Below are 144,179 nucleotides of genomic sequence, written 5' to 3' on the forward strand. Positions count from 1 at the left end.
TTATTGATAATCTCAGTATGTGGAAGATATAGATTTTCCTTCATTCTTTTTTTTTTTTTTTAACATTCTGATCAACCCAAACTTCTGCTCTACTAGGACAGGGGGCTGTAGGACATAGATCGCATTGGAGTTGCAATTACTCTGAATGGAATTGTAACAGTGAAAGACTCACATCAATGGAGCTAAATGCTCTGCCCCTTGTCTCCCGAAGCTCATTCCAGTATGCTATACATACCACCTCTGATGCGCATGTGCCATGTGTCCCCTCTCATTCTATGTAGCTCTTCCCCACCCGGGCAACCACCATCATCATCCTGTGTGAACTTGTGGACACCTTTCTCCTGTGCTTGCCCCTCCCTTGTCCTTGTAGCTACCATGTGTGAATTTGGGAATTCACAACTAATGAAATATCTGCAAACAGGTAAATCTCAATTCAAAGGGCATAACATGAAATACTAGGGCAAAATATCTCCTCCAAGAATACCCATTCCTGGGCTAGAGAGACAGCTTAGCACTTAAGGTGCTTACCCCTGAAGTCTAAGGACCCATGTTTGATCTCTATCCTGATCCCATGTGAGACAGACACACAAAGGCAAGGCAATCACAAGGTCTTATATGCTCAGTAGGTGGCACAGGTGTCTAGAGTGTGATTTCAGTGGCTGAGGCTCTGGTGAACCAATTTTCCCTCCCTCTCTCTCTTTATAAAAAAGAAAAAAAAAAGAATGCCCATTCTTATGGTAGAAACCTCCCATGAGAGCTACTTAGAGGAATTTCCAGACAAAAAATTCAAAAGCACAAGTATAGTACATTTTTATAGATAAATTAAAGAAGACATGAATAAATGCCAGAAAAAAATCCAAGAGAACATAGACAACAGAAGGAAGTCAATAATCCCCTGAATGAATTTCAAGATGCCTGAATGAACAAGAGATCACAAATAACAAATTAAAATCAGGAAGTCAAACTACGATATGAAAATCTAATTCAATATATTGATAAAATGTATAAGAATAACTACACTGAAATTAAAAATGCAATAAGCCAGGGGGAAAAAAATAGGTGGTCATCCAGGTATAGAGGTATACAGAACACCAAATTCAGGACCAAAAAGAAACCTATGATATGCTATATCATAGTTAAATGTTAAATATACATAATAAATAAAGTACACTGAAAGCTGGAAGAGAGAAACAGCAAGTCACATATACAGGTAGACCTATGAAAATAACACCTGACTTTTCAATAAAAACTCTAAAAGCCAGAAGGGTTGGAATGACGTGTCTCAAGTATTGAAAAATCACAGCTGCCAACTCAACTGGATGCAGCAAAAATATCTCTCCTAAGAGGTAGAGAAAGGGGAAAAAAAAATCCATGATAAAAGCAAGCTAGGGCTGAAGAGATCACTTTATGGTTAAGGTGCTTGCCTGAGAAGCCTAAGGACCCATGTTTGACACTCCAAAACCCACAGAAGCCATATGCACATGCATCTAGAGTTTGTTTGCAGTGGATAGAGAACCTGGCATGCCCATTCACTTTCTCTCTCTCTCTCTCATAAATAAATAAAATTAATGTTGAAAATTAAAAAGTGACAAAACAAGCTAAAGGAATTTATGGCCACTAAGACAGCTTTAGAGAAGATATCAGAAGGAATGCTTCAGACTGAAGAAAAGGAATAGCACATTGCAGAGATTAAGAGGAAATTATAATCAATGTTAGATTAGTTTTTAAGCAAATGAAGATCAATAAAACACTTTTAAATGCCACAAAATCATCAACATGATAGGGACATAGACTAACAGAATGGATCAGAAAACAGTATCAATCTTTTTGTTGTCTTTAAGAAATGTCCTCGGGCTGGAGAGATGGCCTAGCGGTTAAATGCTTGCCTGTGAAGCCTAAGGATCCCAGTTCGAGGCTCAATTTCCCAGGACCCACGTTAGCCAGATGCACAAGGGGGCACACATGTCTGGAGTTCGTTTGCAGTGGCTGGAAGCCCTGGCATACCCATTCTCTCCCCCTCTCTCTCTCTCTCTCTCTCTGCCTTTTTCTCTCTGTGTGTCTGTTGCTCTCAAATAAATAAATAAAACAAACAAAAAAATTTCTTTAAAAAAGAAAGAAATGTCCTCAATATTTAAGCAGATACTACCTCAGGGTGAACGAATGGCAAAAGGTATCCCAAGCAAATAGAAAAAAGAAGAAGGAGGAGGAGGAGGAGGAGGAGGAAGAGCAGGCTTTGCTATTCTAATGCGTGACAAAATAGGCTTCAAACCAAAACTATTCAGAAAAGAAAAAGTAAGATACTTCATATTAATTAAGAGGACAAACAGTCAGGAGGGCATTATAATTCTAAATATATATGGAGCAAACACAAGGATATCCACTTTATGAAACAAATACCACTGCACATGAAGTCAAAGATTATAACTCTCTAACACTGTTATAGTAGGTGATTTCAATAAACCATTCTCTCCAATACACAGGTAATTAAGACAAAATGAAATAAACAAATTGGAGCTAAAGGATATCCTAAAATAAACAGTCCAAATAGATGTATATAGGACATTTCACCCCAAATCATAGTATATTCCATGGGATCTAGTCTAAAATAGATCACATACTGGGCCACAAAACAATTCCCAACAAATTAAGCAAAATTGAAATAACTCCTTGTATTTTATATGACCACAATGCAATAAACCTATAAATTAACAACAAGAAAAACTTCTGAAAACACACAAACATTTGGAGATTAAACAAGCCACTATTGAATAATGAATGGCTCATTGAAGAACACAGGAAGGAAATTAAACAAACTCTTAGAACTGATTGAAAATGAAAACACAACATACCAAAATCTAGGGACTATAATAAAGGTACTCTGAAAGGAAATTTATAGCCCTAAGTGCTTAGGTTATAAAATCAAAGAGATCTTAAATAAGTAGCTTGATGCATCTAGAGGTCTTAGAAAAATAAGAACAAACCAGTCCCCAAAACAGTACATGGGAAAAATAACTAAGATCCAAGCCAAAAACTAATGAAATAGAAATTTTAAAAACACCATACAAAGAGACATTGAAATGAGGAGTTGGTTCTTTGAAAAGACAAATAAGACTGGGAAACCCTCAGCCAAATTAATGAGACAAAGAGAGAGAGAGAGAATGAATATGGGTATGAAGGGCACTGTAATGAACTCCAGGCACATATACCACTGTATGCATCTGGCTTTAAGTGGGCCATGCTAGGAAATCAAACCTGAGCCAGTAAGCTTTTTCAGCAAGTGCCTTTAACTGCTAAGCCATCTCCTCAGCCAAAACAACATAAATTAGAAAACAAACATATTTAAATGAGCATCCCCTATGGGCCCCTAAAATGATGTAGCTATTGCCCACTAACACTAGATGGTAATTCCTTATTTCTGAAGGCACTACACTTTGGTTACAAAATGCAACGAGACCAAACTGGAATTGGGGCCGACGCTTCCTCCATGCCAGAAGGGACTACACAAAAATAGTCATTAATAAAGTTACCAAGCTGTTGAAGTTATTTTTTCTTGATGGGACAAACACTCAATCTGAAGCAGCTAATGGGAGGAAGGGATTTCTTTTGGTTCTCAGTATTTATCTTGAGGGGAAGCTCCATCATGGCAGGGGAAAGCATGGCATGAGCAAAGGCATCACCTCTACCAGAGCAGGTGGCCAAAAAGAGGAGACTGAGCCACAAGCTAGCAAAGGGGTTCTGGCTGGAACACCCTTAAACCTACACACACTGATGTTCCCCCTTCAGCAAGGCTCCACCTCCCAAATTACCATCAGCTGGGAACTAAGCATTCAAATCAACACACCGGCTATGTACCCTGTGTCCTTCACAACTTAATCTGCCAGGCAAGATGAGCCCACTGGTACAATAATGGCATCAAAGTTATGGCAGTATCTAAGGGCTCTCTAATTGGATTTGCGGTTCACTCCACAGGAGGTAAATCATGCCTGGATCTATGAATCTAGCCAAAGGACTGTGACTAAGGACATAGGCTCTAATGAGGAACTTACTACTGTGGTTATGTTAAATGGACAGCATGTCAAACTGCCTTCTAAACGTCTGTATTTGTTCTCACATATGTCACTAACTTCTGTCACAGCATGTTCTTTATGCAAAGGGCATTGGTTAATGCAGAGATACATGGCTGGCTAAGTTGCCAAGAGTAACTGGTGACCAATGAATTGATGCCTAAACCACTTCCTCCAAGGCCCAGGAAACTTCTATAAGAAAAGGCAGAGAGAATGTAAGAGCAGAAGGATGGGAAGCAGTCTGTAGAGTGATGTCATCTATGACATGTACATGACAGTCATCAACTCAGGCTGGCTGTGGTTTCCTGGAAAAGATTTTACATAATAGTATTTGTTCATAAATGGAGGAAGCTACTCCCAGAATATCTAGTGGCCATGGATGATTGCTGGAATAGGGGAGTCATGACCACTGGTAACTTGTCCATTCTCTAAGAAATAATCCCCTACCTATCATCCTTCAAGCGAAACTACTTTAACACAGTTGATCAAAACAAAAAATGAGACATGAAATTATGGTGGGAATTAAATGGAAAGAGGAAAGGTTTTGTGGGAGGGGGAGAGGACAGGAGAAGGTGACTGTGGGAGAGTAAAATCAAAATGCATTACATACATATATGAAAGTGCCAAATATAGCAAATGGTAAGACATTTTAAAAAGAGTTAAAAACAATCTGGAGAAGCTGGGCATGGTGGCGCACGCCTTTAATCCCAGCACTCGGGAGGCAGAGGTAGGAGGATTGCCGAGAGTTTGAGGCCACCCTGAGACTCCATAGTGAATTCCAGGTCAGCCTGGGCTGGAGTAAGACCCTACCTCAGAAAAAAAAAAAAAACAAAAAAAACCAATCTGGAGAGATAGCCCAGTAGTTAAAGGTCCTTGCTTGCAAAGCCTGAGAGCCTGGCTTTGATTCCCTACTACCCATGTAAATCAGATGCAAAAAATGGCACATGCATCTGGAGTTTATATGCAATGACAGGAGGCCCTAATGTGTCCATACTGATTCATTCTCTCTCTCTCTCTCTTTCTCTCTCTCTCTTCCTCCCTCCCTTTCTCCTCTTGTGAATGAATAAATTAAAAAGTAAAAAAAATGATCAAAAAAGGATTAAAAACAAAAGGGATGTAAAATCTAGATTTAGTTATAATATATTCCTTGATTACCTAAAAGAATACAAGCTCCCTTAGAGGGCTAAAATAGTGGATTGAGTGATGCTATCTAGATCTCTTATCAAAATGTCAGAGTTAGACTGCAAACTTAGTTCAATGCTTCTTGGCAGCCAATGCCAAGAGGGCATCATTATCAAGAACTTCACAAGGAACATCAGAGAACCCAGCATTACTGATACTGACATCTGAAAGAAGTCTCTCCTTATAGTACAATAAATTCTGGTAAACATATAAAAAGATTCTAGCTAAGGCATCTGAATTAACAGTGGAAAAGTGTTAAAGAATTATATTCTCCAGACACATGCACCATTCTGTGCATCTGGTTTTAAGTGTATCCTGGGGACTTGAACCTGGGTACTTTGGCTTTGCTAGCAAGTGCTTTAAACACTAAACCATTTCTCCAGCCCATAAATTGATTTTTTTTTTTTTTGTTTTTTATAAAGTAGGGTCTCACTCTAGCCCAGGCTGACCTGGAATTCACTATGGAGTCTCAGGGTGGCCTCAAACTCATGGCAATCTTCCTACCTCTGCCACCCAAGTACTGGGATTAAAGGCGTGTGCCACCAAACCCGGCTATAAATTAAACTTTTTTAAAACAGTTTTATTTATTTATTAGAGACAGAGAAAGAGAGAGAGAGAGAGAGCGAGAGAGAGAGAGAGAGAGAGAGAAAGAGAGAGAGAAAATTGGCATACCAGGGCCTCTAACCACTGAAAATAAATTCCAGATGCATGCTTACATGGAACCTGGAGAATTGAACCTTAGAGGTCCTTAGGATTCATAGGCATGCACCTTAACTATTAAGCCATTTCTTCAGCCCCCTGAATTTTTCAAATGGCCTTTTTAAGTTGATTTTACCAGGTAATTTGTCACAGCAATGAGAAAAACATCTCATTCATACTCTATCCTCATAAGGCAACCATTATCCACATATGACTACTGGAGTTTTAAAATATGGCTACTGCTACTGAGAAATTAAATTTTAATTTATTCCATTTTATGTACATTTAACTTGTCATATTAGGAGGGCTAGTTCTCAAATATATGGAAAAATTCAGCATGGCTTTATTTTTTTTTCAGACAGAATATGACTTACCATAAATAGGTAAAACATGCTTCAATTAATAGCTAGTAATATTTTAGTACCAATTGTATATTGCTTTGTGAATCCCAATTTGATATTTTTGAGAAATTAAGAGCAAAGAGAATACTTAAAACAGTAATTTTGTTTAAGTATAGTGATGTGCCTAATGGAAGATAAAGAATTTATAGAATTTGAGACCTATAGGAGCTCTTAGAAATAAGTATTTTGGGGTTACTGATTCAAAGGAAATTTTTCCTGAGAGACATAGCCACTGTTGATGGTACTAAGGACAGACACCCACTAATTTACCACCCAGCAAGGAGTCTTTCAGAGATGAGAAAAGCTAACACCATAAAAGGAAACAGGGATAGCAATTTAATCTGAAAACTTCTCAAAATAATACATTTAAGTCATATTCTAAAGGAAATACTAGAGAAAATTTTATTCCTGCCAAGAAAGAGTCTATGAAACAAAAGCAGAAGATTACAAGACAAAAAAAAATAAAAAAATATAGGCAGCTGTTTTAAAGAGCCAGTATTTAAAATGGAAAATAAAGTAAGTTTTGCAATGATAAGTCAAAAGAAAACCAATAAGATAAATGTTAAGCTGAATACTTAGAAGCTAAAGAAACATAAAGTAAGACCAAAATTAATACAGCAACTTGGTCTCAAAATTCCAAGTCTGCCTAATAGTGTCTTGGATATAGAAATCAAAGCAGAAAAACAAGAACCACAACAGCAAAACAGATGGAAACGAGGCCGTATTTAAAGTAATAATGCGTGAAAGGGTCCTATTGTAGTTACCTTTTCTACTGCTAAGAAAAAGCACCTGACCGAAAGCAAATGAAGGGAGGAAAGATTTTATTTTGGCTTACAGTTTCAAGGGCAAGCATCATGATGGTGGGGGACAGTATGACATGAGCAGAGGCTGGACATCATCTCCTTGCCACAGCAGGTGGAAAATAGCAGCAAGAGATTGAGTCAAGCTCCACAAAGTGGAGCTGGCTATGACATCACCAAGCCCTCCCCCAACAACAGACCTCCTCCATCAAGGCTCCACCTCACAAATCGCTACCAGCCTGGAGACTAAGCTTTCAGAACACATGATGTTTCCTGTTAAACCACCACAGGTCCCAAAGTAAAACCTGCCAAACATGAGATCTGTAGGTTGCAGAGAGGTGACAAAGGATTAACAGTCACAATATTTCTAGGCCTTCAGAAATAAAATATCAGAACATCCAGGGCACAGAAAAATTCCTAAATACTGCCATAATACAAAAGCAGACTTCCCTATAAAGAAATAAGAATCAGGTGTATCAGACATCTCATCAGGAAAACATAGACCCTTTACTTTTTGGTTGAAGGTTTGAATTCTGCAAGTTAACTACCTTTAGAACATTACATCCAGCTACCATAAGAGCGTGGAGCTACACTCAGACATTGGCATTGGACTCTGATGATCCAATGTTGGTTTTCTACTCAGCAAAATATTTGCTTTTTTTTTTTAAATTTGATTTATTAGTTTTCTTTTCATCAAATACAGGCAGTTTGGTACCATTGTTTAGGCTCATCTATGATCTACCCCCTCCCATTAGACCCTCCTTGTTGATGTAAATGGGTCGTGCATTGTGGAGTTAGTCCCCGGTTATTGGTATGCTAGATGTCTCTGCAAATCATGACCCAACATGTGACTCTGACATTCTTTCTGCCCCCTCTTCCGCAAAATTTCCCTGAGCCATGTTGGGTTCATTTTTGGTCTGCTTCAGTGCTGAGGTGTTGGGGACATCAGAGGCCCAACATACCTCAAAAGGGGCCCAACTGAAACTAAGGACAATTGGTGAAACAAGCAAGGGTGATGTTTTCCTGTGAACTGGATACCAGCACAAAGAGGAAGGAGACCAACGCAGAGAAAAATCAACTCCTACCAAATATTTGCTATTTTGATTTTGAATTGATAGGAAAATGTGTGCTTTCTTTCCCATAAATGTTGGTTATATATGTATGTATCATTTATTGCATATGAAAACAAGAAATTGAGGTGATTTATTTATTTAAACTTTATCAAAAACCTATGAATCAGAGAGGCATATAAGTCAAATATACATAAGAGAAGAAAGTTTAGCCAGGTAGCCATCAACAGGAGTTATAGAATATTCTGTTATGGAGTATTCTGTTTCATTCCATTAGGGCGAGGATTTCAGAGAATGACCACTACAGCTATTCATGTTAAGTTCTTCCAACAATCTCAAAGGATCTGTAGCGGTGACTTTCTCATTACTGGGACAAAACACTTGCCCAGAAGCAGTTTATGAAAGAAATGGTTTATTTTGACTTACTGTCGATGGAAACTTTCACCATGGTGGGGTAGTAGCTGGGCATGGCATCTCCAGATCATCAGGGAGGCAGGAGAGACAGTGAGCCAACTAGTGCTGGCAAGAGGAGTGCTTGATTGTAAAACTCCCATGAGTGTGCCTAGTGACACACCTCCCTCAGAAAGCTCCGCCTCCAAGAGTTTCCACCTGCTGTGAATTAAGTATGAGGCTTAATCACAAACACATGAGGTTATGCAGGAACAGTTAAAATACTACATGATCCCGTGATCTAGACTCCATTTGTCAGAAGTCACTTTGATTATCTGAGATGAATGAACTTATTTTCCTTCCCACTAACATTCCTTTAGCTCGTCACAAACTCATTACCTTTCACATACATGGGCAATTTCTGAAGCTTCCAAATACCCAGGCCCTACTTTTGACTTTCCCACCGGGAAGTTTCTATTTCAAGATAATTTTATTATTAACCCTTTCACACATTATGCCTCAGGTTGGTGCACAGCCAGATATCCCTCAAAGGTCGCTGGAAGCTGCATATTCTTCTCAAGCCACATCTATCCTTTGGTAAACTCCTCCCATCCTTGGCTTTCAAAAATGGAGTAAATTTAGTATGTCTTGCATTTTCTAAGTTATCTTAATGGTCTTCCTAATAACATTGAATTATGTTTAACATACGCCTAACACTTTGCTTCTGTTCTCTCTCTTGATCCCCAAAAGAGTGATATAAAGTAAAAATCAGCATTCCCACTTTGCAGGCAATAAGCTCAAGCTTAAGAATGCTAAGAGACTTCCTAAAGACCAGACAGCAAATATGTCCCAGAGGTAGGACAGACCAGCAAGTGCAGAATAAATTTATACAGCTTAGGCAAAGTACAAAGGTGTTCAGAAACGGGCCAAGTAAGATTTGCTGTTCAGTCATTCTCTGCTCAATAAGCCAAAAATGTTCTCTGCATGGGGGAAAAGATAGCTTTTCTGGTTTGTTAAAGGCATCTCTTGTAGCTGGTTTCAGAGAAAGAAAAGACATTCTAAATCCAGAGCCACATTTAGACTTACATTATTCCACCTTTCATTTAATAGGTGAGATGAAGGCAAAAGAAACCCAATGCTTTCCTGAAATACCCAGAGCTGTTGGAAGCAGAGACAGCATTTCAAACATTCCATTGTCCTTTCCATCATTTTACATGGATTGTGTTTCACTTAGATTGTATTCCTCTTTAATCACTGTGCCTGTATTTAATTCCCATATTAAACTGCACTCTCTGAGAGCAAGATCACTTCTTATAGTGCTCCAGCAGCACATTCTCTATACTCAGAAAAGTCTCTAGTAGATATCCCTTAACATGAATGGCATGCTTCTCAGAATGGAGTTGCCCATAGTCTTGCTGGTTCCTCTACATAGCATTGGGTCTTGAGGACAGTCCTCCTTGATAAGATTTTGGGGACATGCCAGTCAATACTCATTCCTCTGGGAGTAAGATGACTTTAGTTTCTTGCCAAGAAGTAATTGTAGCCTCTTTACAGACTTGACTACCACCCTTGGCTTGCAGACAGGATGAGTTTTATCTTGAGAGCTTTCTTGGGAAATTCTTTTCATTCTTTTCTTTTTTATGCCCACTTCATTTTTAAAATCAGTATAAAAAGATATAAAGAATGACTATGGAATCAGGCCTTAGTGATTTCAAGAAGAATAACTTACAGATGTATTGAAAGTTTTATTTGTGCAGTAAACAACATAAGCTCCAAGCACATTTATGGAGTCAAGGAAAGCAAATATATATAGATATAGATATAGATATAGATATAGATATAGATATAGATATAGATATAGATATAGATATAGATATAGATAGATATAGATATAGATGATATAGATATAGATATAGATATAGATATAGATATAGATATAGATATAGATATAGATATGTGTGTGTGTGTGTGTGTGTGTGTGTGTGTGTGTGTGTGTGTGTGTGTAGATGTACATGTATATTAAGTGGAGGCTTCTAGTAGGTCACATGGCCAAAGGTCCTGAGATTCTGCTAGCAAGTAAAGGACTTATGAGTAGACTCCTGGTCTAACCCTTCACTTGGTGATTTTTTTTCTCTCCTCACAGCCAATATACCCAAGAAGGTGAAGGGACTGGGACCCCCGAAAAGTTTATCAAAGATTACTGCTTAAATATTCCTTAATGGCTAGAGAAATTGCTTAGTGGTTAAGTCACCTGCCTGCAAAGCCAAAGACCCAGGTTCAATTTCCTCAGGACTCATATAAGCCAGATGTACAAAGTGGTACATGTGTCTGCATTTTGTTTGCAGTGGCTGCCCATTCTCTCTCTCTCTTCCTACCTCTTTCACTCATTCTTAAATAAATAAATATAAAATATTATAAATATTCCTTCAGCTATATACGTAGACTAAACAAGATAAAGATTCCAGTAAGCATGAAACAAGTAAGGCATCTGTATTAATTACTTCTCTCATTGCTGTGACAAATACCTGACAAGAAGCTGCTTAAGGGAAAAGGGGTTTGTTTCAGTTTATACTCAGGAAAGTCCATGTGGTGGGGAAAGGCTGACAGGAGGAACATGAAGGTACTGGTCACATGGTATCTATAGTCAGGAAGCAGAGAGTAATGAATGCTATAATTGGCTCATTTTCTCTTTTTTACACTCTGGGATCCCAGTCTATGGAATGATGTCACCTACATTTAGGATAGGTCACCTTATTTCAGTTAACTTCATACACATGCCACAAGATTTGTTTCCTGGATGATTTCAGAGGCAATCAAATTGACAAGATTAACCATAATAACAGCATGGTGAGTTAAAAATGAAATTTCCTATGTGTCCTTTAGAAAGTAAAAGGAAAAAAAAGGTCATATTCTGACTGGGTAAAAATTCAATACAATCTTTCTCACAGAATGATCAAGACTCTCAGCTCTGACTGACTCACAGGCAACTGCAGCAGTTCTTCAAAGGCCCTGATACTCTCAAAATGAACTTTGGTTCCACCTGAGTTAAAATTAGATGCACATCAATTCTGGCTGTTGATACAGAAGCTTTTGGCCAGAACCTACAGAACTGGCATCTTCTTAAAACGTCTATGGCTAGTGTATAAATTGTCTCACTACTTCTTCCTCACCAGAATCCTCTACCCCTCACTTATGACTAGCTACACCCCTGAAAATATTTGGGCATGGAAGAAAACAAAAACTGCCTCTCTTTGTGCTTGGAGTTTCAAAATGGAATGTCACAAACATTCAATGGTATAATTTCTTACATTAATGCTAATTCCTGGCACCTATAGATTTTCCACAGTAATACAGTATTTATCAGCTCATCTGTCCATTTTGGGGAGGAGGACAAATATTTATTGCTCTTGTACCTGTTGCATCAGGTTGAGTATCAGGGTATCTGGCAAGATCTCATGCCTCAGTGGTCCTGTAACTAAAGCATGAAAATATTGTCATCTTCCCTTTGATGAATGAGGAAATGGATCATCAGAAAGGTGGGGTTGTTACAGGAAAACAGAAAGCTCTCCCTGTCTCTCTCTGAGATGTGGCTTTCCTTTTATTTGCATTTCCTTCAAGTAGACCAACCTCATGACTATTCTCAGGGTTGCCTTACGATGCTACTATTTTAGATTTCCTCCAAAGACAGTAAAGATATACTCACAGAAAGACATTTGTTTTTGGATTTGGAGAAATATTTGTGCATGTATGATAAAAAAGATGTAGAATTTTTAGCAAAACCTGATCTTAAACTTTTTTTCTGCATAAACTATTTGAATATGAATATTACTTGATGAGAGAGTTAATGTTGTTTGGTGCTTGTTTCCTAGGGTCTGGCCTTCATCTTTACATGCCTGAGTCCTCACAATTCTTTTAGAGCTAATTTCCAATAGGTTTTTTATCCAAACTTAGTTACCAAACCACTAATATCCCCCCATATATGCTTTTTAACTCACTTGCTCAAGAGACTTTCTTTGATACAAAGAATGAAGATCCAACTCCAAGACAATTTTAATAATCAAATAATCTTTCTATCAATCTATTAAGGATTCATTGAGAAATTAAATTTGTGATACACCTGTGTACAATCTTAGGTCTTTGTACCACAGGACAAGAAGAGATGATGTTTGAATTCATGTTCAGTAAGAGTCTTCCTTTCTACAGCTAAGTCTTCTTAACTATTCCGTGGAGGCACCATTAGTATTTCTGCCTCTTACTTTGATTTAATCCAATAACCATTATTTTCTGAGACACTGTGGTAAGAGTTCAAATTTTTATCATATTTTTTCCCAAGGAAGTCAGAGTTATGGCAGGAACTCATATACTGTATTTTCCATGTACTCAACACACTTAAATGGTCTAAAATGCATGTAAGAGAACTGGTGTTTTGTATCATTATTTCCTTTGCCAAAGTATCCATCTTCAAGGACAAGAATGTTAATTTATTCTGTAATCTTCCAGGACTCAGAAACACTCTTGTGTATGACACCTATTATGTACTCTTTTTTTTCCTTTTTTTTAAAATTAGTTTTGTACTCAGTGAATACAGTCAAGTTGGTATCATTGTTAGCCTCCTCCCTGATTGCCCCCTTCGCAGGAACCCTCCTTCTTATGGAATATGGGTTGTGCATTGTGGCTTCAGCCATCTGTTAAGAGTAAGGGGCAATGTCTCTGTGACCATGACCCAACGTGTGACTCTGACATTCCTTCTGGCCCCTCTTCCACAAATTTCCCTGAGCTGTGTTGTGTCCATTTTAGGTCTGCTTCAGTGATGAGGTCTTGAGAGCCTCTGTGTCTCTAGATATCTGGTTTGGTAGGAGTTGACTGTTCTCTGTGTCAATCTCTTTCACCGTTGTGCTGGTACCAGGTTCACCAAGAAAACAACACTCTTGCTTTTTTCCACAATTAGTCTTAGTTTCAGCTGGGGCCCTTTTGAGGTATGATGGTGTGGTTATCTCCTTAGGATCTGCATCTATCTGAAAAAGAAACAGATTCTCCAATGAAGAGTAAAGTTAGCACTAGATAAATGGGATAACTCTTGTTTTGTTTTGTTTTTTTCTTTTTGAGAGAGAATGTAGTATGTGTAGGCCCTCTTGTAGCCCACGATTTGTGGGAACTTGATAATGGAGAGTGGGCTCAATTTTGAATATGATTCTGACTTACTTCCCAACTCCAGCTATGGGTTCCTTTTCATCTTGTTTCCCATATGATGTTCCTATAAACACAGAGTTTGATGGATACCATTTTGAGGTAGGGTCTCACTCTAGCCCAGGCTGACCTGGAACTCACTCTGTAGTCCCTTGGCCTTGAATTCATGGCAATCCTCCTACCTCTGTCTCTTGAGTGCTGGGATTAAAAGCATGTACACCATACCCAGTCTTTTGTTCAGCACTATGAACACCAAGCTGGCTGGGCTATGAACTTCTGGAATTGAGCTGTGGATTTTCTGAGAGGTAATTGGCTGATGTAATATGTTAGTTTCCAAAAAATGTAGGTACATCCCCTGGAAGGAACAAAGAAGTATAGACATTCTTTAGGGTTAGGATCAGAAGAAACTGAAACAAAGGCAAAACATGAAATTTAAAGATTCCTGTAACAAAAAGAGCCTTTCAGTTCTTCTCAATTACCAGGAGAAGGTAAATGAAAGTGAAAATGAACACTGTTTATATTTCTGATTTTCCCATCTATAATGATATTAATTTCTTTAAATTATTGATTATTATGAACACCAAATTCTGTCTTGCTTTAGGGAATACCATATAAGTACATATTTTAATGTCAAAAAATTTGTACCATCATTATTCTTTTTAAAAACATTATTCTTTACTGAAAGTCTGTGGAGGGTTTAGAGAGTGGATTTTATTGAATAAAAAGTATGTAAAGAAGCCCAGGGAATTTTGGGGTGGCCAAAGGCAACTGGAAGCAGGCCACGTCTTTGCCACCACTTTTGTTGCATGAATTCTAGCCACTTGAAACTCCCAGAAAGTCCGCAGACAGTATAACTGTGCTGACCTCCATGGGTTTATACTCTCTTACCATTTCTTTGTCCATCTTTCAAACTGTGGATTCAGTATCCATCTGTCCTTTGTCTATAGCCTACTTGCTGAAGGAAGGTGGCCTTGTAGGTCTGCTGGTACCTGCCTTTGGAAGACAATAACAGAGACTAGGGCTGGAGAGATGGCTTAGCGGTTAAGCACTTGCCTGTGAAGCCTAAGGACCCCAGTTCGAGGCTCGGTTCCCCAGGTCCCACGTTAGCCAGATGCACAAGGGGGCGCACGCGTCTGGAGTTTGTATGCAGTGGCTGGAAGCCCTGGCGCGCCCATTCTCTCTCTCTCCCTCTATCTGTCTTTCTCTCTGTGTCTATCGCTCTCAAATATATAAATAAAAAATGAACAAAAAATATTTAAAAAAAAATAACAGAGACTAGTTGGTCCTTTGGAAGAGTCCCTCTTGGTACCCTTTTGTTCTAGAGATTATCTTCTGTAACAATCTACTATGGAGACTACTATGGAGAGATGATATTTCATCACTAAGGATTCCAGTTATAGTGTATGTCATGCAACAAAGCATGGCAAAGGCTTGAGTCTTTGTTTCTACCTTCTTTTCTTTTTTAAATATTTTATTCACTCATTTATGACAGAGGAAGAGAGAGAGAGAGAACAAGAGCCTCCAGCCATTTACAAATGAACTCCAGATTCGTGCACTACCTTGTACATCTGGCTTACAGGTCCTGAGGAATTGAAACTTGGTCTTTAGGCTTTGCAGGCAAGCACCTTAACTGCTAAGCCATCTCCTCAGCCCCTGTTTCTACTTTCTTATGTCTTGATGTATCTGTGTATATGAGTCTTTCTAGAGTAGTTATTCTTATAAAAACTTCCCAGAAAGACAGGCAAATGTAAGCATATCTCACCTCTTTTTGAATTGATGAACTAAAAATCCTCAAACCATACAAAAATTAATTTAAAGGGCTGGGAGATAACTCAGTGGTTAAAAGTGCTTGCTTGAAAAGTCTGACAGACTTGGTTTCATTCTGTAGCACCCAGATAAAACTAGACACAAAGTGGTATATGCATCTAGAGTTTGTTTGCAGCTGTAAATGATCCTGACAGGCAGGCTCATACACACACACACACACACACACACACACACACACACACACACACACACGAGAGATAGAGAGAGAAATAAATAGTGAAATTTTTAATTAGAAAATAATAAATTTAAGGTAATTATGTGTGGGTAATACCCTGAAGAGTCCATAAATAAAATTTGAACTTAACTTGAAGAAAAATATACTTTTGCTGGGTGTGGTGCTGCATGCCTTTAATCCCAGCACTTGGGAGTCAGAGCTAGGAAGATTGCTGTGAGTTGGAGGCCACCCTGAGAGTACATGGTAAATTCCAGGTCAGCCTGGGCTACAGTGAGATCCTACTTCAAAGAAAACATGTACAAACAAGTATAAAATAACTGTTTACTATATCCAAGTTTGGAAATATTAGGTCTCTAATCAAAACCTTCAGGTTGCCAGAGAGCAAAAAATAGTTTGGGCAATTAAACAATAAAAATAGGTAAGAATGACTTCTGCTCAGAATTTTAAGAGCCCAGAAAATCATTCTCATTCTTCAAACATGACAGTATGTCATAGCATAACTTGTTTTTAGGGCCAAAGGAGAGCTCCACTCATGGGATATTTTACTAGCCTGTGTTCCATGGACAGAGGAAAGTCTTTAACAAGAGACAACAAAAGCACTTACTCACTTGGGGCAAAATCTGGTAAGAAATACTCAGCTAAAACAGGTGACTATAGGCAAAATCTAGTAACTGCTAAAGAATCATACAAGAATGTCATAATAGTTGGAGCCAAAGGCATATAGCATCTCAGGCTCTTTGACAAGAAGCATACTGGATATCCACTAGAAAGATGGGGGCAAAGTGAGAGTGAATAGAGAAACCTTCTCATGAGCTTCAGGCACGGAGAAAGGAAGCAGCAGCAACTGCAGGAAAGATACCTGGAGTCTTCTCCTCCTTTCCACTACAGAGCAACAGGCTTACTCTTCTAGGAGAAGTTCAGAATGCCATATTATTTTCAGACCACAAGTATGACATATCACACCTCAGAAAGAGAACAGAAAAATTCCGTATTCCTTGGGGAAGATAAAGTTCTAGGCAACAGTCAGAACCATAGAGACCTTGGCAGGATCATAGAGAAGATCCAGTTCATGGACCAAACATTTCCCTTGGCATGTGGATGCATCAGGACAATCAGGAATGAGTTGCCCCCTCCCTAGCTAGGCTGGCCAGTGCTGTGTGAAAATATTAGCGCTTGATGAGCAGATAAGAGCAAGGACATTTAGAACAAGCACCTGTGAGTTTTGGACACAAAGAGTTAATTTTAGAGGTAAAATATCCATTAAGAAAATAGCTAACAAAACCAGCCCTTCTGCCACGTGCAAAGTAATGCTTGAGGAATTTGAAACCAAGGGTAAATATAACAACAACAAAATCCAAGCATAACACAACTTCAAACTACATGACTCAAGAAATCTTTGAAAAGGCATATATATATATATATATATATATATATATATATATATATATATATATATATGTATATTAAAAGTATATATGTACTTCTAATAAAAATACTCTTTGTCTTAGTCTCTAGTGTCCTACCCAAGATACTCATCTTACCTCCCCCTGCAAAAAAATACTATGAAGCAAAAACTCAAATAGCATACTGCCAAGAGAAATACCTGTCAGCAAAACCAGACTAAGATCTGATCCAGATGTTTCAACTACCAGATAAGGAATTTTAAAAACTGTGATTAATATGCTATAAGACTTTGGAGAAAACGTGTATAGAAACGTTTAGAGAACAGATGAAAATGGAAATACTGAAATAAAAGAAGAAATATGCTTTTGATGGAATTATAGTTAAGACCAAGAAAAATATAAATGAACTTGAATATATGTCAACAAAAAGTGAACAAACTAAAACAGAAGAATAGGATGGGAAAATGAGAGTGAGTATGTGAGATCTGTGGGACAATATCTGAAGTATCTATACACATAATTGGAATTATGAAAGAAATTGGGGTTGGGGTAAAAAATGGAAGAGATAATATATAAGAATTTTTCAAAGTTAATTAAAACAAACAAATTCTAACTCTAAAATTTTCAGATTACATGTTACAATTACCTTTATCCTTTATAAATCATATTGTAATCATTGAAAATCAAATGTAAAGTGAAAATCCTGATGAAAGCAGGGATAGGGGATGGTATACATTTACAGTTCATACAGAATAAGAAAGTTAAGAACTATGACAAACACATCATAAATTGCACAAGCCACAAGACAACAGAGTACAATTTTCTAAAACCAAAAAGAAAACAAAATATTAACACAAAATCCTCTACTAGGAAAAAATAACATTAAAGATAAAGCTGGAAGAACTTCATAGAAATAAAAACTGGAAAACCCAATGCTAGCAGTTTTATATTATAAAAAATTTTAAAGGTCATTTGGCAAAAGGATAATGATACTAAAAATGATGTGGATCTACAGAAGAAATCAAAATACCAATTTAGAGAAGATAAAGTTCATTTTATTCTTATTTTTATTTCTCTAAATATAATTTTCTATAATGGTATAAGAAATAGAAATGTGTGGTGTGCTTATGACATATTATAATATCACACTTCATGCTAACAAAAGAATATAAAATCACAGAGGATAATAGAATTATGGTAGTGTGATGGACTTATAATGCCCAAGGTGGCCTGCATAAATTTGAAGATAGGCTATCACTCATTAGATATACATTGTAAGTCCTATAACAGCTGCTGAAAAGTAAATTTGGAAAGAATAAATAAGTCAATAATACAGGTAAAATACAGTTAAAATAGAGTTAATGAATTTAGCAAAAAAAAGAGCAAAAAAGAAGTAAAAGCAGAAGTAAAATGAAAACATGCAGCATAATGTTTACCAAATTCTAGATATCAACAATTGCATTAGTTTATACACAGATTAAATATTAGTTATTCAATCACCTGCAGTTTATAAGAAATACACTAACTACAAATGTATAGATTAGAAGTAGGAAGATTAGGGCTCATAATATAGTTTAGTGGTACAGTGTTTGTCTAGAAGGTATAAGACCTCAGCACTGAAATGGAAAAGAAATACTGAAGAGAGAAGGAACATATAAACAGAATTCCAAAGAAAACTGAACTGAACTAAAATGAAATTAGTTAGATATCTTAATGTTTGGGAAAGTAGAGTGACTTATGGAGCACTGCTAAAGATAAAGAGATGTGATAAGTAATTAAAAGGGAATAAATTCACCAAAAATACTTAGCAATCATGGAAACCAGTTTAGCTAAAAATAGTTTCAAAATACATAAAACAGAACTCCGATAAACCTGAAAAGAGAAATAAGCAAATCCATAATTGTAGTTGGAGAGTTTTAACATTCTTTCAGTAATCAATAGTGCACAGACAAGAATAAGTATAGGGAAGAATGAAACAAATTATTAACCAACTCTAAGTAATTTGTACTAAAAAAAGTCCACTACTATAGACATTGTCTGCAGTGGTAAAGACACTGTAAACTACATGTGCTATAGTAAATAATCTTCCATCCATCCTCATCCAGGAAATCCTAACTAAATTAAGTGGGTCACACTACAATAAATACTACTAAATAATAATGACAACAGTACCCATGTCCCAACCACATATCTATAATATTTTAAAAATTGAATTTGTAGTTAAAAGTTTTCAAGTCACAAATCTCCAGCCCTCTATTGGTGGAATTTCTTAGGTAAGATCACAACGATGAATTGATGTACTACAAGCTGATGGAAAATCATCCTTAGTAGAAGGCATTAGATAAAGAAAAGAATGATGAATACAAAGTGGAAAACAGAAAGACGAGTCTAAGAAAACATTACCTTTACAAAATAATTCAATTAATATATCTAATTTTATGGAAAATAAACTCAAATTAAAATACTGGACAAAATGCCAGAAAGGAAAAAATACAGTAAGTCAAATAACATACTCCATGGGAATCCTTACCAATATAATGAATCAAGGAAGAGATAGAAGTTCTGAACTTGAAGACAAGATTAAAAATTCAAACATTATAAGTAGGACAAAGATAAATCAATAAAACAGCATGAGTGGAACTTTCAAGACATTTGGGATACCATGAAAAGACCAAATCTAAGAACTACAGGCATAGAAAAAGGAGAATTTCAGTCAAAAGTAAGCATTTCAAACAAAATCATGGAAAATTTTTTTCCCAAATTAGGGAAAGATATGCCAGTCTAGATAAAGAAGACATTTAGAACACCATACAAACAACATCAGAAATGAACTTCCTTGTATCATATTATATGGAGCTACTACATATGCAGAACAAAGAAAATATGCTAAAAGCAGTAAGAAAGAGGCACCAAGTTATATGAAAACAAGACTATCAGAATAAGAACAGATTCCTCAACAGAACCTTTAAAAGCTAGGAGAGTTAGAATAATACATTTCAAGTTCTGAAAGACAACAATTACCAGCAGAATACTCTGAAAAGCTATCTGTCATAAAAGCAGAAGAAAGAAACTTTCCATGATAAAAACATGAACACTAAGCGAGATCTACACTGAATGCAGGAGGAAATCCTTTAGACCTTTAGAATAAACTATGCTTGAGTAATACTTAAGCAAGAGAGGCCTAGATGAGCACAACAAAATCAACAAAAATGAAAGGAATTAATGTACACCTTTCAATAATAATTCTGAATGTATGTAGTTTCAATTTAATAATCATTGTTAGCACAATGGTATTTATTAAGAGTAAGCATTATTCCATTTGTGGCCTTCAAGAAATGTACCACCCTAGAAAATACAGATGCTATCTCATGGTGAAGGGATGGAAAATATATGTCAAGAAAATGGGTGTAGGAAATAAACAGGTACAGATATTCTAATTTCTAAGAAAATTCTTCAGAGCAAAGTTAGTTAAAATAGATAAAGGTCTTGGGGAGACAAGCAAGAGTGTTGCCTGCATGCTGTTCCTGATATTCAGCACCAGAGTGTAGAAGACAGACCGTGAGGATACTCAATACCTACCAAAGCAGAGATCTAGAGGCTCCTAAGAGCTCATCACTGAAGTAGACTTAAAACTCACCCACTATGACTCAGGGAATTTTGTAGAAGAGGGGGGCGAAAAGACTGTAAGAGCCACAGGTTGAGACATCTAGGAGCATTCCCTCCCCACCAAAACAACTGACTACTGCTCTCACAATGCATAAACCACAACCCCATGGGGAATACCTGCTACCCCACTGAGGAGCATCCCCAACAGAATGGGGGCAGACATGAGGGAAAAGAAGGTACCAATACATGATGTATGAAAAATCTTGTAAATAATAATAATAAACATTTTTTAAAAGAATAGATAAAGGTCTGTTTTAATAGATTAAAGGAACAATCTATCAAGAAGACATTACAATTTTAACCATATGTACATTGACTAGGTGTGAACCCAATTTCACAAAGAAAATACACTATATGTAAATACAGAGTATAATAATAGTAGATGACTTCCATACTCTCACCAATTGACACATCATTCCAACAGCAAATGTAGAGAAACATCTGGATTAAATGAAGTCTCAGATCAAGTGGACAGAATAGACAGCTACAAAAAATTCTGTCCAAGCACTTCAGAATATGTATTATTCTCAGCAGCTCATAGAACCTTTTTTAAAATAGAGCATATATTATGACACAAAGAAAATCTTAGCAAATAGAGGAAAATTGCAATAATTGCTTTTCTTCTTTCTGATCACATTGGAATAAAACTATAAATCAATAGTAAGAGAAACTATATCACCTACATAAACTCATGGAGGTTAAACAACATATTACTGAATTGTAAATGTATAATTGAAGAAATCAGGAAGGAAACCCAAAAATTGCTGCATTGCATATATAAAAACATTACATATCAAAGCCTATAGGATAAAATGAAAGCATTCCTAAGAGGAAAGTTTATAACTCTAAGTTCCTACATTAAAAAATCTGTGCTATATCAAATAAATAACTAATGATATAACTTAGGGCCATGGAAAACTAACAACAAGCCAAAACCAGTCAAGAGACAAAGAAATAATTAGATGGTGGCAGAAATTGATAAACAAAAGTATCAATATAACAGAATTCGTTCATTAAAAGCAAAAACAAGATTGATAAACTCTTAACCAAACTAACCAAAAGAAACAGTGATAGGAATACTGACCTAATTAGAACAAACTTGAAGGCTGAAATGCCTGGTGTGTTGGTGCCCAAGGCAAGCTGGCTAGATACATGGCTGAATTATGAGTTTTGGGTTCAGTGAGAGATCGTGTCTTAATAAATTATTTGGAGAATTACACAGGAAGATCCATAAGATAGACCTCTGAAATTCACATGTGAATGCACACACATAAACAGGTACATATACTCATATAAACATGCATGAAGACACATTACAAACCATATATATGCCCCAAACAAAAGAAATAGAAGAATAAAGTTAATTAAATCAGAGGTGAAAGGGAGTTATTATGATACATAACAAAGAAATTCAGAAAATCATTAGGACACCTCTTCAAAACATACTCCATTAAATTGAAAATTTTAAAAGACATGGAAAGATTTATAGATACATATGACCATTAAAATTTAATCAAGGTGTGATAAATAATTTAAATAGATCATAACTAGAGTGAGAGTTAAGAAATAATTATAAAAATCTCCATAAAAATTCTAGGTCCAGATCAATTCACATGTAAATTTTAACAAATCTTTAAAGAAGAACCAACACCAATGCTTTTCAAGTTACTCCATAAAATATGACAATAGACACATGAAACTCCTCTCAAAGTCAGCACTATCTTGATGCCTAAATCAGATAAACAACAAAAAAGACAATTACAGTCAAATTTCTCTGATTAACACAGATGCAAAAGTTCTCAACAAAATATATGCAAACCAGAGTTCCCTGCATGGACAGTATGTGGGCAGGTGCAGTGTTGTGGAGTGAGTATGCCAGACCTGTCTCCTGGCTCCTCCCAGATCCCTGGTCAGGGTTCTCTGTGTGGTCAGTGTGCAGGTAGGCATGGCAGTATGGAGTGAATAGGCCAGACCTGTTTCTTAGTTCCTCCTACCTCCCTGGTCCAGAGGGAGAAGAAATCCAGGCCAGAGGCATGGAGAACATATTCGACAAAATTATAGAAGAAAGTTTTCTTAATCTATCAAAAGAGAGGCATATCCAGATACACGAAGCCCACAGAACACCTAACAGACAGAACAAAAGAAGAAACTCTCCAAGACATATAGTTAAAACTCTTAACAATGAAAACAAGAGAGAGTGTTAAAAGCAGCAAGAGAGAAATAACTCACAACATACAAAGGCAATACCATCAGAATTACATCAGATTCTCAATGGAAAATCTGAAAGCCATAAGGGTCTGGAATGGAACACTTCAAAGTCTGAAAAACTATGGCTTCCAACCCAAGATACTCTACTCAGCAAAAGTATCCTTCATAATAGATGGTGAAAGAAACACTTTCCATGAAAAAAAGTCAACTCTATGATTATTTGAACACAAAACCAATCCTACAGAGAATACTTGAGGGAATACTCCACACAGAATAGTCAAATAACCCATCTCAAGAGCAACAAAAAGATAATAACCAATAACCAATAACCAAAATAGACCAGGCTCAAAATAGTACATAACACAAGAAAGCCCCAAACCCCATAAAATACTTCATCATGGTAGGGATTAATTCAAACCTCACAGTAATAACCTTAAGTGTTAATGGTCTTAACTTACCCAGCAAAGACACAAGTTTTCAGAGTGGGTAAAAAAAAAAAAAAAAAAAAAAAACTGGACCCTTCTATCTGCTGTCTTCAGGAAACCCACCTCACTACTAAAGATGGATACCTCCTCAGAGTGAAAGGTTGGAATATGATATTCCATGAAAATGGAAATGAAAAAAAAAAAACCAAACAGGTGTGGCTATATTAATATCTGACAAAATAGACTTCAAACCAAAAGTAATCAAAAAGGACAAAGAAGGCCACTACTTACTCATCAGAGGAATGATCCAACATGAGCACTTCACAATCATAAATATGTATGCCTCAAACACAGGGGCACCACAATTTATTTTTAAAAAAAATCTACTTGACAATAATACAGAGATAAACACCAATACCATCATAGTCAGAGACTTCAATAATCCACTATCATCAATAGACAGATTATACAAGCAGAAACTCAACAGGGAAATAATAGAGCTCAACAACATCATAGATCAGCTAGACCTAACAGATATTGACAGAACTTTCCAATCCAACTCTACAGAACACACATTCTTCTCAGCAACCCATGGAACACTCTCCAAAATTGACCATATATTAGGCAATAAAGCATGACTTCATAAATTCAGGAAAACTGAAGTAACTTCCTGCATCATTTCAGAGCACAATGATTTATAGCTAGAAATTAACAACAAGAGACACATCAAGAACTCTGCCATCTCCTGGAAACTAAACAATGCACCTTTAAACAGTGAATGGGTCATGGCAGAAATCAAAAAAGAAACTGTAAAATTCCTAGAATTTAATGATAATGAAAATGCAACCTACCCAAATTTATGGGACTCAGCGAAGGCAGTCCTAAGGGGAAAATTCATAGCCCTAAATACCTTTATTATAAAGACAGAGTGATCCCAAATTAATAACCTGCTTGTACACCAGAGGTACTAGAAAAACAAGAAGAATCCAACCCAAAGAGCTCCAGATAGAAAAAAATAATCAAGATTAGAGCAGAATTAATAATTTGGAACTTAAGAAAAACAATTTTTTAAATTGATGAAATGAAGAGCTGGTTCTTTGAAAAAATAAGCAAGATTGACAAGCCCCTGGCCACATTGATCAAGCAAAACATAAAAAATAAACAAAAGAGAGAGAAGCCTCAAATTAACAAAATCAGAAATGAAAAATGAGAGATCACAACAGACATCAATGTAATTGGAAGAATCACCAGGACATACATCGAAAACCTATACTCCACAAAATTGAATAATATAGAAGAAATAGATGAATTTCTAGCCACATACCACCTGCCAAAACTAAATTCAGAGCGGATTAATTTCTGAAACAAACCTATCTCATCCATGGATGTTGAAAAGGTAGTCAAAAACCTCCCCCAAAAGAAAAGTCCAGAGCAGGATGGATTCTCAGCTGAATTATATCATACCTTCTTTGAAGAGCTGAAACTAATTTTTATCAAAGTGTTTCACATAATTGGAAACCAGGGAACCCTCCCTGACTTCTTTTATGAAGCTAGCATCACCCTAATACCAAAACCAGAAAGAGCTGAACAAGAAAAGAAAACTATAGGCCTAGATCCCTAATGACCTTAGATGCAAAGATCCTGAACAAAATCCTTGAAAACTGAATTCAGCAACACATCAAAAGCATTATCCACCTCAATCAAGTAGGCTTCATCCCATGGATTCAAGGATGGTTTAACACATGGAAATCAACCAACATATTACATCACATGAACCATAAGAACCACATGATCATATTAACAGATGCAGAGAAGGCCTTTGACAAAATATAACACCACTTCATGATCAAAACTTTGGAAAGAATAGGCATGGGGGGTTTATATCTCAACACAATAAAGGCTATATATAAAGCACCTAAAGCCCAAATGATACTTAATAGGGAAAAGCTCAAGGAGTTCCCACTGAAATCGGAACAAGAGAGGGCTGCCCACTCTCAACACTTCTCTTCAACATAGTACTAGAAGTACTAGCCCAAGCAATAGACAAGAGAAAGAAATAAAAGGGATTTAATTTGGAAAGGAGGAAGTCAAGTTAGCCCTATTTGCGATAACATTGTATATAAGTAACCCGAAAGTCTCCATCTCAAAACTTCTAAAGGTGACAAATTCCTTTAGCAAAGTGGCAGGATACAAAATCAATGCACAAAAGTAAGTAGCTTTTCTACATGTAAAAGACAAATATACAGAGGAAGAAATCAATGAGGCTGTCCCATTTTCAATAGCAACAACAAAAAACCCAAAACTTAAATACCTTGGATTAACACTATCCCAGGACATGACAGACCTATATAATGAAAACATAAATAAACTCAAGGAAGAAATTGAGGAGGACTTGAGAAGATTCAAAGACCTCCCATGCTTCTGGATAGATAGAATTAATATTGTGAAAATGGCAATTTTGCCAAAAGCAATGTACATATTTAACATAATACTAATAAAAATATCAGCATCATTCTTCACAGAGATTGAAAAAAAATGACCTCAAAATTCATATGGAATGGCAGAACACCTCCGATATCAAAATATATCCTTAGTAAATAAATAAATAAAACAGACAAATAAAAAACCCACCTCTGGCAGTGTCACTATACTCAATCTAAAGCTATATTATAAAGCCATATTGATAGAAACAGTATGGTACTGGAATAAAAACAGAAACATAAACTAATGGGACACAATTGAAGACCCAGTCCTTAGGTCAAGTAACTACAGTCACCTGGTTTTTGACAAAGGTGCCAGTAATGTAGACTGGAGAAAAAAACAGCATCTTCAACAAATCGTGTTGGACAAATTGGATGACCATATGTAGAAAAATTAAATTAGATTCACTCATTTCTCAATATACAAAAAATCATACCCAAATTTATTAAACACCTCAATATAAGATATGAAATGCTTCAAATACTGGAAGAAAAATAGGAGGCACTTTCCATGATATAGGAGTAGGTGAAGACTTCCTGAACAGAACCCCAGTAGCCCAGGAAATTAAGCAAGCACTCAACTTACGGGATTTCATAAAGCTAAAAATCATTTGCACAGAAAAACACACCATAAGCAGAGCCAATAGATTACCCACTGAATTGAGAAAATCTTCGCCAGCTATACCACTGACAGAAGCCTCATATCTAGAATCTACAAAGAACTCAAAACACTAAACAATAAAAAACTCAAACAAGCCACTCCAAATATGGAGCAGAGAACTGAATGGGGGTTCCCAAGGGAAGAATTACAAATGGCTAAAACACACTTAAGAAAATGTTCAACATTCCTAACCACTAGGGAAATGCAAATGAAAACAACTATGAGATTCCACCTTACCCAGGTAAGGATAGCAAACATTAAGAAAAACAAATGTTGGTGAGGATGTGGAGAAACAGGAATACTCATTCACTGTTGTTGGCAAGGTAAGCTGGTACAACCACTGTAGAAGTCAATATAGAGACTCCTGCAAAGAATTAATATAGAGTTAACAACAGACCCTGTTATTCCCTTCCTGGACTTTTACCTTAAAAGCTCTAAGTCTCAGTTCAGAGATATTTGGTCAACTATGTTTATAGCTGCTCATTTCCTAATAGCTAAGAACTGGAAACAGCCCAGGTGCCCATCATCAGATGAATGGATAACCAAGATATGGTATATCTACACTATAGAATTCTTCTCAGAAACAAGAAAAAAAAATGACACAATAAAATTGGTAGAAAAATGGTCGAACTTGGAACAGATTATTTTAAGTGAACTCACACAATCACAGAAAGACAATCGTCACATGGTTTCACTCATCTGAGGTTCCTAACCTGGATCAACCCGAGTTGCTGACATACCAGAATGGTATCTCAAGGCTTCGAAAATAGGAAGGGTAGGGCTTGGGGTGTTTGTGGGGGGCACACAAAACTGAACCAAAATCCAAACTGAATTGTTGCCATAGAATCTTATATACTGGAAGCTAGACAAAAGGGTGAAACCCTCAAGAGGACCTTTGAGGGAGCACCTGAATCAAAAGGCCCTGGACAGTGTGAGATGAAGCCTAACCTTAAATTTCCTCCTGTTTCTCTTTCTACTCTGTCCTTTTATTTTTTCTGTTTTCTTTACCATTGGTACTGGCCTATAATTCCCTGTACCAGGATGTGGTCTACATCCAAAATGAGCTGTTGATCAGAGAGACCTACTAGATCTCCCAAAACAAACAGGAAAGATTTCTGTCAGAGCACCTGATTACCCACCAGAGGTTAATGGTAAGACCCTACTACTGAAGACACCATAGGATGTTGGCATGGACCATGGAAAGACCTGGTTAGAATCTGGAAGAGAGCCAGTCCCCAGACAATTAGCCCATCTAGAGCTGGAAGGCACTACATGAGCTACTGGGGGAAAGTGGCCAATGTGTGCCCCCAAAACTCAAAATCTAAGTGTCTAAGAAGCAAACAATCTAACATGATGCTCACACAAGTGCAAAAGTGGCACAAAACAATGTTGGGTAATAACTGCTCTTGGATTGGCTAACAGATCTGCTCAGTGGAAAGGAAATCATATCTGGAACAGGGAAACAAGTCAGAATCATATCCAGAGAATGGTTTTGCTTTCTAATGTCAAGCCTCACTAACCTTGGCATATAAGAGGGTCCATACCCTTTAAATTCTCTCTAAATTAATAACGGTTATCCCATTTAAGCAGTGCTAATTTCACTCTCTATTGGAGATTCTGCTTCTCTTTTTCATATGGGAGAGGGATTTGAGGAGATAAATGACCCAGCGCACTTTACCCTGACCCCAGCTAAAACCACAGAGGAACTGGGGAAATGCGAAATAGTGCTGCTTTCTTAGTGAATCTGATATCAGCAAAAGGGTGAAGGAGATAGACCCTGGGGACACTCACCACATACCAAACCAGAGATCCAGAGCCTCCTAAGAGCCTATCACTGAAATAGACTTAAAACATGCCCATCATGGCTCAGGGAATTTTGTGAAAGAGGGGGTGGAAAGATTGTTAGAGCCACAAGTCAGGAAATTTTGCACAAAGACATTACCTCTCCCCCATAACTGACTTCTGCCCCATAGTACATAACCCACAACCCCCATGGTGTTGATCTGCATCCCCAAGAAGTAAGGCCTCTTCAGAAAAAGGGCAGGGAGGAGGGAAAGAATGGTACCAACACGTGTTTGTTACATACAAAGTACGTTCACATATAATAAAAATAAACTAAAAAAACTTGCAAACCAAGTTATAAATACATCCAAAAATGATGAAGTTGGCTTTATTCCAGAGATGTAGGGATGGTTCAACATACATAAATTTATCAATGTAAAAAATCATACAAATGGACTCAGGGACAGAAATTGTATGATCATCTCAATAGATACAGAAAAGTATTTGAAAAAAATACAAATTTCAAAGGGAAAAAAAATCCTGAAGAAACTGGAAATAGATTGAGATATTAGCAAGACAAAGGCTGATTACAACAAACCTACAGAAAACATGATGATAAATGGGGAAAAACCCAAAACATTTCCATTAGTAGCAGGAAAAAAAACAGAGTGTCCACTTTCTCCATATTTATCCATTTAAGACAAATGAGGAAACAAAAAGAGATGCAAATAAGAAAGGAAGTCAAATGATCTCATTTGCTGATATGATTGTGTACATGAGAGACTAGAGAATGCAACAACAACAACCACAAAAAAACTCTTAGAGCTGACAAAAAAAACAAAACAAAAAAAAAAAAACTTACAGCAAAGTGGCAGCATACAAAATTGCCATACCAAAATCAGAAGCCTTCCTACATATTACCATTAATAATTCCCAGGAAAAAATGACATTACTTGGAATAACCTTAGGTAAGAAAATGAAAGCACTCTGCAATGAAAACATTCAAACAACCAAGAGAGAAATTGAAGTAGACACTTAAAGATGGAGAGATTTCCAATGCTCATGGACTGGAAGAACACATAAATATTGTGAAAACTTTCTTACCAAAAGCAATCTGCAGACTTAATGTAATCTCCATCAAAACTGCAGTGTCATTCTTCATAGAAAAAGAAAATAATATTACAGTTAATTAATTTGGAAGCACAAATTATATCACATGTCAAAAATAATCTTGACCAGTGGGATCAAGACAGTCTAGAAGCATTACCATAAAATATTTCAAGGTATATTATAGTCACAGTAATGAACACAGCATGGGATAGGCACAAAAAAAAATATGTACATCAATGGAACAGAATATAAGATTCAGATATAAACACATGAACTCCAGCCACCTGACTGTTGACTATGATGACAAAATTATACATTGAAGAAAATAAAGCATCATGAATGAATGGTGGTGGGAAATCTGTAGAAGAGTGAAATTAGGTCTCTATGATCTTACCTTGCATAAAACCACCTCCAAGCCTGGCATGGTGGCTCATGCCTTTAGTCCCAGCACTCAGGAGGCAGAACTAGGAGGGTCACCATGAGTTCAAGGCCACCCTGAGAGTTCAGAGTGAATTCTAGGTCAGCCTGGGTTGAGTGAGACTCTACCTCAAAAAAACAAAAGAACAAAACAAAACAAAAAACTCCAAATGGATCAAAGATCTGAATGTAAGAATCAAAGCTCTGAAATTATTAGAGAAAAATAAAGATGAAAATGCTTTAAGATATATAAGCATAGTCAAAGACTTCCTTAGAACTATAGTTGATTAGGAAATAAACCCAACAATTTATACATGGGACCTCATGAAATTAAAGACCTTTTGTACAGTAAAGGAAACCATCAATTGAATGAATAGGGAGCCTACAGAATGGTAGAAAACCTTTGCGCAGTTATGCATCTGACAGTGAATTGTCTACAATATATAAAGAATTAAATATAAATAAATATAAAGAAACAATCTAATCAAATAATGGTCTGTAGAACTGAGTAGAGTTCTCAAAAGAAATATAAATACCAAATAAATATTTTTAAAGCATTCAATCTCCTAAGCTATTACAGAAATTCAAATTCAAACTTCTTTGATATTCCATCCATCTTAGTCAGGCTGGTTATTATAAAACAAAGAACAATAAAGGCTGGAGATGTGGGGAAAGGGAACTCTTATCCATTGTTTTTAGGAATGTAAAGTAGTGTAGCTTCTATGCAAACAATGTGTATATTTCTCAAAAACCTTAAAAATAGAGCTATCATATGACCCAGCTATGTTACTCTTGGACATGTACCCAAAGGACTGTGTACACATGTACTTGTATATCCATGTTTGTTTTTACTTTATCCACAATAGTCAGGAGATAGATTAGCTTATATGTCAAGTTTTGGGGCTTGTGTGTTTAATTTGGAATTTGCAAAGGCCAAGAAGCTAGAAAGGTGTCATATCATGGGGAACAAAAGAGTCATTAAGCGAGACATGGTGGCACACGTCTTTAATCCCAGCGCTCGGGAGGCAGATGTAGGAGGATCGCCATGAGTTGGAGGCCACCCTGAGAATACATAGTGAATTCTAGGTCAGCCTGGACTAGAATGAAACCCTACCTTGGAAAAAAAAAAAAAGAGTCATTAAGTGTGAGGAATAGTAGATATGTGATATGGAAATGGAGGGGAGAATGCTGCAGACAGAAAGGTTTAATTAAGTGGGGCAGGGGGTTACACAGAGAGAGGAGAGGATACAGTGGCGGGGAGAGTCAATCAAAACTACGAGTGTGGGCTGGAGAGATGGCTTAGTGGTTAAACGCTTGCCTGTGAAGCCTAAGGACCCTGGTTCAAGGCTCAGTTCCCCAGGTCCCACGTTGGCCAGATGCACAAGGGGGCGCACGCGTCTGGAGTTCGTTTGCAGAGGCTGGAGGCCCTGGCGCGCCCATTCTCTCTCTCTCCCTCTATCTGTCCTTCTCTCTGTGTCTGTCACTCTCAAATAAATAAATAAAAATTAAAAAAAAAAACTACGAGTGTATGAAAAGCTGCAAAGAAATCTACTCCTTTGTAAGCTTATTGAAAATGTGATTTAAAATAAATTTAAAGAGAGGTGCCTGCATAGGTGAAATAAGCTGCTCCACAGAGATATAGGTTACTAAATAATAATTCCAGTACCAGGATTGGAGTACCTTCCTCTCAGTGATTGGTCAGTGAAGCCCCTGAGACCTCCAAACAATACAGAGTATTGTCAGTGATCTTTTCTGTCCTCCACAACTAGATGATAGTTGCGGTTGCTGAAAATGCCACACCTTTGGCTGCAGGACAAAAAAAAAAAAAAAATTAGGCTGAAACTGAGCTGGAATCATCTTAGATTTTACAGTGCCTGAAGATGCTATGCAGTCTACTGGAGGAGGAAAATCATCTATAGCCTTACTCAGTTGTAGACCTGTTGGGCTGTATCTATGTAGTGCTACACTTCCAGGCAAGGGGTACCTCGTTGGGGAATGTGGGTCGACATTTCACCAGCATTTTAAAGTATAACCTGATTTTATTAGTCCTTTTGCATTTTGTATCACCAGCATACTATAGTAACCCAGAGCTGACAATGTGAATGTTGGATGACAAGAATATACTAAGGTCAGTAAGGAATTAGTAGAATCATAGAACCCCAACAATTTTTAATCATGATGAGGTAATAGAGAAGTATAACAGGCGTAGACAGTAATTTTTCCAAACTGAAATTTTAACAGGCAGTAGAGTGTGTGGTCACTTTACACACAATCACACTAGATTCTCCTAGCATACCCTTCCTTCTGGCTTCTCCAGACTGGAGGAAAACTACTTACTATATTATTATTGTCATCATTGCTTTTGTAGTTAATTGCTTTATTTGAAAGGGGGGAGGGAATGGATATGCCAGGGCCTTTGTCACTGCAAATTAACTCCAGAAACATGTGCTACTTTGTGTATCTGGCTTTATGTAAGTACTAGGGAATTGAACCTAGGCCAGCAAGCTTTACAAGCAGGTGCTTTTGACCACTAAGCTATCTCTTCAGCCAATTATAATTATTTTAATGCCAATAACTGTTTTTCTTTGCTTATGTCTTCAACATTGGGATTTTGTTGTTGTTGTTGTTGTTTGGTTTTTTGAGGTAGGGTCTCACTCTAGCCTAGGCTGGCCTGGAATTCACTATGTAGTCTCAGCGTGGCCTCAAACTCATGGCAATTCTCCTATCTCTGCCTCCCAAGTGCTTGGATTAGATGTGTGTGCCACCACACCCAGCTTATATTTGAATTATTAAAAAGTCTTGGGCTTGTAAAGTAGATAGACACCCTATTCAAAAAGATGGTGTTATGCAAGCCTTTGGTTTTCTGACTGTAAGAAAGCAGATGCTCAAGTGAAATAACATCGAAAACTGCTGTCCTAAACCATAAGGACATTGGGACATGTTTCAATTGGTCGCCCATAGATGACAGGTGGGAAGTCTCTTGAAGACCCATCAGGACTGCATGTATAAGACTTTCATCCCATATCAGACACTCACATGCTATCATACTGACTTTGTAACATGGCTAGGGAGCAGAGAAAGACTGGCTCACACTGGCAGCAGCCAGGGTGAGAGAGGCTCTTGCATTTCAGAGAAATAAAGAAATGAGACTCAATACTCAAAAAACAGGCCAGACACCTAAATAGTAATATTCTTCACTGGAGACACATTAGGATCTGAAAGTAGTGGAAATAACATTTTTCTAAGATAGTTCATGAGACTTTAAGCTTTACCTAAACATGGCCATGGAGCAACCTGCTACTTCCCATTTCTGTTTCCAGTTTTGTTATCTGTGCCACACAGTTTCACAGCTTCCTCTCTAATGTCATGTGTTAGGTTAGGTTCGATTCGGTTAGGTTTGTTATGCTATTCATTGAGTCTCTCACAGTTTTAGAACCCCTCTTTCCATTGCATTTAGAATTATATGTATGGCTGTATGCATACACAAGATACAGATATGTGTATGCACACACACACACACACACACACCCTGAAGACGAGACAGTTACCCTAGGGGTACCTCTTGTTTATAACCCAAATGTTATTTCTAAGTCTGACCATTTACCTTGTTTACATCTCAGCTACAAATGGCTTTTACTTTTCTTTAGAAATTAAATCTGGCATAGAAACAAATAACTTTGATTGAAATGCTTACTTACTATAGGTCACCATTCTTTCAATAAGTTTACTTTATGTTTTCTTTCATTGTTTTTGTAATATTAAAGGTACATGAGACCAGAAATATTATCCCCTTTTAAGAGGAAGAAAAAAAGGTTTAATAATTTATCAAAATTATGCAACTACAAGGAATAAATATATTTTAAATAATATGTTCTAAGTAAAAATTAAAAGGTAAAGACTTGATAACTGATATTTATCAACATACAAGAATATTGTAATACCCATTTGTAACTACATCACAAGTATAACATTCTCCCTATTTCAGCCTCTACACACCCCCTTACAAGTGATTATATACTCCCTGGAAATTTTAATGTTTTATACTGTCTTTTCATGTTCCCCATAATTATTATTTGAGCATAAGCTTCTTGAAGATAGAAAGTACATTTTAAAATTCATCCTAGAGTCCTTAGGACAAATAATAAAGTCAGGAAAATTATACATACCCAATAAAGTAACACTCATAACTATTCAGGTAGCCTAGATGAGTTCATAGGTACATCAAACTCCAAATCCATGGTTCCTGATATTTACTCAGTGTCTTTCCATAAAAGCTGTAAGACAGAGGAGAAGTCTCAATACATTCATTACAGAAACATGAGGGGAGGTATGAAGGGCGTAGATTCTGATAGTCCCTTTCTCTCCGTTAATAGAGTGGTGAAGGACAGGGCACTGCATACTGTACTTAATGCAGATTCTGTTCAGTGAAACAATGATTACAATCAATTTGACTACTAATGTGACTTATCTTGTAAATTGCTGGGTCATTAACTTCAACAACATCAATGTGCTGTCACTATCCAATTCCGCCAAATTAGTGTCCGAGGTAATAGGAGAATGAATGTATTAGTACATTATTGGTGGCTAATAGAGACAGCAAGTCTTTAATATGCTGCAGGGAGCAGCTGAGGCACCATGGACCAAGACAACAAGGCTAAGGGAATAGGTGGAGAGATTACGATCTACAACAAGGTGGCGCATCACTGCTGTAGTAGTCATTTGCCTGGCCTCTTTGCCATGGGGCCTCCGTTGACAGAAAAGACAAGAATGGAGGGAGGGAAAATGCATATCTATTCCATTTAGTGTGGGCAAACATGGCAAAATCACAGCCCTTCCTGGCTCATGCATGAACAATGGGTTGTGTTAAGGCCATGTTCCATTGAACGTTTTCCCTTGCCGCCCTGCATTCATAATGCAGAAGGCTAGCACCTTGTTATACAAAGGAGCACAATCCTTATAATCTGAATCTAGGATTGTAGAACCCCATCCTGAATGTCGCTTGAACTTTAAGATTCCTTTGGTAATTATTTGTGGGAACATGTTTTATATATTTGCTTTCAGGTTCTGAAGATGCCCATAGCATCTCTTCTCACAGTCCAACATAGGCAGCATCTAAACCATATGATTCCATCCCCTTACCACAAACACTGGCCCAGAGATGAATACTTGCCTGATGAGGTGGATCTACTCTCAGGAGGATAGACTTGAACTGTGGCAATTAAGGCACTCAGATAATGGCATGCACTAGAGGTGAAATTCCTCCATGTTCAAGTTGGTACTGAGATACAAACCACAATCAAGACAACATTATGGGAGGGAGAAAAACCCAACAGCTTTGCAAAAGATATTATAATGGAGAAGAAAAGGGTCCAGAGAGAAGCTGAGTCTTAAAAAAATAAAGAATGGCTGCTTGACAACTTTTCATATTCTAAGAATAAAACCTAACACATAGCTCCTCATCCTCCTCTTCCTTCTTACTAAAATAGCTTTTATTTGTTTCTGGCTCACGCATCCAAATCAATCCCTAAGATAATCTACTTTCTTCAAGGTTGTCTGTGAGCATTTATTGATCAGTTGCCATAATAGCATGCTAAATACTGCCAGAGACACACAAAACTAAAAGAGACTATTGCTTTTAAGGAAATTATGGCAGTCAGAAATTTCATAGTGTAAAGAATTATATCATTCTATGATAAATGTGAAGCTTGTAGCTGCCTGGGGTCTGTGATGGAGAGCCAAGTTGGAAAATGTAGAAAAGACATGAGGGGCATTCAATGTGAGACTGGGATTTGAAAACCTTCAGTCTCTCACCACTTTCACCATCCATGGTCATTGACTGAGGGACCCCTATGAACCCAGGCCTGGGCATCTGGCTTTGTCAAATGTGTGATGATTACTATCAAATACTTATTTGTAAAGGAGATGACACCACTTGTCACAGAATTTGCACCTCATGCCTATAGGCTTTGGTTAGCCATCTCTTCATCACCCTTTTCCATGTCTACCTCTCTTTTCAGAACATTTGCCTCTGTCCTGTATTCAAGTTACCCTTGGCCTTAACAGTTTTATTTAGACTTTTTGTCACTGAAAAAAAAAAATATCTGAGACAAAAAATTTAAAAGAAGGAAATATTTATTTTGGCTTAGTTTCAGGCTACAGCTTATGGTTGGCTGGCTCCATGCTTCTGGGCCTAAGGTAAGGCAAGGCATTGCAGAAATGAATGGGAGAACAGAATGCCTACCTAGCAGTGACCAAGAAGAAGAGGGATATGTATGTCTGCCTTAATGACTTCCTCCTTCATCCCTTTCTGTTCTATTCAGATCTTTAGCTTACTGAACAGTTATGCCTATATTCAGGACAGGTTCCCCCCCACCCAACTTAGTTAATCACCTGTGAAAATGGCCCTCATACACACACCCAGACAGGTGATTTACTATTCTCCTAGACATTTGTCAGTCCAGAAAAATTTACAATGAAGATTAACTGTCACACTAACCAAACACACTATCATCAGTAATGTATATATATAAATATAACCTAAACACAACATTTTCAGAGAAGGTGGCAGACTTGTAACCTCACTAGAGATCCTGAGGTAAAATCAGGCAAGAACTGTGGGGTTCCAGTATAGTAGCTCCTAGCAGACCTTCTCTTGGTGGCATGGGGGACATGGGAGTACTCATTTGGGAATCTGCTGATTCCTACATTCTCCAGCACAGTTATGGTGAAACCACAGGAACCCTACTAGGCTCTCACACTGGGGCAGTCTATTATCTATCTAAATCAGGCTATCTGAGTTCAGGAGGGCAGGGCAATCAGATTGTCCTTCCACCACACCTACTGCACTCAGATAGGGGACCAGCCTACTGAGCAGGTACACAGTGTGGGAGCTGGGTCCGATGCTTCCTTTCTACATCACCCACACTGTGAGTCCTCACACCAAGATGTCAGCCTCAGTGAATTATTCCAGCATTGATCATCTCCTCTCATCACACAAAACCATATGGCTGACTGCCTTTGCACACCTACGCCCCTACACCAGCCATTCCTGAAACCCATGGTCCAAGCTGGTTATAGAGCCCATCGTCCCTCCCACCTCCACACCTCCTGTCCCCCTCCCTACACTCCTTCAAACCCCCTTCCCATGACCTGAAACTGGAAATCAGCAAAGGGATGGAAATGATATAGAAAAATGTAACATGGCTGGAGGGATGGCTTAGTGATTAAGACACTAGCCTGCAAAGCTAAAGGACCCAAGTTAGATTCCTCAGGACACACATAAGCCAGACACACAAGGTGGCACGTGCTTCTGGAGTTCATTTGCAGTGGCTGAAGGCCCTAGTGTGCGTTCTCTATCTCAATCTCTCTCTCTCTCTCTGTATCTATCTGCCTCTTTCTCTCTCAAATATAAATAAAATAATTTTAAAAATAGAAAAGATAAATACAACAGAAAACAATCAAATAGAGTTTTTGAAAATCTGTTTAGAAACCCACACTGAGTTGGTCATATGGAAGACAGAACCTCAGATCTGAAAGACAAGACAGAAGAAATAGATTGGGCGTCCAAAAACTTTGTTAAGTTCAAAAAATCATACAAGCAGATAATGAGGGAGTTGTGGGATAGCTTCAAATTACCAAATATCCGGATCATGGGTAGACCAGAAAGGGAAGAAATTCAGGCCAAAGTCATGGACAACATAGTTAGCAAATTATTTAAGAAAACTTTCTGGCTCTAGCAAAAGAGAGACCTATCCAGATACAAGAACCTTACAGAACACAAAACAGGCAAGACTAAAGAAAAAACTCAAAGCACATCATAGTTAAAACCTAACCAATGAAAGCAAAGCATGCTAAAAGCAACAACAGAGAAACAAGTCATTACATAGAAAGGTAATACCATCAGAATTGCCTTGGATTTTTCAATGGAGACCATGAAAGACAGAGGGCTTGGAATGGAGTACTTCAAAGTGTAAAAAACTATGGCTTCCAACAAAAACTACTGCACCCAGAAAAAACAACCCTCATAATAGATGGAGAAAGTAAAACTTTCCATGCTAAAATCCAGCTCTATGATTATATGAACACAAAATCAAACCTACAAAGAATATTTCTGGGAATACTCCACTCAGAAGAGTTGAACAATCAACCTCAAGAGCCCACATGAGGAAAAACATAATAACCAGAACTAGAGTGGCACAAAAGTATACAAAGTCCAAGAAAACAATGTACCCCAGAAACCCTGCAACACAGCAGCAAATAAATCAAACCACACCGTGATAATTTGATAATTTTAAATATTAATGGCCTTAACTCACCCATCAAATAAAACAAATTAATGGGGGGAGGTGTCAGACAAATGGATCCTTCCATCTGCTGTTTTCAATAAACTCAAATCACCACTAAGGATAAAAACCTCCTCAAGGTGAAAGTATGAAAAGTGATTTTCTAAGCAAATTGAAATAAGAAACAAGTGGGAGTGGCCATACTAATATCTGAAAATAATTAGAGTTCAAACCAAAAGTAATCAAAAGAGACAAAGGTTAATTTTTACTCATCAAGGGAATGATCCAACAAGAGGTCATCACAATCATAAATCCATAAGCACCAAACAAGGTGCACCACATTTTATTAAGCAAAATCTACTTGACAACCAATCAGAAATAAATCCCAATACCATCATAGTAGGGGACTTCAATTCCCCACTATCATCAATAGACAGATCATCCAAGCAGAAAATTAACAGAGAAATAATAAAGCTTGACAACATTATAGATCAATTAGACCTAACAGACATCTACAGAACATTCTTTTCCAATTTTGCAGAATGCACAGTCTTCTCAGCAGCTCGTGGACTGTTGTCCAAAAGAGATCATATATTAGGGCATAATGTATGCCTCCATAAACTCAGGAAAATTGACATAACTTGCTGCATCATATCTGACCATAATGCAATAAAGCTAAAAGTCAACATCAGAAGAAACAATAAGAAATAATTAAGATCAGAGAAGACATTAATGAATTAGAAACTAAGAAAACAAATTAGAAACTTGATGAAATGAAGAGTAGGTTCCTTGAAAACATAAACAAGATTGATAAACCCCTGGCCAATTTGATCAAAAAAAAAAAAAAAAAAAAAAGAGAAGTCTCCAATTAACAAAATTAGAAATAAGGGAGAGGTCATAGCAGACATCAAGGAAATTGGAAGAATCATAAGGACATAAGGACACATTTCTGAGACCTCTACACCACAAAATTTGATAACCTGGAAGAAATAGATCAATTACTAGATACATACCACCCACCAAAACTAAATTCAGCCAATTCCCATCTACCCTGTGCCAGAGGGTGTGTGTGGTTCAGAGTAGGACAGATCCTTGTTCTCTGGCTCCTCCCAGCTCCCTAGTCCCTAATCTGTTCTTTTGCAGAAAGTAGCGAGAGGGAGGAGATAACCCCTTGCACTTCAGCCAAGCCACAGCTGAAACCACAGAGGAATTGGGGGAGAGGAGCAAGAGTGCTGCTTCTGTGCTGTACCTGATAGTCAGTGCCAGGGTGAAGGAGATAGAGCCTGAGGATACTTAACACCTACCAAATCAGAGATCCAGAGGCTCCTAAGAGCTCATCACCAAAGTAGACTTAAAACTCATCCCTCATGGTTCAGGGAATTTTGTGAGTTTTGTGGAAAGACTGTAAGAGCCACAGGTTGAGACATCATGCCGAGAGGCATTCCCTCCCCCTCCAAAATAACTGACACCTGCTCCCACAATGCATAAACCACAACCTCATTGGGAATACTTGCAATCCCACTGAGAAGTGTCCCCAGCAGAATGCTGGCAGGGATGCAGGAAAAGAAGATATCAATACATGATGTAAACATGCAAAGCATCTTGTTAATAATAATAAAAACATTAAAAATAAATGAAAACACATTTTATTTTTTAAAAGAGCTAAATTCAGAGCAAAGAAATCTCCTAAACAAACCTATTGCATCCATCAAGATTGAAAATGTACAAAAAAAAAAAAAAAAAAAAACTCCCCAAAGAGAAAAAAGGTCCAAGACCTGATGGATTTTTCAGCTGAATTCTACTAAACCTTCATCAGAGAATTGAAACCACTTTTTCTTAAGGCTTTCCACGGAATTGGAGAACAGGGAATGTACCCAACTCCTTCTATGAAGCTAGCATCATCCTAATACCAAAACCAGACAGAGATACATTAAAAAAGAGAACTATAGACCTATGTTCCCGATAAATTTAGATACAAAATTTCTGAACAAAATCCTCATAAACTGAATTCAACAACACATGAAGAGCATGATCTGCCTTGGCCAAGCAAGCTTCATCCCATGGCTTCAGGGATGTTTCAACATAGAAAAATTGATTAATGTAATACAAAACATAAAAAATTTTAAACAAAAGAACCACATGATCATTTCAATAGATGCAAAGAAGGCCATTTACAATGTACAACATCACTTCATGACTAAAAGACTGGAGGGAATAGGCATGGAAGGTTTATATTTCAACATAATAAAGGCTATATAGCAACTAAAGTTCAAATCATACTTAAAGGGGAAAGACACAAAGAGGTCCCATTGAGAGAAATAACAAGAAAGGAGTGCCTACTTTCACCACTGCCCTTCAACATAGTACTGGAAGTTCTAGCCCTAGCAATTAAACAGGAGGAAGATATAAAAGGGATTCAAATTGGAAAGGAAGAAGTCATACTAGCTCTTATCACAGATGACATGGTTCTATACATAAGTGACCATAAAACTCATACCATAAAACTTCAAAAGGTGATAAATTCTTTCAGCAAAGTAGAAGGATATAAAATCAATACACAGAAATCAGTAGCCCTCTTATACACAACAGACAAATAAACAAGAGAAAGAATTAAGGAAGAGTGCTGTGATGGTTTGATTCAGGTGTCCCCCATAAACTTAGGTGTTCTGAATGCTAGGTTCCCAGCTGATGCATATTTGGGAATTAATGCCTCCTGGAGGGAGTGTTTTGTTGGAGGTGGGCTTATGGGCTTTATAGCCAGTTTCCCCATGCCAGTGTTTGGCACACCCTCCTGTTGCTTGTTGTGTCCCACCTTATGTTGGCCAGGGGGTGATGTCCACCCTCTGCTCATGCCATCGTTTTCCCCTGCCATCGTGGAGCTTCCCCTCGAGCCTGTAAGCCAAAATAAATCTCTTTTTCCCAGAAGCTACTCTTGGTTGGGTGATTTCTACCAGCAATGCGAACCGGACTGCAACAAGTGCATTTTCAGCAGCCACAAGGAAAAAAAAAAAAAAAAGTTCAACTATCTTACAACATTAATCAAGGAAACGGAATACCTGCATAATGAAAACACAAATGCACTCAAGAACAAAATTGAGGACCTGAGAAGATGAAAAGACCTCTCATGCTCCTGGATAGGTAGAATTAATATTGTGAAAATGGTCATTCTACCAAAAACAATATACTGATTCAATTCAATACCAGTGAAAATCCCAGCATCATTCTTCAAAGAGATAGAAAAAAATAATCTCAAATTCATATGGAATGGCAGAAGGTCTCAGACACCCAAAAATATCCTCAACAAAAGAAAAACCTCTGTAGGTATCACCATTCCTGATCTAATGCTATACTGCAAAATCACCAGTGAAGATACTCAACAGTGGACACTGCAAGCCTTATATAAGTCCAGCCAGGCCAAATGAGCCAACAGGTGCAATAGTGGCACCTCTGTCATGGTCGAAACCACCTGCCCTCTAATTGGACTGGAGGCCCACTCCATGGGAGGGAATACATTCCTGATACTGAAAACTTAAAACAGGGGTAGTCATGAGCCCTAGGGATGTAATGTCTGCTGCTGTCTGGCTAAATGTAGATACTATGCTTATCAAACTGCCCAGTAAGCATTTCTCTTAATGTTCATACCCTTATATTAATGCCGCTCTCACTTTTGGCAGAGAATCTTCTCTTTTCAGATGGCAGTGACCTTGGGAAAGCTCAGAAGCATCATGGTGTTGGAAAGAAGTGACTGGAGTGCTCAGAACTGTAATATCTCTATCACACCTTCCAAGGATCAGGGTCTAAAGAGGAAGAGGTGGCGGAAAGAATGTAAGAGCCAAAGGAAGGGTAGGACTCCTTACAACATGCTCCCCGCAGACACAAAATGGCCTGGATATCAATGACCTCATAGTGCTTGACACTACCTACACAAGACCATCATTATAAGGAGGAAAAGATCATGACGTCAAAATAAAAGAGAGACTGATTGAGAGGGGGAGGGAATATGATGGAGAATGGAGTTTCAAAGGGAAAGTGGGGGAAGGAGGGCATTACCATGGGATATTGTTTATAATCATGGAAGTTGTTAATAAAAAAATTGAAAAAAAAAATCTCTGTAAGTTAGTAATGCTTATCCCCTTTAGCCTATTCTGATTTCATTCTCTGTGGGAGAATCTGTTTTTCTTCTTTTTCAGAAAGCAGCAATAACTAAGGACAGCCAAAATCTATCAATAAGATAAGAACAGATCTCTGACTCACCTGTAGAAGATGAACCACCCCTTGCACAGCAGCTAGGGCCCAGGGGAAACCACAGAGAAATTGATGAGAAGGGCAAGAGTGTTGCATCCAAGACAAGTCTGACAACCTCAGGTCGATGAACACTGAGGATACTCAAAATGCACCAAAGCAAAAATCTCAAAGCTGCTATGAGCCACTAAAGTAGACATAAATCACACCCACCAAGGCTACAGGATGGAGGGAAAATCTAGAGACATTGCTCTCCACGCACAATGACTGACTGCAATCCCACTAAGGAGGGCCCTCAGTGGAGTAAGCGCAAGGAGGAGGGAAATGATGGCATCAACATATGATGTGTTCACACAAATTTCTACTTAATAAAATAAAAATAGAATTTATTATAAGTCTCTGTTTGGCAAATAATTTTTTAAAGTGTCTGTATATAAAATTATTTATAAGTCTTTTTTTAAATTATTTATTTATTTATTTATTTATTTGAGAGCGACAGACACAGAGAGAAAGACAGATAGAGGGAGAGAGAGAGAATGGGTCCGCCAGGGCTTCCAGCCTCTGCAAACGAACTCCAGACGCGTGCGCCCCCTTGTGCATCTGGCTAACGTGGGACCTGGGGAACCGAGCCTCAAACTGGGGTCCTTAGGCTTCACAGGCAAGCGCTTAACCGCTAAGCCATCTCTCCAGCCCTATTTATAAGTCTTAATCTTTATCTGATTATTCCATAGGAAATGACACTCAGAAGTGGGCATTTAGGTCAGGCATGTGGCATGCATATTTAATCCAAGCATTTGGGTATCAGAGGCAGGAGGATCACTGTGATTTTGAGGCCAGCCTGATACTACATAGTGAATTCCAGGTCAGCCTGGGCTAGAGTGAGACCATATCTCACAAAACCAAAATAAATAAATAAATGGACATTTGGCCATTTTCCTTTCCATTCATTTAATAACTGTCTAGTAAGCATCCTGCCTACTTTATGAATTAATTAATCAAGTGTTTCAAGTTAAATTTGTGTCAATTCAATATTCCCTATACATTCTACTTCATCTTCTCCAGTTTCATAATTTACTACTTTTCACTTCACTCCTATGCTCAGTGACCATCAATGTCCAGCTCTTCTGCACATAATGTCTTCCCCTTCCTGTTTTAAATTCAGAACACTCCAACTCTAACTTCTATGAAACCTTCTCTCATTTGTCTAGCCACTTAGTCATACCTCCTTCTGGGTTCCTTCTCTCATGTAGCTTGAGCCTCATTGACAGCACTTTCTGTCTTAGCAGTTCTCCAGATTATTAAATAACCAATTCTTCATGTTAACATGGGACTTTTCTCCCCTAAAATCCTCTGCTAGGGCACATTGGATGTGTGAGACTGGTACCTTCTGCCAAGTGCACTTTGATACTTTTATTCCTGCCAGCATTTGAGTGTCACACTTTCCAAGAGCCTACTATGTTTGTTCTAAAATTTGTTTATGATAGGTGGCAGTTTTATTATAATTCTTCAACTAAATTTCAGGTCAGTTAAGTGGATGAAATATGAATATGAATGAAAAAGTGTGCTGTTTCAATTATAACTTAAGCTAATGTGTGTTGGTTTGAAAAATCTTTATAAAAGTGATAGGCTCATAAAAGCAGTGAGCCCAAAGATATGATTAAAATTCTCTGTACATAGAGAAGCTTAGAAGAAGATAGATTCATTGTTGTGTCTACGAAGCATTGAAGGAAGATCTAGAACCAATACTTCTCAAATTGTTAGACAAAATAGAAAGAAAAGGAATATTATCAAACTCCTTCTTCAGAGCCAATATTACCCTAATAACAAACTAAAGACTCAACATAAAAGTATAAATGACCAATTCTCTTTTTCTCTCCTCTCTATCATAAAAGAAATTTTAAAAAATACAGGATAGGGCTGGGCATGGTGGCACACAACCTTAATTCCAGCACTTGGAAAGTAGAGGCAAGAGGCTTGCTGTGAGTTCGAGGCCACCCTGAGACTACAGAGTGAATTCCAGGTCAGTTTGGGCTGCAGTGAGACTTTACCTCAAAAAAAAAAAAAAAAAAATACAGGATGAAAAGTTAAATGTGAATTTCAAATAGATATGACATGGAACATAGTATGATGGTTTGATTCAGGTGTCCCCCATAAACTTAGGTATTTGAAATGCTAGATTTCCAGCTGACGGCAATTTGTGAATTAAAACCTTCTTTAGGTAGTGTATTGTTGGGGGTGGGCTTATGGGTATTGTAGCAGACAGCTTCAAGTTCACTGAGATGAACTTCCAGACCAGGCACAGTTATGGAAGAAGGGATTTATTGAAGCTTACAGATCCAAGGGAAGATCCATAATGGCAGAAGAAGATGGCCTGCCTTCACAGGCCCAAACAGAGAGAGAGAAAAACACAAGCCAAAAGACAAAAGCCACAGCACACTTCAGGAACTCCAGAGAGACACACTTAGCATATCTTCAGATTGAAATCTGAAACCCACCACCACACCTTAAGATCACCCAGTGACATTGCCACCAGCCAGGTAGCGAGCAGATGCAAACTACAAACAATAAAGAACTGAATATATTGGGGGTCATCTATTCAATTCAAACCACCACATTCCATCCCTGGCCCCCAAAAGATTTATAACCATTACACATTGTAAATTGTACTCAGTTCAATTTCAAAGGACCCCACAGTCTTGACCAATTTAAGATATTGAGACCTGTAAAATCAAACAAGTTAAATGTTTCTAACATATAAAGGTACAGAGTAAACATTTTTAACTGGTTTAAGGCATAACAAGGGAGACTAAAACAGTGCAAACTCAACCACCATCAAACAAACATCAAACTTCAGCAGTTCAGGTTCAATGTAACCAGAGACTGACAATCTCCAGATTTTCCAATTCCACCCCTCCAGCTGGGCAGAGTAGCAGGAGAACACTTCCATTCCAGGCCAACAGTGCACTCCATGGTAGCCCTTGCATAGTCCTGGTATATCCAAAACATCTTCAGGTCTTCAGGCAAACCACGGTCCATCTTCCAAAGGCTCTTTTAGCCTATCAGGACATCATGCTCTACCTTATGCTGTGTCTCAGCAGCAGCTCCTGGAACCGTGTGCAATTCATGACCACTCCTCACATTTTCCAAAGGTTCTTTTGGCCTATCAGGGCATCAGGCCCTACCTGATGCCGCATCTCAGCAGCTGCTCCTGGAGCCATGTGCAATTCACGAGCACTCCTCACATTTTTCATGCTTCTGAAACCAATACCAGGTGTGCAGGACACAGCCATATTCTTAATTCACAGACAAAATAAATCATAACCTTGAAAAGCAGGTTCCTTCTCCAGTCAACTCTTTCCAAAAGTGTTTGCATTTCTATGATAGTCTTTCCTTAGGCATCCTTTCCATGGTAAAGCAATTGGACCATCTTCCTTTAAGATTGCTAATGTGTTTGACAATAGCAGATTCAGTAACCTAAAACCAGTCTCAGTGCCTATAATTTTAACTTGCTTGAGGTTTTCCAGCTTAAAAATCTTAAAATCTCTTAGTCCAATATCTTTAGCCAAGCACATCAGTCCATTACAAATTTAACCTTGATTCAACTCTATGGGCCTGGGCAGCAGGACTCAGCCAGCCCTTATGCCAGTAGCCCAGTTCCAACAAATTCCTTTGCAGTCTTTCCTTCCCCTTAGAAAGCTTGTAAGCCAAGCCTCGAAGTTGAATATTGTCTGCACTTAGCATTCTCAGACTCTCATCAGAATAGTCCATAAAACGTGGCTTACTACTCCAGAAGGCATCTTCATTTGCAAGCACCAAATCCATGCCCATTCCTCCAAAACAAAGGTTCCAAAAGAACAACATCCACATGGCCAGGTACATTTCAGCCTGGGTACCAAGTTCTGTAGCAGACAGCTTCAGGTTCACTGAGATGAACTTCCAGACCAGGCATAGTTATGGATGAAGGGATTTATTGAAGCTTACAGATCCAGGGGAAGTTCCATAATGGCAGAAGAAACTGGTCTGCCTTCATAGGCCCAAATAGAGAGAGAGAAAAACACAAGCCAAAAGACAAAAGCCACAGCACACTTCAGGAACTCCAGATAGACACACTTTGCATATCTTTAGATTGAAATCTGAAACCCACCACCACACCTTAAGATCACCCAGTGACATTGCCTCCAGCCAGGAAAAGAGCAGATGCAAACTACAAACAATAAGAACTGAATATATTGGGGGCCATCTATTCTATTCAAACCATCATAGGTGTTATAGCCAGCTTCCTCTTGCCAGTGTTTGGCACACTCTCCTGTTGCTGTTGTCCATCTGATGCTTGCCAGGAGGGGATATACACCCTTTGCTCATGTCATCATTTCTTCCTGCCATCAGGAAGATTCCCCTTGAGTCTGTAAACCAAAATAAACCCTTTTCTTCACAAAAAAGTATAAACCAACTTCCCAGATGAACATACTTTTAAAGTGAATTCAAAAACATATTAAGACGCCTGAAGTGGTTGTATACTGGGGCACATATTTGTCTTGATTCCCTGCCTAATGTCATTTTCCCTTTCTTCACTGAGAACACTACAAGTTTAACTCAAAGATCTCAAACACCTGATTCCAGAAAATTTCATAAATATCCTATTAATAAACTTCACATGAACATCTAGATAGATACAAAGCATTTGCTACAGAAAGAATCTCCATGATCTTTAACTAAGAAAAGTGCATGTACACATCAATATATCTTTCTAATAACTAAGCTCATCCCCTTTTGTTCAAACTGTTCCCACTTTTGATTGGAGAATCTGATCTATCATAGAGATGAAGGAGAATAGTGGGAAGAACAAGGATAAACCAACACATCAGAAACAGAGAGCCAACTGTCTGCCATGAGATGTGTCGTCTCTACCTCATCTGCCTGGGCCCAGAAGTCATTACAAAGGAAGCTGTGATAAAAAATTCTGCCCTCACAACTAGCCTGAAAACCACTCCCAGGGAAATAGCAACAGGCACTGTTGTCACTCAAACTTCATCAAAACAGAGATGCAGAGTATACAGAGAAAGCAGCACTAAATCAGATACCTATTTGGCTCACCAAGGTTCAGGGACCATTTCACAAGAGAGGGTGGAGAGATTGTAAGAGCCTCAGGGTGGGTGGGAATAGTCTGAGGCGCTGTGCTTACCCCACCCTTGAATAGACTGACTGTGGCATCTTAGTCCCCACTGTGAAGACCAATAACCCCACTGAAGAAGACCCTCAGCAGAACTGGGGTGAAGAAGAAGGGTAAAAACATTTTATAAGAACAGCAATAAATAATGTTTAAAAATTCAGCACACCTTCATGATAAAAATCCTAAAGAAACTAGCAACAGATGGAGCATACTTCAATATAATAAACGCTATATATAGCAAACCCATAGCCAGCATTTTACTAAATTGAGGAAACCTGAGGGCTTTTCTTCTAAACTGTGGAATGAGACAAGTGCTACCACTCGCTTCACTCTTATTCAATATAGTACATAAAGTCTTAGATAGAATGATAAAACAATAAAAAAGATATGAAAAGATTATACACTTAAAACACCCTACAGCCTCCAATAGAAAATGTTTAGATCTGATAAGCACATTCAGTAAGCTATATAATATAAAAATCAATATAAAAATCAGTAGCAAACACACGCACACACACGCACACACACACACACACACACACACAGAGAGAGAGAGAGAGAGAGAGAGAGAGAGAACATAAACTTGCTGGAAAAGAAATCCTAGTCACAATAGCTTTAAAATATATAAGATACTTGGGAACAGACCCAATTAAGGAGATGAAATACCTCTACAATGAATGTGTTAAGACAATGGAAAAGAAATTAAAGAAGACAGTAGATAATGGAAAGACCTTGCATGCTACTGGATTATCAGAATTAATGTTGTAAAAATGAATATGTTACCAAAAATAATCTACAGATTAAATTTAATTCCCATCACAAAGGTTTAAGTGAGGTTAAGAGTGAAGGGATGGTGGGGGTTAGAGGGTGGGTTAATCAAAATTCGTTATGTATGAAAAGATATAGCATATAGAAACCTACTTATCAACTAATTTATAAATATAATTTATAAATGAGTGAACAGAAATAACCTGAATGAGTGCATAATATTTCTCTCAGAATCTGTATATTATTAAAGGGAAATTCCATACCCAGGGATAAAATGCTTCCCAGTGACTTCTTGTTTAGGAAGGCCTCTGAGGCCCTCAAAGCAATATGTGCTAATGTTATTGCTCTTATTTGCCCACTGGAGCTATATGATAAACCTTATTGCTGAACACAGTACTTACTTTGGTTGCAGGACACTGAGAAATCAAGCTAGAACTGAGCTAGAAGCTTTCTCCCTGCTGGCTAGTTGTCATGGTGCTAGAAGATGATATGCAGGCTTTTGGGGGAGACAAATAATCAATAGTCTTATCTAGCAGTGGATCCTGTGAACTATATAACTGAAAAGCCAAGCAAGATGTGCCTATCAGTATAATAGTGGTCTGACTGTTTTGGGGGTAATCAACTGCTCTGTGATTAGAGGCCTGCTCTACAGAAAGGAATCCAGACCTGAATTGAAAACATAGTAAAAACCCTATGGCTGGGAAGTCATAGGCTTTATAAGGGAAGCTACTAGTGTTTTGGGGGGAGCACACAATGGATATATTGTGTCCATTAAATTGCCCTCTAAATATTTGTGTTTGTGCCATGGAACAGTGATACTCTCACCTTTGGTTATAGAAGATTTCTTTTGCAGTTGGCAGTTACAATTGAGGGGACTCAAAACTTATCACAGTGTCTAGAACAAGTAACTGTTGGGTGTTCAGTGTTACATTAGACCCCTATACTACCCTTTTCAAGGTTTAGGGGAAATTACAGAAAATGAAAGAATGTGATAAGGAATGCTATAGAATGCTGACATCCAGACACGAGATGGTCATTGCATTCATGACAACAAAGTAACTGTTACTACCTGCACAAGAACTGCACAATATTAGGACATCAATTTTCCTTCATGGATAATGGAGTAAGCCATGAAGCTCCTATTTCTGAGGAGTTATTGGCAAGTAATACTTGTTGGGAAAGCAGGAGACATTTTCTGCAGTGGTGTTACCATTAGTAAGTTGCATGTACTCAGGGAGGCAAAAATATTCTATGCGGAAGGAGCAATTGTAGGTATCATAATGCCTAGCTTCAAACTATGGCACAGAGCCACAGTTAAAAAGGCAGCATTATACTGGCACAAAAACTGACATGTAGTCCAATGGAAATAGGAGGGGACCTAAAAATAAACCCATACAAATATTGTTAGCCAACTGTTTATAAAGGTATCAGTTACTTTCTTGATGCTGTAACAAAATACCCAGCCAGAAAGAACTTTTGGGAGGAAGAGGTTTTAATCCAGTTCCACGGAGTACAGACCATTATGGCAAAGAAGGCATAGCAGGCTGGCATGGGAAGCCACAATAACTTCAGCAAGAAAGAGAGAGAGCAAACAGGCAGCTGCTGGGACAGGCTGGTAACACCTCAAGGCTCACTGCCCCCTCCAGTGAAACACTTCCTCCAGGAAGGTTCCACCCTCTACAGGTTTCATAATGTTCAGAACAGTACCATTAGCTGGGCCTTACATATTTAGACATATGAGCCTATGTGGGACATTTCACTTCAAATTACCACACATACACAGGAAGATATGTCTATACAATAAACGGTACTGAAAAATTAATTACCGACCTGCAGAAGAATGAAATTAGATCCACATCTCTCACCCCGCACAACAATCAACTGAAAGTGAATCAACAATCTAATTTAAAATCTTAAACACTGAAATGGCAGTGGGAAATATAGGTAAAACACTTCCAGATATAGATGTAGGTATAAGAACAGCTTTCTGAATAGAATTCCAATACTGTAGGAGATAGCCCCAAGAATTAACAAATAAGATTACATGAAATTTAAGCTTCTACACAGCAAAGAAAATGATCAGCATAGTGAATAGGTGGGTATGGAATGGGATAAAGTCTTTGGTAGCTTTATTTCAGATGGGGGGGCTAATATCAAATCATATAGAAAGCTACAAAAATTAGATACTAGCCAGGCGTGGTGGCACACTCCTTTAATCCCAGCACTTGGGAGGCAGAGGTAGGAGAATTGCCATGAGTTCGAAGCCACTCTGAGACTACAGAATGAATTCTGAGTCAGCCTGGGTTAGAGACCTTACCTCTATAAACCAAAAAAAAAAAAAAATAGATACCAAAAACCAATTATAAATCAATAAATAAATAAATTAACTGGAAAATAGTTCTTTTTTTTTTTTTTTTTTGGTTTATCGAGGTAGGGTCTCACTCTAGCTCAGGAATTCACTATGTAGTCTCAGGGTGGCCTTGAACTCACAGCAATCCCTGACACCTCTTCCACATTAGCCCTGGAAGGTATTATAGAGATATTGCAGTATTGAGTACTGTGGTCTCTTCTTTCCAGAACCATTATACCTTCTGAGTCATCCCAAAGTCACTGCCATCTGAAAAGAGAATATTCTGTACCAAAAGTGAAAGTAGCATAAATATAAGGGTATGAGCATTAACAGAAGTTTGATAAATGGCTCAGTGATTGAAGATTCTTGCTTACAAAACCTCACAGCCTGGGTTCAATTCCCCAGTGTCTTTGGAAAGCCAGATACACAAAGTGGAGAATGCATCTGGAGTTCATTTATAGAGGCAAGAGGCCCTGGCATTCCAATTCTCTCTCTCTCTCCTTGCAAATAAATAAAAACAAAAAATAATGATCATTTTAAGGTAAATATATAGTACTTAGATCATCAACAGTTTTTCACTTCTTTGTAACATTCTAAAAAAAATACTGGCTTGAATTTTATCAGCTGGCAAGGCTTCTATTATGCTTTTTATTGAAGCTTATCATTCCAAAAATTTTGTGTTTACATGCTACTTCACTAGATTGAGAGTTTACAATGTCAGGGACCTGGCATTTTGCCTGACGCATCATGAGTACTCAATAAATTATTTTTGAATGAGTGGAAAGAAATCTGTAAAGCAAATTTATAAAAAAGCAAAGGAAAAATGAATCTTATGATCTCCATGCAATTATTTAATCTAATTTATCCAAAGACATTATCAGTCTCAAATATCAGTAGTCAGTTTAGAAGAGCTCATTCTTTCTTCCTTACACAACTCTGTAAATCCAGAACTTGGACCACTTTAATGGCATTAGATAATCTTGCTGAGTGTGTGTGTGTGTGTGTGTGTGTGTGTGTGTGTGTGTGTGTGTAAAAATAGTCCTATAGGGTTGGAGAGATAGTTTAGCAGTTTAGGCGCTTGCCTGTGAAGCCTTATGGATCCAGGTTAGCAGCTCCAGTTCCCATGTAAGCCAGATGCACATGGTTGGCACTTGCATTTGGAGTTCATTTGCAGAGTCTAGAGGCCTTGGTGTATCCATTCTCTCTCTCTCTCTCTCTCTCTCTCTCTCTCTCTCTCTCTCTCTCCCTCTCTCTCTGTCTCTAGTAAATAAATAAAAATACATCTTTTAAAAAATGGCCCTATTGGGCTGGAGAGATGGCTTAGCAGTTAAGCGCTTGCCTGTGAAGCCTAAGGACCCCGGTTCAAGGCTCGGGTCCCCAGGTCCCAAGTTAGCCAGATGCACAAGGGGGCGCACGCGTCTGGAGTTCGTTTGCAGAGGCTGGAAGCCCTGGCGTGCCCATTCTCTCTCTCCCCCTCTATCTGTCTTTCTCTCTGTGTCTGTCGCTCTCAAATAAATAAATAAATAATTTTTAAAAATGGCCCTATACTAGGGCTGAGGAGATGGCTTATAAAGTCTGCTAGCCAGGGTTTAATTACCAAGCCATCCATATGAAGCTAAATGGGCATTCATCTGCAGGGGCAAAAGACCCTGTTTCACTCATACACATGTGTGTATACACGCTCACACAAAAATAAAGAAAAGTGTTCAAGTTATCCTAGAAATCTAATTAGATGACAGTGCAAAACAATCAGCCTTTCAGTGTGGAGATGTTCTGTTTAACTTACTACTTTTCTATATACCTACATAGCTCTAAAAGGCAAGCCTAAACTTAACCCTATGAATTTTGGTCACTAAGTGTTGTGTTATCCATAAGACAACTTTCATCAGATAATTGCTTAGTGCAGTGTCCATAGCCACCATGTGAAATCCAAGCTGTTTGGTGTTCCCTTTTATTCACTTTTTGACAAGGAACCAAGAGAAGCTCAAGCTTTTCGGGGCCCTCATAGTGTGACCCTTCATCCCATGAACACTTGAGAAAATCCAAAGGTTTCTTCTTATCTTTCCCTCTGCCATCAAATGTTTTGATTGGCTAGTGAGTTGTAAGGCAAAGACAAAATTAAATTCTAGAAGTGAATCAGCCCCTGTATTGTTAATATTCCTGACTAAGCTGCTGCCCTTGCTGCTCACTTTGGAGAGCTGGTGACACAATCCACCTCAGCGTGTCAACCATCTTGTCTTTCAACTGGAAAGCTGGAAGTGACAGCTCAGTATATTAAGAAGTCTCTGCTTGAATAAATTGATGTCAAGCTTTATTACATGCAATCCAAGCTAGGAGGCACAAGACAGCCACTCAACAACTATGTGTTGAACAACCAGATGGTGGATAGCAGTGTTTCGAGCTTTTAAAATACCGATACAAAGCCTGCATTGTCTGTAAGGCTGTGATTTACTGAATAAAACACAAAATAAATATTGCGCGCACATACACACATACACACTCCGTATGGTGTTGAAAGGAACCATGCTCTTGTCTTTATGAGCTGGGAGACATGAGAGTAAGGTTGTTCAAAGAAACACTTCCCAGAAGCACCAAGATTTGGGAGGATTTAAAAAAACACAGTTGAAATAGAATAAGCAGCTTGAGAAATTTGTACTCATGCTTGCACTCAAGAGAGGTAGAAATGGAATAAGGATATGTTTTTAAATAGAAATAAGTAATTTGACTGATAAAAATGATATGAATGAGCCAGGCATGGTAGTGCAAGCCTTTAATCCTAGCACTTGGGAGGCAGAGATAGGAGGACTGCCATGAGTTCAAGGCCAATCTGAGACTACATAGTGAACTCCAAGTCAGACCCTACCTAACAAAAAAAAATCAAAAAAACAGGGGCTGGAGAGATGGCTTAGTGGTTCAGGCACTTTTCAACAAAGCTAAAGGACCTCGGTTTGATTCCCCAGGACCCATGTAAGCCAGATGGACAAGGTGGCACATGCATCTGGAGTTCTTTTGCAGTGGCTAGAAGCCCTGACATGCCCATTCTCTCTCTCTTTCTCACTTTGCCTCTTTCCCTCTCTCAAATAAATTTTAAAAAATCAAAAAACCAAAAAAATATGAATGAATATTTGTAGTATTTAAAATATCTCTGTGTATAACTGTGCTAGATTTAATGAGTATTTTTCAGGCTAAGTGCTACAACTCTATGAAGAATTGGAAGATCACCATATTTTGAAGATGATAAACTAGAATATAAAATATTAACATATCTCACATGTAGTAAATGTAACTAATTACATGTTTCAATTATATGCTTGTGAGGTATTGTGTCAGACTGTAATAGTCTAGTCTTGCAGCAAAGTAAATTGAAAATAGCACTCCATGGGGCTAGGGAAATGATTTAGCCATTAAAGACACTTACTTGCAAAGTCAGCAGGCCCATGTTCTGTTGCTCAGCCATACCTGTAGGGCTGTATAGGCCATAGCAAGAGACCTTAATGTATGCACATACATACACACAATAAAATATAATAAATAATAAAAATAAAATAGCATTCTACACTATTTTTCCAAAATTTGATAAACAGTCAAAATCATCCAAATGTTTCCAGCTTCTTGCCTCCTAAAAGTAGGGGCCCAGGACCTGGGAAGGATGTCTTCCAAAGAGAAAAAGCTATCATCCATGTACCACTTATTCATTTAAAATTAGCAGAGCAGGAGCTGGGAGTGTATGTTAACTGTACAATGATTCCCTAGTGTGTATTAGGCCCTAGGTTCAACCCCCAGTCCCGAGGGAGGTGGAGAAAGTAGAATTAGCAGCATAGAAACAGAGAGGAAATTAGCAAAAAAGGAAAAGAAAGAAAGAGAGAATGTGATAAGAACCTGATCAGAAACCACAAGCTGAGTGTGGAAGGATCATCACAGAAGGCAAGGAGAAAGTCATTGAGCTCCTGCTGTGAGTAGGATAGAAACTTGAGTGGAATGTGCTGTTAATGTCATAAATACCAGGTAAGGAAAAATATGACTGCAAAATAGCATCTGCTAGGCAGAGACGCACAAAGCAGGCAAGCCTACCTTGATTGAAACCTGAAGAATAGTTCGGCCGACACTTTAAGGTCCAAAGCAAAAAGAAACACAAGAATTTGCAGTCCTAGTTTCACACCTTGTAGCAATGGTTTTGACCCATTCCTTAGTATTTAAATAACCTGGAAGCTCTCAAATTCCTTTTGCATAGTCTCTTCCCCAAAGACACTACATCAGTTACATCAGTCCTGGTGAACATATAAGCTCATGAAATGTGCCCCAGGTAAGTAACACGCAGCCAGCCTTGAGAACTCTTGAATTAGGAATCCTAAAATTCCCACTGTCAAAAAAGAACAGACTTCATGCCCTCTCTCTTCCCCGCACCCCCCCCCCTTCTTTCTTTTTGCTTCTCAACAGAAGAATTTAGGCTTACATTATTTTCTTCCAACTTTGCTTCAGGCTATCACGGTAGTAGAACCATGGACAGCAATGATTCCTTTCCCTGACTATGTAGGCACATCCAAAGATGGGCTTTTAAGCTGAAGCTCCTGACAGCTGCTTCTGCTCAACGCCAATTACACTCACCCAGAGGTCCTCACAGTTCCAGCTCCTGGCACACCACTGTCAGACCTGCATGTTTGCAAATTGTCAGTGGCTCTCCATGGCATCAGGAAAAAAAAACCCAGCTCTTCATCCAGGTACACATGGGCCTTTGTGATCTGGCTATAAACACCTCTCCAGCTGTAATCTTGGAACTCTGTTTATACAGTTCCTTACCACCCCCATAAACACAACTTTCTTCTTCCCATCTTTATTTTGCTCTTGCTTCCATCTGCAATGACCATGCTGATACATTTAGGGTTGCCTCATCTACTCAGTCCACCTTAAGACCCCACTTGACTCTCAATAGCCCAACACTTTATAATTTCCATAGCTCTTCTGTCCATACTTGCAGAATGGAAAAGTTGCTGGATTTAATTACACAGGCACAATGGCATCATTCATAGAAAATGATTCCCTATGATTGGGACCGTGACTCAGTATTATAATTGTGTGAGAAGGCCACCAGAGTCCAAATACTATTTCTTGAACTAGTTTAACATATAACCTCTCTAAGCCTTGATATTGTCACATGTAAAATGGGGGAAGTAGGGCTGGGGAGGTGGCTTAGAGGTTAAGGGGCATGCCTGTAAAGCCAAAGGACCCAAGTTTCATTCACCAGGGCCCATGTAAGCCAGATGCATAAGGTGACACATGAGTCTGGAGTTCATTTGCAGCAGCTGAAGGCCCTGGTGCGCTCATTCTCTCTTTCTTATAAATTAAATAAATTAATTAAAATGGTAGAAACAGGAGGCTGTAAGAGGTTGTTCAGTGCTTAAAGATACTTGTTTGCAAAGGTTGATGGTCTGGGTTCAAATTCCACAGCCAGATGCACAAAATGGCACATGTATCTACAGGTCCTTTGCAGTGGCAAGGCAAGGGACCCTGTCCCATTCAGCTTCTCTCTCTCTCTCTCCCACCTCTCCCTTCCTCTCTGTTTGCAAATGCAAATAAAAAAATTACAAAGTAAAATGGGGAAAACAATAGCTACCACCTCAGACATGAGCACTAAAGAAGATACTGCAAGAAAATTCTTTAGCACCGTGTCTGGATGTCATTGAACCATCAAGTATATTCCAGCTCTTTCATTTTCTATATATTCTGATGAACATTTCTTGTGTCTTCACCAAAGTTATAAGAATGTTTAATCTATAGATTCCTCTTTAGAAACTTGAGGGCTTAAATTATAGTACTACGTAAAAAGCAATATGAAGTTTGAAGTCAGAGCATGTAAATGCCACTGAGGCATTTAGATTGTGTATAATTCTGATATGATTTCCACCTCGTCTAAACCTCAGTAGTTGAGTGTCTAAAATGGACATCATCATAAGCATGGTAATGACTATATTCTGGAGATTAAAGAAAATAAACCACTAGAATTTTTTTTGTGGCTTCTCAAATAATCATAAAACATAGTTGTAGTTATGCTAGTCTGCGAATATTTATTGAATTGTTACATTACACCTACATTTGAAATTAAGCATAATAAACTCATAATGAAAATATTGGCTTTATGCATGTTTATTAATAGTTTTCTAATGCTAAAGATTAAACCCAAGGCCCTGAACATACTGTCCTAATATTCCACTACTGAGCTCTAGCTCTGAATTTCTTGATTTAACCATCAAAAGTAGACATAAAAATTGATGGCTAAACTTCATCATATTCATTTTTAAAATGTTTTTTTTTTAATTTTTATTTATTTTTAAGGAGAGAAGGTGAGAGAATGGGTACACCAGGGTTTCTTACAACTGCAAATGAACTCCAGATCCATGCCCCACTTTGTGCACCTGGCTTTGCCTGGGTTCTGGGGAATCAAAGCAGGGCGGTTATATTTTTCAAGCAAGTGCCTTTAACTGTGGTGTCATCTATCCAGCCCTTTTATAACCATTGTAATAGCATTGAACACTAAGGAGTTTTACTATCTTTTTTGACCCTAATTCTAAGCTTTAATGTCTAAAAACTAGGGTCTTGGAAAGTGCTTGTGCTTATATGTGAATTAAAAAAATTCAACAAACAGGCCTGGAGAGATAGCTTAGTAGTTAAGCACTTACCTGTGAAGCCTAAGTACCCTGGTTTGAAGCTCAATTACCCAGGACCCACATAAGCCAGTTGCACAAGGTGGCCCATGCATCTGGAGTTCGTTTGCACTGGCTGGAGGCCCTGGTGCACCCAATCTGTATCTGCCTCTTTCTCTCTCTGTCTGTCTGTCACTCTCAAGTAAATAAAGAAAAATAAACAAAATTTTTAAAAAATTCAACAAATATATATAAATATTATCAGTGGTTATTTCTGGATGGGGAATTATTAATACACTTTAAAGTTTTATAATTTATATTTCAAATGATCTACAATGAGATTGTAGTGAGTTTAATTTATATATTTTTTAATAGAAAACAGTTCTTCAGACACAAAATCCTGTTCCAAATATGCAATACATTTTATGTGCACATGTGTATAGAAACATAAAAATCCTTCAGGAGAACTGGTAACATTTCCTGACTGTGTCTCCTTGTCAGAAATGTTTTCATTTCCAGCTCATCATATTTAGAATGAATAGAGTAAGGCACATGCATGAACTCTTATTTCATATTGTGTGATTAGTTTGTTACAATTTCATGGTTAAGCATTTGACCACACATAACAGATTCTTTCCCCAGGAAAACCAACTTCAACTGTGGTGATATTTTTTGTCATGGTGTAGTGAAGCAACCATCTTCCAAATTGTTGTTATTGTTGTTATTATTATTGGTCTCATTTGGTGCACACTGGCCTTGAGCTCACTAGGTCACTCCTTGCCCCCTTTGCTTTCACTCCCTGATACCAGGCTTGCAGGCATTCCTTCAAATGTCATAGCTCACAGATTAGGTAAGTTTACATCAGAGGTTAAGGCAGTCAAAGAGTTTCAAAGACAGATTTATGGATATACTTGAAAACATGGATCTATTTCAAAAGTAATCGCTATGCTATGGAAAAACTATTGTTTCTAGATTGTGATTGTATCTCCCATGTTTAATATGCCAGTTATGAAAACAAAGTTTCCAGTAGAAATAAACTTCCCATGCATCTTAGTTGATAGCCTGTATCAGTACAGCATACAATACTTACAAATTAGAGTGCTTGCGGTTGGATTTATGGACCTTAGAAGATCATCTTGGCTCTTTAGCACAGGTTTGTGAGATTGCTAAGTGAGCAACACACTCCGATCGAGACAGCCTGAGTCAGGGATTTAAAAATTATTTTATTTATTTATTTATGAGAGAGGAAGAGACACATAAAGAGAAATGGAGAATGGGTACACCAGGGCCTCTTGCGAGTGCATACAAACTCCAGACACATGTGCCCCCTCGTACATCTGGCTAACGTGGGTCCTGGGGAATCGAACCAGGGTCCTTAGGCTTCACAGTCAAATGCCGTAACTGCTAAGCCATTTTCCCAGTCCCTGTGGGTCAGGATTTTTTTAATTAATTAATTATTGTATTAATTAGTTTTGTAATCAGAGTCAAGTTGGTACCATTGTTAGGCTTGTACATGTGCTACCCACCCCCGGCCCCTCCTTGTTGAGGTATACGGGTCATGCGTTGTGGAGAAATGTCTTTGTGTATCATGACCCACGTGTGGCTCTGACATTCTTTTCACCCCCTCTTCCACAAAATTTTCTGGGTCAGGGATTTTTAAGCAGTGATTAGTGGCAGTCTGTAGGGATAAGTGATATAGTAAGATATAAGGTACATTTTTAACAAAAGAAGGTACTACTTTCATCTCTTTATGACTTTATGACCCCCTAAAATATATCAAGGACAGTCCTTGATTATATCTATCTGGCTTAATTTTGCTAGCTTCCTTTTTGTCACTTTAAAAGTCATCCTAGATTCCATAGTAAACTATATGTTTTACTTGAAGGCCATGAGTTACATCACTGTTTTTCTCTTTTCGTGGATTACAATCTCAGGATTCAACCTGGACTAAATTAGCAGGAAGGAAGGCAGCTTTTAGAGAAGTTTCAGGACCTTCTTTGGACATGAATGACATACCCATTAATTCTTGGTTTGTCTCTTCCTTTATATTTCATGTAAAAGCAGAAAACATAACCACACAATGCCTTAGCAATGGTTGATTCACCATCCCAAATAGTTCATGTTCATTTTGTTTCTTACTTGCAGTTTTTCTTGCTTACATTACACCTACGTACTAGGAATGACAGGTAAAGAAATATTTGATAGTTTTGGTGTATGTATTCATTCAACTAGCATTATTAATCAGCCATTAAATACTGTGACAATGGATATAGAAAAACAGTAAATCCGTTCTAATTTCTCCTATAGCTTTCAGTGTGCTTGAAGAGATCAGACCTGAATATTCAAAGAAAAACAACCAAGTAATGATGGTATTTAATTAATGATTTAGAGTTTGAAAGGAGAGCTGTCTGTAAGTTAGAGTGACTAGAGGGACAGATGGGGTTGTGTTTATAATTTGAACATTGGTTAAAGTACTAGAGTAAAGATTATCTTGAAGACTATGCAGCACTTCTGAATACACTTAAGTAAAATCTAGAATGTGCCACGTGGCCCTGAGGCATGATGTCCTGAGGATAAGTTAATCCCTTAGCATTCCCAAAGAAAGTCACAATGATTTTCAATCATTACAGATCCTCCCAGTTATAGAACATCTTTTTCATTGGATAATCTTTTCATTTTGATTCTACACATTCAGTTATTCTGGTATATTTTCAATTTTCATTGACTAATTATTCTTTCGTGATTCTTTATAGAGAAAGCACTTCTAGGCCAGGGATAGCAGCTGCCTATGTTCTGCTTTTCTATATAATGTCTTGGCACCTCTGTCCCTCTTCCCTTCACTTTACTCTCCTCTCCTTCTCTCTCTCTCTCTCCCAACACACAGACACAGACACACACATTGGTCTCAAATGGAAGACAGTCCTGAAAGCCTTTGTAAGTTGTAGATGAACACTTCATTCCATCTTAGTTGTTATTTCTTTTGTTTTAAAATTTTATTTATTTATTTATTCATTCATTCATTCATTCATTCATTTATTTGACGGAGAAAGAGGGGGAGAGAGAGAGAGAGAGGGAGAGGGAGAATGGATGTGCCAGGGCCTCCAGCCACTGCAAACAAACTCCAGACGCATGCACCCCCTGTGCATCTGGCAAACATGGGTCATAGGGAATTGAGCCTGGGTCCTTTGGCTTTGCAGGCAAATGCCTTAACAGCCAAGTCGTTCCTCCAGCCCTTTGATGGTTATTTATTGCATTCAAGTAAGCAGGAAAGGTTACAGATTGGGGACACAGCTCCATCTGAGTAAGAATAAATCCTCTATGTCACAATTTTAAGTCAAATGTCTCATCCTTCTGTACTTACTAGAAACATCTCACATAGCTGACCATGCACCACATCAACCTGACTTGTAAATATTAGAGACCCTGGCTGACCTCTTGGTCCTTGCATCTGCTGACTTTCTCTTGCCTGTGGAGTTTCATTTCAGTCCCAGGTCCTTAGTCACTATCAATATATGGATGATGCCCAACTTTTTATCTTTACCTTTGACCTCTCTGATCTTCAGATGAATGTCTCTAATTTCCTATTTCACATCTCTGCATGGTTGTCTGACTGCCAACAGTGTTAGATGTTTGAAAGTGGATGATTGACTTGAAGCCTTTCACCAAAATCTCTTTATTCCTCTCTCCTCCCTGATTCACCAGTGGTATCTCCACTCCACCTGGTATTTGCTCAGATTTTAAAAAAAAAAGTCTTTACTCTCATGGATATAGTACTATGAGTCACTTTTGTTGTCTGTCTGTCTCTGTTCAGTCAGCACAATGGAAATATATTTAGCTTCTAGATAATTTCTTCCTGTAATTGCCTCTCTAATTTGAATTTGACAGCTATCCGTGATCTCCTAAATTATGTAAACTGACTCCAACTGGGCTTCTCTGTTTCCATCCTTGACTTAAAAAAGGGGGTTTTCCATCAGGTAGCAGATAGATCCTTCTAAAATGTAAGTCATGGCAGAACTCTGCTCAGACTTGCAGTGGTTTCCATATCACTCAGTGCTCAAACCTCAATATTCCCTTTCCCAGCACATGTTGTAAGATTTGCCCCCTCCAAGATAAGGTTTCATTTATTTCCATTTTGCTCAACATTCTCTCAGCTCTGGTCATCCAATGTCTTAGTGGTTCCTCAAACATACCAGGAACATAGCACGAAGGCCGATCCTTGTTCTATAGTTTTGTATCTTGTTTTCCTAATACATTTTTTTCAGAGTTCTTAAACTTGTCTCATGTATTATATGTTTGTCTATCACTAATAGAACATTAGAACATTGATAAAATGAAAGCCTGTTAGCCTGGTTTGTATGCAGTGCCTTAAAGTGTTCATGTCATATGTCAGATGCTCAAATACTTGTTGAATGAAGAAATGAATATGCAAATACATGGATGCATGCATATTCACCCAAATAGACAAAATAATGAACCTGTCTTCTCATTTATGGAATGTCTATCTTAAAGTCCTGAGCTTGTCATACTAGAAACCCAATGCACCAAGTCCATTCCACCTGCTCAAACCTTCATGACAAGATGCTCCAAGAATAGCATTCCTGTCTTTGCAACTCAAGTCACACTTCCAGTTATGAAGTGCCAACAAATACATACTCATTCAGATTTTCACTTGTTTAGCTTCTTTTTATGAAAGTATATAAGAGTTGATATATTTCTTTTTTTAGATATTTTATTTTTATTTATTTATTTGAAAGAGGAAAAGAGGGAGAGAGAGAGAAAAAGAGATTGGGCATGCTAGAGCTTCCAGCTACTGAAAACAAACTCCAGATGTGTGCAACACATTGTGCATCTGGCTTATGTGTCTTCTGGGGAATAGAACCGAGGTCCTTTGGCTTTGCAGGTAAGTGCCTTAACTGCTAAGCCATCTTCCCAGCCCTGAGTTGGTATATATCTTATTGCCACCTTTCCTCTTAATCTTTGGAACCTAAATCTTTTTCCCATGATCTTTTCCAGTTGAGAAAACTGAATGTAGGGACAGAAGGGGTCCTTAGAAATTAACCAACTGGAATGTTCATTTCAGAAGGGAGAAAGCGAATTCTAGCTGATGAGTTGACTTGAGTTTACAAAGCCAGTTATGAGCACAGCTACAATTAACTTTCCAGGGTCTCCCCCGACCCATAATATCTTCTATCATTACAGTAATAAATGATTCTGTTCATCTACTTGTCTCTCTTTTGCTCTGTCTCTTTCATAGGTTGTCTTTTCCACTTATGATGATAGTGGTCTCTAACGAGAATTATCTTTTCAAGTGTTTTTGTAGCCCAGTGCTGACTTTCTCAGAGCAAGAGAGACTTGAGATGGAGTCCCCCGCAATTTCACAGAATAGAAGAGACATGGACTCATGTGGGCACTGGCAAGGGTGGTGCTTACTGACAAGCCCTGAAAATGGAAATATCCTGCTTGTCCTTTTAACAGGATTTCAGCCAGAGATTTGAAGGAAAAGAATTGCAGCCTAGTGGGCCGTGAAGATGAGTGGAAATGTCAGAGCTATGAATCAGTTAGCACATTTTTATTTAGCATCTTCCTGTGAAAGAAGATGAGAAGATATGGCTGCTGTGCTCAGATGCCTCTAGTTTTCAGAGTGAAGTCCAGAACAGGGCCAGACCTCATTAGATTTCTGAGGTTCTAGGGTGTGAGAATTGGGAAGTCTGACTTAGGTGGCAAGGACTGGAATGGTGCTTGTGGAGCGTCTTGTCAGGAAGGATGCTGGCATTTGAGCAGATGGAGAAGCTGACTGCTGTTCATGGCTTGCTCCTTTTCACTTGGTTTGCAAGGAACATATTTACACTTTTATTCAGCTCATGGGACCTTAAGTCCTCCCTAGAAGTTGAAGGAAGAAGGCAACATGTCTCTAGTTGAGGCAGGTGATCAAAGGGAATATTTAACCATACAAGACACTGACTTGAGCAGTAAATACACCCTTCTCCTAAACAATTCTCGAACCTTCTTGTGAATGTGAGGCCCCCAACCTGCACTGAGCTGCACATACACTCTGATACACCCAATATATTACTTTTCTTGTCCTCTTAGCAATCATCATTTGTCAGTACCTATCCAAGTGTATTCTTAGACCGATCAAGAGGAGGGTGTCCAGTCTGAATTGATTTGGAGTGTATGCACCATAAGACAACAGGTGTCCTCTATGTGAATTTTTAGGGAGAAACCCCTTTTTGCTATATTATGTGTATGTATATCTGGGTGTACATTTGACAAAAATATGATGCTTTATGGGAAGAAGCATGTCCTGTAGGGAAAACACTATGCAATCCAAACCTGTTAATCAAACTAGTGGACCACTATGGTTGTTTGAATATAAAATGTCCCTAGAGACTGATGTATTTGTATATTTAATTCCCAGTTAGTAGCCCTGTTCAGAAAGGTTGTAGAACTTTTCAGGGATGGAGAATTGCCGGAGGAGATGTGTCATGGGATGGCATGCTTGAGCTTCTATAGTCTAGCCTACTGGGTTCTCTCTCTCTCTCTCTCTCTCTCTCTCTCTCTCTCTGTGTGTGTGTGTGTGTGTGTGTGTGTGTATGTGTGTGCCTATCTATCTATTTCTTCTTCCTTCACACTGACATGAAGATGTGATTCTGGCATATTTTCCCTGTCATAATTGATGCTTCCCCTAGAAACTGTATGCTGAAATAAAACTTTTCCTTCCATAGTCTACTTCTGGTCAGGTATTTTGTTCCAGCAATGAGAAAAAGATGAAGCAGCCATGTAAACTGTGCCCCTGCAACCAATCCATCCTCCCTAAAAATCCTATTAAGAGAAGCCCCAGACCACTTCCTGGTGTCGTTGTGTGCTCTCCACTTGGCAGCATAGTCAAACTTTTACCATCATTCTGATCTTAATAAAATGCCACCTCAAATGCCTTGTTGGAAGATAGTTCCTCCATATCCCTTACAATAACTCAGTACTGAACACACTCAAGGAAATAAAACTTGACTCCATTTCTATGATAGAATTGTTTTTTTTTTTTTTCCTTTAAGTTGAAGACATCCCAAGAGGTTAGCTTTATTTTTGCTGTTCAGAGCCCAAATGGTTTAACAGTCCCAAGGAGTCATCCACCTCAGAGGCCCTGACTCTTTGAGGCCTATCTGAGAAGTGTGTGTGTGGTTGACCTGGCCCTGCTGATGATAAAAACACAGATGTCTACCATCTGGATAGGGGTCCTTGTGCCTATGCCAATTTCCTGTCACTGACAGCCAACATTTGATTGATGAAATTTGGTACTCTGTTTTTTTTTTTTTTTCCTTAGTGCAATATAACCTCATGAATTTAAATGGCATTTAGCCAAAATAAGGAATTTGAACTTGGGCAGGGGTAAAATTTACCATCAATAAAATGAAGGACTGTTAAATAAATTATCAATGTAAACAGGACTGTGAAAGGGACAATTCAATCTACTTACAAGAATAAATTGTTTTCAAGTACTTAAGTTGCATAAATTTACATACAGTGTACTAATTACAAATGATTGATAGCCAATCATTCAAACACATCTGGTAGGAGCCCTGTTCACTTACACTTTGTTAGACATTGGCTCGCATTACTTTAAGTACTTGAAAATAATACAAATACATCTTTTGTATATGCGTTCATGTTGTCACACACATTTATATAAAAGACAATGCTTGCTTTTTATTGAGCCATGCTTCTGGAAAATATATTCTAAAGAAGATCATGAAATAAAACACAACATGATCCAGGTATTATTTGCAGATGGGCAGGATATTATAATTAGTACTGGTGTGCCAGACATAGGGATCACACCAGGTAAATCACAGATTCAATTAAAATTATGTCATAACAACTTAGCTACATCAACCACAGCCGGAGAACTTGAATACCCATATAAAAGCATTAGGGAGTCACCCCCTTGAGTTTTACAGAATACCACACTGAAATTCTGAGATATTAAGTACCTTACCACAAGAACATGTTTATACTCTCTAGAGCTAGAAATTCATCCTAGATCTGATTCCAAATCCCTCATCTCTTTGAAGAACTATAGAATCAATAGTACTCTGAAACTGCTAAATGATACATAATGTTATGGTGTAACTAGGAAGTGTACCTTTCAAAAGGCTCATGGACTCAGGGCTGGGCCTCCATCTGGTAGTGCTATTGAGAGTGATTGTATCATGAGGGTGCTGACTTTGTCAATGGGTTAATCTATTGGTGACTTTATACTGAATATGCTAGAAGGAAGTGGCATCTTGTCAGAGGGAGTAATGTCACTGAGGCACATCACCAAAGGCTAGATCTTGTGCCCTGGCCTATCTCTCTTCCCCTTGGCTTCCACAATGACCTGCTTTCCTTAGCCAATCCCTACGTGATGATTTTGCCTTGCCACAGGCTTGAAAGTGAAGCAACCAGACAGCACTGGGCTGAATCATCTGAAACCATGAACTGAAGAAAATCTTTCCTCCCTTACATTTTCTCAAGTATTTTGTCACAGTATTTTAAAAGACCTTGGTATCACACATAGCAATACAAAGTACAAATATAATTTATACAATTACAGTAAATATATGGATGCTCTATAGACTGTATGAAACTACAATGCTTCATGAAGAGCAAATATTTTCCAAACCATGAAACTACTCAGGTATAATAATTTTAAATACAGCTGTGAATTTTGTTTTTGGCAGTATTGAAGATTGAACCAGAGGCTTTAAAAATGGCAGGCATGTGCTCTATCACTGAACTATAACCCCAGCATAGCTGTGGAATCTTTGATGACACATGTTCTTCACTTTTATTAATTGTTAGTATGTGGTCAATATGAGAAAATATCTGAATTAATCAACATAAAAAGTGAAAAGCCTAGGGGGTACGGAGATAGCTCCATGGGTACAGTGCTTATCTTGCGAATATGAAGGACCAAGTTGATTACTAATGCCCCCGTAAACTACAAAAGAGAAGAGAACAAAAACCAAGTCTTGGGCTAAAGAGATGGCTCAGCTATTAAAGGTACTTGCTTACAAAACCTAATGGCTTGGATTCAATTCCCCAGTACCCGCATAAAGCCAGACGTACAAAGTGGTACATGCGTCTGAAATGTGTTTGCAGTAACTAGAGGTCCTGGAACACTCCTTCTTTCTCCTTTCCCTTCCTTCCTTCCTTCCTCCCTTCCTTTCTCTCTCTCTCTCTCTCTTTTTATTTCTCAGTTTCTCTCTCCTACTTAAAAAACACAGATGTATTGGCACATATTTATAATCCCAGCACTGGGGTGTTAGGAACAGGTAGACACGTAGTTTCTTAGGGCTTGTTGGTCAGCCAGTCTAACCTGCTTTTTAAGTTCCAGAGCAGTGAGAGATCTTACCTTAATAATAATAATAATAATAATAATAATAGGCTACACCTGAGGAATAATAACTGAGGTTGTCTTCTGGCCTCCACACTCAAAGGTGCATGAGCATGTATAAACACACACACACACACACACACACACACACACACACACACACACACACAAACACACACGAGAAACAGTTCACTCTGGGTCATATATTCAGAAGTTTCATCACATTACTACTTGAACCCATTGCTTTTGGGCCTCTGGTGAGGGAGCACTTGATGGAAGAAGTGTGTGGCAGAGGAAAACCTATTCACTTCAGGTGACTGGAAAAGAAAATGCAAGAGATAAGGTACAGCATCTCAGCATCCTTATTACAAGACCTAATGTCCAGGAATCTGACTTCCATTCCTTACCTCTAAAGACTACCATACATGCAAAGAGCGCCAAAGAACGATAATGAAGCTTTCAACCTGTGGGCCTTTTGTGGTCATTCTATAACCACAATTTGGAGGTTGGCACACATGTCTTATATCCCTCAAACAAGCTTGTTGGAAGAAAACACTAACATCACTAGTTTCTCCTATTCCATGGACAAGAATAAAATTTTGACCATTAGGTGCTCAAACAAACATGTTTCTTGTAGGAATTAGCAAATAAGTGAATTTTGTCTTATTATAAATGATATATGCCATAAATTTAAAGTTGATACATAGCTACAATAACTACTAGAGTATCATCTGTTTAAGAGTATCCTAGGGCTGGAGAGATGGCTTAGCGGTTAAGTGCTTGCCTGTGAAGCCTAAGGACCCTGGTTTAAGGCTCGGTTCCCCAGGTCCCACGTTGGCCAGATGCACAAGGGGGCGCACGCATCTGGAGTTTGTTTACAGTGGCTGGAAGCCCTGGTGTGCCCATTATCTCTCTCTCCCTCTATCTGTCTTTCTGTGTCTGTCACTCTCAAATAAATAAATAAAAAATATTTAAAAAAAAAAAAAGAGTATCCTAAATTTGCCAGGCATGGTGGCGCATGCCAGTAATCCCAGCAGTTGGGAGGCAGAGGTAGGTGGGTAACTGTGAGTTTGAGGCCACCCTATGACTATATAGTGAATTCCAGGTCAGCCTTGGCGAAAGTGAGACCCTACCTTGAAAAACCAAAAAAAAAAAAAAAAAAAAAGAGCATCTTAAATTTCACAGTTATATGTTGGGAACAGGAAGTTGGGAGATGATTTGTATATCTAGGGAGATTGGAAATAAACTTCCTTGAAAATTTTTCCTAGAGCTACAAAATTAATCCCTTGACATCAGAGTTAATGTTCAAGTAAAAGATAACCTTTTATTGTGGTAAGATATAAACATCATAAAATTGACCATTCTAATCATTTTCAGTGTGCAAATCAGTGATCTGAAGTATATTTACAATGCTGTTAAAGCCAGCACTACTATCTGTCTCTATAACGTTCTCATTATTCCCTAGAGAAATCCTCTACTCATTAAACCATAGCTCTCCATTACACCTTTTATCTATTCCCAGTAATTTTTCTTATCCCTGTGAATGTTATTCTAGGTATCTCATGTGAGATGAATCATACAGTATGTTTTTAAAATACATTTATATCATGTAAATGTTTGTAAACATTATTATCAAGTTCAAGATTGATGGAGAACAAAAATATAGCTTAACTCTAATCTTTTTCTTGATGTTTACTTTCTTCTCTCCTTGTATTCACCAATGTGAAACAGGCTTGCTGTGAAGTTATTGTGGAGGGAGGCAGAAATGTGCAAAAAAGGAGACAGTTGCCCTACCATCAGTTCTATAGGGGGATGTTTCTATACGTGTGTTTATATACATCTCTGCTTTTTGCCTTTTCCTTATTTAGCAGTTACTAGGACTATCAAGTGACAAGGAGTGGCCAAATGGGTGTATTTGTTAAGCAGTGATGAATAAAAAATGCAGCCAAAGTGGTTGTCAACATGCTGATGATTCATGAGCAGTTCTGCTTACTCTGACTGGGTTTCAGACCAGTTCAACTGAAACTAATCTACAAGGTGAACGCACCATTGAAACCACTCTGGAGCCTCTGAGCAGGTCACAACCACGTGGTGTGAAAGGAAGTCAGACATCAGTCTGAGCCATGAAGTACCTATGTTTTACTTCTTCCATGCCAGGGAGTCTGTGCGTTCATGAAGCCTGAGCAGTGGCTGTCCTTCCTAGTGGGGACACATTCTCTTTCGGAATGGCATCCCTTTACTCCTCATTGCCTCTCCTCACCCTGCGTTGAATAATTCCTTTGCTTTTGTAGGAGTTAAACACATCAAAGATTTATAGATTGTAACTTGAAAAAAGTTTCAAGCTAATGGATCGTGTTTCTACCTGAGGAATGCCTTCATTTTCCATAGTTACTGTAAGGCATATAATCTTTAATCTTCCACTGTTGTTGGTTTTTCTTTTTTTAATTTCTTCAAGTTAAACATCTGTGGGTAGAAACAAACTTAACTGACACCTACAAGTTTCCTTTTGAAAATAAAGACTTTTCTTCCTTTAACACTTAAGCTTCCAAGAGGACAAATTAGCTCTGTACTTTCTGGCATGGGAATCTGATTTGGCCAAACAAAACATGTAAGATTAAAGAAGAGCACCTGGTCCTTGAACTGGAATACAGGTAACAAAATATTACTAAACCCTTACATTGCTAAATGAAGGAGCAGCTGTGATTCATCACATGTGAGAATGACGGAGGTTTGTAAAATATTTTTAAAAAACTATGAAAATAAAGCATTTGTATTAATAGCAATAGTGTCACGTTTGGATATTTGAAGTTTTATTTTATACTGAAACTTCAAAAGAGTAATCATGCTGGGTATACATAGAACTTAATGACACAAAATGTATCCTTTTGTTTCTCTCACAGTGTCATCACACCAATTACTGTGATTGTAATAAAAACAGCTCACATTTACTGAAGGTTTACTCTGTGTCAGTACATAAGGCTAAACATTGCACAAACTCAACCAACTCCTACCACATCTCCCTGAAGGTTTTATTTCTCTCATGGACAATTGAGTACTCTGGGATTTTTAAAGGTGATTATTCAACGCCACTCTACTATTGTGAATGTTAATCTGATTGTTATAACCTTTCTCTTTTCTATGACATAATGCTTCCCTGTTACTGAAATGTATCCAGTTCTCTAGATAGCTTTCTCTTTCTCTTTTACCTTCCTCATGTCTGCAATGGTCTCCTCTGTCCCAAAGGAGTTAGAAACACAAAGAACATGTTAAAACTGTGCAGGAAGTAAGAGCTAATATACACTGAGTGGAGGACCAAGAAGGCTGCCCTGAAAGAAATGAGTTGCTGTAAGACAGAAGTAGCTTGTTGTTGCAGGTACCTTTCTGTTGCTGGAACAAAGCACCCAACCAAAACAAGAATATGGGAGAAAAGGGTGTATTTTGGCTCACACATCCATGACAGCAGAGGAGAATGCAGCAAGAGCAGAGGCCAACATAAAATGGACGGCAACAACAACCACAGCAAAGTGTACCACACTAGCAAACTGAGGGTTAATAAACCTCAAGGTCCATCACAAGTGACATACCACCTCCATCAAAGCTCCACCTCTCAACCAGCCATCTGCTGAGAGTTAAGCGTTTTAGGAACATGAGTTTGTGAGGGACACCTAATTCAAAGCACCACATTTGTCATAAGTAGAAGCAGCCATTAAAGTGCTGAAGTGAAAATCAGACTGGAAGCTTTCTGTGGGTCTCTTACGTATCTATCAGTTAATGGTTCTAAACATCTCAGAATGAACTCCTTGTTCACCAATTCGTGAATTCCTGAGTTGAACACTATAGGAATCTTGCTCTTAGCTGCCCATTGTCCTGACAATCAAACATGAGCAATAGGACATAAAGGGTTGCTACCATAAAAGGCCATCTCTTGGGGAACAAACAGTATCAGCTACAATTCTACATAAACCAGTGTCCTTTCTGTGGCAAATGCAACTTGAGGATGTACCGAAACTTACTGGGTCACGACAGTGAAAAAGTGACATTGAAACTGAGTGTTGAGTGAGAGGAAGGAGCAGAAGTCTGTGGGAAGAGTTCCTCCATTAGTAGAAGCAGTAAGTGAAAGGTCCCAAGGTAGAAACAAGGGGAGAGGGTAGGATCCTGACAACATAGAAACCAAAAGTCCATGTGAGCAAAGCTTAGAGAGGGAGAAGGCAGGGCCCAGACTACAAAGACACTCATCCAGTTTTTATGCCAGGGTAAAACATTGGAAGATCTTAAGCTGTGAAGGGACACAATGTACTTTCTGTATTTTAAAGATAAATTTAAGCGTGTGGTGGTTTGATTAAGGTGTCCCCTGTAAACTCAGGTGTTTTGATTGCCAGGTTCCCAGCTGATGTAGATTTTGGAGTCAATGCCTACTGGAGACAGTGTATTGTTGGGGGCAGCCTTATGGGTATTATAGCCAATGTCCCCTTGCCAGTGTTTGGCACACTCTCCTGTTCCTGTTATCCACCTGATGTTGGCCATGGGGTGATATCCACCCTCTGCTCATGCTGTCGTTTTCCCCTGCCATTGTGGAACTGTCCCTCGAGTCTGTAAGCCAAAATCAACCCTTTATTTGCAAAAGCTGCTCTTGTTCAGGTGATTTCTGCCAGCAAAGCGAACCTGATTGCAACAGAGTGTTACTAGCGTATACACTCCTCGGGTTGTATAAATCACTTTGTTAAACTCTCATCAGAACACACATTGTATCTATCTGAAAGGAAACATCTCAAGAGAATGCACACTTTAGTGGAGTCCCGGAATCTCTTACTCCTAGGAAGGAAGTTCCTTTGTCTAATCAACCCTTGCTTTGGTCTCAGAAATGTCCTTATCTAGGGCTGGAGAGATGGCTTAGCGGTTAAGCGCTTGCCTGTGAAGCCTAAGGACCCCGGTTCGAGGCTCGGTTCCCCAGGTCCCACGTTAGCCAGATGCACAAGAGGGCGCATGCGTCTGGAGTTCGTTTGCAGAGGCTGGAAGCCCTGGCACGCCCATTCTCTCTCTCTCTACCTCTATCTGTCTTTCTCTCTGTGTCTGTCTCTCTCAAATAAATAAATAAATAAAAATTAAAAAAAAATTAAAAAAAAAAGCAATGTCCTTATCTCCAATGAACCTAGACCCAGAGTCAAATGTTAGAATCTTAATCATTTAATATTCTCATTCTTCAAGGATACAACTACAAGGATTAGTTGAGGGTGAACAAAGAATTCCCTGCCTCATCTTCCCTGGCCTAATCCTCTCTCATTTACTCTCCTGTGTGAAATATTTAAGAAATGGGGAGGTTTAGCTCTAGGTTTATTTCTGTTGCTAAAACATCATGTGTCTCCTAAGAAAGATCATCATTAAACACTATCATCTCAGAGTGAGGTTGTATCAGAGATGGATAGCTATAAGATAGGATAGGAAAGCATCAAGGAGCTCTGGACCATACCATGGCTGGGGCAGAACAAGATACCAATGACACAGATTTTTACAATTTAAAGCCTCTCAACTGTCATGTTTTCCATATATGCCATTCATTGCCTGCTTCATTGGAGCCTCTTCTATCTGAAAGTTAGGTTTCTTTTATATTCTTCCTACTTCTTGAATGAGTGATAGTAGATTTTGTGTGTGGGGAGTGGGAGGGAGAATTAAAGGAAATCTTGCCATAGCTTATGCCTGAAACCAAGACAGAGGGATGGAACTGAGTCCCCAGGAAGCCAGCTATAGCATCTCAAATAGTGGACAGTACTGGTTGCAGGCAGCAAAGATTCATGAATCTGTAGGGTGAAGAATAGCAGGGGAAAAAAGGCCAATTTTCCCTGAAGACAGACATTTTAGTGTAGTAGAAAGAGCATTACATGAGATATAGTGAGCTGTTTTGGAGTAACAATTCTTGAATTACCCCTTGGCAGATTTGGCCAGAAGAGTCTATTTCAAGGAATTTATAATAAGGGTTCAATGGCTAGTGAATTAGTTCTTACAAGACTCTTCAATTAACTAAATAAATCTCTACTAGATTTTCTGGCAATGTAAGCCTCTACCTTCTAAATACACAAAGCCAACTTACTACCTAAATCAATATATACATATATATTTTTTTCACAGAAGGGTGTAAATTTACACCCATAAGGAACATTATGTGCACATGTACACATATGTGTCAGTATATAAGTAAACCTGTATGCCAATGTACAAAAAGAATTGAATTTCTCTTTGGTTAGGAGACTGCACTCAAGGGGGAATGCTAGCTCTGGAATCACCTGCCTATTAAGCAATGATGGAATGTGAATAAACCAAATCAAATCATTCTTTGCAAGTATTGGAAAGCAAGCAACTGAAATGTTTTCCTTCTGAGAAGCAAAACATAAGAGATGATGAAATATTGTCATCAACTTCTTTTGGACATTAATACTTTTGATAGTAGTAATTTTAGTTGGCCAAGGAAGCAGAATGAAGAGTTTGATTCTGTGAAGGAAACTTGGATTTTAGAGGTCTACAAGAGAACATACATTTTAAAACATTGTTGTCAATTTTTAAAAATCTTAAGCCTTTATTTAAAGGCCTAAGTCATCTCCTACAGTGTCAGGTTAGAAGAGTCTAAGATTTTAAAGGTTGGCCAGTGATCACCAATGTCCCACAGAGGGTAGTCAGAGACTATGGACCCTGAACATTTGGAGAATTGTAAAAGGCTACATTGTGGGAGAAAGGCACATGGTGGATAAATAATGAATACATATATACATAAATAAATAAATTATAACAATCTGTTTTAACAAAGCTTTTGCCAGGTCTGTAAGGAATAAAATGTAATTAACTACTGGCCAATAAAGCAATTCAGTTTAAATTTCCTAGTATAATTTATTTCTCTGTAAAACATTTTTAAATGTCCAGGAACCATCAAAACTAATCTGACATAAAATGGGGCTTATGATGCAGAACTAAGATACTTTTCAGAAGCAAATATAGAAATAATTAGGGATTGGAATTTATATCAATACAAGAATGTCAAAAGTGGTTTAAACAGAAAAAAAAAACTGTTGGGATGCATAAGAAGATGAAACATTTAACACAGGATCAGAATCAGTTAAAAAAGTTACTAAATAAGGGCTGGAGAAATGGCTCAGCACTTAAGATGCTTGCCGGAAAGGCCTAACAACTTGGGTTTTATTCCCAACTACCCATGTAAAGCCAGATGCACAAGGTGGGGCATGCATTTAGAGGTTTTTTTTTTTCCAGTGGCCTCTCTGCTTGCAAATAAATAAATAATTTTTTCATATGATAATTCTATGTTTGATTTTTTTTTTTTTTTTTTTTTTGGTTTTTTGAGGTTAGGTCTCACTCTAGCCCAGGCTAACCTGGAATTCGCTATGTAGTCTCAGGGTGGCCTCGAACTCCTCCTACCTCTGCTTCCCAAGTGCTGGGATTAAAGGCATGCCCCACCACACCTGAAATATGTTAAAAATCTTAATAAATAATTTTTAATGTAACTAAATGAATGTTCTGGGAGTACAGAATAAGAGGTTTGAATTTGGAGGCACTGGAAATGGTGCAACAGAGGACAGGATTATGGAGCTCTAAAAACAAGGGGAAAATAAAAAAATTACAAAAATTGAATAAGAAACACAAAATAATTATGTGATACAAAACTAACTAAAATATGCAATGTGAAAAGAGAAGATGAGGAATAAAAGGAAACACATTGTCTAAGGAGGGAATGAGACAAGTTATGCTCTCTCCAATGCTAATGAAATGTATGAGCCTGCAAATTTAAGATGTTCATGTACTATATAGTCTTATACTTCTTAGAACGTAACTAAAGAAACTTTCCATTGAGAATGACACTGACATGGAGGAGGAAGTCTGCTTTCTTTAAATAGTCTTGTGGAGAATATTTAGCATATTCTTTAACAATCTTTAAATGCTGTATGATAAAAATGGAACTGTATATTGTATACTACTTTGAAAGCTATTTTTCTTATATTCCTCAACTTCACTTCCTCCATAGAGTCCTATCCAACCATACCAGCTCCACTGGGAGTTGGTGTAGAGCCAAGGATCCCTTTCTCTCTTGCCATGCCCATGCATTAAGGAATTCAGGAAGAATAGAGAAGGTGGAAAGGTTAAGGAAGAAGGGAGAGGGGAAGGGAGTGAAGGGTAGAGAGGGATACAGGAAACTAAAGACAGTATGACTAAGTCCCATAGAAACCTATTTTATTAACCAATCAGAGGAAAAAATTAAATGAAAAGAAAGGTGAAAGAGAGAGAGAGAGAGAGAGAGAGAGAGAGAGAGAGAGAGAGAGAGAGAGAGACATGGCTTAGGCAGAAGTACCCGTTGGTGTTGAGAAAGGTTTATTCAGAAGTTACGAATCATAATGAGCTGTCAGTGAAGTAGTTTGAATGTGATAGTTTAAATATCTGATCCCACAGACTCAGGTGTTTAATTAAAACTGAGCTTGCAATAGTAGCCTCTACCAGTTAGATCCCTGATATAGGGGGCATGTCACTGAGGACAGATCCTGGAGTCCAGCCCTAAAGTGTGGGTGGGGGGGCAGATCTTCAGCCTAGTCCTTCTAGGTATGTTCAGAGAAGTTTGAGGTCTGGTCGTCAGTGCCTGCTGGTGTTTGTGTTTTTTTGCTAAAGGTGTTTCTCTCTGCTTGGATCTCTAGAAGGGAGTCAACTTCTTCCACCATTTTTGGTGTTCCCCTGGACTCTGGCAGCCTGAACTAAATCCATTCCTTCTGTAAGCTGTGTCTATCTGGTTGGATGCTTGACCCAGCAATGTAGAGCTGATTGACAGTTAGGGAGGTCCATGAGGCCCCCAAAACAATGGAGGTCATTGCCCAACCTCTTAATTACCCACAAGAATGAGGTTGTCTGACCTATTTCTGAAGATGCTATAGGTTGTAGTCACTAGTCACTGAAAAATCAAGTTGGGACAGGAATGGAAGCTATCTTCCTGACAATGGTTTCTGGAAGGCACTATGTGGGTATGCAAGTTTCTGAAGTAGAAAAATCATCTACAGTTTGAACAAGCAATTGATACTGCAAGGTATAAAATCAAGCAGGCAAGCAAGATGAAACCAGTGCAATAGTAGCAAGTAGGTTATGGGAGTAATCAACTGCTCCTTGATTAGATATGAGGCCTGCTCGGTGGCAGAGAATTTATACCCAATACTGAGGACTAAGTCAAGAGCCTATGGCTTATAAGGTCATCCACCCTGGAGAGAAGCTTCCACTGTCTCTTCCACTGTCTTTTGGATAAACAGAGGTGTTATGTCCACCAGACAGCCTTCTAAGTGTGTGCGTGCTTATGCCCTTTGATTAATCCTGACTTACTTTGGGTAAAGAACCTTCTTTTTACAAATGGTGACAAATGCAGTGTAGCAGTCAGCTTTAGGTCACTGGGATGAACTTACAAACAAGGCACAGTTATGGAGGAAGGAAATTTACTTTAAGTTTACAGATCCAGGGGAATTTCCATAATGGCAGAAGAAGCTGTTCCCTCCCATCTTTAGAGGACCGTGTATAGAGAGAGAGAAAAGCAACCACCATCAAAACCAAGCAAGCGCCCTCCAGGAACTCCAGGCCTAATTCAAGCACTTTGTATATCTTTATATTGGAATTTTGGTCTGTCCCCACTGATATTTCCTCCAACCAGGTGGCTTGAAACCAAATTATAAGCTTAACTAAACTCCTGAATCAATTGGGAACATCCATTCGAACCACCACATTTCACCCCAGCCCCCAATAGATTTATAACCATCTCATATTGTTTTAATGTAAAGCAGTTGAGATACCTTCCCTAACATGGTTAAAGTGTTTGACAATAGCAGTTTTAGTAACCTAAAACCAGTCTTTGTGTCAGCAATTTTTAAACTTGTTTTAATTATTTTAAATTTTAAATGATATATCTCTCAGTGCCATAGTTCTAGTCAAGCACGTAAGTCCATTAGATATTTAACATTGATCATTTACCTGATTAGGCATGAGCAGAAGACCATAGCCAGCCTTTATGTCAGTAGTCCAATTCCAACAATGTCTTTTGCAGTCTTTTTTTTTCCCCCTTAGAAAGTTCATAATCAAAGCCTCCAAATACAATTTTCTCTGTACTTAGCATTTTTCAACTCTTATCAGAATAGTCCATAATACTTAGCATTTCATTCCACAAGGTGTCTTTATTTGTAAGCACCATGCCCATTCCAGCACACAAGTTCTAAAATACCAAAATCCACATGGTAAGATTCATCTCATCCCTCTCCTGGTACCAATTCTGTAGCAGTCAGCTTCAGGTTGCTGGGATGAAATTCCAAACCAGACACAGTTATGAAGGAAGGGAATTTACTTGAGGTTTATAGATCCATGCCAATTTCCATTATGGAAGAATTGGCTCCCCATTCACAGGCCCATGCACAGAGCAAAAAGCTTTAAGTGCTAACTAGAGAATCATCTCTATGGGGATGCAGTGACTCTGAGGAGACTCAAACTGATCAAAGCAGAAAATAAGATGTTGTGGAGAGCTCAAATGAGATTTCTACCATGCTCTCCAAGGTTCAGGGTATTTTGAGGAAGACAGGCAGACAGAATGTAATGCACAGGGTGCTCAGGTATACTGTAGGGCACTGTCCTCCAGAATTGAGCCAACTGTTGTATTCATCACCCCCTGAGATGGTTACTGAGACCCCACAAGACCTTCATGGTTCTGAGGCCATCAACACTGTGGCATGGAGGATGGAGAAGGATAAAAAGGGTAAAACAATAGCTTAAAGGAGAAAATATATTGAATGAGGAGGGTCCTCGGGAGATGGGGCTTGGGGACAGGGTACAAAGAGGATAAAGGTATGAGAACATGATCAAATTACTGTATGTTCAATAGATTAAAGTCCTCAATATAAAAAAGAATAGAAAAATGTAGGCTATGTCAAAAACGTTTCACTTGGCTCCTTCAAGGTTAGCACAAGGCTAGAGAAAATTATACTCCCTGTGAAATTTTGTTATGTTGAATTAATTAATCTGTATCAATCCTCATAACATAGAAAAGCATATAAAGTTTTCAGGTTGTTTTCACTGTTTTAATCCAAGCATGCTTTCAATCAATATTTATTGTACCCCTTCAATGTATAAAGCACTTGTATCTAAAAACAATTACCACTATTCCATAAATTTCCAAAATGTACATACAATAGGCCAAATAAATACCAAATTCAGTATCTTGTTAAACATTATTATCCATTTACAATATCTATTACCCTTTTAAAATTTCAATACTTTTAGTCTTCTATAATCAATTGCAATTGCATGAATACACAATAAGTTTTTTATTAAATCTGAGTTTAAATATTTGTTGTAGAACCTTAATTTAAAATCTGACCCTCTTTTGAATGGAATGCCTTTATGAAATTTAATAAAACATGAAGGTCATAAAATGTATTAAACTATTGTACTTTCCATTTTTAATTCAGAACAGGCAATATTCAACAAGAGAAGCTTGCTTTCTCACAGCAAGACAAGGCACATTAGAGGAGAGGATGATTTCTCTTCTTCAGGGTCCTCATTCTCTGAAAGATTTTATCAACTAGTATATGGAAGATTGAGCACAGAAGAACAGGGGACATATCAGATGACCTCCCCATGGTCCTCCCAGACTGAAGATTCCATAACACATCCTCTTGCACAAGTGTGTCGAGAGAAATTTTAATGAATGGTGAGATCCCAGCTGCTTGTTGTTAAAAATCCATCAATAACTATGTGAAAGGTTTATCAGAAATAAAGACACCAACAAGAGCAAGATGACCTCCTCAGAGCATGATCAGCTGTTTTGATATATTATATTTTTGGAAAAAGAACTTGGGAATAAATAGATTCATCCTTGAATGTCCTACCTTTTTGTTTGGATGTGTGTGTGTGTGTATGTGTGTGTATGTGTGTGTGTGCATGTTTGTATGAGGACTGGCATGTGTATGTGGTGATCAGAGGATGACCTCAGAATTCTCATTGTTCACAGCTGTGTTTGCCAGACTAGCTGGCCTACAAGCTACTGGGAAACTTTGCTGCATCTGCCTCCCATTTTTCCATAGACACAATGAGATCACAGATGCTTGTGCAACCACATCTGGTTTTATGTGGGGGTCTAAGGATCCAAACATAAGTAGTCATGCTTGCATGGCAAGTGCTTTGTCTAGTATGCTATCTCCTCATTCACCCCTGAATATCTTTTCTAGCTAACTGTTTGTGGGGCTAGAGTATGTGAAAAGTACACAAGGAAGGAACAGTTATGCAGTTTTCTTCCGTCACATCTTCACATGAATATGAGTCAAATCTGAAGTGATTCTGACAATTTTAGTCACTTGGAAACAGTAGTTCCCCTCCCCCTCAACATGTTGTTAAGAACTTCCTTCTATAACTTAGTTCATAAACCTTAATCCTGACACAAAATAAAGTTACTAGTGCTCTCTACAAAAAAATGCTTGGAAATATTCCACTTATCCAAGACTACACACCAAATTACAAGAGAGTAAGGAGTACAATATTTACAGGAGGAAATCCTGTTCTAGAATATTCTTCATTCACACCATCCAAATTGTGGGAAGGAGTGAAACAAACAACTTCTCCATTTATAATCACTTAGCAAATGAATACAGACAAGATGAGTCAGCATTGTGATGCTTTGCACGATCATCACAATTCCTTGGGAACATTTCTTCTCTGTCTTTCTGAACAATGGAGAGCTAGAATGCATGGTGAGCCAATCGAGAACAGTAGTCTATTGAGGGTTCACATAAGCCATAGGAAATTTATCAGAGTCCATAACTGTAAGCAACAGGATTATTTCTTCTGGTTCTGCTCCACTAAATAGACTAATTAGATTTCATAGGAAATTGGATTAGTTGTCTCTCTGAATGTTTATTCATTATATTTAAATGGAAGGTACTATGCCACCATTGTTCTTTTTAATGTTAGCATCATACAAGAAGCTTGAGTATATGGACTGAGCTGCTGCCCCAACTGATATTATGTAACATGCTAGTCACACAGCTGTGACCAGCTTATAGTTCCTCTATCTCTTTAATGGTAACTTTAGCTTAAGAAGATGTTTGTATTATATGGAACAGGATGTTTAGGAGGGAGGTGTAAAAATGGAGAGAAAATAAGTTGTATACGTGACTGTCATTTCTGCCAGATTCTCTTGACCTTCTGTGTCCACATACCTGTAACCTATTGTACAAATGCCACAGCAAGCCAAACAGGTAGACCTGTTAGTTATGTGTTAAGTATTTACTAAATGCTTGGCATTAATGAAGCAGAATCCTTGCCTTGAAAGTCAAGAACCAAAGAAATGAATCAGGAAAATAGCCCTTGGCAAGGCTAGTCCTTTTTTTTTTTTTTTTTTTTTTTGTCACTTTGGCAAATGTCTGAGAAAAACAACTTGAAAGGAAGAAAGGTCTTCTGGCTCACCGTTGTAGAGGTCTTGATCTGTGCTGGACTGTCTAGTTTTGGGGTCATAGTGAGACATAACATCATGGCAGAGGGTAGCCAGGAAGGAGAGAGAGGGAGAGAGAGTGAGTGAGAGACAGGAAGGGAGGGAGGGAGCATTCACTGGCTTCTTTCTCCATTTTAAATTATTTATGATTGGCAATGAGAAAGAGGGAGGAGAGTGAGAGAGAGGGAAAGAGAGATGGAGGGAGGGAGGGGGATAGGAGAGAGAATGGGCATTCCAGGGCCTCTTGCCCCCGCAAATGAACTCAAGATGCATGTGTCACTTTGTGAATCTGGCTTTATGTGGCTTCAACCACAGTCTTTCAAGCTTTGAAAGCAACCATCATTAACTGCTGAGCTATCTCTCCAGCCCCCTTTTCCTCCTCTTTTTTTCCCTCTAGCCTATTCGGTGGTGCTGCGCACATACATTCAAGGTGGTTCTATCTCTCTTAATTATCTCTGTAAACACTTGCACAGATACTCTGACCTCCTAGGGATTTCTCCTTCCATTCAAGCTGATAGGACTGACTTCCATGGACAATACCGATACAGATAGTATTAGTAGAGATGAAGGAAGAAGGGCCCGCAGATGGTAGACGGAAATAACTATTCTAGTATCCATAATTGCTCAGCCTTCTCTTGTCTCATTCTTAATTCCTTGCCCTGTACTCAGGTGGCCCTCGGCCCCTTCACTTTAGATATCTCAGGTGGTTTTCCTGGGAACAATGTTCATAACATGCAGTCTAAATAGAGACCATGGCTCCTTCATCCTTTATCCGTTAGCAGTTTTTCCATGTAGTAGATCTCCAGAGATATTTTATGAATAGATGATGCTGGGCTGGGTCAAAACATGTAAGATCTTGTAAGATTTTCTTTCACTCTCTGGAGAGGCCAGATCTGCTTCCTCATCTACATTCTCATCTTTGACTAGTCTCTTTCAAGAGCAGCTGATGTGTATTGACATCAGGGAATTTGACATTTGTACTACATACGTAAACCCACAAAAACATATATATATATATATATATATATATATGTCATGCTCATATTATCCTCATAGGCTAGCTGGTTGTAAGTACTCCAGGTGGAACAAAACACCATCTTCTAAGGATGCAACTATACTTATAACTTCAAAATATAACTTCTGAGAAATGGAGTGAGTTACACTGTTTATAACAACAGCTGTCAATTCATGGTTTTGATTTTGTTTGTAAGAACACTCATTGGTCAGTTCTCTCACCTTTGCTGGACTATGGCTGAGCTCTAAAGACATTGCACCAAAGGCCAGGGAACTGCTAGTTAATCTGCCAAGAGTTAGTAGAGCCATGCATGCTAGCATCCAGCAAGTGCAATTGAAAAATCTGTTGTGAACACTTGCATGAATTCAGGCTAAAGAGTTCATATAGCTTATATGTAGCAGGAATGATTAGCCCATGCTCTGAATAAATCTCCCAGCAGACAGCTCTGAATTGACCAAGTTACAACACATACCTTTCAGCTGTGGTGACTTCCCCCTTGTCCTCCCTTTAGGGATATTCAACATTAAAGCTTAACAGTTACTCAATTCATCCTGTGCAGTGCATCCTGTGTGTTCCTTCACCAGCTAAGCTGACATTTGTGAAGGCAGTAAGAACATAGTGAATAGATGGGAGGCATGCATTTCGGGTCACTGAGACCAAACCTTCCTCTTTCTTCAGTCTGTTTTCTGCACAGCAGGCTTTGGCTGCGATGACCTCGTTTCTCGCTGAACTCCTGGAGTAGCAGCAGTCTCAGCTTCCTCCTTAGGGAAAATCAGCTCCCTGTGCTTTTCTCATCTTAAATAGAGTGAGCTTGTCAGAGTTGGCTTCACAAGTTTTGGGGGATCGAATACATCCTGGAGACATGAAGACATGAACAGGGCAAAATAGTAAATTGGTTAAGCAGATTATAGGTATTCCCCATCTGGGTAGAGGCACAGGGATACACTGAGGTGTTCAGTGTGACAATTCGGTGTGTTGATCATCTTGGGAGTCCTTATGCATGTGCCAAGTGACAGTGAGCTCCAGTGCTTTGAGAACTTACTGCTTCCAGCACCAGGACTGGAACATTATACAGGGCAGCACAGTTCATCTTGTCCACTCCCAACACATTGCATTTCACATGTTTTTGTGATTGTTTTCATGAGAGGCAGAGAGAGAATTGGCATGCCAGGGCATCCAGTCACTGCAGTCAAACTCCAGACATGTGTGCCACCTTGTGTGCATGTGCAATCTTATGTGCGACCTGGAGAGTCGAACATGGGTGCTTAGGCTTCATAGGCAAGCGCCTTAACAGCTAAGCCATCTCTGTAGCCTCACTCAACATTTTTTTGTGGGGGAGAGAGAAAGAGAGAGAGTAAAAATTGGTGTGCCAGTGTCTCAGCCACTTAAATCGAACTCCAGGCACTTGTACACCTAGTGGGCAACCACTAAGCCATCTCTCCAGTTCCTACTCTACATTTTAACAGAAGAAACTGAGGGGCTCAGCAACTTTTCCAAGGCATACATATGTGATTCTGAAGCCAGGATTTTCCTTATGCACCAAAGCCTGACCTCCTTTTCCTTTCATAGTTTGTCTACTGTTACAAAAAAATAAAAGACAGAAAAGGGTGTGATGGCACTACCTCCAAAAACCAAAAAAAAAAAAAAAAAAAAAAAGAAAAGAACGAAAGAAAGAATAAGCACTGAAAGGGCTTACCATGATTTCACAGGAAGGAAGGAACAGAGAACTCTAGCAGTAGCTCCAAAAGGCTAGAAGGCAGTAGGAGACCCTAGGTAGTAGGAGACTCAGCAATGCTACTCAACGGCCCTCCTATTAGTAGGGGTACAGAACACTCCAAACTCTGCTGCTCTGGTGTAGTGAGTCATTCTCTGCCAACCAGGTCAGAGGCCCCTTGTCCTTGTAGCGCCTCTTGTCTGCCCCTTTCCCTTCATTGTTTCTTGTTATTTTTTCACTTAAATTAGCAAGAATTAATTAAGGACCTACTCTATGCATCAAATGTATGCTGCCTGCTTTTAAGCACAGGTAGTCAATGTCAGTGATCTAATTTGCATTTGTACATTTCTTTAGCATCCATGTAAAAATCGGACATGATGAAAAATACCTATAATCCCCACACTGGGAAGGCAGAGACAGGGTAGTCCTTACAGCTTGCTGGCTAGGGAGTCTAGCAGTATCAATGAGCTCTGGCTTCACCAAGAAATCCTGCCTCAAAAACAGGGTGCAGAGTGACTGAGGAAGACACTCTGAAATCCACTTCTGATGCCCACATGCATGCATACACACATGCATGCCCCCCCCATACAAACAAGAGTGCATGGATATGCACATGAATACCACATTCATATACACAAACCAAAAAGAGAAAGGGAACATAGAATGCACCCCGTAAAGCATAAAAGAGCCCTTGATATCAAATGACACATAGGAGTCCTGAATGTTTCATTCATAGTCTATCACTGGTGAGCTCCCAGAAGAAGTCCAAGGGGAGACTGAGAAAACCCATGGAGTAGAATCTGGACATAGGGGTTCTTTAGACAGCCCATAGCAACTAATGTGTCTACCAGAATCATATGGAATCTTAGAGGAAGATGTTGGCAGTGCCATTTGAACAATGGCAAGAGGAAATATTTCCCAACTGAAACAGAATTTTCCAGGTCCAGGCCAAGGAGATGGCTCCGTGGAGAAAGCACTTGTCATCCATGTTTGAGTGCTTAAGTGTAGATCCCCAGAATACACACACACACACACACACACACACAAAGCCACACACTATAGCACTCACCTGTAATACCAGCGCATCTGTGGAAAGATGAGTGGCAGAGACACGAGAATCTTCTAGAAGCTAACAGCCCAATTCACCTGGTGAATGCAGTGGTGAACAATGGGAGATCTTGCCTCAAATAATGCAGAAGGTGAGGACATCTGAGACAGACACACACACACACACACACACACACACACACACACACACAGCTACACAAAGCAAAAACAAAGATTTTAAAACATTAAAAAAAACTTATCAGGTCTTAGTGACACATGTGTACCTTCCACAGAGATATTATCAGCCTTGACCTACTGCTGGTTACCAACAAGTGTGTATTCTTCTTGTTCTTATGACACACAGATTGAGTCATCTGTTATAATATAAGTGTGTCACCATGTGTCCTTGAATATAGGGCAAGGGTACGTTGGGTACACCTTGTTATAAATGACTAAGCTGACTCTGTGGTTGATGTTCCAGGTATTATCAACCCAGACAATGTGAATCTACTCTGGAGATACCAATATACTTTTTGTTAGGTACAGAATCATGTGAAACTGAAGAATTGATGGTAGGCTTGGGTTAAGACAACAGGTCAAAACTACCATGTTGACTTGTGGAAACCAGAGAGTTAAACAATGAGAAGCCAGTATTCCAAAGACTTTCTCAACTATCTGCTTGAGTTATTTCAGTCAAATCAGAGGCTCTGGACATAATCCTCAGGCTTCTGTTCTGTTTGGGTTTGATATGGCTCTGTGATCAAATGAGTGTGTCCGACATGGAATTATACAGCTATAATAGCTGTATATTTAAGAGCGGGTTAGAAATACCTCATGTCTAAATGACCAAGACAAAAAGTCAAGTTGTAATTAAAATCTGGTTTAAACTTTAAATTTTCATAAGCTAATTCATGTACATGTTCCCAACATTAATATATATTTTAAAGAAACAGTGGAAATCACCCACATTTGCTTTGGTGCCTCATGCTCATTTTTTGAAATGAGTAATCCCTATGACTAAGTTACTGTCCACTGTCCATTTCCATAAATAGTTTGACAAAAAAAATAAATATGGCAAATTTCTCTTCTTTTTGCACAAAATATTTTTATGTATTTATTTGCAAGGGAGAGAGAAAGAGGAAGAGAGATATGTGGGTATTCCAGGGCCTCTTGCCATTGCAAACTAATTCTATCTGCATGAACCACTTTGTACATCTGCTCTATGTGGGTACAGAGAAATCGAACCCAGACTGGCAGGCATTGCAAGTAAGTGTCTTGAATTGCTAATCCATGTCCCCAGCCCAGGCTCTCTTAACTAAACATATAATGATGGTTCCACGAAATATAATGGAGATGCAAAATTTTCTGTTGCCTAATGATACTATAGCCATCACAATGTCTTAGCTCAATTCATGACTCACATGTCTGTGGTGATGCTTATGTAACCTACTGTCCTGTCAGTCATTTAGAAGTATAACTCAAGAGGCTGATATATGACAACTAAAAGTTAAAGGCAAGTCCTGGATATACAGCAAGTTCTAGGCTAACCTAGGCTGTGTAGCAATATACTGTCTTAATAACAACATATAACTAATGCATTCTGTACAATACTTAGTATATTGCTGATGATATTTATTTATAAATGATTTACTAGTTTATACATTTACTCCATAGTACTTTTACTGATATTTTAGAATACTACTTATCAACAGAACAAGTTTGCTATAAAATACTACACCATATCAGACACAGAGCCAGTTCATATATCTTGCTTCCTGTATCTCTTGAGAGCTCCATTGTCTCTTGGGCTTCATTTAATATTATGTCAATTTTTGTTCACCCTGACACTGTTAGCTATATAGTGATAGTCTTTCCCATTCTGACTTGCATGAGTGTATTCTTTGATATTCAAATCAGGAAGTCACCCAAAGATGCGTCACTCGGAACACATCTTTGTCACAGAGACATGATTGCATTTGTATAACATGCATTCATCATGTGCCTGTTTTGAGCAAAGGCGTTAGAGGAAAACAGTGAATGAGTCATATTCTCTCTCCAGAGTAACTCACAAGACAGATCTGGTCAGGGAAAATATGAGTTAAAGAGAGGAGAGGCTGGTCTAAAGCCTTCGTTTTAAGATGGACAGAAATTTCTCTTGGGAGCAGTGGAGTTGTTCACGGTCTCTGTGTCAGAACTGCAGTCAGTGTCAGTTAACCCATGGTCATGTTGTCAACACAGAAAGACCGTAACAGTGTATCAATATGTTTCCTCCCAGGGATATGCCAGGCCGAAGGGAGCACCCTTTTTGGATCAGAGATAATACACACAACACTGAGAAAGTCTGTTTCATTTCATCTTTGGATCATAATTCAGTTCAATCCCGGTTGACTAACATGCATTAAATACCTGCTAATAATGTAAACTTGGATAAGGCAACTTAATACTTCTTATTTCTCATATGCATAGTGGTAAAAATGATAGACGTCTATCTCGTGGAACTATTGATCATAATAAACTCATAAGTATATAAAGAGTACTTAAAATACTACTTGAACATACACTGTTTAAACATTTGCTATCATTGTGGTTGGTGATTGGAGCCAGAAGCAATGTATAAATTGCTAGGGGAGCTATGAAGAGCCATCAGATAATGTCCTTCTTCTCAAGAAAAGGTATTCAAAACAAGGCTGAAGTTGCCAGCTTTCAGACTGACATGAGTTACACAGAGCTAAGTCACTTACATTTTCTAAGATAAAGTACCCTTGACTTCTCCAAACACCCTGGGTGATTAGACTTTATCTTGACTTTAGATGAATCAATGTTATGTCTTTAATACTGCATGCCATCCCTTGATGTCCTCAAAGTACAGAAATCTCATCAGTGCCTCCTAAATACTATGAAGAACTACTAGCTAGAATAAACACATGTTCTTAATTCAATGCCAACACATTACTATTGCATCTTTACTGGTGCGTCCAAGAAGTTAGTACATTCTCGCCAAGATGACACCACTCATACCAAGATGTGGACTCATCCACTCCTCCTGCTTTAGGTCATTTGTAAACACCTCCTTATAAAACTGAACACTGTGGTAGCCATTGTTCTCTAGAGAATTCTTAATGGAACCTCTCTTGGTTCTTGTCCAATAGAGCAACTCACAGACATTTCTTTTGTTCCTATCCTCAGGCATTTTTCCTAGAGATAATTACATATTTTATCCCTTCTCTGGTTCCCTCAAATTCTCCCTTCCCCTACCCACCCACATCAGAAACATGAAAGTGATCAGGAGTCAATTACAACAAAATCAACTGAAAGTGGGTGACCTGCAATTCAGTATATGGAACCAATTGCTATGATAAATGCTCTTTTTAGTAGCCAATTCTGTCAGTGATATAGACTTTTTAGGTGTGATTAATTAAGAAATAATTATCTTTAACTATAGGAAACCTGAGACAACTAGTGAACCATAAAAATCTAAATATACATTCAACATGCTGCCTTTACTTTCAGTTGGTACCAGAGAGATTTGTGATTTGTAGAAAAAGATATGGTAAATTCTTCCCTCATCTACCCATTGTTTCCCAGTTCAAAGGTATTGGGAGATCATGGTTGATACTGGCCTTATATTTTTTCCACATTTGCCACCCATGGCTAAAAAGGTTATCTGTGCTGAATCAGCACCATGCTCCCATATCCACTGTTAAGTGCTTTTGTTGTAGAGGCGATCATCGATGACTTTTCTCTGTCATATCTCTCTTTTACCTAGTCTGTTGAAATGACCCAGTCAAGGTTAATCCCATTCAGTAACTGGCTCTCCTCATTTTGGTCTGTCACACACACAGTTAGCAATGTGGATCCACCATAAGCAGGACATCTCATGTTCAGGCCCACGAACCACCCTGCAGATTCAATGTCTTTTTGTTCTTGTCACTGTTGCTATTGTTTGCCTAAGAAATACACTCTAGACCATGTAATCTGGAAATCAAGTTTCTATCTTTCATGCAATCGTGCATTTTATAAGCATTGCATCTTTACATATGACAGACATGGATCAGGAATGTAAATAAAAGTAGAATGTGCTTAATAACTTATGAACTTCATAGTTTTGATTGGAGGGAGAAAATGTAAGCAAACAAACACGTGTACAAAGGTTGAGTTGAAGAGAATGAATATAGTATGTTGGGTGCACCCATGAAAAAAGAGCATTTAATTGCATTCTTCTTGGTGAATCCTGGAAGTTGATCTGACACCTACTGAAGATGGTTAGAGGATGTTCAGAACAAATGGTAGGAAAGAAAATCCCAAGAAGAAGACACAGGATAAGATAGGTGATTCAAATATAGATTTTAAGGTACAAATGGCAGGATAAAATTTTTGTTTAAAAGATATCCTATGCTAGGGGTACTTCATTCACCTTTAATCCCAGCACTTGGGGGACAGAAGTAGAATGATCGCTGTGAGTTTGAGACCATCATGAGACTAATTCCAAGTTAGCCTGAGCTACAGTGAAAACTTACCTCAAAAAAAAAAAAAAGTCTGGTGATAGTTATGGGGAAAGATTAGTATAGGCAAGGTAAGATAGGAATCAGGAGACTATTAAAAAAAAAAATTATAGCATTCTCTGCGAAGGATGCTAAGAGCCCAAATGCTTAATTGCAGTAGTGTGTTTGAAACAACATTGATTTAGGAACTAAATGGAGCTAGGATGCTACTTCTAAACTTTGTGTCCAGATGTTGTCATTTAGCCTATCTATGCTCAAGTTTCTTCAGCTACAAAATATAAATAATTATTCTCTAAAGTCCAGGGTTGTGTTGAGTATATTTATTCATAGTAATATTTTTCCATGTCTCGTGTGCTTAGGGACTCAGTAAATACTAGTCCTCATAAAGTAAGAAATGAAATATGTAAAGACATGACTGATGAGAAAGCAGAACTTACTGGATGGGTCTAAGTCCGTGCTTTTATATCATGAAGGGGTCAATAATGTATCCTGTGTTTTGCAAAAACAATGGATAGGTGAGTAACTAAGAGGGAAAGGGGGTTTGTGGAAACATTGATCAACTTAAGTAGAAGAATCCACTTGGTAGTTTGATTGGAGCAACTTACAAGTCCGGATTTGTAATACACACTTGGAAAACTCAAAGCATGTCAGCTGAAATTTCAGGAGAGGCTGAGGTTGCCTCAAGGAGACTGTGAGGTAGAAAGAGAAGACATCCTGAAAAGACTCAGAATGTCTCAGGATTCTGGAGAATTGGATGGGCCTGAGAAGCCCATGCTACTTGTAAACTGTGTCATGAGTGGCCAAGGAAATCTGAGAAGAGAATATTTGGGAAATAAAAACATGTATGATGTCAAATCTCGAAGAGAAAAATATAGGATAGTTATGAAATAATTTCCTTTAGGATGAGAAAGTTAGAAGTTACTAATGGCATGCACTCAAGCAGCTCCCTGGATTACTGAGAAAAAAAAAAAAAGGACTTTTATAGTGATTAAGAAATAAATAGGTGAGAATTGGCAAAGATGACATGGAGAAGGATATAAAAATAGAGAGATGTACTTTTTTTCCTGATTAGTTATCTTGTTGCTGTTACCAAATACTTGGCCATTTGAAGGAGGAAGGCCTTATTTGGGGTCATGGTTTGAGAGAGTGCCATCCATTAGGGCAGGAAAGTACTGTTGTTAAAGTGGCTGATTCTATGGTAGCAGGCAACTTGCTCATAGAGAGAGAAAGAAAGAGACCATTTTGGACCTAGACCCACATGGGCCCGATTATAATCCGTAAATCCTGTCTGCCCAGTGGCCAACTTCCTTTAGTTAGTTTATTCTCCTAAAGGTCCCACAACCTCCCCAAATACTGCCACCAAGTGAAGTTCAATTGTTCAATATCATGAGCTATTGCAGTGACATTCTCATTGCTTAGAAAAACACCCAACCAGAAGCAGTTTATTGGAGGAAAGGGCTTATCTAAGGCTCACAGATTCCAGGGGAAGCTTCATCATGGTAGAAGAAGCTGGCTCACTTTACTAAAAATCCATAGCACAGAGGCAACAGCCCATACCAGCAAGCATGATCAGACTCTCTGAACACTTTAGGACTAGATTTAAAATCCACCCCCCAGTGACCCACCTCTTCCAGCCTGGACCTGCCTGCTGGAGACTTGAGTGGGAAACTTAATCTTAAATCAAAAACACCTGATGCTATGGAGGACATTTACATTCAAACCACCCCATGAGCCTGTAGGGAACATTTCACATCCAAACCATAATATATGTGTAAGCTATAAGGACTAAAGGGGTTGTAAAAGCTGGGGTGGGACTAGAAAGTACTTTCAAGCAGGCTTTGAACTGTGAGGAAGCTAAAACAACTTTTATAAAAGGGGAAGTAGCTAGTAGGCAAAAGCAAGAGAAGAAGAATCCACATGACAGGTAGAATATTAGCTACAAACAAGTGAAAAAACAGGTCTTCAGCGTTAGAGGAAAAAAAAAAAAAATTCCTCTAAGTATGTGACTCTAGGCTAAATTATCCTCACAAAGATGCACGTGCATTATTATAATGGCCAGGATCTGTGGCTGTGTCATGTTACATGGCAAGCAAATTTTGCTAATGTGAGTGAGGTTACCAGCCTTCAGGTAGGGAGAGTATCCTAAAGTATGCAGGTAAAGTCAAAGTCCTTCCAGGCACAGGGAATTTTGCAGAAGAGGAGGTGGAAAGATTTTAAGAGACACAGGGTGGGAGGGAAGATTCAGAGGCATTGCCCCCACAACACTGACTGACTGCTGTTCTCGCAACTCATAACCCACAATGCCTTGGTGAATATCAGCAATCCCACTAGCAAGGGACCTCAGTGGAGTCAGGGCAGGGAGGAGGGAAATGATGGTATCAACACATTCAGTTTCTACTTTAAAAAAATGTCAGGACTTCAGAGAAGGCCCACAAGTCAAGGCACTTGCCTACAAAGCCAAAGGATCCTGGTTCAATTCCCCAGTACCCACATAAGCCAGATGCACAACATGGCACATGTGTCTGGCATTCATTTACAGTGGCTAAAGGCTCTGTTGCACCCATAATTTCCTCCCACAGCCTGCCTTTTTCTCTCAAATAAATAAATTAATTAAGTATTAAGAAAAATAAAAAAGCAGAGAACTTTCCCTAACTGAAGTCACAGTGTGGCAAAAAAACAAGAAAAAAAAAAAAGAATTACAAATGTGTAAGGGATATTTTTCATTGTTACTGGAAAAGTCACATGAGAAACATGAGAAGAAACATATAGGTTCCAGGAGCAAAGACAAACCCCAGAATGAAAGTCCAAAGGAAACAGGGACCTCCACTCTGGGCTGAATTTGGACAACCTGAGTGAACTTCATATCCCTAGGGTAATTTGATTTATCCCCAGGGCCACAGGAAGTAACATGGTTTTGCTTGAACTTTATTTTTAGCCTCATGATGTTAAAGTGCTATTAAAATAAGACTCTCCTCATAGAGGACTGACTGCTAAATTGTGGTAATTTATCACAGAAGCAATAACAACTACACTAGTAAACTCTACGATTATATGAACACAAAACCAAACCTGCAGAGAATACTTCATGGAATACTCCACACAGAAGAGTCAAACAGCCAATCTCAAGAGCCTACAAGAAGGAGATCAATGTAATCAAAACTAGAGCAGGTTCAAAAAAGTACAAAACACAAGAAAGCATGGTAGTAGGCAGCTTCTAAGTCAAAAAGATTAACATCCAAACCTGGCACAGTTATGAAGGAGGGGTATTTATTGAAGCTTACAGATATAGGGGAAGTTCTGTAATGGCAGAAGAAGCTGGCCTGCCTTCACAGGTCCAAGCAGAGAGAGAAAGAGGAGAGCTAAAACCCCTAAAGCCACACCAGGGAGCACACTTAGGAATTCCAGGCATTTTGCATATCTTTAGACTGGAACTGAAAATCTAATACCACACCATAGGGCTGGACCCTAAGATCCACCCAAAGACACTTCCTCAAGCCAGGTGGCTGCATATCCAAACTACAAACTAATAAAACACTGACTATATTGGGAGACATCTATTCAAACTGCCACATTCTGCCCCCAGCCACTGATAGATTCATAACCATCTTACATTGTAAATTGTATTCAGTCTAATTTCAAAGGTCCCCACAGTCTTTATCAACTAAACATAGGTCCAAAGTCCCAAGTCTCCTCTGAGATTTAAGATTGTCTCCTAGCTGTGAGTCTTGTAAAAATCAAACAAGTTATATACTTTCAATATACAAAGGCACAGAATAAACATTTTCAACTGCTATGAGACACAAGAAGAGACTGGAACAATGCCAACTCAAGAACCATCAAGCAAACACCAAACTTCTGCAGTTCAAGTCTGATATCATAACCAGTGACTGAAAGTCACCAGATTTTCCAATTCTGCATATCCAGATGGTCTGGATAGTCAGGGAAAACTTTCTATGGTAGCCCATGCACAGTCCTGGTATATTCAAGACACCCAAGAAAAAGAGATATATCAGGAATTCCATCAACTCCTGGAGACTAAACAGCACACATTAAAACATGAATGGGGTGTGGAAAAAATAAAAAAGAAATTGTAAAATTCCTAGAAATGAATGATAATGAAAACACAACTTACCAAAACTTAATGGACAATGAAGACATTCTTAAGGGAAAAACTCATAGCTCTAAATGCCTTACTAGCAAAGATAGAGGGATTCCATAGAAATAAACTTACTGAACAGTAAAACCTTTGGAAAAAGAAGAATCCATGTCTAATTGCTCCAGACAGAAATAATCAAGATGAACTAGAAAGTAATAAAATTGATTAAATAAGCTGGGCGTGGTGGCGCCGTGAGTTCAAGGCCACCCTGAGACTACAGAGTTAATTCCAGGTCAGCCTGGACCAGAGTGAGACCCTATCTCGAAAAACCAAAAAAAAAAAAAAAAGATTAAATGAAGAGCTGATTCTTTAAAAACATAAATAAGACTAATAAACCCCTGGCCAAATTGATGAAGTGCAAAAAAGTGAATTCTCACAGTAACAAAATCAGAAATGAAAAAGGAAAGGTCACAAGCAGGCATTGGTAACATTGGAAGACTCATCAAAACATACTTCTAAAACCTCTGCTCCACAAAATTGGATAATCTGGAAGAAATCAATAAATTCCTAGCCACATACAAGCTATCGAAAATAAACTCAGAGCAGATTAATCTCCTAAACAGAGCTATCACATGTATTGAGAATGAAAAGGTAATCAAAAACCTTCCCAAAAAGAAAACTCCAGAATCAGATCACTTCTTGGCCAAATTCTATCAAACCTTCATTGGAGAACTGTAACTAATTTTTCTCAAACTGTTTCATATACCCATAGACCAGAGAATCTTCCTCAGCTTCTTCTGTGAAGCTAGAATCACCCTAATATCAAAACCAGACAGAGCCAGGCATGGTGGTGCACACCTTTAATTCCAGCATTTGGGAGGCCATGGTAGGAGGATCATTGTGAGTTTGAAGCCACCCTGAGACTACATAGTGAATTCCAGGTTAGCCTGGGATAGAGCAAGACCCTATCTCAAAAAAAAAACAAAACAAAAAAACAAACAAACAAACAAACAAACAAAAACCAGAGAGAGATACAAGAAAAGAACACTATAAGTCTATATCCCTATAGTTTGGATATGCAGCCACCTGGCTTGAGGAAGTGTCTCTGGGTGGATCTTAGGGTCCAGCCCTAAGGTCTGGTATTAGATTTGCAAAGATCCTGAACAAAACCCTCACAAACCAAATTCAACAACATATCAAAAGCATCCATCTTGATCAAGTAGACTTCATCCCAGGGATTCAGGGATGGTTCAACATACAGAAATTGGTCAACTTAATACACCACATAAATATACATAATTAAAAAAACCACATGATCATCTCTCAATTGATGCACAAAAGGCCTATTGCAAAATACAACATTTCATGATCAAATGGCTGTAGAGAATATGCTTGGAGAGTTTGTATCTCAACAACACAATTAAGGCTATATAAAAAGCACCTAACGCCCAAATAATACTTAATGAGGAACAACTAAATGAGTTCCCATTGAGATCGGTTGCAAGACAAGGGTGCCTAGTCTCACCACTTCTCTTCAACATAGTACTGGAAGTCCTAGCCCAAGCAATGAGACAAGAGAAAGAAATAATAGGGATACAAATTCGAAAGGCAAAGGTCAAGTTAGCCCTATTTGCAGATGACATGATCCTATACATGTGACCCAAAAGTCTGGACACTCATAATTTCTAAAGCTGATTAATTCCTTCAGTAAAGTGACAGGATACAAAATCAACACACAAAAATCAGTATCTTTTTTATAGGCAAATGACACAGAAAGAAATCAGCAAAGCTGCCCCATTTTCTATAGCAGCAGCAATAACAACAACAACATACCTTGAACTAACACTAAGCAAGAATGTGAAAGACCTATATAATGAAAACATTAAAAAAAAACTCAAGAAAGAAATTGAGGAGGACGTGAGAAGATGGAAGGATCTCCCATGCTCCTGGATAGGTAGAATAAATATTTTGAAAATGACCATTCTACCAAAAGCAATTTTCAGATTTAATTCAATACCAATAAAAATTCCAGCATCATTATTCTTTACAGAGATAGAAAAACTGATCTCAAAATTCATATGTAATGGCAGCAGTCCTCAGATATCCAAACATATCCTCAGCAAAAGAAATATCTCTGGTGGTATCACCATACCTGATCTAGAGATTTATTACAAAGTCATAGTAACAAAACTAGCACAGTACAGGCATAAAAACAGAAATATAGACAATGGACCAGAATTGAAGACCTAGAGCTTAGGTCAAGTAACTATAGTTACTTGATCTTTCACAAAGGTGCTAATAATGTAAATTGGAGAAAAGACAGCATCTTCAACAAATGGTGCTGGAAAAATTGGATAACCACATGTAGAAAAATGAACTAGATCCACTCATCTCACCATACACAAAAATCAAATCTAAGTGGATTAAAGACCTCAACATATGATCTTAAACTCCTCTCCTATTGAAAGAGAAACATAGGAGAAACTCTCCAAGATACAGGAGTGGAGAAAGACTTCCTAAACAAAACCCCAGTAGCCCAAAAAATTAAACAATCTTTCAATCAATGTGACCTCATGAAGCAAAGAAGATTTTGCAGAGACAAATATACCATAAGCAGAGATTCAACAGATTACCCATTGAATGGGAGAAATTTTTCACCATTTCTACCACTGACAGAATCCTAATATCTAGAATCTACAAGAAATTCAAAAAACAAACAATAAAAAAAAAAAAAATAACCAACACACTCCAGAAATGGGGCAAAAACTGAATCGGAAGTTCTCAGAGGAAGAATTAAAAGTGGCTAACATACACTTAAGAAAATGCTCAACATCTCTAACCATTAGATAAATGCAAATTAAAACAGCAATGAGATCCCATGTTACTCCAGTAAGGATGGAAATCATTAAAAAATCAAGCAACAATAAATGTTGGTGAGAATTTGGGGAAAGAGGAACCCCCATCCATTGTTGGTGGGAGTGTAAACTTGTACAACTACTATGAAAATCAATATGGAGAGCCCTGAAAAGGATGAATATAAAGATACCAACAGACCCAGTTATTGCCTTACTGGGCATTTATCCTAAGTGTTCCATCTTTCACTACAGCTATTTTTACGCAACCATGTTTACAGCTGCTCAATGCATTATAACAATCATTGGATGATTGGATGATGAAGTTGTGGTACATTTACATAATGGAATTCTTCTCAGCAGCAAGTAAAAAACTGATACAATGAAATTTGTAGAAAAACGAACAGACTTGGAACAGATCATACTCAGTAAACTCACACAATCACAGAAAGTCAAACACTGCACGGTCTCACTCATTTGTAGTTCCTAACCTGGACCAGCCTGGGTTGCTGTCATACCTGATAGGCAACTCAAGGCTCCAGCAATAGATATGGGAAGGATTGGGGGAAGGGAAAGGTTGAGAAAAACAAGCACAAAACTAGAACCAAAATGAACTTGTACAATACAAGTCTTTATCCTTGGAGAAAGACTAAAGGATATAACCCTCAACAGGAGTAAGATGGTGGGGAGCACCTGAAAAGAAGGGCTGGGGAGAGGAAGGGATGAAGCCTAAGCTTATTTTTTTATTTTTTATTTTTTTTATCTCTGGCCTGTCACTCCCAGTACCAGAAATTGGTGCTACCCACACTGAGCTGCTGATTGGAGAGACATACATATAAGGTGCCAAGAACAAGACACATTTCTGTCAAAGGATTTGATTATCCACCTGAGGCAAAAGGTAACACCTTACTGCTGAAGACACCATATGCAGTTGACCCAGAGCATGGAGAGACCTGGCTGGAATCCAGAAGAAAGCCAGACCCCAACAGTTAGTCTATATAGTGCTGAAAAGCACTGCATGAGGTACTGGGGAAAGTGGCTAACAAAGGACTGAGCACCTAGAGGTCTAAGATACTCAGACGCATACACTCTGCCAGGATGTACATCCCAGTGCAATAGTGGCACACAGGTTTGGTGGATAACCAATAGCTTTCTGATTGGTAAGAGATGTGCTCAGTGTAAAGGAGCCCATATCTGGCATTGGGAACCAGATCAGCATCCCATGGAGACATTATGCTCTCCAGTGTTAAGCTCTCACTAGTCTTTGTCTAAAAGAGGGGTTACATACATCAAATTCTCCCTAAGTTAATAATGCTTCTCCTTTATAAGCTATGATGACTCCACTGTGCATTGGAGAATCTGTTTTTTTTTTTTTCCCAGAAGGTAGCAAGACTACCGGAGATAAACTACCCCTCACGTTTCAGCAAAGCCACAGCTGAAACCACAGAGGAATTGTGGAGATAAGTAAGTGTGCTGCTTACATGTTAAACCTGATAATCAGCACCAGGGTGAAGGAGACAGACCCTGAATATTCTCAACACCTACCGAAACAGAGATCCAGAGCCTCCTAAGAGCTCATTACTGAAGGGGACTTTAAACTCATCCACCACGGCTGAGGGAATTTTGCAAGAGGGGATGGAAAGATTGTAAGAGCCACAGGTTGAGACATCCCTCCTGCCACCCCCCCCCAAAAAAAAGACCCTGACTGCTGCTCCCACAATGCATAACTCAAACCCCTTGGGGAATACCTGCAACCCCTCTGAGGAAGGTCCCCAGTGGAATGGGGGCAGAGATGAAGGAAAAGAGGGTACCAACATATGATGTACAAAACATGTTGTTAATAATAATAATATAAAACATATTGTACTTGAAATGAAATAGATTAAAAATAAGAAAGAAAATAAATTAATAAATTAATTCTAATGGGAAAATGTCACCCTTTTTCTAACACAGCTAATCCCCAAATGTATAAAGTCATGAATTTATATATTTATATATAACTTATATATATATATATATATATATATATATATATATATATATATATATAATTTATTATATATATATCACATTTGACTTATAAATTCCTTTGTTGTTTGACAAATGGCTTGGTTCTATAATATAGCCTTTGTGAGAACAGTCCTGGGAAAAACAATTATGTACAATAGTTTCTGGGACATGTTGGCTTAAAGTCCCTAGAATAGTCTGTCTGTCTATCTATCTATCTATCTATCTATCTATCTATCTATCTATCTGTCATCTATCTATGTATCTATCTGTCATCTATCTAAAATATATATTCACATAAAACCTAGGAAACACAAATGATATGCTTAAATTGTTTATCTCGTCTTGAATTATCTTTGGTAGCTCATATCATCTATACATTCATCCATTTATTTTGAGATTTCAAATTTAATGGAATACAAGTTTTATTTGTATGTCCCCATTCTCTTTATTAACTTAAACTTTCTCTTTTTCTGTTAGTTTGCTTTTGAAAGACCAACCCTTCATTTCTTTGATTGTTTGTAATTTTTTTCATTTCTGTTACATTAATTTCTGCCCTGATCTAAATAATTTTGTTTTATATACAGCTTTTGGGTTTGGCTTGTTACTGTTTTATCAAGCCCCTAAGGTGCTGTGGTAGTTTGAATGGATGTTCTCCAACAGATACAGGAATTTTATTTAATAAAAGTATGTAACTTGATGTCACTGTGGGCAGATCCTAGGGTCAGCATCCAAGGAGTGGGGGAAGACCTGGAACTCCACTCTAAAAGTATACAAAGTGCCTGAGCTCTGCCTGGGATTTCTGAAGTGTGCTGTCTTTTGCATGGTGGTTGTTTTTCTCTCTCCATGGATCCATGTAAAACAAGTCAGTTTCTTCCACCATTATGGAACTCCCTGCAGATCTGTAAGCTTCAATAAATTCCATTCTTCCTATAAATTGTGTCTGGTCTGGATGTTCATTCCAGAAACTGAAGCTGACTATGACAGGTGCATAGTTAGTTACTTGAGATCTCTGATTTCTTAATGCATGCACTGGGAGCTATACAACTCCTTAGGACTGCTTTAATTGCATCCCATAGGTTTGTGTTTTTATTTTCCTTTGATTTTTAACAGTTTTAATTTTCTTCTTGATTTCCTTAATGTCTTATATCATTGAACAATGGTGCTTTAATCTCCATAAGTTTGTGTATTTTCTCTACTTTCTGGTGTTTATTTCTCTATTGTGGTCAGTAGACTAGAGGAATGTATTTCAATTTGCCTACATTTGTTGAGACCTTTAAACTTTGTGTCCTATTATATGATCTATTTTATAGTATATTCCATGTGTTGCTGAAAATAATGTGTGTTTTGCAATGTTTAGAAAGGTTGTTTTTTAGATATTTGTTTGGTCCACTTGAGATGCATGATATTAACAGAGATGTTTCTCTGTTCATTTTTCTTTTGTCAGGTTCATTTTTCTTTTGTCTTGTGTGTATGGCATGGATGCATGTGTGTATACATGCATGTTTATATACATGTGGGTACATATGCCCATGTATGTGCATTTCAGAAGATGACACTCAGTGTCTTCCTGGATCATTGGACTGTTTTCTGAGGTAAAGTTTCTCACTGGAACTTAGGACTTGCTAGTTCATCTAGGCTTGCTATCCAGCTTACTCTGGGCATCTCTTCTCTCTACCATCCAAGTGCTGTGATTATGGGTAGATTGCAGTTCCCACCCAGCATTTACATGGGTGCTAAGGATCTAAAGACTGGTCTTCCCACTTGCTCCTTGGCAAATACTTTATCCTCTGACTTACGTCCCTATGCACTCTATTTGTCCTTCTCGTTGGAGTCCATAATCTTGGTCTCCATAAGATTCTTAATTAGTTCCACTGAGCAAATATCATATCCTGTTAGAGAGCCATTGATTATCCACATAGGCCACACATTGCTGTTGCATAGGTGTGTACATCTTGTCAGGCTGATTGCTTTCATATAGCACTGTCTCCTACTTGCTCACAACTTTATGGCCATTTTCCCCAGCAGCCCAGGTAGTGTTTTTCAGCACTATGCAGGTTGACCATGTCAGGACTGGCTTTCTTTGACATTCAGCCAGATATCTCGACATTCATGTGGTATCTCAGTGATAGGGTTTTACCTTTTACCTCGGGAAAGTAATCTAGTGCTTTGACAGAAGACTGTCTTGTTTTGGGGAACTTGTGGGTCTGTCTGATCAATAGCTCAATGTGGGTTATAATCAATTTCTCATACTGGGAATTATAAGCCAGAGCCAAATGTTTTAGGGTTAGGCTTTATCCCACCCTCTTCAGGGCCATGCTTAACAAATAATCCCTCCATGAATCTATTGAGGGTTGTATCTCTTAGTCCACAATCCAAGAGAGAGGTTTCTATGGTAACAGTTCATATTGGATTTGATTTTGTGTATACCTACCCCTGTCCTCCCATTCCCCTCTACCCAAACACTTCTATCCCTCTTATTTGTCCTTAAAGTTGTCTGTCAGATATGCCTACAACACATACTATTCCATGTTAGGAACCACAGAAGAGGGAGAACATGAGGCATTTGACTTTCTGTGCTTCTGTGAGTGCACATACTATGATGAACTCCAAGTCCACCCATTTTCTTATGAATTTCATTGTATCACTTTTCCTTACTATTGAGCAGAATCTCACTGGGTGTATGTACCACATTTTCATTATCTAATCACCAAACGATGGACATCTGGGTTGATTCCAGTTCTTAGCTATTGTAAATTGAGCAGCTATAAACATGGTTGAGCAAATATCTCTGCAGTGAAGAGTGGAGCCTGTAGGGGAGATGCTCAGTAAAGAAAAGACTGGGTCAGTTGGTAGCTCTATTTTCATCTTTTTCAGGAGTCTCCATATTGATTTCCACAATGACAAGACTGCACTCCTACCAGCAATGCATTCCTCCTTCCTCTCGTTCCTGCCAACGTTTATTTACTTTTTTTGAGGCAAGTCTAACATGGTGGCCTTTTATGAGGGGGGGGAGGAAGAGAGAGAAAGAGAGGGAGAGAGAGGGATCATTTAAGTTTTTAATGATTGCATTCTGACTAGCGTAAGGTGGAATCTCATAGTTGCTTTAATTTACATTCTCTTGTGGTTAAGGATATTGAACATTTTCTTAGGTGAATACTGGTAATTTCTGTTCTTTCCTTTGAGAATTTCCTATTCTGTTCTCTGTCCCATTTTTGAGTGGATTGTTTGGGTTTTTTTTGTTGCTTAGTTTTTTGAGATTCTTTGTAGATTTTAGATGTTAGGTCTTTTTCACTGGTATAGCTGGTAAACCTTTTGTCCCATTCTGTTTGTAGTCTGTTGGCTCTGTTTATGGTATGCTTGTCTGTGCAAATTTCTTTTTAGTTTCAGGAGATCCTACTGGGTGAGTGCTAGTTAAATTTTCTGGGCTACTAGGGAATTGTTAAGGAAGTCTTTCCCCAGTCCTGTATCATAGAGAGTTCTTATTTTTTCTTTCAGTCACTTAGGAGTTGCAGAGCTTATGTTGAAGTCTTTTATCTATTTGGAGGTGATTTTTGTGCATTATGGGAGAAGTGGGTCGTTTCATTTTTATACTTGTGGTTATCTGATTTGTCCAGCATCATTTTTGAAGATGCTACCATCTTTTCTCCAGTGTACATTGATGAGTCCTTTGTCAAAATGAAGTAGTTGTAGTTACTTAAACTATGGGCTGGGTCTTCAGTTCTGTTATATTGGTTAAGATGTCTGTTTTTTATGCCCATATCATAGTGTTTTGTTGGTATGGCTTTGTAGAATAGCTTTGAATTGGGTATGGCGATACCTCCAGAAGAGTTTCTTTTGCTTAAGGTATTTTTTTGGATATACAAGGCTTTCTGCATTCCATATGAGTTTTGAGATTATTTTTTCTATCTCTGTGTGTCATGGTACTGGTATTTTTATTAGTATTGTGTTGAACCTTCATACTGCTTTTGGTAGAATTGTCATTTTCACATAATTTTACCTATCGGGGAGCATGGAAGCTCTATCTATCTGTCTTCTCATGTCCTCCTCAATTTCTTCCCTGAATATTTTTATGTTTTCATTATGAAAGTCTTTCACTTCATTGGTTAGTGTTATTCCAAGGTATTTGAATTTTTTGTGGCTATTGAAAATGGGACAGGGTCACTGATTTCTTCCTCTGTGTATTTGTTCTTTGTATATAGGAAGGGTATTGGTTTTTGCATGTTGATTTTATATCCTGCCACTTTGCTGAAGGAATGTACCACCTTTAGTAGTTCATGGTAGAGTCTTTCAGGTCACTTATGTATAGGATCATGTCAACTGCAAATAGCTCTAATTTGACATTTTTCTTTTCAATTTGTAGCCCTTTCATATCTTTCTCCTGTCTTATTGCTTGTGCTAGGACTTTTAGTACTATGTTAAAGGGCAGTGATGAGAATGGGCACCTCTGTATTGTTCCCAATCTTAATGGGAACTCCTTGAGTTTTTCCCCATTAAGTATGATTTGGGCTTTAGTTGCTTTGTGTATAGACTTTATTATGTTGGGATATAAATGCCCCATGTATAGTCTCTCCAGCATTAAAAAAATAGTTTATTTTATTTATTTGACAGACAAAGAGGGAGAGAGAGAATGGGTTCACCAGTGCTTCCAGCCACTGCAAACAAACTCCAGAGGCATGAACCCCCTTGTGCATCTGGCTAATGTGGGTCCTGGGGAACCAAACCTGGGTTCGTTGGGTTGCAAGCAAATGCCTTAATCACTAAGTAGTCCCTCTAGCCCCTCTCCAGCATTTTGATCATAAAGTGATATGGAATTTTGTTAAAGACCTTTTCTGCATCTATTGAAATGATCATGTGGTTTTTGTGTTTATTTACATGGTGTATTATGTTTATTGATTTCTGTATGTTGAACCATTCCTGCATCCCTGGGATGAAACTTGCTGATCGAGGTAGATCATGCCTTTGATGTGTTGTTGAATTTGTTTTACAAGGATTTTGCTCAGCATTTTTGCTCCTAAGTTCATTAGGGATATAGGTCTATCGTTTTATTTTCTTGAATCTCTGTCTGGTTTTGGCATTAGGGTGATGCTACTGGAGATGCCTTCTTTATTGCTTTGTGCAGTTTGGTTTGAAATCTATTTCGTCTGGTATTAGAACAGAGAAATCTGCTTGTTTCCTAAATCCATTTGTTTGGAATAACTTTTTACCAAGCTTTTCCCATAAATTAACCCTGTAGTGTTTTTTCAAGGTAACAAATAGATGGATCCTTTCAAAAAGAAAAAAAAAAAATCAAATCTACTGCCTGTGTCTTTCTACTTGGGAATTAATACCACGAATAGTCAGTCATTTAGGATGAAGGGACATACAAATTCATGTCATTTTCTCATTTTGTAGTCTTTGAGGTTTTTCTACTTGCCATTTTCTATTTGCCATTCTAACATAGGTTTTTTTTGTTTTTTTTTTCCGGTCACCTCATTGAAGTATTTATATTTTTCTCCACTCAGAAGCATTCCTTTCTGTATCCTGTGCAGTATTGTCTTAGCAGTCATGAATTCATTTAGCCTGCTTTCATCATGGAACGTTTTCTGTCTCCTCCAATTATGAGGGATAGTTTTGTTGGGTACAGTAGTATGGGTTGGCAGCTGTGATCCCTCAGAACTTGAAATACACCAGCCCAAGCCCTTCTGGCTTTTAACTTTTGGTTGAGAAAACAGGTTTTTGTGGTTTTTTTTTCCCCTCTTGCTCCCTGCCTTTACACATGACTTAGCAGTTCTATCTTGCAGCTATAGTACACTCTATTCTGTACATTTAGCCATAACTACAATATGATGTGAGGAACTTTACTTCTGATCCTATCAATTTTGGTATTAATTTCTCTTGTACTTGGATGGGAATCTATTTTCCTAGGTTTGGGGAATTTTCCATTGTAATTTTATTGAAAATGCTCTGCATGCCTTTATCATGAAATTTTTCTCCTTCGTTAATGCTCATAGTTCATAGATTTTTTTTTTCTTGTTTTAGAGACCCTGTATGTTCCATTTATATACTTTTACTAGTTTGCCTTTATCTTTGACTGGATATTTCAATTTTCTTGCTTTGTCTTTATGGCCTAATTTTTGTCCTCTCTGTGATTCATTTTATTGGTACAGTTTACCAGTGATCTTTTCATTTTACTTCAGCATTTTTTTCATTGCCAGTATTTCAGTTTTGTTTATCTTCAGCATTTCTATCTCTTGATTAAATTGCATTTTCATATCCTGTATTCACTTCCTTTTTACTTAGCTGTTGATTTGCGTTCTTTTGGAATTCTTTAGAGGATTTATTTGTTTTGTCTGATTTCTTTGAGCAGTTTTATAATTACTTTTCAAATTGTTTTTCTGGAATTATGTCTAATTAACTCAATTGGTGCCATTAGTGTGGAACTGGTAAATTTTTGGAAGAGAAACATTTCTAAGGCTTTTCATGTTTTTTTTGTATTTTGGCATTGGATTGTATGCCTCTGGGGTCAGATCAATTGTTGATTTTTTTTTATTGAGCCACTTTATTATTTCAGTGCAAAGATTTGCAATGTTCATGGCAGCAGGTTTGTTCCACCAAACTCGCCTAAGACTGTAATACTTTGTGTAGCAACAGTAACTGTCCAGTGTAGGTCACTATGACAGTACCGTGATTATCAATAAAAACAATCACCCCTTAACCACCAGTTGATTTATGAGGTAAACATGCACTAATAGTACTGTATGAACTAGTATGTTAATTACTACTTATATTAGTGAGAGGGGAAACAGAGTAAGATTAGTGACTAATATTTGGTTGATAGAAAATGAAGAGAAATCTAAATAGAAAGGGGTTGGTAGGTACAAGAATGGGGTAATGAGGGAGGTTGGCTAAATGTAGATTGAATAACAAGGTAAATATATGCATATGACTATTATAGAACAGCCCCATTTCTTACTGTGCTTAGACACAGAGACCCCGCAAACCAGTCCCGTGCATGATCTTTGGAAGAGGAAATTGAAAAAAAGAATAAAACACACAGGGGAAATTGATTTGGTAAAAGGACAGACATGGAAGATCTAGTATGTTCAACAAACACTGGGTATTAAATAAGGATAGATGGAATAAATAATAAATAAGAATAGAAGGAAGGAACGGACTGGATGGTAATTCAGGATGGTGATACAGGTCTATTTGCTGGACTCGGGCTCTGTTTTCTGGGACTCCATCTCTATTTCTCTGAAGCCTGGTTCACCCCTAGAGCCCTTTTTGTAATAGGAAGTCCTGTTATCCTTTCCTTTGTAAGACTAGATTATAATGTCTGTGGGTAGCACTTCATCAGTGAAATCTCAGAACCTGGCTATACCTCTGAGCATGCCTTCAGAATTTCAGTTGTGAATATTGGGCCTGCCTTTATGGTTTTTACCAAATCTGACACACTCCTTTGAACCTGTGTCCTTTATACTCTGACTTCTATGTTCTTAGCCCACTGAATTCTGCTGGGTCTTGATTCAAATTGTTTTTTCAAAACTTTATTTTTCTTTACAGCAGGTAGTATTCTATTGGCAATATTTTGTAGAATAGTCCTATCATCCTTGTGAGTTTCCAGAGCGTGGTTCAAAGAGGATCTTGGGCTCCTGACCCACCAGTACAGCAGGTGTCATGCTGAAATGGCTGCTATGCCATGGAGTATCCAGTACAGAGCAGTGACTTCGGAATGTCTAGGATTGAGAACGGTTTTCCTTGATGTCTCCTTCTGCAAGTGCTGCTTTTGCCTTAAGTATAGCCTTTTGTCCAGGTCTTCATTACTTGATCATTACTGAAAGTTCAGTGCAGATTCTCTAAGCTTCCCAGATTCCCACAGTCTGCAATCAGTCTTCCCTCCCACCAGGGACAGGACTCTCCTCAAATCAAGCCAATCCCTTCAGGATGGGATCTGACTTTCTCTCCTGCTTTGTAATGTCCCTGTTGCGGTTACCTTTTCGTTGCTGGGATAAACACCCAACCAGAAGACGTTATGTGTCGAAAGGGTTTATTCCAGGCCTACAGAGTTCTGGGGAAGCCCCATCATGGTGGAAGCAGATGGCTCGCTTTATCATACATTCATAGCAGAGAGTTAAAAACCAAATAGCAAGCCAAGCTGATGCAGGATACACCTAGTAGGGTTGGAATCAAGATCCATTCCCAGTGACACAACTCTTTTAGCAGGTTCTGCCTGCTGGAGACTTAAGTAGGAAGCTTAATATTAATTTAGAATACCTTACTCTAGGAGGGTCATATGTTTACATTCAAACCACCATGATTTCTTATGTTATTTTTTGATTTCAGATATAAATATTCAGGCATCATCCACTTGTGTGATAGCTGTTTTTTTTTTTTCCAGCTTTTCCAAGAGACTCTTGAAGACTATTTCTGAGTGTCACCAACAATCTTCCCAAAACCATGCCTTAGAACCTTCATCAGAACACTGAAGATAGCTGTCTAAACTGAAGATATGTCACACTAAGGCTTAATGAATGATATCAAACATTTCTGGGAAAGTAAATTTTGATTCAGTAGCAGATGTCTCAACAAGAAGATCCCTTTCAGTCTTGCCAGCTCTATGATTCATGACTAAACCATAGAAAGGTACTGCTACAGAAAATAGGATTGGCAACCACAACATGCGAAGAGACATTTCTAAACAAGTAAACTAACTTTTTTTTTTTTTTGACTTTGAGTAAATCTGGACTTGTTCAACATTTCCCTTCGGTTAATCCAGTTTGACAAGCAGTGATGAACTTCTAAGTCACCTCCCTGTGAGTAATGTTCTCTCACAGATCTGCATTGTCATTGTCTGTCACAGAGGAACTCCATAAACTCCATATGAACCAGGTGTCAAAATACCATTTCAGGAAATAACTGGGAAATGAAGGTTGATCGCCAGGACACAGTCCATCCTTTCAGCTCGGGGAGTCTCAGTGCTTCCTGTGGCTCACTGGGCTCTGAAAATAGCATCCTGAAGCAAACCTGGAGGAAGTAATTAATTGTGTAAAATAACAGAAAGATTTTGCTATGAATGGCTGGATTATGTTTACTCAAATCCTCCATAGATTTTCATGGTTTTCTTTTCCCATAGTGATGACATATATGCTAGGGATAAAAATGATCACTAGTCAACTGTGCTCCCTTTAGAAAAGTGAAAGAGAGAGGGTTAGTGAGACTTTTAATACAGTATGTCTTGATTCCTTTTTTTTTTTTTAACCTCACGAGTTTATAAGACTGGCAAACTTCCTCCTTATTGCCTCTTCCCTTCCTCCCTTTAACTTTCAACTGTCTCATCATGTAGGAGGCTCCTCTTACTTATGCTATCATTTTTTGTTTTATTGACTGAGATCATATCATTTCCAAAGAACTTGTTTGCATGGGGAATACATGGAACAGGAGGAAGAAATTAGTGCTTACCTATGTATGGTAGAGGAATTAAAAAAGAAGCAGCATATAAATAGAATTATGATAGGAAAATTAATAGGTGACACATGAGAACATTGGTAAGATGTTGATCTTTCTGACACCAAGATTCTAGGTGTTGGTGAAAACTAACACTAATACTGCTACTAATGCAAATTCCACTAGTAGTAACCATAATGAATATCCATCCAAAGCATTGTGATTTTCAAGTTTCCAAAGTCTATTTCCATTTTTTAATTTCATTTTATCCCCCACTCCTTTCATAAGGCAAGCAGGGAAGCTCTGGTATCATTATTGCTCACTTTGGCAATACTGGGGGCAGGTGGACATTACAGAGGCACTTATGTAGCTCCAGTGCTCAGTGGAAGGCAGAACAGAACACAGCATTTTAATTTTTTTTGTTCATTTTTTATTTATTTATTTGAGAGCAACAGACATAGAGAGAAAGACAGATAGAGGGAGAGAGAGAGAATGGGCGCGCCAGGGCTTCCAGCCTCTGCAAATGAACTCCAGACACATGCACCCCCTTGTACATCTGGCTAACGTGGGACCTGGGGAACCGAGCCTGGAACCGGGGTCCTTAGGCTTCACAGGCAAGTGTTTAACCACTAAGCCATCTCTCCAGCCCAGAACACAGCATTTTAATTCAATGTCTGAGCTTGTCGTTTACTCCATTCTAAGATTTAACTCATGACATCAAACATTTTTGTGAAAGTAAATTTTGATGACCCCCACAGGAGACAGAACAAAGTTAAAGAGCACGAGGAAAGAAAAAGCATGAAATCAGGATCCAGGGTCTGAGAGCTCAATATTTTTTTCTTCTGGCCCTTTGGTTCTAGGGCTAATCTCCACCTGCCAGAGACTACTCCTTCTGGGAAAAGCTTGCGTGTCCTTGTTGTGGGGAAGACCCCAATCCAAATTTTGCAATTGATTTTCCTGTCTCTCTCAACATTCCTCCCAGGTGTAGGAGCAGAAAAAGGTGATATTTTCATTGAAAACCAGTTCACCCAATGTGTACAAGATCTACGCAAATGGCACCCAGATGGGCCAATTTCCCGTGATTTTATTTAGAATGTCTCTCTGTTTACCTTTATGGTCCACTAAGCTTACCTTGTGAAGAAGTAGGGTCCAGTGTGGCTCAGTTAAACTCAGTGGAAAGTTAAACTCTAATACCAATTCTAAAATTTCCTGTTGTCCTGAAGGCTTGCAGAAAAAGCAAGGAGAGGCCTGTCTGTGCTGGAGATGAGAATGGGGTTCTCTGTGTCAGTGCATTGGGAAGCCAGGGCCAGGTGGAAAAAGATGAGCATGCCAGACTCAGGCCAGGTTCACCAAAAGTCCTTCACAAGATGCTTAAGGTTTTTTTAAGGTGATACACACAAAATAGACCAAAATGAGCTTAGCTCAGCTTTTCCTTGGAAAGAAATCATACAATATTGACTGGCACTCTAAGAAGTTGTTTTGATGTCTTCAGTCTTGCTGTTGAATTATTAGGCATGTTCACTGAGCAGTGCTTCCAGGTTTCCAAAAGTCAGGTACTTGCAACATCCTATTTGGGGCCCACAATAATCCAAGGAACAAGCTCTAAGGCATTTTATACCCACTTTCTTTGAAAGGAAACAAAATTAAAGACTGTTTAGCTGGTCTGACCAAGGCTGCACAAGAGTGAGTCATGGAGCCATATCTTGAACCATCAGGCAGCCTCATGAACTAGGCTGTTTCTTAGCTTCTGCTATTAATGGAGTTCAGTGGCCTCTCATATCACAAGGGAAAATATTAGCAATAAGTCACAATTTCTGACTTTCATGTATTTATCTCCAGAATAGGGAACCTTGCAGCTGTTTTCAAAAATATATTTTTCCAGGAATAGGTTTAGGACATCCAAAAAAACTGATTCCTATAGATTTGAAGGCCACTCATTCCTCTGGGTTCCTGGGTGATATCCACCTATCTTCATGCCTGCTCTCGGAGTTCAGGGTCTTCCTATTTTTTTTTTTTTTCCAGGTAGGGTCTCACTCTAGCTCAGGCTGACCTGGAATTCACTATGTAGTCTCAGGGTGGCCTTGAACTCTCTGCAATCCTCCTACCTCTGCCTCCCAAGGGCTGTGATTAAAGGTTTGCACCCCCACGCCTGGCTGTGTTTTCCTATTTTTTCACACTTGAGCATACTTGAGTCTGGAGCTTGTATTCTCTATAGCAGTACCTAACCACTTGACAACCTTCAAAGAATCCCCTGGTTTTATTCCTGCAGTCTTCCTGTCCATACATTTGTACATTGACTGTTGGTCTTGTGGACTTTTATTTTAACTTTGTTTAAGTTCCTTCCCTGGATTTGTGCTTTAAACTTTGGCTTAGAACCCACACAGTCTCTTCCCTCTGTCGTCCCTGAATATTAATAAATGCCTGCCTTTTGTAACTGGCTAGGCCCACAGACTAATTCTTTCAACACATCCTCACAGGACACCTATCATGTATTGCCTCACAAGCCAGGGCTGGTCTCAGCAATGCTGGGAGGGGCTGCTGCCATTATTCTCAGTCTGGTTAGGAGAGAAGCCACTGAGGCATTGAATCTTAACATCTTGTCCCTATTTCAGCAGTTCTGAGGCAGAATAAATGGGGCTGGCTGGCATCTTCCATTTGGTAGGATGATGGTATGACTGCTGAATAGATTTGGGAGGAGGTCTATTCTTTATTTCTTTTTGTCTATTGTTGCAGGTTTTCATTAACCTTTGAGGTTGTCTTCATTTTGCGGTTTGCATTTTAAGCATTTTATGGTTTTGAAACTGCCTAGCAAATAATTTCTTTTGATCCAACTGCTTCCCTCAATTACTATTATGCTTACCTCTTTTGTAAAACAGCAAACCCTACACTGGTTAACTATCTCAGGCCATCATCTGTGGCCCTTATGGTTTAGGATTTCATTGAGGAACTGAGCTTCACACATTTGAGGGAAAAATTCATTACTACTAGACTCCTGCTTCACAACCTAGATGGGCAATTGTTTTGCTTCTTTCAACTCTAACTTATAGGAAGAAATAAAGGATAGAGAAGGAGGAAGACAGAAAAGAGATTGAGAGGGAAGTTGAAGGTGGATTATCAGCTGAATGGACACAGTTGCCACATGCTTATATTAGCATAATGGGTTACATCCCAATAATCAGTATCCTTCACAAATTCTGCCCTGCAGGCAATGTTCCTACATTATTTGTTCTATTCAGGGGGTCCTTGGTTCTTTAAGCACTCCAATACTAGGACCACCTTGGAAAAATATATAAATAGAACAATTTAGCACTGGAGTAACAGAAAGTTGATGTTTTAGGAATGCTATTTACCTGCCCTGAACTATGGAACTTTTATTTCACATTTGCTGGTTTATTTTTGCTATATGGGCATGATGTGAATCAGTTATGCCATCTTACAGAAGAGGGTGTCAAAGGGTTGAGAGGTAAGGTAAGTTCGCTTCTTGCAATGGCACCACTAAGACTGATCCAGGACTCTCTGACTCTAATGTCTTTCTATTCTCTTAAACTTAAAGGCACTTTTGTTCTCTACCCCCATTTACTTATCTTTTTCTATTTTCAAATCTCCCCTGCCCCCATTCTCTGCTCTGCACACTTCTGCCACATCACCTTTCCCAGGTTTTTCTCTCTATTCTTTAGGTTCTTGTCTAGACAGAAAGTCCTTTGATAAAAACATTGCACTCACGTATCTCATAAGTCATGGATGTATGGCATATTTCTCTGAACTGAAATATTCCCTCTTGAAGGGAGGAAAGGGTCAAGAGTTGAAAAGGTCTTAAAAGGTCACAGGACCACTCCCTGGAGTTACACAGAAGGTAAAAGAATAAAACTGCTTGGGGAGAGACTCTCCCACCAGCTGAGCTGCCTGCACGTCTTTCAGTGAGCTCCGGAGATGCAGCTCCCGAGTCATCAAGGCTTTTTGGTGATGCAGCTGCTCTTGAGTTACCCGTGCTCCTATAAGCAATCCCTCACCCTGCTCTGTCACTTACCCCAGGGAACTCATTGTTTCACCAAAACTGGCTTTGGTGCAATGGTACTTTGGTCTGTCATCTCTGCCCTATGTGGGGTGAACAGACATGTGTCTGTGTCTTTCCAGGGGGTAAAAAAATATCACATTAAATCATCAATCTTATTACAGCTTAGGCACAGACAAATATTTCTGGCTTTCATAAACAAATATGACACTGGTGAGAAAGGCATATCCATGTCAATGACACTGAGGTGACATCATGTGTAGAAATAAAAATTATACGAGGCATTTGGGAGTATAGATGGTTCACACTCCGTCAGAAGTTTGTGGAAGGAAGATGGAACATTATACATAGGCTAGAGAAGGAGGAATGTCAGTTATGGGTCCTAGAACGAGACTGTGATGTCAGTATACTTGCATCCATCTCACACACAGCCACTAAGTACCTTCTTGTGCAAAGCACTGTGATATACCATGGCCATGTGCTAGTGTAGGAAAACTAGATCTAATGCTTATCCTCATGGAACATTCACATATGATGAGGAAAACAGACATTAAAGGTGCCAATGTATGAAGTAACTATTTAGCTGCAGTAACTCACTCATTAAAATATATACTACAGAGGAAAATTCCTAAGTGTTATAAGAGAAAATAAGAGAATAGAGGATGTGTTAGGAGGAGAGGCACATGTGAGAAAGTCTACTCAAAATGATGACAATGAGGGGGGACTTTGAGGGACCAGTAGAAAAGCATTATAGGAGCTGGGCGTGTTGGCTCATGCCTTTAATCCCAGCACTCATGAGGCAGAGGTAAGAGGATCACAGTGAGTTTGAGGCCACCCTGAGACTACATAGTGAATTCCAGGTCAGCTTGGGCCAGAGTGACACCCTACCTCAAAAAAAACAAAACAAAACAAAACAAAATTAAAGACAGGAAAACATTCCAGGCAAAGGCCCAGAGCTGCAGCCAGCACATCCCAGGGTCTGTAATGTGGCCAGAGCAGTTATTGTATAACTTACAGTAGAGATGAAGGGAGACTTGGACCTAAAAAGGACATCTCTGATTCTGTGCATGAGAGAGAGAGAGAGAGAGAGAGAGAGAGAGAGAGAGAGAGAGAGAGAGAGGGAGAGAATAGAGAATAGGAGCACCAGGGCCTTCAGCCGCTGCAAAAGAACTCCAGACACATGCGCCCCTTGTGCATCTGGCTAATGTGGGTCCTGGGGAATCGAGCCTCAATCAGGGTCCTTAGGCTTCACAGGCAAGCGCTTAACTGCTAAGCCATCTCTCCAGACCATGATTAGAAGTTATAAGAGGAGGAGAGGGAAATATTGACAGTAGAGGCAGCATGTAATGTAGATTTGAACCTTTAAAATTCTCCATTTTGGATATAGAACTAGATCTTTACCAGCTAATTGAGAATAACCATGGTTGATAGCTCTGAGCTGTCTGTATCATGTGAGAGATGTAGTCACAACCCAGTGTGTCTTGACAGAGATTCATAGACAGGTAAAGGAGTGTGAGAGCTTCACACGGGGGCAGGGAAAGCTTCAAGTTCTCTGGAGGCAACTATAGGCATCTGAGTGGTGGGGACCTGCTTTGGGTTGAGTTAAGGGAGCATATATGACTTTTGTGTTCCTACTTGGCCCTAAATTAGAAGCAAGCAAAAATTAGGCAAGTGTCATTTACGAATCAAATCCTGGTCATTGGCTCTGACTAGGACACATGTTACTGTTCAGCTTCCTGGATTGTCCTCAGAGAGAATGATCAAGCTCTCTGCAGTACATTGATGTGAACCAGGGTTCTGCTTTCATATATTGCCTCGTGTAACTCAGTCTTTCACAAGCTGATTGGCTGAATGTGCTTGGAGCATAACATATGATGGAAGAGAAGCCTCCAGAGTTTAGCTTAATCCTCCAGACCAGTCAGCACCAAATGTCTCTGTGTACATAGCATACAGATATATAGCATGCTATAACATGATGCATAGTACGCACCTTGGATGCAACTGTGTTGGTATATTTCTCTGCATATTCTTTCAGTGTAAACACTTCATGTGCTTCAAGAGAGCTATGGAATCTCACATATGGAGAGTCTCTGTTGGTTATAAGCTGGCTTTTTCAGTAAAGGCTATCTATTTTCTCCTTTCTTTTAGCAAAATATTTCCACATAAGTTCTATTATTTCCTTTTCAGGGTGCTAGCTCATATATATTCGCTCATAAAGACCATACTCTCAGAATTTGGAAGCCACTGAAGTTTAATAAGGGAGTGGTAGGCCCTTGAGGAAGACCACTGTCCTGACTGTTAATTCTCAGAGAGGCATGTGTCTTAATGAGATATAAGGATACTGGCCAGATAACTATTGTGACAGTTTGCACAAGGCTAGGCAAGGACGTTTTGGTGCACAGGAAAAAAAAATGGGCAGTTTTTCAGTTTGAGGAGAGTGCCAACAGGATGCTAGATTTCTGCAAGAGAGGCTCATAGGGGACTTCTTGGGGGCTTTGTATGAATGTGCTTTAGATAAAGGAGGCTTATACTGTGCAGCTTGCAGTCAGTGTAGCTCATGCATAGGGGCCACACTGCTCACCTTGCAGTGGCTTCTAAAATTCGGTAGATGCTTGGCACCCACTACTCATCATGGACTCTTCCAAGAGGCAGGTATTAGTTATGTTTGATTCACTGTGACCTGACAGAAATTCCTGACAGAAACAAGGGAGAAAAGATGTATCAGGGATGACAGTTTCAGAGCTTTTCCAGCCCATCTTGGAGATCAGGCACAGCAGAGCAGTTATCAGCAGGTGGCGGCAGGAGTGTGTGGTAGAGGCTATTCACTTCAGGGCAGACCCCAAGGAAGAGAGTGTGAAAGAAGTCAAGGATTAGTTATAAACTTCAAGGGCTGACTCCTGGCTATCTACTTCTGCCATCTAATCCTCACACCCTGAAGGCCTCCAAAAATAGTGTTGCCAGCTATTCAAAATGTGTATCTTTCATTTCAGATACAAACCACAGCAAGGTTATCCTGAAAATCAGCTCGAGGACAGCCAATGTGGGACGTTCATGGGGGAAGGCAGAAGGGAAGGCGTACCACTGCCAAGGAATAGCCAATCGGGAAGATAAGGGGATTACTGAAGTCTTGGAGGCTCTGTGCATTGCCCAGTTCCTGCTGCCGTGAATGTTCTCTGCCTGGCTAGAAAGGAAGTCTAAGTGCAAGGATGAAATCAGATGTGGGTGATTCCACCTCCCACCCCATCCAATCTGATCACCAGGGAAACTGGTGTTCTACAAGATAGGCTGTGGAATGGACTGGAAGTGACTATCAAAACCTAGCAATCTTCTCTCCCTGGAAGGGCTCTAAGCTAACATAAGACCTTTGAGAACCAGAGTCCTGCTTATACCCTGTGGTATCCGTGGTACCTAAATCAATGCCTGGCATCCAGAAGCCATCCACAAACACAGCTGCATAAATAAATTAGTAGATAAGTGACTAGAATGGAGTATAGATATACCAATCTCTCTGACATTTCTAAAAAATTAGTGTCTTCACTATGTCTCCTCAGAATTTTGCGTGGCTTGGCAATTATATTAAGAGCAAGTTCTCTTTGTTTTGTAGTAAACTGTTTCTCCTTATAATTCTGCCCTGTGTTCCTGAGTTTCTGTTGCGGCTTGAGGGACTCAGGACAAAGCTATCCACTTTACTTCATGACAAATCTTCACACCCTGGAAGCTGATACTTTCCTGTTGATATTTCTGCGTGGCTGACTACAGTTTATTCAGCCATTCCTCTGAGAGATGTTGGGATCTCCCGATTCATCCCATCATCATCCACTCCTTTGACTAGTAACACTGAAGGAGTGCTGTTAGCAGGACACAAGAGTTAATGGCAGTACCTGTGCTGGTAACTACATACGTAGTATTGGCAGGCTTACCAATAAAGTGTTTCACCTGGATGGTGGTTACAGTACACTGATCTCACAGACCCAGGCTCATTCATCCACAAGATACCTCTGGGAATTTTATCCTGATCTCTCACTGGATAAGAGGCAGCTGAAGACTAAATTTGTCCCAGTGCCCACGTCCAGTGCTCTGTCTTCATGCCAGTTCTTGATACCTTTTGATCACATGTGTTTTTATTTTTCCTGAAGTTTTTATTAAACATCATATACTCCAGCTGTAGCCAGGAGCACCGTGATCTTCGTTGAGGAGAGATAAAAGAAGAGGTACCACCCAGATCTATGTGGGTTATAGGGGGCAGGGCTGGGCTGGGTGGCTGACTTAAACGTGTGTGAATTTGTACACGGCCTTCTTTCTCTTCTTCCCTATCCTCCACACCCAGGATAGACATCAGACTTTTCCTCCTGAAGAAGATAATTGAAGGAGGGCCAGGTGGAATGCCAGAGGATGGTTACAAATTCCTCAGGTCTGCTTGACTGAGTCCCCTTTCTGAATTCTCATTTGCCCCAGTTTCCCTCTGCAAACAGCCACTCTGAATTAGCCTGTGGCCCATGCTTCCAACTCTCCAGTGGGAAAATTCCAGCTAATAAAACTATAAAGTATACTTCAGTTCACTCAAACAGATCACTGAAGAAGGTTTGACAGCTTGTTATCTCCCTGTAACGTTCCAGAAAGCAAACACTAAATTTAGGAAGCATGAAGTAAGTGAGGCTTTACTGGGTGGGTCCAGCTACCTGCCCTGGCCAAGGTCAGCTCATAATGGGGCTGGATGTGCATCAACACAGTGTTCTCATTTGATGGGGATTTCACAGCATCCCTTTCCCAGAATGGGTGCCAGCGTGGAGAGGCTGGAACAGGCCCACAGAATTTATGAGCTTGCAGAAACTTGGTGCACTTGCTTGTATAATGAGAGAAAGACAGAATGTTCTGTCACCACATCAGGTTTGTACACACCAGGCCTTCTGGAAATTGTTTCTCAGCTTGGGAATTGGAGGCAGATGGAGGCAAGTTGCTTTGGTTCACTTACACTATCCTCTCTCTTAGTACTATTCCAAACCAACGGACCAAAAAATGCACAGAACAGACAAAATCTAATGCGTACCATCGTAGGCCCAACCCTTGGTGAAGGCTGATCTCGTGGCTCTGACTCTATCCCTGGCTGGCACCAGCTACTAGAGCATTCCAAAGAATCCATCAGAGACAATCAACCGATACATATTGATAACCTGCTAAAAGGCTTCTCATGGCAGGAGATAGGAAGGATATGAAATGTTCTCAGGCTGGATGTGGTGGCTCATGCCTTTAATCCCAGCAGCTCATTCATCATAAGCCAAGCAAGGTGATCTGACCTCAGTGCCTGGCTATTCCAGGAAGAGTAGAGAGGTAATTGGTGGGAAAGGAATTCTAGAGATCAGCAGGCATTAGCTGGATTGGAAACTTGAATGTCCTGAAACATGGAGGAGCTAGTGAGAGTAGACAAAGTAGACACAGTTTGTGTGAAGGACTGGTAGTTCAAATAATTGAGGGCCCTAAAGCATGAAGGAAAGGTGCCTGCAGCCAAAATTTATTAAAAATAAGTCATACTGTTCCTTTCAGGAGATGAATGGAATGCTGGAAGACAAGTGTTCTAATGAACTAGATTGTGCTCATACCATCTGTATTTAAATTTCCTGGGGATCATTAACCAAATGAATGCATTGTGGGCTCTATGCACATTGGATAAAGGGCCAAAGAGTAAATGAGACTTTGCACAGCATATGCATTCCCTCACAATTATTCAAGTCCTTGGTATTTCAGACCCAGATAATATGTAAATGAATGAGTGTTCAAATAAAATTTTATTGATGGACACTGAAATTAAACTCAAGTTTTATGTAACTTTCATGTGACATGAAATTTTCTTGGATCATGTTTCTCCCCAGCCATTTGAAAATGTAGAAAGCATTCTTAGTTTGTGGGCTACATGTCAAAACAGACAGCAAATAAGACTCGGCCTACAAGCCATACTTAGTCCATCATTGGTCTAGTAGAAGTAGAATTATACTTGTGGTAAAAAGGAAGAGAGGCAAAGGAGAGTACTATGGTTTGAATCTGGAATGTTCTCCTTAGACTCATGTTCTGATCGCTTGCTCCCTACCTCATGGAGTTATTTTGAGAGACAGTGGAACCTGTAGGATCTGGCTTACAAAGGTTCTAACAGATGCCTGGATCAATTTCTCTCTGTTTCTTGCTTGGTCGTTATATGAGGAGCTCCCACCACCATAAACTTGACATGTCTTCTTTGTCACGATGGACTGTAACCCTCTGGAAGTGTGAGCCAAAATAAACTTTTCCTCCCTTAAGCTGTTCCTGTCACATAAATACACATACATATGCATATGTGTGCATGTCACCCATATACATATATGTACATGTGTGTGTGCATGCATGTACGCATCTGTGTGTTTGTTCTGTCACAGCCATGCAAAAGTGATTAATACCAAAGGAAAAAAAAAAGTACATATTAAGTGCTGACATTTATCCCTAATTTTAGGCTTATTTGTACTCTGTTTGCTTCACACGTATGATTGTTGAAAATAATATCCCTTAGGCACATTAAAAGAAGTATAAATTTTATATTTTCCCTAGTTTATGAGATTTTCAAAATCTAAATGATATTAACCATCATTTCATATACTTTCCTCGAGGGTCAGCTTTGGCTTTATGGCTAACATATTTATATTAGCTGACAGAGTTGTTTTGGGGTAAGCCTATAGAAAATAACTGCTGTGTTGAATCAGCAAGTTTGAAATTGTCTGTGTACAAATAGCCTACTTTTCTAAGCAAGAAAGTAAGCAAATAATCCAGATGTAAAAGACTTGGACCAGGCATGGTGGTGTATGCTTTTGATCCCAGCACTTGGAAAGGCAGGGGCAGGAGGATTGCTGTGAGTTTAAAGCCAGCCTGGGCCTACAGAGTGAATTTCCAGGTTAGCATTGGCTAGAATGAGACCCTACCTCAACTCCTCCCACCCTCCAAAAAAGTCTTAGCTCATAAACCATAAACCAGTCTCTCTGGAATTTTTAATACTAGCTTATTGTTTTATAAATGTGTCATAAATGCTTAGGAATTATTGTAGTTACCTTTGCATGACTGGGACAAGACACCTGACTAAAAACAGCTGATGGAAGCATGGCAGAGAAAGGATGGTAGAGCAGAGGCTGGGCGTCTGTTCCTGCCACAGCACTGTCAGAAAATAGCAAGAGAGCAGGTGAGCTCTGGCCAGTGGGAAGCTGGGCTACAGCCCCTCCCACAGTAGCATATTTCCTTCAGCAAGGTTCCATCTCCCCAGCGACCAAGTATTCAGAGCACATGAACCTGTGGGAGACATCTGATTTAAACCTCTCACAGCAATTTTGATTTTCCCTTTAACATTGAGATTCCCTCCTGCTTATTTCTTCTATTCACATCAACATGTTCTCCTTCTGTGGCACATTACCCCCTCAGGCAGTCCCATGTGGGTAATCATTATGACATCATTACCGACATTTTCTTCCCTTCATTTATGATGCCTACCATGAGATGATGCTTCTTTGCAAAAGTTTTCAAAATTGGTAAGACAGAATACTCACAGGCAAAGTAACTTTGTTGTTCATGGGAAGGCAGCAAGAGTAAACTGCAGCCTAAGATGCATGGCAATGCAGTTTCCGCAGGCTCAGGCGAGGTCATGTAGAGGTCTGTTTTCTTGCTTTGTTAGGTAGTCTACAACCCTACGTCTACATTTTGATACACTTTCTTTGTCCCTTTCTAAGTTCTCCATGAATAGTGAGCTGGCATATTCATTTTCCATTATTTTGTGGGTCATAACATAGAATGAAGTTGAGACAACTTAGCTTATGAGCAGAGAGGGGTTGGAGATCTCCTTCAGGTATATATATCTCATAACATGTGACCAAATCTTGAGAATACCCTCCGTGTTCAAATCCATGAGTCACTAAACATGACACTAGAGATGATAAATATATGAGGGTATAAGAAAAGAACTGGGCAAGGAAAACAGTCAGAAAGTCTTAGAGAACAAAGCAACTTTTCTTTTTTTTTTTTAGGATTTGGGATTATGATTTTATATTTATTTATTTGGGTTTTCTTTTTTTACTGTTTTTATTAACATTTTCCATGATTATAAAAAATCCCATAGCAAGACCCTCCCTCCCCCTCCCACTTTCCCCTCTGAAACTCCATTCTCCATCATATCCCCTCCCCATCTCAATCATTCTACTTACATACGTACAATACCAACCTATTAAGTACCCTCATCACTTCCTTTCTCTTCCCTTTATATCTCCTTTTTAACTTACTGGCCTCTGCTACTGAGGTTTTTCCTTCTCATGCAGAAGCCCAAACATCTGTAGCTAGTGTCCATATATGAGGGAGATCATGCAGCGCTTGGCTTTCTGGGCCTGGGTTACCTCACTTAGTATAATCCTTTCCAGATCCATCCATTTTCCCGCAAATTTCATAACTTCATTTTTCTTTACTGCTGAGTAGAACTCCACTGTATAAATGTGCCACATCTTCATTATCCACTCATCAGTTGAGGGACATCTAGGCTGGTTCCATTTCCTAGCTATTATGAATTGAACAGCAATAAACATGGTTGAGCATGTACTTCTAAGGAAATGGGATGAGTCCTCAGGATATATGCCTAGGAGCGCTATAGCTGGGTCATATGGTAGATCAATTTTTAGCTGTCTTAGGAACCTCCACACTGATTTCCACAATGGCTGGATCAGATTGCAATCCCACCAACAGTGTAGAAGGGTTCCTATTTTTCCACATCCCCGCCAGCATTTATGATCATTTGTTTTCATGATGGTAGCTACTCTGACAGGAGTGAGATGGAGTCTCAATGTAGTTTTAATCTGCATTTCCCTGATGACCATTGATGTAGAAAAAATTTTTATATGCTTATACACCATCCATATTTCTTCTTTTGAGAACTCTATTTAGCTCAATAGTCCATTTTTAATTGGCTTGTTTGGCTTCTTATTATTTAACTTTTTGAGTTCTTTGTATATCCTAGATATTAATCCTCTATCAGATATATAGCTGGCAAAGATTTTTTCCCATTCTGTAGGTTGCCTCTTTGCTTTATTCACTGTGTCCTTTACAGTGCAAAATCTTTGTCGTTTCATGAGGTCCCAGTGATTAATCTGTGGTTTTATTGCCTGAGCAATTGGGGTTGTATTCAGAAAGTCTTTGCCAAGACCAACATGTTGAAGGGTTTCCCCTACTTTTTCCTCTAGCAATTTCAGAGTTTCAGGTCTGATGTTAAGGTCTTTAGTCCATTTGGATTTAATTCTTGTGCATGGAGAGAGAGAAGAATCTATTTTCATCCTTCTACAGATACATATCCAGTTTTTCCAGCACCATTTGCTGAAGAGGCTATCTTTTCTCCAATGAGTATTTTTATCGAATATCAGGTGGCTATAGCTACCTGGACTTATATCTGAGTCCTCTATTCTGTTCCATTGATCTACATATCTGCTTTTGTGCCAGTACCATGCTGTTTTTGTTACTATGGCTCTGTAGTATAAGTTAAAATCAGGTATGGTAATACCTCCTGAATTATTTTTGTTGCTCAGAATTATTTTAGATATTCAAGGATTTTGGGTATTCCCAAATTTTTTTGAAATTTTGAATTGCTTTTTCTATTTCCAGGAAGAATGCTTTTGGGATTTTGATGGGGATTGCATTAAATGTGTAGATTGCTTTTGGTAAGATTGCCATTTTCACAATATTGATTCTTCCAATCCAGGAACAAGGGATGTTTTTCCATTTCCTTGTGTCTTCTGCAATTTTTCATTTGAGTGTTTTATAATTTTCATTGTAGAGATTCTTTACTTCCTTGGTTAGGTTTATTCCAAGGTATTTATTTTCTTTGAAGCAATTGTGAATGGGAGTGATTCTCTCATTTCATCCTCTGTATGTTTGTTGTTAGCATATAGGAATGCTTCTGATTTCTGTGTATTTATTTTGTATCCTGCTACATGGCTGTAGGTGTTTATCAGCTCTAACAGTTTGCTGGTAGAGTCTTTATGGTCCTTTACATATAGAATCATGTCATCTGCAAATAATGATAACTTTATTTCTCCCTTTCCAATTTGTATCCCTTTTATGTGTGTCTCTTGCCTTATTGCTATGGCTAAGACTTCCAGTACTATATTAAATAAAAGTGGGAACAGTGGATACCCTTATCTTGTTCCTGATTTTAGTGGATAAGCTTCCAGTTTTTACCCATTTAGTAATATGTTGGCTGTAGGCTTGTCATAAACAGCCTTTATTATATTGAGATATGTTCCTTCTATTCCCAGTCTCTGTAGGACTTTTATCATGAACGGTTGTTGGATTTTGCCAAACACTTTCTCTGTGTCTAATGAGATGATCATATGATTTTTGTCCTTCAGTCCATTTATATAATGTATTACATTTATCGATTTGCGTATGTTGAACCATCCCTGCATCTCTGGAGTAAAGCCTACTTGGTCAGGGTGAATGATCTTTCTGATATATTCTTGTATTCTGTTTGCCAATATTTTGTTGAGAAGTTTTGCATCTATGTTCATGAGGGAGATTGGTCTGTAATTTTCTTTTTTTGTTCTATCAAAGCAACTTTTCTAATACTATAGAGGAACCACAGAAGATAGGATACTCCAAAATTGGAAAAACTATCTTTTACCCTGTCTATTTTTACAAGTTTAGAACTACTTTAAAATAAATTTATAAGTGAAAAAATATCAACTTCTTAATATGATTATGGTTGTTAAACCCCAAAATAAGAGAGAGGTAGAATTTAATTCATATCAGTAAAATGTACCTGTAAAACACAAAAATTCTGATCTGATGTCTCATCATGAATTAAAAGATTTTGTAAAAATACTGAAGGGTATGAAACACTAGAACAACTTAAAATTAGTAGAACTCAGAAATGAACTTCATGATAGAACTCATTCTAAATAAAAAAAATAAAGGATTGGAGAGATGGCTCTGTTGTTATGGTGCTTGCCTATAAGTCCTAACAACCTGAGTTTGATTCCCCAGTACCCATGTAAAAAGTATATGCACAACGTGGTGCATTGCAGGTGCTAGAGACCCTGGGACCCATATTCTCTCTCTCTCTCTCTCTTTTATCTGTCTTTTCCTGCAAATAAAATGTGAAAAATAAAACATGTCAAAAATAAGTAAAATATTCTGCCAAAATTTAACATGAAACTAAAGATAAGATAGAAATGTTACCAGTAATAATCCTAACTTATGGGAGGCTGACAATGGAGGCTTGTATGATCAAAGCCCTCCTCATGGTGAGTTTGATGCCAGCTTGGGCTACATAGGAAGACCCTGTCTCAAAAACAAAACAAAAAACAAAAAAATAGTAACTACTAAAAAACAAAGAAACAAAAAATAACAATAAAAAACAGAGAATAAAGGAATGAATAAATACAATATAAAATACTCAAAGGAAGTAGAAGGTTAAGACCAAAAAATTTTTTACATCTAAAGCAATAAAAAAAAACTTATGAAAAAGTGACTGGAATTGAAGCTACTCAAGGAAAGTATATAAGGATAGTAGTTCTGAAGAAGAAATCCAATGCAAGAAAACACAAACCATACTAAAGGATATTATTCAGGAAAAATATTTCTTTAAAATATTTGTTATATATTTAAGGAAAATGGTTAATAAACCAAAATATATTCTAACAAAACTAATGGATTTTAAAGAAATCAAGAAATATTCTTTGTATGTCTTAAAAAGAAAGTGACACAGGCAAAATAAGTTGAGATTATAATTCAGTTTTCAAAAGCAGTATTTCATGCCAGATGAAAATGGAGGAACTTTCTTAAAATACTCAAGGAACACAATTGTGAGCCAAGGATTTTACATGAGCCAATGACTTACAAGTGTAAGGAGTGTATATTCCTGTTAACATGGACGCTATCGGGAAGCTTTCTTCACATGAACTCTTTCTCAGGACTTTTTGAGAAGGAACCTCAGACATTGAGCTGTGCCAGATATTAACAGAAATAGGACGAGAACTAGCTGGTCAGTTACTTTTACACCTGCCGTGAAAGAATGTAAGTTCATAGGCTGTTTATTTTCTGAAAGTTCAAATATAAGACCGAATGTAAACATGGCAGAAGGAAGAAAATGGATGTCTTCTCATAGTTCCCATAACCGTGCCAGTGATCAAGTTCTGTTTCCAAACTGTTGCATATAGGATGCAAAGTAAACGAGCCTAAAAGATAACCACATCTATTTAAAAATTACTTTATGAGATATAGATATAAATTTTAGTAAAAAAATTACAATTGAAATTCAGGAATTTGGAATAAATTTGAATTAGTAGTATCAATATGAATACATATTCATAAACACACAAACATAAATAACGACTTCATATTGATATTTGTCTTCAAACTGATTTCAAAATATATCTGTCCATCTATGGCATCTGACTAGCATATTTTTATATGATTGTATTTGTTGCAGGCTGAACAGACTAAGACAGCTAGTTATCTATAAGAAGGGCTAAAAGTCCCAGCATTTGGGAGGTAGAGGTAGGAGGATCACTGTGAGTTTGAGACCAGCCTGAGACTACAGAGTGATTTCCAGGACAGACTGAGCTACAGTGAGACCCTATCTTGAAAACAAACAAACAAACAAACAAAAAAAAAAAACCCAACAAAAAAGTGAAGAACTAAAAGGAAAAAAGACACTAACAACATCATATGCTGTTGAAGATGTAGAGAAATGGTACCATTCATCCATTGTTGGTGAGAATATGAAATGGTTGGATTACACTGGAAACTAGATTGATTATTTCCTTTAAAATGATCACAGTTTGGGACAATTGTCCAAAGAAATGAAAATTCACTGTTATGTAGGCATTTGTGCATAATTGTTTGCAGCAATTTTATCTGTGATAGCTCAAAGCTAGAGGCTACCACATCTTCTTCAATAGAAAATAGCTAATGGAAACCCTGGCACATGCAGGCCATGGAAGTTCACTCAGCAAGAAGTGGAGGGTAAAAGTCAGTTCTGAAAAAGACAAATACTATCCAGTCCACATATAGGAAATTCCTGGAGTGGTCAAACTCCTAGAAATATAAAGAGCAATGACAGTTGCTAGGGGAAAGGTGGTTGGAGAATGAGGAGTTTATTGAGCAGAGGCCTTGCTTTTGCAAGATGAAAAGTGAGTTATTTGTGGAACCACAGTGTGAGAATACTTAGCACTCCTGAGCAAAACTCGAAATGACTCAGATTAATAAATTTAAGGCTACCTGTATTTTACTGTAAGGTATTTGTCATTTGGAGGTCTGCCCCTTACCCTTCTATTATTTTTAAATTTATTTATTTGAGAGCGACAGACACAGAAAGAAAGACAGATAGAGGGAGAGAGAGAGAATGGGCGCGCCAGGGCTTCTAGCCTCTGCAAACAAACTCCAGATGCGTGCACCCCCTTGTGCATCTGGCTAACGTGGGACCTGGGGAACCGAGCCTCGAACTGGGGTCCTTAGGCTTCACAGGCAAGCGCTTAACTGCTAAGCCATCTCTCCAGCCCTTACCCTCCTATTTGACTGAGTTGTATTACATGGCATGGCTATGCCAGAGTTGGATAGTAAATTATTTTTAACACTATGTCATTATTGGAAAGACTAGAGAAATTCAGCCTACAATTATGCTAATACCATTATACCAAAGTTACTTTCTTACTTTTAATAATTATGAAATGGTTATATAAAATGTTAACATACCAGGAAGCTGGGGGAAGTCATTACATAGAAATCTGTACTGTTTTGAAATTTTCCTATGTGTCTAGAGTGATTTCAAACCAAAAGAATCAAAATTGACAAATCTTCTATGCATATGAATTCCAAATAATTTATGTAGATAGTTGAGGAGGTGGAGCATAATTTCACACTTCTTAAATGTGGGCTCTGAGTACTGACTTCCTTCCAAAGAACACACCATGGCAAAAGGGGGGGGGGGAAAGAGGAGTTTTACTGCCAAGAATCTAGACAGTCAGTAACTTAGGCAGGCAGTCAAGGTTAACATCAATGACATTTCATGGCACGTTTAGTAGACTCGGACTCTCATTTCTCTCCATTGTCTTCCTCTCCAAAATGCATGATCCATCTACCCATGATGAAAATATCAGACCAATCCAAGTAACAAATACCTAACCTGCACTACTCTATACTATTAAGGGCATCACAGATAAAAGTAAACAGCTGTCATAACCTAGAGAAGCCTAAGGAGATACAGTATCCTAAGCAAGTTTGGGGGACAGAAAAGGTCATAGCTAAATTTAAGGACATCTGAATAAAGTATGGACCATAGTATAATGTAATAATAACTTTATTAATTATAACAAAAGTTGCAATTAGTTTTACTTACACTGTTGTATGATTGCATTTGTATGCTTTTGAAAGATGCTAATCATGAGGGGATCTGGGTTCAGAAGTCATAGGAACTCGACAATCTTCACATTCTTTTCTAAATCTAAATCAGTTCTAATAATAGACCTTTTTAAAAAGGGATATGTATTGCATGATTCCATTTGTGTAATGTTCTTGAAGTAGAAAACTGTGGAGATGGAGCATACATTAGTGGTTGCTGAGAGGAGTGGATCGGTGGGGCCAGGGAGCTGGCATAGTGACATCTTGTGATGATGGTATAATTAAATGTCTTGACTGTGGTGGCAGTAACACAAGGCCATCCATGTGACAAAGTTGCATAAAACTCCACATACAACCACACAGACATGCATACTCGTGTGCACCATACACAACTGGGAGAAACTCAGTAAGCTGTGTGGAATGTGCCAGTGCCAAGCTCATGCAGGCGGGCATTGTGTGTGATTGTATGGGATCCTGGTATGAAAAGGAACAGTGGGGAGGGTGCTGCACAGGACTTTCTTGACTACTACTTAGCCATCTACTTGGACTCTATAAGTATTTCAGAATAGTAGTTCCAAAAGATAGGCTGGAGAGATGGCTTAGTAGTTAAGGCACTTGCCTGTGAAGCCTAAGGACTCAGGTTCCATTCCCCAGTACCTACGTAAGCCAGATGCACTAGGTGGTGGCGCATGCATCTGGAGTTTGTTTATAGTGGCTAGAGACCCTGCCATGCTTATATTCTCTCTCTCTCTTATTCTGCCTCTTTCTCAAATAAATAAATAAAAATATTTTTTAAAAGTTCAAAAAGTCTTTAGAAAATTGAAGATTTCTGGGATTTGAAATGTGAAGTAGCTTAGTGAATTATATATTAGCAAGTATATACCACTGAAGCTTACTGTTGTCTGGTTTGGCTGTTTTCTTCCTATCTTTACTGGAAATGAGCTGGAGGAATTGATTTACTGGGGAGTGGATTCTAGAATTGGCACATTGCTGGTAAAATATGGGGTATGCATGTCTTAAATTGAAACTGGCATTGGAAGTCTCAGAAACACAGGCAGTTTATATGATCTGAGAGGGAGATGAGAGGGAGGTAATTGTCAAGAAGATGACTCATATTTTTCTGGGATCTATGGTAGCTCTATCTTTTCTCTTTTGTGTTTCTGTTATTTAGTAAGATTGAGGAAAAAAAAATACTCACTTGGTGCTGGTCTCACACCAAGGACGCACACAGGCTGGGTTTCAGGGTCCATTTTCTTTTCTTCAGCCAGGAGTCCTTGTGCAGGGAACAACCTGTATAGTCTTGCATGACAGCCCCTGGACAATAATTATGCACTGTCATTTAGGCAATAAAGAAGGCTGTAAGGGCACTAGTGAGAGAGTGGAATGAGAGCTGGTTGTGGTTTGTGGTCTTGAGACCTGGAGGAGGGAAAATTTGAATGAAGCCTTCAAGAGAAGTGGAAAGCTGGAAGATGGAGGGAGGGCATTCATCATCTAGATAGGTTGTTTAGCTTGAATAAAACTCAGTGAGCTGGATAGGCATGGTGACACACCTATAATCCTAGCACTTAGAGGCTGAGGCAGGAGGATTTCAAATTTGAGACTAATTTGGGCTAAGCCGGACCTTCTCAAATAAAAGAAAGGACAGAGAGACAGAAAGGAAAGAAAAGAAAACCTAATGAAGCTTTGTCTTTCTGTGTTACGTGGTAATGTGCTAACAGGACATTCAGGGAGACAGGGAGGAAAGGAGAGATGGTGGGAAGAAATTCAAAGGGCTTACGTATCTTCATTGAATATTCTTCCATTAACTGCTTCATACCTTGACATCCATTTGCTGCATTGTGGCAGGAAGAACTGCCAAGGCACAACTCTGAATGCTACTGGCTTTACACAATGGCGAAGCACACAGCTGAACATTAAAGGTAGGGCTTTTCGGAAAGGCAAAGATGATATCAGACACTTAGACCTAGAGGGTTCTGCGAAATCGCTAAATTTATTTTCCCATTTTATCAAGTAGTCAAGTGATAGAGACATTTTTTTTAAAATTTAATTTATTAGTTTTCTTTTCAGTAAATACAGACAGTTTGGTACCATTATTTAGGCTCATCTGTGATCTACCCCCTCCCATTAGACCCTCCTTGTTAATGAAAATGGGTCGTGCATTGTGGAGCTAGCCCCCAGTTATTGGTATGATAAATGTCTCTGCAAATCATGACCCAACATGTAACTCTGACATTCTTTCCGCCCCCTCTTCCGCAAGATTTCCCTGAGCCATGTTGGGTTCATTTTTGGTCTGCTTCAGTGCTGAGGTGTTGGGGGTCTCTGAGGCTTTGGCTCTCTGATTTGGTAGGAGTTGATTTTTCTCTGCGTCGATCTCCTTCCCCTTTGTGATGGTATCCGGTTCACAGGAAAACATCACCCTTGCTTATTTCACCAGTTGTCCTTAGTTTCAGTTGGGCCCCTTTTGAGGTATGTTGGGGCAGCTCTCTTCTTAGGATCTGCATCTATCTGGAAAACAGAAGCAGATTCTCCAACAGAGAGTAAGTTAGCACCCGGAAAATTGAGATAACACTTACTTTTTTGGTAGACAGTTTGATAGGTGTAGGCCCTCTTATACCCCGTGATTGATGGTAGCTTGATATTGTAGAGTGGGCTTGTGTTTGGGTATGGTTCTGACTTGTTTCTCAGCTCCAGCTAAGGGTCTAGTACCACTGAGTGGATCAGTTAGCCAAATCAAGAGCAATTGATTCCTCACCATGGCTGTGTACCACTATTGCACTTGTGTGGGCATCACATCCGGTTATTTGTTGCTAATTAGGTTAAACAATGTGTTGCTTGGACAGATCTTGGTCATTTCCCCCAGTCGCCTATGTAGTGCCTTCTGGCACTAGACACGCTGACTGTCTGGGGACTGACTCTCTCCTGGCTTCCAGCCATGTCATTCCATTTCACGCGTCAGCTGCGTATGGAGTCTTCATCAATAGGGTCTTACCACTGGCCTTTGGTGGGTCATCAAGTACTCTGACAGAAGTCTGTCATTGTTTTGGGAAACCTTGTAGGTTTCTCTGATCAAAAGCTCATTGTGGATGGTAGGCCCAAGCTGGAAGTGGGGGGTACAGGTCAGTGTCCACTATTAAATTGATAAAAAAGATAACTAATATACAAGAGTTAGAGAGGAGAGAGATAGAGGGGAGAGGGGGAGAGGGAGGGAGGGAAGATGTAGGAGATTTACGTCAGTCTTGATCCTACCCTCTCCAGTGTCTTGTGGTTCAGGTGTTTCCTGTAAGGGTCTAGTGAAGGTTCAGCCATTTGGTCTGTCTTTTAGGAAGTAGAATTTTATGGTACCATTGCCGTTTGGGTCCGGATTACTGTTTTCCACCCTTTGATTCCCTCCCCGCCCTCCCATCCATCTTATTGTCTAGTCCATGAGGTGCTTGCTGGGTATGTAAGGCATCTTGGGCAGATTCAGGTTAGGTGTTGCAGATGAGTGAGACTATGTGTCGATTTTTTTCTGTGATTGGGTAAGTTCGCTGAGAATGATCTGTTCCAGGTTCAACCATTTTTTCCTCAAATTTCTTTATGTTGTTTTTTCTTACTGCTGTATAGAATTCCATTGTGTAGATATACCACATCTTTGTTATCCATTCTTCTAATGATGGACATCTGGGTTGATTCCAGCTTTTAGCTATTACGAATTGAGCTGCTACAAACATGGTTGAGCAAATCTCTCTGGCTTTTGGTTTGAAGGTTTTAGGGTACATGGTATAACTGGGTCTGTTGGTATTTCTATAGTCAGCTTTTTCAGGAGTCTCCATATTGCTTTCCAAAGTGGTTGTACCATCCTGCATTCCCACCAACAGTGAATGAGTGTCCCTGCTTCTCCACATCCTCGCCAGCATTTATTTTCATTTGACCTTTTGATGTTGGCTATCCTTATTGGGGTAAGGTGGAATCTCATAGTTGTTTTAATTTGCATTTCTTTGATGATTAGGGATGATGAACATTTTCTTAGGTGTGTGTTTGCCATTTGTATCAATAGAGACATTTTTATTCCTGAGGTCAGAGTTCTTTAGTGACCAAGCAGAAACACATCCCAGGTCTTTTGATTATTGGAATGCACCACCTGCCAAAGCAAAGTAAGTTTTAAAATATCAAGCTGAATAATAAGAGAGTATGTGTTGCTTCTGCTTTAAGATTTTAACATTTCTCATTTGTTTCTTCCCAGTTTTACCATATGCGATTGTGAATAACAATTTGGATCATTTCCTTTTAATTTAGCCCTCGCAATTAAAAGCTTTCATGAAAAGAAAATGCATTGCCACGATTTTATAACAACTAAAATCCGAACACTGGCATTTCCTACAACACTACCAATGGAAAGGCATGTCCTTCCTACACAGGATTCCCTCCATTCTCTCAAACACTCTCACACCCAACTATTATCTCATCTGACTTTTAAAGACCTTATGATGACCTTGGCCCAATCCTTCAGCTCTTCACACTCCTTTGTCTCAATTTCTGTCTCATGCCAGACAGATGTTTTTAAGTGGAAGCTGATTTTCAGGTCTTGCTTTTTCTCTATGGTGTACTTAATATAGGATGCCAGGTTGTTTTGTGTTCATACCCTCAGTGCATGTATTTGACAGTAGAAGCAGACAAGAAAGATAATGAAAAAAACTATTGATCTAGATGTAGAGGCCAGGCACACACCTATAATCCTAGCCTTTGGGAAGCTCAGACAGAAATATGTGAGTTTGAGGGTAGTTTGGGCTATGCAGTCAGATTTGAAGAGAAGTTTGAGGAAGGATTTCGAGTAGCCCTACTTCCTTTCCCTCAAGGGAGGGAAAAAAAAATGATTTCTTGGCTGTGAAGCTCAAATTCTGCTTGGCTATTGGAAGGGGGTGAGGAGAATTTGAATAGCAAAATTGAGCTGCAGAAATATTAGAAAATTTGTATTGCTTCCATCTATCTACTTGGTGAAAGAAATTCATACCAGCCACATGTGTGGCTAGATACAAGTTTCCTGAAAATCTTAGTCTGCACGTTGCTACCTGAATGAAAATCCCAAAGTGGGGACAATCCATTCCAGCTTTGTCCCTGTGTCAGAAGCTACAGAGAAGCAGTTAAGAACTCTCTTGGAAGTCATTGCTGATTTTGGAAATACTGAAGTCTAATGACTCCAAGTTAGAGAGAAGACTATGGAATGTATTAATATTTTCTGGGTTCAGCATAAGATATGAAGCAGAAGAGAAAGTGGTTGCTAGTGGAATGCTGTCCATCTCAAGCCACTTGAAGTTCAGTGCTCCATCCATCCCAAGAGTCGCTCCTGGAGCCCGCAGCTTCTTTCATTGGACCATTGCCGTTCCACTGAGGGTGTGGCAAATCTCAGATGCTGTGGTAAATGTCATAGTGTGCCAACTGATGGGTAGGGGACATGGAGAGCTGCTTATAGCATTTCCTACCTATCTTGTTGGCTTTGGGATGAGGGGTCTAAGCAGATGAGCGAAAGAAAAGTGACAAAGAAAAAAAAGTCTCATCCATGTTTGTGTGTTTAGACATAAAGTACAATATGTGGATTATGCTGGAAACAGGCTTATAAATACAAACTAAAATTTGAAACAGGAAACATTGGAAGAAAAAAACTGGAGGACTCTGTCCTTTAAGACCCTATCACCCTTTGCCCTATCACTCATTACTTCTAGTCCTATTCTGCCTAGAAGTGCTAGTTCATTGATCAAAGGAAAGCTATATAAATTCTCTCAGAGCAAGGTTAAGGCACTGGGTAGGTGGTCAGTAACTGTGGGTTAGTAAATAGCCTTTCTTTTCCTTTAAAAAGTATTATTTATTTATTTATTTAGAGAGAATGGGCACTCCAGGGCCTCTAGCCACTGCAAACTAACTCCAGATGGTACTTATGCATCTGGCTTATGTGAATACTTGGGAATTGAACCCAGTTCCTTAGGCTTTGCTGGCCACTGCCTTAACCACTAAGCAATCTCTTCAGTACTAGCCTTTCTAAATCTTTAATAGCACCCATAGTCCAGCCAAGGATTCATTCTTCAGCTGTCTGAAATCATGAAATATTTGAGAAGAGACCTGCTTCAACCCCAACCATATGCTCTTCTAAACATTTAGACTAAGGTAGGTCTCCAACATCCTGCAACCTCTTTTCATTCCCCTTAGCAGAGGATAGCAGTCCTATGAATCTTGGTAAACATCCTCTAAACAGCATCTCAAACTCAAATCTTGACCAAAATGTGTTTTCCAACATCAGAGAAAAGACATAATGGAGTAGAATTTTCTCAATGATTCTGTATCTACTTGGTGTTAGAAAAGACCCCCAAATATTATTAAACTGCTTAGTGATGTGAACCAGATGGAAAATAAAACAAAAGAATTCACAACTCACATTAGACTGAATTGAATGTCTTTAATTTCACACAATGAATAACATATGAATAGGATCCACTTTTTTTTTTAATAGTTAAGTGCTCTATACTGTGCTAACCTGATCTGGTAGCGAAAAAAACTGAGCTTTCTTTTAGAAAAAAATGTTTAAAATCCAACATCTAAGACCATGGAGGAGCATGACAGTAAAGCATGCCAGATGTAGCTACGCCTCAAATGACATCAAGTCCGTGTTCATTTTAAATGTACAAAAATGCTTTATGAATAAAAACTGTTACAAAAAGAACATTTCAAACAATGTACAATTTTTCTTGCCTCTATATTCAATAAAATACAAATACATTTTTGTTCTAAAATATGTTTACATACAATCAAATAGAACATGCAAATTACACTTTAAAAAAGGCTTTTAAAAACCACTTATGAATACAAACTAAAAATTAGCCAGCACGACTTGTAAGACAATCTTGTGCCCCATTTTTTTTCTTTTGAAATATATATGTACATATTTAACACATCATGTGCATTTATTATTATTTAAGAAATAGAATTTTTTTAAAAAAAGGAAGAAAAAGAAAGACACCAATCTACGGTGAAGCTGCCCTTCCAAGTTGGCCATTTGGCAGCTCTTCAATTTCCCCCCCTCTTAGTGTTTATTATACCTGGGCAAGTGGGCAATAGATATCCAGGAAGTTTTTTCCTTGGTTGATATGTGCTTCTATGTCTGTTCCCAAGTTGACTGAATTCAACAGGGAAAGCAGGCTCCTTAGTGGGGTGAACTCTCCAAGAAACACGAGGCAGAGGGAGCCTTGTATTGTGGAAAGAAACTTTAAGAATCACCAAGAAAATGCTACAGTATATTACAGTTTGAGTTTCTAGGCACTGTGATGACATTATCTGTAAGCTCTGGCATTTGGACCACTGTGATATGATAGGATAGCATTAAGAAAAAAAGTCTATATCTACTTTTACATAATGAGTAGGACTCCAACGTTACACTTAAATGGCTTTTGAGGCATTTGGGCTCCTGTCACCCCCCTCTCCAACGTTACAGTTGGCATTTAAAGGCTTTGGAAATATCTGTATAAACTTTAGACAGTTCCCAGGCAAATCTTCCTATGATAGGGAGAAAAGATACTCTGCAAGCTCATTATCCAAATGAATATTATAGAGTAATAAGCTAGGAGTGGGATTTTCTACTTAAGTCCTACAACCAAATCCTTTCTGATTGGCTTGGAATAAATCACCTTATACTATAATTCTGCCACCACTTGCTTATACTTATAGACCTAGCAATATGCAGAACAGGAATTCTGATTGCCATTGAACATGGCCTCCACTGCAGACAGCAGCCAGGTTAACATGCTAAGCTTCTGCCAGCCCTTAGTCACCTTCCCTGAGCTGTCAGTGACTGCTGAGTTCTGGTCCTGCCAAGTCACAGAGCAACTCTACAGGAGCTTTCCTCCTCCTCTGACCATTCTTCCTTGGCTGGTAGCCACAGCTGAGTTATATGAGGAATTTAAACTTCTATTCCTTTTATTGGAGATGAGGACTGAAAACTAAAGGACCCTCTACTCACTAAATAGAGTGGATTAAATGTCCCTCAGTACCTTCAAGGAGCTTTTATTTCTAGATTTCACCTTCCACTCTCCTTATCCTCTAACTAAGTGGGGCCATACTTGCTTGCTGAAAGAGAGTATTTAGAAAAAAAAATGAAAGAAAAAAAATGAAAATGGAGGAACTAATAAAAAATATTATTTTTTAGGCTCTAAATGGTGTCTCATGTATCTCAAAAGACCCCTCTCAAAATAAAAATGCAGTGCCAGAAGGCAGTGTTGAATGCTTAAATAGGTCCAGACTCAGAGAGTCAAGATCTAGGTTCTCTTCCTGGCTCTATAACAAATTAGATATGAAAACTCAGTTGGCCCCATTAGAGGTCTGGACAGAAAAGGAGAGGCTAGTGAAAGGGTCAGTTCGCGAATATGGAAATAATTGTGCCACTGAAATGAGTTGGATTCATGAAAGGCAGAAGAAAAAAACTATGACTTTGAAGAAGTCACTGGGTGGTGGAGAGTCACTGTGGACTTTCTTTCACCTTCAAGCTGCTGTTTAGGATGACTTGGCTTTGGTCCTTTAGTTTTCCACAACATTCTCAGGGTCTGCATGGGAAGGGTTTGTATCTAACTTTTATGTCAGCCATAGACCCAAATTCAAGTGTAGATTGAAACTCCATTGTATGTCTCCTGGAATATCGTTCAATACTTTGGAAATTCTAATGTATCCCCCAAGTTATTTGGAGTTTATCACTTATTATAGGTTAAAGCCAATTAAATATTGATTATTCCTTTAAGTGTACTAAGCATCATCTTGTCGCCTCAGGAAGATTTTGTCTGCTTACAGACTTGGCTTGGAGACAGCACACGATGGGAAGAACAAGGGACTAAAGAAAGAATGAAGAAACTGGTTTTAAAACTCCAAGCAGAAGAGAAACTTCTTTATGGCTTAATTGGAATGGAATGGTTGCTTTTTATAGCAATGACGGGCTGAAAGGGGCTAATTTTTAAGCCTTCCTCTCAGATGATTTTGGAACCACTCAGACATGGCTTGAGAATGACAGATTAAAAATGGCTGGTTTGGTTTTATTGTTCAAACTGTGTGAAATGCCAAAGGACAACCAGGGTCACAAAACTGAGTACAGTCCTTTAAATATACATATTGCTAGGATTAAATCAGACTGGCTGAGTAGCTCCAAATGACCTGAAGTCCATAGTGACAGTGCAGAACATGATGGCTCTGTGTAGGTAATTTCAAACAACTGTTGGTGACACAACCCGGCAGTGATATTTGCAAGTATATTGACTTGGGATTTTCAAACTTACTTCCGTAGACACCATCCACTTATTTGTTTATTTTCCCCCAAAGATCCATCTCTCTCCAAAGAAGAAAGACTTCTGAAATGATAGTACTATTTTTCCGGTGGTCCCAACTTCCTGTTAAAAAATGAACTTAGTTGGGAAGTTAACCAGATATACTAATTCCCATTAGAATCAGTTCTGTCTGTGTCTTTCTTTAATCTACCATTCCAGGTATCTGATGTCATGAGGGAGGTAAGAAAAGGAGTAAGGGAGGAAATTGGAAATACTTATTGGAAATTTCCATGTCTGAATATTTTTTAAAATCTAAAGCAATGGGATAACTTCATATTCATCTTGAGTCTTCTTAACATCTTTTTCATAGGCTGTGGAAATTGGATAATAGAGATGGAATATCTGTCCACACTAAACCAATGGCTAGAATACAACTTGAATGAGAAATGTACAGTTGAAATTGACCATTTAAAAGACGATTTGTCACACACAGTTTGCATCCATGCAGACTGATAGATTTATAATTACATTATGTACAACAATGTTTTACTGTATTATTAAGGCAACCACAATTTGGATACATTGTCCAAGGTGGCTTGGTACAATTGGAGTGGTGATACCCTTTGAATATTTTTTAAGAACACTTACTCCCGTTTGTTTTTAAGAAATAATTATCAAGAGACAATGAAGATCTATTGTCTTTTGTTTCTTTTTCTCAACAACCTATGATAGCTTTGTATGAAAAAAAAAAAATTAGGTACCAAGGTATTGTTAGATGCTTTTCTGCCCATTCAAGATTTTTGATTTTTGGTGGCTCATCAGTTATCCCACGTTCTGTGGGGAATTGAAACATTTTATCCTGCCTATTTTCTTGTGATATATCTTAAGTACAAAAATAACCTGTCTGGCACGTGGGTCAACATACCCCTTGGCTGCTTGGAGCAACTTGTGAAAAAGTTTCTATTAATACTACGTGTTTCCTTGAGACAGGACTCCAAGAGGGAACTTGTAAGGTTTACATTATTTAGATGTGTTGAAAGAAAGAAAGAAAAGGCAGCGAAGTAAGAAAAGGGCACACCAAAAAATAGACAAAGAAAGAGCGGGAAAAGACAATGCAAAAAAGCCAGTGTAGGAGACAGAGGAACACACGCTCGTGTAAGGTCGCCTCTAACTACCACGCCACCTTCTGATCACAATCTATCTGAGCCACTGTGGTTAACGGAAAGATTCAGGTCCCTTGAAGATGACGTAGATGCCTGCCCCAAAGCCTAGCAGAGATTGCAAACCAAAAATAAAAATTAAAAAAAATAATAAAAATAACGTTGAAGTGGGTAACAACCAAGCCAGCTTTTACATTGGCAGCTCTTCTCCCCCATTGGAATGTTTGCTTTATGGAGAGTGCTTTCCCATTCTTTTTTGTTTGTTGGTTTGTTTTGCCTGGCCAGCAAAGGAAATTGGAATCAAGGGTGCACCTTGGCTGTGGGAGGTCAGGTGGGCATCAGAGCACCAGCTCCCCTGCGCCTCCACGGTCTCCTGCTGCCTGGGAGGATCCCGCCACACTGAAATGCCACTGGGATGGGGACCGCTGGACGAACAGCACAGCTGGTTTTGGAGGTGTCCCCTGGCTCCCAATGGCACACCTAGCTCTGAACAGCGGAGCAGCCAAGTCCCCCACTCCCTCCCCGCCCCAACGCCCACCCCCCTGCGGTGGCAATGCCCCTGGCCCTGCCTTGCTGAACTCAGCACGCCACAGGCCCTTCCAGGTCCGGACTCCAGGTCCTCCCTAGGGAAGGACGTCGCTCTCGCTCGCCCGGGACTTCCTGGGCCTTTTGGCCTTCACCTCCTCCTCCGGGGGCAGGGGCTGCTGCGCCGGCGGCGGCGGCTGCTGCTGCGCGCTCTGCGCGGGAGGATGCGGAGGATGCTTCCTCTTGCCGCCCCGGGCCGCCTTGGGCAGAGGTGGGGGCGGCGGCGGCGGGGGCGGCGGGGGCAGTGGCGGGGGCGGCGGGGGCAGGGGCGGTGCCTCCCGGGCCATGTGGATGACCGCCTCGATGGTGGCCATCACCGCGTCCTGGCTGGCCGCCACTGGCTCCAGCACGAGCGGGCTCAGGCTGGGCTTCTGGCCTCTTTTGCTTGGCAAGTCGATGCATTTTTCCAGCACGGGCATTTGGTCTCTGGAGTCCTCGTCGAACTGGGTGGCCTGCTTCCTGGGCCGCCCTCTCCTCTTCTTAACGAAGTTGTTGCCTGTCTTTGATTGTCTCTGCAGCCTCTTGGCCTTCAGAATCTTGTTGACGTGGTCCAAATTCTTCTTGGTGGACAGGATCTTGGTGTAGTGGCACATCTTCCGCACTTCGCACTGGATGGCTTCGATCTCCCGCCGCTTGAATCGCTTCTTCAGGGAGGCGCTGGCTGCAGGAGGGAAGAGAGGAGAAGTTGACATCAAGCTGCCTGAACTTGGCTTTTCACCCAGAACTAGTGCTCCAGATGCCCATGCGCATCAAGCCTACGGATGTGACCGGGTATTTGCGTTGTCCTCTATGTGTTAAAATCGAAAGTCATAAGCATTGGCTAAGTATTTGTGATGTGCACACACCGTTGCTTACATTACTTCAGTCCTCAGTTATGTGAAATGCTGTTGTCTCTATTTTATTGTATGTTTCTCTGAGACAAGGTCTCATTTTACAGCTCAGGCTGCCCTTGAACTTGGGATCCTCCTGCCTCAGCCTCCCTGAGCATCAGAATTACAGAATTGCACTACTACTACACCCAAAATTGTTAAGACTTTCAAGGTGTGGGGGTTGGACTCACACCTCTCTTGGAGTCATAGGAATAATAGTAAAACTGCAATACAAAATTTCCCATTATTTTTCCTGCTCTTTAAGTTTTTACTTAACCTTTTGATATTGGACCCGATTCCATTTAGCATCAGCTAAATATTCTCTTTAGTTGACCTTGAATGAGTAAAGTACACAGAGCCCACATCGTTACCATTTGATCATGTGGATGCATTCCAGTGACAACTTACAAGAGGCCTTGTCCACATCTGGAAACTGTACCTGAACTGTTTTGTCCTCCTCCTTCTCCACCCACAAGGGAAGATTTTTCCTGGACTCTCTAGCTGGTTTGGCATGGTCTCTCAGTCTCTCCCCCCAACCCCCACACCCCCACTAGTGTTCTGGATTTGTCAAGTTGTCTGATGATGTCCAATTACCCAAGTTCTTCCTAACCTTCACCCTCAGGGCACCTCAAGGGCAATATCCGCAGCCAGGTGTTTCTGAATCTTTTATACTCCCCCTGCTGAACAGTTGTTTGCAAAGGTTTCTTTTCATGTGCTGGTGGCCAGATGCGCCTCTATTTTATGAGCCCTGCTTCTCAGGAAGTCCTGTACTGAGCCACTAAATGGCCTTCAGAGCTGCATCGTTTTGAAGTTCAGACACCGTAAAGTGTGAATGGCTTCAAGACGCAGCTGGCCTTTCACCCCTTAGATCATTCTTTTTCCTCTTATTGTCCCTGAACAGGCACACATATACACACCTGTGTGGGTGTGCAAATACGTATACTACACGCATAGAGGCACGTGGTTCCTTCCTCACCTGACCATTTGCCCTGGTCATTTGCAAATTTGACATCACTCCTTACTGGATTCTTTGCTGCTGGGCTTTGCCCTAAATATACAACTGCAAACAAGCCTACTTAAAATGTGACATTCTAAAGGGAACATATTTCATTTCACTGTTGCTGTGTTGTGCCTTCACAAATTGTATTCCCCTATTAATAGAACAAATATCTTAAGGTAAAGAAAGGAAAAAAAATGATTAATATCTAGCTACCACTCTCACTTATTCCTGGGTACTCCCACTTCATTCTTTCCCCTGTCACCCCACTTCTCCCTCACACTGTGGCTGTCACAGACCTCCAGGAGGGTTTTATTTGAAGTTATTTATGCTACTAGCTACATGGAGTGGGAAGCGTTGATCTCCACAAGCCGGGTCAAACTGCCACTGCTTTTGGTCAAGGGTCAGCCAGACTCACTGAGCAATGAATCACTACTGAGAAATCTTTAAAATAAGTTATAAAGATCAAAATAGAACAAAGCCAGAGCGCGCTTCAGAAGATAAAAATAAAACTTTTGTAGTTAGTCTGGCAAAAAGAAAAGGTTGCTCAATTATCAGTGCTCAGATTCAGGAACTGATTCTTGCCTGGCTTTTGGAACTGAGCCTAGCGTGGTGCCTGCTGAATGGACAGAGATTAAAAGTTGACTAAGCACTGACAAATCACATTCATCATTGCTGCCTTCCAGTCATGTCCCATAAGAGAATTTTAGCCTGGAGCTCTCAGGCAACTGTGGCATAGATAGTAACATTAAGAATTAGCAGGGCTCCCTGTCAGAGACAAGCAGTTGATTTTGTCCACGCAGCTCCCAAATAAATGAAAACTAGTCAGCGATATACTAGGAAATACAAAATTCATTTGTAGCTTATCTTCTCTTTTACATCACTTGCCAAAGAAGAACATGCTATGTGAAAAGTTAGTAATTTTGCAGATATAGAATAAATGATGGTTTAATGCAAATATGAAGTTATTTTGGTTTGCTAGTAGTATTTAACTGAGTAAGTTCTGTATGAAATTCTCCCATTAGCTGGAAATTGTTCTTATTTTTTGTGAATTGCTAAAAATAAACATGTAAGTCCCCAAAGCAAAATTAAGAAGACAAAAAACTTATGTCTCTTATTCATTTTCTACATGCTGAATAAATTTTAGGAAGTCCTTTTATTAAAAATGGTTATGAGATAAAAATTTATGAAACTGCAAGCCCATTAAATACTGTGAAATAAAACTAGCCAACTTCTTTGTGTCCACCATTCATACTTAATTAAAGTTAGCATTTTATCCCATTTTGCTTTATTTTCTTATTAACTAATAACTTTTGAGATGGGATTTTTCTATGTAGCAGGAATCCAATTTGTGATCATCCTGCCTCAGCTTCATGAGGGCTGTGAATACTGCTATGTGATATCATGCCTGTGGTTTATCTCCTTTAAAGAAAAGAAACACTACAGATTCACTGGAGTCTTGGATCCATTTTATATTCCATTCCCATCCCTTTACATGCTAGTAATTTTATATCTATTGCATTAATATAGATTATAGCTGGTATAATTTGAGTCTGGGACTATCTAAGATTGGTAATGATGTAAGGAACTTGTACCCCTTGTAAGTTTTTGGCAGGAGTATAAATGGGCACCATCACTTTGGATGGATAGTAGCAAGGCAATAACTGCTAGAGCTGAATATGTACACGCCCAGAGTCCTAACAGTTCTATTTCAAGATTGCCTCCTTTTCACAACTGAAATAGGAGGCAAATGATTCATGGTTTCCTTCAAGCTCAGTGAATGAATGTTACAGAAGAACAAAGACAATATACATGTTAATTTAAAGGTAGTAGAATCAACATTGATATAGTCTAGTAATAGAATGTGATACATTTCTTAAAATGTGACATTCTATCATCAGTATGGTTCAGCCTAAAGAGGTGTTGAATGAAAACAAATTTTGAAAGTCTGTAAGTAAACCATTCATGTAAATTTAAAAACACTGTTCCCGGGGATTTTTGTTCAATATTCAATTGAGGAGGTTTTAAGTGACCACTGTGAAAGAACTGAACTATGAGCCAAAGACTTGTTAAAAGAAGGCTGGAGAAATGGCACATCAGTTAAGATACTTGTCTGCAATGCCTAACTACCTGGGTTGAATTCCTGAGTACTCACATAAAGCCAGATGCTAGAGGCCCTGGCAGATCCATTCTCTCTCTTTCACTCTCTCTCTCTCTTCTTTTTCTTTTCTCCTTGCAAATAAATTAAAAAAAAAAAAGACTTGGTGAAAGAGATTTCAATATTAATTTTCTTCCAAAGCTACCTCATAGAAATTTATGAAGTGAACCTGTCCAAGAGAATTTTTCAGAATGTTGGAAGTCTTTATCTACACTGTCCCACTACCACTAAGTGACATGTGACTACTGAATATTCAAAGAGAAGCTAGTGTCCTGAGAAACGGAGTATTTAATTGAATTTTAACAGTCATACATTTCCAGTGATAACTTTTTGGGCAGCATAGCTCTTGATTTAACTACCTTGAAATACAGAGGGCAGAGGGCACTCAAGGATTCATTCAATAAAATGGACATTGTTGGAAATGAAACTATAAATTATGAAGAGACATAAACTTAAACAAACTGGTGAAAAGACCATGAATGACTTCCAAATTGAACATTTTGCTTTGACATTTGTTGATTCTATTAATTTTGTTAAATTGTTTTTAGATGACATCATTGACATTTTTTATTTTTCAGTATCTATTATGTAGAAGTTCATATTAAAATACTATGTGTAAAGAAATAGGACACTTCTGAAATTTGTTCCAAAATATGGAGAGAGAAGGCTGGAGTGATGGCTCAGTTGGTAAAAAGTTCACTGTCAAGCATGAGTACCTGAGTTTGGTTCTCCAGCACCCGTATGGAAGGTAACTATAGTGGTGCGCACCTGTAATTCCAATGCTGGGGAGAGGGAGACAAGAGGATCCCTAGGGGCTGATGGACAGCTAGACTAGCCCAGCTTGCCGACTTCTGGTTCAGTGAGAGGTCCTACCTTAAAAGATCAGGTGAGGGGTATTTAAAGAACACACCCTATGTCGATGTCTGGCATGTGCATCCATATCGGCACGCATGTACCCACACATATACAGACACACAGATACACACCCTGTCTTTATAGATATAATAATATACAGTAAGAGAGGGAGAGGGTGGAAGTATTAATCAAACATGATTGGCCAAGAGTTCGTTTTGTTGATTCTCAGTCATGGGTTCATAAGACTTATTAATGCTATTTTTTGTATATGCTTAACATTTTTCACTATACTAGGTTAAAAATTATGGTGCTGGGAAGATGGCTCAGTGGTTAAAGGCAAATGATTACAAACCCTGATGGCCTGGGTTTGATTTCCCGTTACCCACATATTGCCAGATGCACAAAGTGGTACATGAATCTGGAGTTTGTCTGCAATGGCAGGAGGTCCTTGCATGCCCATTTTCTTTCTTTCTTTTTTTAAAATTTATTTTATTTATTTTAAAGAAAGACAGAGAGAGAGAGAGAGAGAGAGAGAGAGAGAGAGCGCAGGAGGGTGGGCAGGGGGAATAAGCACACAAGGGCCTTCAGCCACTGCAAAGGAACTCCATAAGCATGTGTGACTTTGTATGATCTGGGTCTCGGGAATTGAACTGGGTCCTTTTGCTTTGAAGGCAAGTGCCTTAACTGTTAAGCTATCCCTCCAGCCCTACATGCCCCTTTTTATTCTCTTTCTCTTCTGCTCTCTCCCCTTACAAACCAATCAATAAAAACACATGTAAAAATAAATACATAAATAAATAAATAATTTATGGCTTAAATGTTTTTCTTGGCATCTTAGGACTGGAGGGAGCTCTGGTTTTCATCTTCTTGGAGTTCTATTTCATCTACATAATTTTGAAAGAGTGAGAGATGTTCTCATTTCTCTCGAAAGTGCACACTGTTTGTTGTTTTCCTCGTTTGGTGGTATGAGAAGATGAATGAGTTCCCTATGTTCTATCCTCTCATCAATGATGTAAACATATGTCACAAGCTAGCCTCCACCAATGTCACTAGGTATTACATACAACTTAGTATTTCTCTTCTTTTGTAAATTATGATATTTGGGGTTTTCCACATGTGCTGAACATCTGAATTTTATTTTGTTCTCATGCTTGTTACTCAACCCTTCAGTTCATTGTCCCTGTGGGTGAACGAGAGAGTGAGGCACAGTTAAAGTGACCTTGCAAAGGAGACCTGGAAACTAAAGTGACCCAGGATGAGCCACTTTGCCTCTGTGGGTCTCTTCATTTCTCACATGGTCCAATAAACTAGATGTTTTTGAATATCCCTCTGGATTTAATGATTATTACAATTCTTTTCTACATTCATTATTAATTATCTTCCCTAAATGTAGGGTAGCTGTCTAAAATATTATTTTTCATCTAATATATTTGAAATCCTAGTGTAAAGAGAGGAGGACTTTGGACTTGGCAGGGTTTGATACAAATCTTTCTTCTTATTACTTATAATTTCACTGTCTCTATAAATGTTTACAGATTTTTCTCTCTTCAAATTGTCTCATTATAGGACAGTAATTTCTGGGCTCTTGCTGCAAGATTGATTCCATATTTTCCCTCTTTCCTGTAATTGTCCTATATCTTGCCTGCTCTTTGTTACACATAAAGAATCATTATGTGTGGTCAAGCAAAACACAAATTCATTTCTTTATAACTCTACAATACAAATAATTTTCTAGACTCTGAGAATTGCCATGGAAGTGGCTAAGTCGATTCTGGTTCAGATCTAGATTTTTTTTTTCCACTCCCAACAAAAGACTGACTCATCAGCATCCACTGACTTTCTCTTATCTTGTGTGATAATCAAAGAATAGGCTCAGCAGTGCATTTTGTACAGACCTACAGATGTAGTGTAGAGACTGGGAGTGAAACCAATGGCTAACTAACAGGCTTACTTATGGAGAAGAAATGAATATTAACGTTCAGAGAATTTGCTGATATGCAACACACTCTAGGTTTTATAAGACAGATTCAGGTGTGTGGAGATGTATATGGAAGCAGATTTATTTCTAACCTCCTTAAACGATTTATTTTTTCTGTTTAAATATCCTTAAGGGGAGATTAGGGAGATCTTGGGAAAGAATGAACTGCTTGGAGTTGAGCTGTCTTCTGGAGGGGAGAGAGCTGGAACTCCACCTGCTTCAGTTATAGCAGAGAGCTACAGTGAGAGTTGATTTCCAAGTTAATGCATGTTAGAAAGCGCTCTGCAGGCAATGTAGCATTCTTTCCTGAGCTCCCCGCATATGTGCATTCACATAGCAGTGCATGCTCTGGTAGATGCTGTATGGTCAGCAAATGCAAGCTCAGGAGAGTTCAATTGTCTGATGATTTTCAGTGTCAATGTTGCCTTTGTGTGCTTTGTGCTTGAATTTGAATTAGTAATTTTTTAAATCCTTCTAATGGTACTTTATATATTTAAATGGGAAGTATGGGGCAACTTGTCTTGGCATGTGAACTTTCTGCTTCCATCTTGTGAATTTAACCTTCTTCAGATATGGACTTAAAAGCTCTTGAAAAGGATGACAAGCCACCTCTGCTGTCAAGCCTCTATAAGGTTAAGGGGCTGTTGGCCATCAATATGTGTACCACAGTAATGTCCCTATGTTTAAGGCAGTGATTTTGAATTAATAGGTAGCAGGTATAGGGAGTTAGTCATGAGAGGGAAATGTTTCCATTTTTTTTTAATTAGTTATTTATTTGACAGAGAGGGAGAGAAAGAGGAAAAGGTAGAAATATAGACAAAATGGGCACACAAGGGCTTCCAGCACTGCAACCAAACTCCAGACACATGTGCCACCTTGTGCATTTGGCTTATGTGGGTCCTGGAGAATTAAATCTAGGTTCTTAGGCTCTGCAGGCGAGCGCCTTAACCACTAAGCCATCTCTCCAGTCTTCCATTGTGTTTCTTA

General features: G+C 38.9%; 1 protein-coding gene across 1 annotated transcript in view; it reads right to left on the reverse strand.

The window, feature by feature from the left end:
• Positions 1 to 136,298: 136,298 nt before the first annotated feature.
• Positions 136,299 to 144,179, reverse strand: part of Setbp1 (SET binding protein 1) — a 404,432-nt gene continuing 396,551 nt past the window's right edge. Inside the window, exon 6 of the mRNA XM_004656502.2 lies at positions 136,299 to 136,996. Within this exon, the coding sequence (XP_004656559.2) occupies positions 136,374 to 136,996 (623 nt within the window). The 3' untranslated portion in view covers positions 136,299 to 136,373. The remainder of the gene's footprint in view (positions 136,997 to 144,179) is intronic.

Source organism: Jaculus jaculus, chromosome 2 (genome assembly GCF_020740685.1).
Source record: "Jaculus jaculus isolate mJacJac1 chromosome 2, mJacJac1.mat.Y.cur, whole genome shotgun sequence".
Lineage (NCBI taxonomy): Eukaryota > Metazoa > Chordata > Mammalia > Rodentia > Dipodidae > Jaculus > Jaculus jaculus.